This window comes from Buteo buteo, chromosome 24 (genome assembly GCF_964188355.1).
Source record: "Buteo buteo chromosome 24, bButBut1.hap1.1, whole genome shotgun sequence".
NCBI lineage: Eukaryota > Metazoa > Chordata > Aves > Accipitriformes > Accipitridae > Buteo > Buteo buteo.
The window spans coordinates 3,468,180-3,577,739 of NC_134194.1; the positions used below are offsets into that span (position 1 = coordinate 3,468,180).

General features: G+C 47.0%; 2 protein-coding genes across 4 annotated transcripts; one reads left to right on the forward strand and one right to left on the reverse strand.

Annotated features, from left to right (window-relative positions):
* Window positions 1-15,753: 15,753 nt before the first annotated feature.
* On the forward strand, window positions 15,754-91,121 carry TCF7 (transcription factor 7). Of its 3 annotated transcripts, none has more exons than XM_075056809.1 (10): window positions 15,754-16,573; window positions 16,672-16,738; window positions 17,071-17,177; window positions 66,399-66,531; window positions 69,680-69,770; window positions 75,475-75,585; window positions 75,872-76,034; window positions 76,191-76,298; window positions 80,259-80,307; window positions 86,821-91,121. In XM_075056809.1, exons 1-10 carry the CDS (start codon window positions 16,367-16,369, stop codon window positions 86,985-86,987), a joined length of 1,203 nt encoding a protein of 400 aa, XP_074912910.1. In that variant the 5' UTR covers window positions 15,754-16,366; the 3' UTR covers window positions 86,988-91,121. The 3 variants fall into 3 exon arrangements, with proteins under 3 accessions (XP_074912910.1, XP_074912909.1, XP_074912911.1); XM_075056808.1 differs by having other exon boundaries at window positions 15,760-16,573; window positions 17,068-17,177; XM_075056810.1 differs by having other exon boundaries at window positions 15,778-16,573; window positions 17,068-17,177; window positions 86,684-86,993.
* Window positions 91,122-92,343: 1,222 nt separating this feature from the next.
* Window positions 92,344-102,220, reverse strand: SKP1 (S-phase kinase associated protein 1). The gene is made up of 6 exons (XM_075056811.1): window positions 102,090-102,220; window positions 99,195-99,291; window positions 96,610-96,683; window positions 95,239-95,382; window positions 94,384-94,524; window positions 92,344-93,613 (listed from the first exon to the last, which is right to left on the reverse strand). Exons 2-6 carry the CDS (start codon window positions 99,289-99,291, stop codon window positions 93,578-93,580), a joined length of 492 nt encoding a protein of 163 aa, XP_074912912.1. The 5' UTR covers window positions 102,090-102,220; the 3' UTR covers window positions 92,344-93,577.
* Between the last annotated feature and the right edge of the window lie 7,340 nt (window positions 102,221-109,560).

Here is a 109,560-nt window from a genome sequence, read left to right on the forward strand (position 1 = left end):
CCAACACAAGTTTACAAAAGTCATTAGTCAGACTGCATGCAGAAAGAAAGGGAAAAAAAATAGAGAGATTTGATTTAAAAAAAAAATAATCATGAGATTAAAAAAAAACCAAACTGATAAAGATGTTCAGGCTTTCTCTTCCTTTCTGGTTGAGATATCAGGGCCCTTTTTTCCAAGCTTTTCTATGGAGTCATGAAACCTAGAATTTTTAGCAGTTTGGTTTTTTAACAAGACAGAGAGCAAGCCAAGCCTTGGGACTGCAGGAGCAAGGACTTTATAGATTCTCACAGGACTCGGGATCAAATTTGGAGCACAGGACCGGGCACAGGCCGGCAGGCAGCGAAGCGCAGTGCCTGCCGAGGCATGGCCTCCCCGCGCCGGCTGCTGGCGGCCACGCAGCCCTCCGCCGAAATTCAACAGCCTGTGGGACGCGGCTGGATGTGGAAGGAGGCCAACACAAGCAGCACAGGGGCAGGAGGAGGGGGAAAGGCCGGCACGGCTCATCCCACAGCAGGATGGAGGGGCACGACTGTCCCCAGGCCTCCTCTTCTGCCAGCCCCACAGGGACAGATGGCTCCTCAGCAAGTACCGGCTTCTCAGTGAGCGCTGGCAGTCCCGCCAGCCCCGCATGTCAGTCAGCACCAAAACCAGCAACACACACCTCACTTTTCTGCGTTTAACCTTCTCAGGTTTGGAGAAACAGGGTCACCACAAACGCAGGCCGGTATATATATTCTCAGTCTTCCTCCCGCCTGGCCGTCAGCCATTTTGTCTTCCCGCTCAGGGGGTGGCAGGCACTGGCCTGGAGGGGAAGGGCGGCCATTTTGCCAGGCTCAGCCCCACACACGGGCCCTGCGAGGTGGCAGCGCGCCAGCCGGAGTCTGCGCGGCTGCGGGCAGCCTGTCCGAGGCAGGTTAACCGCAGACGCCATTGCCTGGCACCGCCGGGTACTCAAGCCCCACCACAAGACCCGCCTGGAGATGGCAGAGGGCTGCCGCCACGGCACAGCCACAGCCAGCACGAGGTTTGCCCCAGGCCCTGTCAGGAGTCTCCTAATCCATTAGGACATAAACACTGACTGCAAAGAGCAAACAGACATTTTATGCCCCAAACACTCGGTGCCTGAGGAGAAGACAGGCAAGAGTGGGGTCAGCAGGGCGAGGAGTACGGGGAAACACGACAGCCCTGGCTTGGAGCCAGCACGGGTCTTGGCATACCGACTGCCTCCCCATTGCTGAGAGGCTTTCAGCATCAGGAATGAGAATCAGGTGGAAACGTTGTGCTTTCCAATACCTTAAACCAAAAAGGGTTAAAAGACTTTTCTCCTTTCCTGGGGAATTAAAGTAGTGGTTCCAGGTTTGCCTCGCAGCTATTCGTGGCATCAAAAGCATGGTCATGAGATTGTACTCAGCTACAGCAACACCACCAGTTGAAGAAGAGCACGTGCTTCTTTTTATTACTACTTCTAAAAAGAAAAAACCATAAATGTACCAACCCAGACATTTTGAAATGCTGAAGTGCCACTGACAGAAAGATGGGAAGCAAAGCACATGACCAGATTCTGGTGGAGGTTGAAAGGCACCACGTCCCAAATGTTGTCTGGATACAGGCATGCATTTGTTTAACCACGAGGAAGAAAAACTGTTTCATAGCAGATACTTCTATTATAATAGACAAGATGATCTTGATATAGTCTCTAGCTGGTCAGCTGTGTATGCTATCTGTCACCTATATTGCCCTGGATGCTCCAGTCTCCGTTCTTTTCACCTCTGTATTTAGTATTTGAGAGTCATTGTGCTCATATTTTCCTAAAGGATATGGTACCTTGCTACAAAATACACCATCCAGACTAAACAGTTACTGGCATCCCCAGCAAGACCTGCACAGAACATGGAGGTCTTCTCACTCCTCTTCTACAAGGATGCAGCACACCAAGAGGGGAGGCACGCAGTGGTTACAGCTGCTGCTAGTAATCCTGTAGCTTCTCTTTGACTAAATGGGATGTACACACCTCAAGGGAAAACAGCCAAAGCTTTTACAAACCTCTTGTCCGTCTTGGCTTACAACACTTCTTCCTAAGAAAACTGCCACAGTGCATGGTCACACTCCACACAAGAAACCACCAAACTCCTGCTGTTTTACACCCACTAAGGAGAGACACTACCACAGACCAAGTCCAGAGAAACAGTTAAACAGAGGCATAGCAAAATTGTATAGCTAGTGACACTAACACCTGTAAGCTTTTAAGCTCTCTATAACAGATATGTGTTTGAATGTGACAGATGCCAGGCAGAAATGGGACTAACTTGTTTAGCAGATTACAAGTTGGACTGGTAAGAAACAGATACATGTCAATAATCTGAAAAGAAAAAAGCCTTTTAAAGGGCAGAATTTCACTCAAGTTTAGCCCTGTCTTGCTTCAGTACACAAGTTAGAATTTTATTGCACTCCAAATGCTACTTCGTATGAACAAAAATATATTGTAGAGAACCCAGGAAGGTTCACATTGAGCTCAGGAGATGCTGTGCTATTAGAAATGGACAAATCCAACTTCCCCTTGCTTTATAGTGGTATGCTCCAGTATCAGTATTGGAAGAGAGCCTAAAAAACTTAGTTTGTGACTAACTTCATACAAGCAACATCTAAACTTCATTTTTCTAATATGTAAAATGAAAGTACTTACATACCTTCACTGCAAAGTACCTAAAAAGCAGTGGGTGTAAAGTGCTGGACTAGACCTTCACATCATGGCTGTGCAATCAACAGAAAAACCCCAAGACTTAGACTGAAGCCTTATGCTCCACCTTGGCATGTGGAGAGGATCATATAGTTCATTATAAGAGAGAAAACTAGGATCTAGCTGTTCATACAGCAATTAAAACTGCTGCTGAGGAAGAGGTATTTCTCCAGGTCCATTAAGAATTACAGTCTGGATACAGTTTGTATTCAGTATACTATGGGATATTCATGATCTCCTTTGCTGCCGTGCACACAGTCTTTTTGTGCCTTTATTCAATGTGCCTCAAACCCTCATAACCTAGATTTTTATTTATTTATTTATTTATTTTAAGTAAAAGTTACAGTTAAGCAGAGATTAATAGAGTGGAAAGCTTAATGTGCTTAATGGTCATAAAGGGAAGTCTTTGTTAGAGACTGAACAGGACTAATTAATAGGTAAATGCAACTAATGATTCTTTGCTTCAGCTAGACCATCTCACATATCACAACAAATACCTTCCCTAAAGATACTTCAGATTTTCTAAATGGTACATACTGCTCAAGAAAGTCACTCTATAGGTTATTCCCCTGGCTGTATTTCCGTATGCCATATGCTCAGAAGCAGTAAGGAGCCTTTCTGTGATCCGTCTGTTTGACTGAATCCCCGTGAATCTCTTTTGTCTGCCTAGATCTCCAGGAAGTAGCATTGAATCTCCTCAGCAGTGTTTTAATTGGCACTACGTGAACATGCTGTCATCACTCCCCTTCATTTTCTAATGTATCTTTCCAAAATCACAATGCCTACTTCTCTAATTATTTTATTTGGCAACATGGACATAAGGGTAATTGCAGTGTTTGCTATTAGCTTGTAAGAAGGACAGAGGATCAGATCATCTGGAGGAAAGAAAAATCAAACCAGTAGGTCCTGGTTATACTCCAATAGGAGTCTCCAGAGGAAATGTGTGGTTGTCCATGAAGTATTGCTGGCAACTTGGAGAGCAGTTTTCCTTAAGACCAATACTGAACCAATACTCCAGCATGACAGTAGAGGTACAGTAACCCTGGATATGCTATATTCCCAAACGAGATGTTGAACAAATGTCTTTACCACATGTGGTCATTAGAGATTTGATGTCGAGATGAAAGGTGTTAACCTTGGAAACCTGGCCAGGCTCCAACATGGGTAATTACATTCTGCCTCCCTAAGCAGTTCTCTGTAGAGTTTCAGCTGGACATTTCAGATCTTAAACCGTTATGTAGCCTTGCTGTGAGTGGCTTAAGGAAAGGACTTTGTTTGATCACTGTGACAACTCACTGATATTCTGCATCAACAACTCATATTATGGAGCTGCAAACCTTAGAGCAGTAACAAATCATGTCACGGGAAAACTATTCTGGTTACTGTGCATTGCTGCAGCCCTTTTACACATGAGTAGCCCTAGGAATGCAGTGAAACCTACTGTGCAGATAACGGTTGTGGGATGGACCTTTTGAAAAGAAGAAGAAAAAAAAAAAGAGAGGTTGTATTTTCACTCAGTGTTTGCCTTGGAAAAAATTCGTAGGTACAGGCTAGGGTTGCTGTTTTACTGGGGTTAATTGTTAAAGATTGCATTGTGTCATTGTTTCTCATAGAAGCAGTCCTGCTTGGATCTGTGAGTTATGCGATAATCTTGCAGAGTCTTGTAACACCATTACCAAGCGTAAGCATGGCATTTGTAGCCTGGCCACTGGATGCTACCAGCACATTAAGTACTGTAGCACTGAGACCTGCTCTGCAAGCAGAGCATTTACAATGCCAGACACTCTTCTAAAGGAAGGTTCCCTAGAGGCAGTATCTATATTGCTGGGCAGATGCTCCCTACAATACACCCTGCAATCCTTGTCCCTGGGTACACACCCTCGCCCCACACCGTCTCTGTTTCAGGAGGAGATCTGCATGCACAGCCGTCCCCCACATGCACTAGTTTCCTTTGTAAGGAAGCCAGGGCACGCCTGGGGATGGGAGCCAAGCTGCGTGCTGAGAGGTCCCCGGTCGCTACGATCTGGGGACCGGGGCAGCGGGCAGTAATGAACTGCAGCTGCCGATACTGCAGCCCGCATTCAGTGGGCAAGCGGAAAGCAGCACTGAGAATACTTTGCACGAGTTTCCCAAGTGTTAACAAGATTGTTGTTATTACCATACACATAATTAACATACACATCTTTTCCTTACAAAAGGGAATCATATTTTAGCTAAAGCAGACACGATTCCTGCGAGTCCCATGCTGAACAACACTGGTTCCATGCAAAACCCTGATGCAGAGTTTCACTGAAGCCTGTCACACAACTGATTTAAATGCAAGTGACTTCAAGGTCTGCAAACTCAGACACAGCATAGGAAACTTGTAAAATGTGTTGACCATCTTATAAGATTAGAAACAAATCCTTACTGATGCAAAAAATCCTGAGCCTAGCTGATCTTGTCTTGATTGCCATGCTATTTTAGATATATTCATTTCAAAAGACCTTTAATAATACTATGCAATAACCAGAGCCAGCGATGATCTCTTTTCATCATTAAGTTTCTGATACCATGAAGAACAACGTGGATCATTTTCAGAAATTTTCCCAGTGCTCAACGTGCAACTTCTCAAATTCCCTTTAAGCGTTCATCACACCCATGCAAATAATTTATTCTTCCCCACAGCAGCTTTGTGTTTGATCACAATGACAACTTACTGCTGCTACTCTGTATCAAATACATTATGGAGCTTCAAACCTCAGAGGCTAGCTAAATCACATCGAGGAAACCTACTGAGGTGAACGTCCATTCCTGCAGTCCTTGCACATGATTACACCTCATGAACTCAGTAAGATGTAGTTATATCAGCAAGGTCTGCAGAACCAAGACCACGCTTCTGAAAAATGAATTGTTAATCCTGAAAAGGATTAACACATTGGAAGATAAGCAAATACCGAGCTCAAGATTATTGTTGCAAGAAAGGCACTCTGACTATAAACTACATTTTTATCATTTAGGAGTCACCTGTCCTGCAAATACACAGGCGCTAATTTGTCTATGAAATCCCTGGGAAGCCACAAACAGGTTTTAGAATCTGCTGATCAGTGTAAGTAGTCTGTCAGAATAGCTTTAGCAAATAAAAGAAATGCAAAATACTGAAACGTACCTAGAGGACAGAGTCTCCTGGCTGAGTAGGATTGCAGGCTGAGACCCAAATAGCTGGTAATTTGGGATGGAACGGCTTCTACAAATCAATCAGTACAGAAAGCCAACATCACACAAGCTACACATTTACCAGGCAGTGTTTGACAGCAAGAAACAAGCTACAGCATAGAAAAATTTCAGTGTATTTTAAGCCTCCATCCCAAACTGACTCCTCATACAATTCATCTGTAGGCTGTAATTTACTAAATCCATCTGTTGTTCCTACAGCTTGCTTTCTGGAAATGCTGCATTTCAAGGGTCTGCTTGTTAGAGAAGGTCAAAGAGTAAAGCAGGCCCTTTCATTTTAAGTGACTTGAAAGAAAAGGAAAGGAAATTTATATTTAGAAATAGCAATGATTAACTAGGGGAAATATATTAGAGTATTAAAATAAACGACATAGAATAGCTCTTACTTCCAATTAGGCTGACTTTACTTCAAGAAAAATATTTATATACAAATATAAAGAGCTGGGGAATGCTAACCTATGCTAAGATGAAAGCATCTCATAACATAATTCAAGTTTAGCCATTAAAACGGGTGATCACATTTTTACGTACTTTTTCTTCTTGTCTTTCTAAAGTCGCTGCTTCTGTGCTTTCTTCTCTAGTCACCAAAACTTTTCACAACTTCTATTTGTCTGTTACCATGCCGCCTATTGCAACTGCACACCTTCCATGTCTCCATAGCCTTCAGAAATGCATCGTCTGCTACTACTGCATCATTCCTGGATCCATATACACATCACGAGCAGACAACTAACAGATTCACCACAGAATTAAGGCCACAAACTCCCGCACACATCAGTCCAAAACTGAGGGTCTCAAGAGCTAAAGTCTGGACCATGATCCACCAAGACATACCCTGGACTCCTGACCGTATTCAGGGCTTCTGTTCTCAGCCCACTTGTAGGACAAGATAAGGAGCACCAAAGCCACTTCAGAAAAACAGAAGAGAGCTGCGGGTAACTCCTGAGCACACCCCAGGATCAGTGAAGTGCTGGTGGTACAGTGCAGAGCCACAAAAGACTGTGCAAGTCAGCCCAGAAACCCAAAGGTGTGCCTACAGCCCCTGTGGACATACACAAGCTTGTTTTAGAGGAGTGAGCTCACGTACTGCTAGTGCTGTAGCCATCGTCAGGGGAAAAGAGGGAGCCCTGAGATCCCTGCCTAAATACTGAGCAGCTGACACTGTAGTTGCCCAGGTGTTGGCTTCCACCTAACCAGTTAAAAGTGCATCACAACCGGCTACAGTCATACTTCAGGGCTGTGGTATAGACTGTGGTCACAGCCTTAAAGGGGGCAATAATTGACACCATACAAAGCAGTTACTGAGGGAAAACACAATTAATACAGCTGGACTTTGAGCAGGAGACTGGGATCACCATCTGTATGAATGCAAAAGCCTCCCAGGACCCTTACTGGCATGAGTAGTCAGGCTTCCAGTCTAAGAAACATCCTAAGCTCGGGTGTGCTAACGTCATGCAAGAACACTGGTTCAGTCCTGACTCAGAAGAACCCATGTCACCCACTGAGTCACCAAAACCATCCCAGGCAGCATGGGTTTCCTTGGAGTCCCCTTTGTAAGCCCTGCTTAGGCCTGGCCCTGTTTTGCCTATAAGATTTAACATGATGGGAGTCAGAAGTCATATGATGCAATGAGCTGCATAGTTTGTTTGTTTTCTTAGGGCCTCTCCCTCCCTCCCTCCAACTGCAACCCTACCAACAGGCCTTTGTCTAAGGAGTAAAATGAGGAGCATAACAGAGTGTTCACATTTACTTATGGAAGAGCTACTCCAGCAACTCCTCTCAAGCCTCTGAAGTCAGCTCCAGTACAGTTATTTGGCCTAAGTTCATCTAAACTGAATGGGCTGACTTGGTTCAAATATATTGCACAACCAAATGATAAAACTGGGAGTGGGGGGGGAATGACTAGTGATGACACATGTATTTAACACTGCATGTCTCCTCTTTCCAGATTAGGAGGAGCTGGCAAGCTTCAGTCTGTACACATGCCAACAGCGGATGTCGGCACATATACAACACTTTTCAGAACAACATACTGTTGAAACATGTAGTTCAACTCAAAGGCACCCCTTCTGTTCAGCTAGCCCCGAACAGCTATAAGAATTGTCTTGCTTAATATGGTAGGATTTGTAGCACAGCTTTTAATGCTGCTTTAATCTGGTTTCTTTGTAAGCACTTCAGAAGCGCAGAGAAGTAGGTAGGAGCAACCATGCCGTACTTTGCACAAGGTCCCCCACATCCATTTGAACTAGGGGGAGTGATGAAACTGTTGGCAAGAGGGAGAAAGCGAGGATAAAGGGGGTGGCATAAATGATGCAGGAATACAAGCCTCCCTTCCGCTTTTACCTTTCCTCACTTTTCTTTCATTTTTCAGTCTGAAGTACAGAGAAGTATGATGCTGACAAGCTCACCCTGGCTTGTTGTCAGTGTGTCTCAGTGAGAAAATCATCAGTAAAGATCTGAAAGAAATAGCATCTGCAAAATAAATAAAAATATATTCCAAGTAGTAAATGAAGTGTTCTGCATTCATTAACAGAAAGCTCTGCCTTGCAGAATTCAGATTCATAAATATGTTCGGTTTGTTCCTCCTTTTCCTTTCAATAATTTTGGTGTGAACATTCATTTATAAATTCAGTATTCTCCCCCGAGTCCCAGGTTCTTCTCCCTGCTTCATTTTTGCCTTCATGTCTTCAATTATTTTTCTTCTTCCTCACAGCAGGCAACAACCATAAACTAAAAACAATACAGAAAAAAAACCCTAATAAGTGCAGAGAAAGACACCTTTTGCCATGGGTCTGCAGTGGTGCTGGCAGTAATGTATCAGAAGTGATCAATCTGCCCCACATGATATGGGTGGCTTTTAGACATTGAAATTATTTTCCTTTGCCTGCTGATCTGGCCACCCTAGCCCACCACCATTATCCTGACAATTTCCTTTTAGTCTCGCTTCCTACCAGCTGTTTCCATTTCTTTCCCCCTTTCTTTCTGCAAAGCCCAGGCACTGGGAAGGAGGTGATCAGACTGCAGAGACTGAGGGAGGGCTTCCTGCCATGGGACTCAAACGCATGGTCGTGTAAGGCAGGAGACTGCCAAAGCCTCCAGCTCTGCTCTGCAGGAGTTTGATGTGCTAATGTGGGGATCACAGAAAGAGCTGCAGCCAAGGTTGTCATAATAATCCCAAACTCTTTTCACTTTTCCGCAGCAGCACCAGTCCCCGCAGGTACCTCTCAGCGAAGCAGCCTCTAGTTTGGGTCTCGTTCCTTTCACTGCCCGCTTGAGCATCCAGAGACAGCAGTTCTCCATTCAGATGTCCCAGGTCACGACAACTAAAACCAATTTCACTGTCTGCCACTCAGTTCAGCAGTTCATTGCCACCGTCCAGCCCCGTTGTCAGCAATGATCCTCATTCAGATCTATCTAACCCAGGGGTTTTTTTTTAATTATTCTTGTTAGTGCCCTTTTAACAATAGGGCTGTCTTTTAGAAACGGGCTCATTCAGACAGAAGCAGGTTGGGAAGTGCCTACATGTGAAATTACACTGCCCCACATGATGGAGCACAGTCACCTTCGGTGGGAGATGTGCAAGAAGGGAAGAAGCAGTTGGAAGCTGGCTCTGGATAACAACCTCTTAACCAGGCTCAGCTGCAGCCTGGATAGCATGTCTGAGCAGAGCCTGAGCTAAAAGAACAATATTTGGATTTCTCCTGTACTTTGTTCCATGCAATGTACAAACAGGAATCCCAGGACAAAGTGTACTTCATGTGAATTGTACCAAATGTACAGCAAGGGGCTACTTCTATCGGCTCTTAAGGATTTGGTTAAAATGTAAAGGGCACTGTCAGAATAAAAAGGAACCCAGTACTTTGGTTTGGTAAAAATAAGGTTTTACAGACCCGAAAATCAACATACTTTTCCCTATGGTTTATGGAAAAACGGTTGTGGAAGCAATGAGTGTGATTCTGCAAATCCATCTTCATGGGTCCTTTTAATTTAGAGGTATGACTCATCGAAGCAGGGACTACTCGGATGATTGTATGACCACAGGATGCAGCCCTGGAAAAGTGTTTTTGTAAACAAATAAACATGCTCCTTCCTGTTTGAAATTCAGATCTTTCAGCATTGGGCAAGCGCCTGAGAACCTGACAGTGAAAGTAATAAGAAATATTAAACACGATGCCAGTTGCTTGGTCCAGTTCCAACAGCAAGAGGTGAACAAAACACATAGAGTGAAAAATAGATGAGTCTTTTAAAAGTCCTTTAATAATCTGAAGTGTTATTTGTATCAGGAACAAAGGAAAGACTTGTTAAGTGAAAATTGTCTGAAGAGATGGTCTTACAATCTGACAAAATCGAAACAGAGGGTATCTTCTAAACAAAGGAAAAGGCAAAAACTGCGCTGGGAGATTTGACGACGGCTTGTGCCACGTTGTGCTGTACATGCAGGGAGTTATCCAAAGATCACAGTCTCCAAAATGGATTTCACACTATGGCTTTTGACATGTGATGAAGTCTTTTGAGAGAGATTATCTTCCTTTCCTGGAGAAAGCAGGATGCTGGCCCCAGTCGGCAGACTGCAGTGCCTTCGCTACTTGCCTCCCAAGGGGGAAAAAAGGAGTCTCCAGTCCTAGCAGCTGGAAACATTTCCAGAAAAGCATGTAGACATTCAAAAGCAACCTAAATATTGTAAAGTCAGGGAGTCAATTTTCTGTCGTTATTTTAAAAGCAATCTTTCGGCAGCTGCCAGTGAATCCTTTAAGTACATTTAGATCAATGCATGAAGTCAAATAAACACTTAAAATCATGCAAGATTAAGATGGGCAGAGTGAATCGAGTAGGGAAATGGCTGAGCGACTGCCTGACCCTTTATTCCATCGCAGACCAACAAAACTGGAGGATGCTCCAATCTGACACAAAATCCTGCTGTACTCGGGCACACGCGAGCAAAGGAAAGGCAAAGCGGAAAGAACGCGAGGCTTTGCCCTTGCCTTAGCTGGGCCGAGATGTTTCAGTTGCAAACGATAGATCTATTTTACCTATTAGAGCTTGTCTAGACTAAGGAAATGTTCCTGCTATGACTATGCTGAGGTAATTACACCAGTGTAAACCCCTTTGGGCAAAACAGAGCTTTCAGTGGCCTGATTTACTCTGGTCACTTGCCAGGATTAGTTCAGCTGGTACCAGCCCATCCTCCAGGAGCTCCTGCTCCCAGCTGGAACCCCACACAGGAGTTCTCATCCGCCTCATCTGAAACATTTGCGGTGCCAATCTATCAATCAAGCCATCCTTATGGGACGATTGTGCAAATGTTTTTCTCCAAAAGAATAGTAAATATTTAGAAGGTTCCTCTGTTAGTAGAGAATTTATTAATTTGCTACAAAAAACCATGCTGAAATAAATCTCTTTTTAAATTAAAGCATGCTTTGATTTGTGTATGCATATCAGGGAAACACATTTGCTGCAAATACAATGAAATAGAAAGGCAGATGTAGGATGTTCAACCTGCCTGGGATAGATGTGTCCCTTGCCCACCTTACATGAACTTGTATGAGAGGATAAAATGTGTCTAAAGAGAGTAAAAGGGGAGCAACTCCAAACAGATTCTATTAAATGAAAAAAAAATTGAGAAAAACAAATAAACTAAATTAAGTAAATCCAAGTGCTTCACTCTGAAGCCCCTTGTAAAGACCAGAAGGTGAAACCCTAGCCCAAGAGAAGTTAGTGGCAATGTTTACGTTGACTTTAAAGGAGAGGCTTCACTTAATATAATGTGTATGGTGAAGCCACATAATGCCGCTGTGCATAGCGTGGTACAAAAATACATGTGCTGAGTTTCACACAGAGCATTCAGAGAACATGTTGATAAATGCAGGATGAGGAACAGACAGACTGACAGACAGACTTGGTTATAATTTAATCTGGTTTACTGTTATCTGCAGGTGTTAGAGTTAAAATGTTCTAAAAAGTTATTACACGCCTTTAATTCTAAACAGCTACTGGAGGACAGTTAGAAACTCTAAGAGTGAAACAAACATGCTCCTTTAAAAGTCTTCTTATTAAAAAAAAAAAAGGAGGGAAAAAAAAGTATGTCTGAAGCACAAAGATGACATCAGAAAAGTTCCTCAATTCACAGATGGCTGCACCTTTCAAAAAAAATTAAAATAGGAACCCTAGATTGATTTAATCACCCATACAAGCGAAAAAACGTAATGAAGATAGTTAGTGCCAAATTGGTTTCTTGGGACCTTTTCCATGTAAATAATACAAATCAAACCTTGAAGTTCAGTGCAGATATGATCTGACAAGTAAGCCAGGCTTTTTGTTTTACTTTGATCGAGCTCCAGAAATATTTTATCCAAGGTAAAGTTGTTTTTAAGTGTTTTCCATTTCAGTTTTTAATTTTGGGTATTCATCATATAGGAAACTTGCTTATAATGCTTATAACATCAGTCTGGCTGAACTGACTCACAGCACCAAACATAAAGATTTCCTTATATTTGCTCTAAGAGTGAAAACATAAAGAGCTCCCGATGTGACACGGGATCAATTTCAGCTCGCTCTGTTATGTTTAATGGTACAGCGAACGTGGCCGACCTGCGTTGAATATTTCCAAACATGAAGTCAAGCCGACTCCGATATTTTTAGCACTGTTCCACTTCTCATAGGTGTGCTTGAGAATAATACTTTTGAAAATAATAAGATAGATAGGCCTTTGTTTTCTAAGTGATTCCCCAAATTCCGCACATGCTGCTGTTCCCTCAGGATGCCGTCTGGAAGCAACAGTGCCTTCTCTTGGAAGAAAATCTCCACACGTTAGGCTTATTCTGATTTTTTAGTATTTTCCTTTTATACTTCTCTTTGTTAAAAATAAAATTTAAAAAAAAAAGGATTAAAAAAGTAAAAAATCTTTTTTTACTCCATTCTAAAACCAGGATGAAGATTCTGCAGGTCAAAAAACTACATATATATAAAAAACCTAACTTTGTTCAAAATTTTCAGTGTTGTGTGCATAAATACAGACAGGCACCTTGCTGTAGGCATCCAGTTTTCAAAAATTCAGCTCTTGTGAATAATGTAAAATCCTTTGAATTCTCTTACTGCCACAAATTGGTAGGTAGTATATTTAGAATTAACAGGGCCCCTTCTCTCTTTTCACTGAAATATGTGGTGTAAGATTAATGAAAATAAGATGGATCTTTTATTTTGGGTCTTAAATATAATATTATTAAATGTGCCCACCAGAAATGTAGGATAAAATATTTGCTCTGCTTGAAGATTATGTGATATTTGTATTCTAAGCCTCACCACAGTGGGTTTCTTTAAATAGAAGCTATACTTTACTCCTAAATTGCTTAAGGCAAAGGAAGCAGAGATGATGTTTTTATGAATGTTTAAATGCAAATGGAACTGAGAGTGAATGCTATGCTAGCTAACATCAAAGGCTCACCAAAGTCTCTGCATTAATGAGGCTCTTTGTTTCCTGGATCACAGATTACAACAGGTTTCCAACTCATTGCCAAGGCTTTATCTCCATTTGGGAGGGCTGTAAATCTCAGACGATTTTTTTCACATGCAAAACAAGAGGATCATCTGAAAGAAAAAAAAAAATCTTAAAGTAGCAAATATTTCATTCAAATGATTATTACTCAAAGTGGCTGCAGCTTATTTTATTTTTGTGATGTTTAAAAGAATGGAAATTTGCAGGCGGAGTTTCCTATGGGGTAGCCCGCTCATTCGTTTGGATAGGAGAGCTGAGCAGGGAAAAAGCAAACAGCATCCCTTCCCTCTCCCATCTCCTTCAGCCCAGCGTAAACTGTGCCCCCTAAACCAGAACAATAATTCTGTGTCATGCAAAATCAGCAATTAGCAGAAAGACAGATTTTGCTTCATTTAAATATATTCAGTACTTTTCAAAGTGGCTCCAACTAGTTCTTCTCCTCCCCAAAAAGTAATGAGATTATATCCCTAGTAATAATACCCTAATTAACAAGAAAAATAGGGACTGAGATTTTTAGCTTCCTATTCAAGGGCTGAATGTGACAATATGTAGTATATTGGGTCATAAAAAACAATTTACATGGCGTCATTACAGTCTGTAGAAAAGTCTCCAGGACCCAGGGCTATTTTATGCAATCTTAATTAAGGAAAATAAATATCGGTGTGTTGTTTTAAGCTACCGGAGACATGCACAGGACCTGTCGTATGTGATCAGAAGAGATGGGGAGTTTCCTTTTCCATGGGAACTGCTTAAAAAAAAACTCCGACGCCGACACAGAAGTGTCTAGTGTCTTCGAAATTGGCTGCGAAGATGGTAATTTCATGTTTCCTGACCCTCGGGGCCAGTCAGGAAAACTAATAATTTTCTGCGATCCGACGTCACGTCTGTGCCTCCGAAGGGGCCGGGGATGAGGGAGCGATGGTGGGGAGCCGGACGCTGCGGCCATTGCCACGGCCGCGAGGACACAACTGTCGTGCGTGCACGTGTGTGCGTACGCACATGTATGTGCTGGTGCGTGCCTGCGTGCACACGTACACGTGCCGGTGTGCGCCTGTGTGAGCACACATCTACGTTGATGTGCGTGTGCGCGCACATATGCGTGCTGATGTGCATCTGTGCGTGCACATGTACACGGCCTGACCTGCCTCTGTGTGCGCACGTGTGTATGTGTTCACGCGTGTCTGTGTGTGCACCCATGTACGTGCTGATGTGTGTCTGCAGTTCCAAGTACAGACTTTGGTCCTATATGTTTAGTTGTGTGTCTGCTGATCTGTGCCTGTAGATTTGTGGGCAAATGTGAGCGTACAGATGTGGTCATGTGTACAGAAGCGTTTGTGTGTACAGATGTGTTTGTGTGTACAGAAGTGTTCGGGTGTACAGATATGAGCGTACAGATGTGTTTGTGTGTACAGATGTGCGTGTACAGAAGGGTTCGTGTATACAGATGTGTTCATGTGGACAGAAGTGCTCGTGTATACAGATGTGTTTGTGCATACAGAAGTGTTCGTGTGTACAGATGTGCACGTACAGAAGTGTTCGTGTACACAGATGTGTTCATGTGTACAGAAGCGTTTGTGTGTGCAGATGTGTGCGCGCACGCCTGTGCGTTTGCAGATGTGTCCAGCTGCATGCTCACTTGTGCTGACGTGTTCGGGGCCGCGTGTGGATCCCACCGGTGTGCGCGTAGGCGCGCGAGCGCTCGTGTGTGCCCGGCGCGCAGCTGTGCCCGCTGACGCGTGTGTCCCGATGCGCGTGTCGATGCACGCGCAGACGCCTGTAGAGAACGCGCGTGGGGCCGCGCAGCCCCACGCGTACCCACTGTGGATACGCAGCCGTGCACACGCAGAGCCACGGGCGGACGCGGCGCGCGCGCGAAGCGGCACCCACGCCTGCAGATGTGGGCAGATGTGAGCGCGCGCAGACGGCGGCGCGCAGGTGAAGCGTCCAGATGTGCCAGCAGAGATGCGTGTCCCCCCCCTCCGCGCGTACCTACGCGTCCAGATGTTACTCACAACACCGGGGGGGGGGGGGGCTGCACCGAACCCCCAGCGCTGCCCACCGTCGGGTCACCCCGCACCCCCAAACACCCCCCGTCAACCGAGCCGGGGGTGGGGGGGTGCGTCACCCCGCTATAGCGCTGGGGACACACACACACACACACCCCCCCCCCAAAAGCGGGCTGGCGGTCCCTTTAAGGCAGTCCCTCCACGGGTGTGCGTGTGTGTGTGTGTGTGTGTGTGTGTGTGTGCCCGCCCCCCGGCCCCTCCCCGGAGCTGCCAATCACCCGGCGGCCGCTTTGATGTCGGCAGCCCTTGGCCGCCGCGCCGCCGCGCTCGCACACAGGCACCGGGCGCTCCGTGCCTTTGGCTGCCGCCGGCGCCCGCTGCTCCCAGGGAAACTTTCCGGGGCTCGGAGAAAAAGAAGCGGCGCGGGAGGGAGGGAGGGGGGGGGGGGAGAAAGCTGGGGGGGGGGGCGGCGGCGGCGGGGTGGGGGGGGTGGGGGGCGGCTGTCGAGCCCGGCATCCCGCGACGTTTGCCCGCCCGCAGCCTGCCGAGCCCCCCGTGAGCCGCCGGGGGAGGGAGGGAGGGGGGGTAAGGAAGAGATTTAGGAAGGAAAAACAATTATAATTTTTTATTTTTTTTTTAAAGAAAGGATTTAAAGGGAGTTTGGAAAGGGGGGAGCGAAATTAAAGGGGAAAAAAAAAGTTGGAAAGTTAAAAAGGAAAGGGGAAAAAAAAACTTTAACAAGAAAAATTTCAAGCGGGAGCAAATTTTTTTTTTTTTTTGGAGAGGGAGGAAAAAAAAAAAAATTGAGGGAGAGGAGGAAAAAAAAAAAATAATTGCGAAGGGCTTGATCCGGGCGGCGGAGAACAATACTCGCCGGGAAAGTTGCTGCGCGGCTCGGGAGGGAGCGGCGGGAGGAAAATGCCGCAGCTGGGCAGCGGCGGCGGGGACGACCTGGGGGCCACGGACGAGATGCTGGCCTTCAAGGACGAGGGGGAGCAGGAGGAGAAGATCCCCGAGAACGCCTTCACGGAGCGAGACCTGGCCGATCTCAAGTCCTCGCTGGTGAACGAGTCGGAGGGCAGCGGCAGCCCGGCCACCGCCACCGCCGCCGCCGCCGACCCTGAGGTGAGCCGGGCCGCCCTCGCCGCCCCCGCCCCGGCCCCTCGCCCCCCGCCCCGCCAGCCCCTGCTCTGCCTCTCTCTGTCTCTCTCCTCCCCATGCAGGCCATCAGGCGTGTGCAGGATCCGCAGAGGGTTTATCAGGAGAAGCTCCCGGACCACATGGATGATGGTTAGTCCTGGGTGTCCCCCCCCCCGAGTCCTTCCCGGGTGGGTGAAGCCCCTGGTCCCCAAGCCCACCATCTTCCAGGAGTGAGGGATGCCGGCCTGGCCGCCACAGCCCCCCCCCCTCCGGGGGGAAAGCTGCTCCTCTCAGCAACGAGGGACCCCACACACCCCCCCCGGGGGACCCCGGCACCCCCCCAACACCCTCTCCGAGGGGTACAGGGCAAAAAAAGACTCCCCAAATGCGCTGTCACTTCTTCGGGGGGGGGGGGGGGGCTGACAGGCTGAGGAATCATCTGGCATAAGGAGAATCTTGATGGGGAACTTTAATTTTAGCAGGTATGAAGCATCAGGACCCAGGGATGTATAAAGGATCCGCGTATTCTGGCTACCCTTTCCTAATGCTCTCAGACCCTTATCTGCCAAATGGATCTATGTCACCTCTGGTGAGTTCATCCTCTCCTTACGGAGAAGTTTCGTGGCCTCTCGCAGTTATGTTGCAGTTATTGTGCAGGCACCTACACGTGTTTTTCTTTTTTCCTGACAAATTGCAGCCCGGTTTCTAAAGTGCCCGGTCGCTGCTCTGTCCAAGCCGAAAGGAGAAGGAGTGGGAAGGGGCAAAGATGCTCGGCAGCAAGTGCCTGCTTAGCTCCGAGTTTGCCGGAGGAGCTTCTTTTCCAATCTCCCCATCCTCTAGGTTCGCCTTTACTTTTCCAGCAAACAATCCTAATATCTAATGTAAGAATGCCCCTTTGTTTTTCTGGGTCACAGGCTGTGGAGGTGAGCAGCTTCTGGTGTTTGTGTTCAGGGATACGTCCCGCAGCTTAACTTCAGTTTGACGTATCCGCTTGTAAAATGGCCAGGTTTTGGCCTACCTTTGGTTAGGGCTCTGTTGTGGATGATGGATCTCGTGCTTCTAAAATGGCAATAGAGGTGTTTAGGAGAAGGCTTAATGCTGCCGGAGGACTATTCCTGTCTTCTGCCTGTAAAGTTTTCTCTCTCGGGTCAAATCTGCTTTAGTAATTGTGTATATTCTAATGTTTGTAAGTTTTGCTATCTGAATAATTAACTAAAGGCTTCTCTACAAAAGCTGTCTTTTCTCATCACCATCTCTATCACAACTTCAGAAAATAATGTCGCGACATTGCAGCAGATAGTCGGTCCTCGTGTCGCTTCTGGGGAGCCGGCATTGCTACATTCATTTCAGATGTTATTCTGCATTTACGGTCAGTAAATGAGAACAGAACATCATTGGGTTTACTTCAGGTTTAGTTTTTAACCTGTAAAGGGATAAGGTTCGAAAGAATATGTAATGGCCTCCTCAATTTCAGTCATTTGTTCACTAGAGGGGTAGGATGTTAAGCTGGCATTATGAAAAATGGATGGATTGTGGCATATGAAACTCAAAATGTGGTGAAATACTGTTTTCTGGAATCACTGCCATGTCCTCCCGCCCAACCCTGCTGGCCTGGGTGGCAGAAGGAGACGGGTCCCTCCGTGAACCTGCCCGTACCCCAGCACAGCCCTTCCTGGGGGAGCTGACTTCCCCAGCTGCAGACTGTCATAATTTTGCTGAAGTTGGTGTGCAGATATTGAGGAGCCATCCTTAAATTTTGAAGTCTTCCTGCAGTTTACAGCAAGAAAAGATGCGTTTGCAAGGCAGGGCCAATGTACATTATTGTACTCCAAATAAGCGTTTCTTCTGTTGCTTCTCGTGTTCCTTCCTCCAGGTACCAGGTGGTCCTCCTCACCCCTCTAAAATACTAAGCTGCTCTCTCCTTGATAGATTTTAAACAATAATATTAAACTTGTCTTATTTAAACACGTTTAGTTTGCTCCCTGGTATAGAATAGGGGTAAATTCAGAGTTACGTTAGCCCAGCAGCTATTTGCTGTAGTAGAATATTTGCTTTAATCTTACACCCTTACTAGATAGACAACAAAGTACAATAGCCTATTTATCAGCAATTAAGCTAAAAAGTAGATTGTGGTTTGTGAATCGCCTTTCCCCTGTTCGGATCCTGCGGTGGTTTATGTTGTGTGACTTAAAAAGCTGGTTTGATGTTTTCAGCTAAAAATCAGTTACCTAACAGAGACAGGAAGATTTCTTCCTTGACTTGGTTTTTTGACTTGGTACAACAGCTATTCCTATATCTCTTTCTGAGCAATTTTGTCTTGTATTTATATTGACTGTGCAGAGGTTATCATAGTAAATTATGTATTGCTCTCGTACAGATTTATTGCTACTGTGTGTATTATATAAAGTGTGGGCTATAATCTGGTGGCTGCTTCCAATAATTGAGGAGGTCAAATCTGTGACCGAAGATTGCAGATACTTAACCATCCATAAAAGTGTATTTAATTAACACTTTAGCACAAGTAGAGTCGGGGAGGAGTGTTGTGTGAGTGAATGGGATTACGTATCACAGTCATGCGTACACTTGATAGTGGAGACTGTATTTTGGTTAATGAGACTTCCTGGAAATGGTTGTTTGCAGTTAGGATTAATTTCAGAATCTTCAAAAAATAAAGATTAACAAAATTAACCCAGGAGTACTTTGGCAAACTGTCAGGGCTTTACATTTACCTGACTGAAAAATATAATACAGCTCTCTGAAAGACGAAGGGCGGCCGGCACCGAGTTGAACCCCCGCCCTGCGACGCACCGTAAAACCACATATTTTTTTTTCTGTGGGCTCCCTCCGAACCCCAGCAGGGTGCTGCAAGCGGTGCTGGAGCCAGCCCGGAGCGCCTGCCTGGGTGGGTGTGTCGCTACCGGCATTAGCGACGTGCTGCTTTCCTTTTTTTCTTTCTTATTTTCTCAGCAGCATCACTTTTGCTTTGTTTCCCTCAAGGTGGTTGTAGCCCGCTAACTGTTGCGCCGCAGCTCACCTCAGCATCCTGCTAGGCTCCCCGCATCTCCCCAGCCAAAATCCTCTCTTTTTTTACCAAAAACGCACCCACTTGTGTTATTTACATGCTCTGACGTTGCTCTGGAGCGATGCACCGAACGTGTTCGGGTACCTGACACGAGCAGCAGCGCCAAGCCCAGCCGATGTCCCCAGTGAGCCGCAGGATGCGGCGAGAGCCTGCAGCGGGCAGGTCCTGGGCGCTCAGCTCAGTGGCCCATCTTTGCTGCGGGTGGCAAACGCCGTTTTAGGGTCATTCGGCTGGAGCGATGCTGGTTTGAGCGTGCACGAGTAGCCTGGACTGGCAGTAGAGCTATCCAAGAGAGAAAGGAGGACTGAGGGGTGGTCCGGGGCGTGCGGGTGAGTGAAGATGCTCCCGGAGATGGGGACAAGGCAGACGGCTGAGCCCGGGTGTCCCCTGTTTTGGGAGCGTGATGTGAACCCCCCAGTCGGCTGGCCGGGCTGGGGAGGGCACGCTCTCTGTCGAGCGTGTTAAGAGCCGTGCATCTGAAATCTTGAAATTTTGCAAGGCCCCAGGAGAACCGTTTCTCACCCGGCTCTCAGGTGTCGCATGCGTGGTGGTTCATAACTCCGCTTTGACTCTCCCCACTCTGGCAAAGGCCAGCTTTTCCCAGAGTGAAATGTATAGGATATGCCGGTTAAAAATCTGCAAGAAACTTCCAAATAATATTAACAAGTTGAGGAACTGTTTTTCTAAATGAAATGTAAAATCATAAAACTATATCCTTTTTTAAATAGTACAAATGACTTTAAATCAAATTAAGGTACATCCTTACTAAGAACATCAGCCTTTTAGGTGGTTACAAACATTAGAGGTCAGACATGGTCAAACATGTTAACACTTTGATCAGATTAAAATATTTTTCTTGCTACAGTTGTATAATTGAGTTTAGACCCGAGGGGGTTTTCTGAACATTGTTATATCTTGTACCATGTGGTAGTTAAATGGTAGAAGGAGCACTTATAAGTTCCTTTTGTAAATAGGTTTATAAAATAGGGGAATGAGCCACGTTGTCCCGTATGTAGGGCACAAGCTCTCCCCACTCCAGTCGGTGGGAGAGCTCCCACGGGAGCTTTTCACACCTTCTGTGCACCTCTGTTGCATGTAGTGAGCGTGTGAGGTGCGTGAAGGCAGAACGAAAATGTTCTATATAAAAAGCGGAGGCACTGGACTTTCTGTCTGTGTGAGGAACAGAGGTCCGAGAGCCTCTGTTTCTTTGGAAAACAGACACTACCTCATTTTCTTAATTACTAAGTTGTCTAACGAGAGCTCACATAGGAGCAGAAGGGTGCTGGTACCTTCCCGAGCTCTGCACATTTCAAGTCCCCAAATGAGATGGCAGGCCGAGGATGTAATGCCCAAGTGCAGAGCCTCTCCCTGTGGTCCGCCGGGCTCCGTGAGCTCGGTTGCTGTTCAGTGGGTTTGAAACGTCCCCTTGGGCAGGGCAAGATGAAAGTGCAGTTACTGCTGGCCTGGGGCCACAAGTCCCAAATGTCTTAACACGAGGTCAAAAAGCATGGAGCCGAAAGTCTCCCGCTGCCCTTCGCCGGACAGAAGCTCAAGCGGCAGCAGCTGAGCCCTGGGACACGGGTACTTCTGCTGCAGCCCCCTTCCCCCAAGGCTGCTCCATCCTTTTGCGGGAGGAGGCTGTTGCCCCCGCAGCAGTTGGCGGAAGGAAATCTGCAGCTCAGCTGCTTCTCTGTAGAGGTCTTTCTGTCCCAGCTTGCACTGTCGTGGCGATAGTTCAGTATTGCTTTTTTCCTGTGTCGAGTTCTGATCCTGTTGAAACCGGCGGCAAAAACTCCCCGGAGTCGCTACGTGATGGCAATTTGTCGCTGCGAGAGGGCTGGTGCATCCCTCTCCAGATGTTGCGGGTGGAGGGAGGGCAGCTGCAAGCAAACAGCGGTTCCGTGTGTTCCCAGCGGTGTCTGCTGCTGCGGGAGGGCAACATCGCCAGCAGCATCCCAGCCAGGTTCCCTGGCTGCAGGGCTTGCGCTATGGGACCTCGCTGGGACGGGACGGTGCCCCCCTAAATTGTTATATTCCTGGCAGAAAGCATTAGGAGTGCGGTGGCTGCTGATGGACGTCCTGGCAGACAGACAGATGAGTAATTTGTTCCCTCCTGACCAGAGCGAATCCACTTCTTTCAGCTCTTCTACCTGGCTTGAAATAGGATAATGGTGAAAATAATTTTTTGTATTAAAGCATAATGTTGGATAGGTGGATGTACCAAGGCGCAGGGCTTCCGAGGTCATTTATTGCATGTCTGATTCAGCCTTGGTTCCCCCCCAAGGAAAATTCTTGTGTTAATTTCTGAGTTCATATCACACCCTCAATTTTGAAGCAGAACTTCCCTTTGAAATAAATTAGAGAGTTCTGCTTAAGAAGCAGTGACATGATACAGTACTGTCTGTGTGTGGTCTAATATAACCTTATTTTTAAAATTGTTTGGAATGAAAAAATGAGAAAGAAAAATGTCACAGGGAAACAAAAGCAAGTTTTATGTAAATCTGTGCATGTGAATAAGCGTGCACGTGATTCAGACAGTTCAACAATATCTGCTCTCCCACTGGGATTCCTTCGCAGGCTACCCTGGAACTGGCTTCCCAGGCACAGGATGCTTTGTCAGTGGGGAGCTGCTATGAGATATGTATGGTAAAGGCACCGTTTCTGCAAGCTTCCAACTGTTGCCATTTGTGAAATGTTACTAGCTCAACGGGTTGAGAATTTGGAGAGAAAAGCAAAGACCTAACATCAACCCAAGCTCCCAAAGCTCACCCGTGTTAATGATTAATATTTTTGAAACTTTAACTGTGAAGAACAAAGTGATTTGGGTGCTAGCGGTGCACGACATGTCCAAGATGAAAGAACAGAGCTGGTCCGGTATCCAAAGCTTTAACGGAGAGAAGGGGGGAGCAGCGGGAGGGCAGCAAGGAGCTCTGCAACGTGCTCACGTGTCGCCTCGCAGCTGGCGGTCTCGCTCCTGCCATAAGTCTACAGGCACCATTAAATTCCTGCGTTAGGGTGGAAACTCTGACAAATGCGTACAGTCGGGTGTGCTGGCATTTGCTGTTCCGAGGTACCCGTTCAAGTAACCACGCGTGTGTTCCTGTGACTAAACAGACGTTGCCGACTCTGTAGGGATGACTCTCTTGACTGCTCTCATAGATCATCTGTGAAGGGCCAGATCCTAATCACAGGCTGAATCCCTCTCTATCTGTAGTGTGATCTGCAAGTGAAGCAGGTTTTCAGGATACGGGTGGTGTGAGCTGCACGCCTGAGATTGCAGTCTGGTCTGGACTCTGTGTGTACAGGACATGATGGTTATTGGTAGAGCACAGTCAAGTGCTGAGAAACATCAACAGTTTAGAGGAAACATCTAGAGCTTGCCATTAATTTGACACCTGCGGTTCTTGGTCTGCCCTTTGGCCATGAGCGATTCAGCAAGACCGAATTTAGTCTTCGTTTCATACAGGTTGGCCTTTAAGCCCCCTCGCTAATTCACTGTAGAGAAGGTGAAGGAAGGACCCATGCGTCTGTGAGCATTGTGTATGCTCGTGGGCAGGCTGTGCTGGACAGGGCAGGTTTGGGTGAACCAACAGTCGAGCACATGCTGCCATTCAGTTACTAAAATCTGCACCGTGTGTGAGTCACAAATTCCTCAAGAAATCCTCAAGGATTGTCTTCTCCCGTCTGTTGCATTGATTTGAAGAAGGACTGGGTGCCAGACATCCCCCGCACTGTCCTTTTGGAGCTTCTCTCCATCCCACCCCTCCGAGGCTTTGGGCTGTCTGCAGCCATCATGTAACGCCTCTCCTTTCGTTTGCTGCTCATTTCCTTGGTTTCCCATGCCTTTGCCGCTCCAGCTCACTGCTCTTGGTGCCAGGAGATGGCTTACATCAGCATCTCTCTCAGCCTGATGTATACATGCTCTTACCTCATCATTTACCGATGGTGGGTGGAGGGCACAGAAATAGGAGAATAGGTGCAAGTTGCTTCCTGAACTCTTTGCAGAGCCACTGCAGCAGGAAAACTTCTCAGCCTGACCAAATCCCAGGCTGGTGCCAAGCTGGGACGTGTGAGTCCCCCCCCACAGGCTCTTTCATGTGCTATTCTTCCAAATATCTCTTTAAAAAATAGGCTATAACATGATACTTGCTCATTAGTCTCTGTGTCTGGAGGATGAAACAAAGGTTCAGCAGGAGGATGGGTGACTCAGGGGGTTGGTAACAGGATACAGAGCTGTTCGTTTCCTAGTTTCCAGTTTTAATCCAGCTGAATCAGTAAAGGCTGAACGCCTGTTCTGTCTGCTGGCTTGTCCAGCGGTCTGTCCAGGAGGGCACGGCTCCCTCCAGCCCCCAGGCAGGGCGAGTGTTTCATGGTGTGAAGGATGAGATGTCCTGGGAACCTGCAAAGTCCGTACAAAACCGAGGTCTTCATTCTTGCCTTGGGACTGCCAGTTCAGCACATGGTGCTGGCTCACAAACCCACCTACCTCATGTCTTAAAGGAAGGGGTTGCAACATCATGCGCCTCTGAGTCTTGATTACAGCAGGATCTTTTTCTTGGTCACCTCCCAATGGTCTTGGACAAAGAGCTCTCACCTTCACCTCCTGACGGGAGCAACTTATCACTGCTCTGTCCTGTGGCGCTTTCACTGATTTTTGCCTTTGAGTCTTTATGACCATTCCCGAAGTTACGAAGGACTATTCCACCACCACTGCCTCTGTGAAGTGGTTTCACGGAGAATGTGGGACAGTTGGTCAATAATGAGGATGAGGAGGGTTAGCAAAACCTGGTAGACTTAGTGGTACCCATCCAGAGCATCCTGCTTGCTGGAGGTGCTGGGCAAGAGGTCACCAAAGTGGCTTTAAACCACTGCTCCTCTCCCGTCTGCCGCTTCTGTGCTAAACGCAGCTCAGCTGCAATGAAAAGAATCTGCTTCATTGTGTTTCACGGGGTCCCAAAATTAGTATTTTGTTAAACAAAACAATAAACTCAACAATGCTGTGGTAAGTTTTTGAAACCAAAGTAAAGCTGGATACTAGAATCTAGAGCACTTTTCCCCTCCGGTTATAACAACTTTACATTTGATTAAATGATAGGCAAAAAAACATCTCAACAGTATCTCCTTTGTTCTATTGAGAATCTGGAGCTATAATATACAAAGTATATGTCTGCCTTGAAGAGCTACGCGGTAATCATGGACTGACCAAAAAAGGACTTTTTTTAGTGATTGAACTTGCATGCTATATGTTAAATTTGTTTTCTCCTGTGGTTTGCTCTGAGGAATAGCATACACGAGCGTAAACAGAGGTTCTCCTCTGATGGGACTTACACAAAAGCAAAATGTGAAAGCCCAAGATCGTAAAGTATGCTTGACTCAGCACGAGGGGGATGCAATTACAAACACACTTGTGGAAGAAGTGCTGGGGAGATATTCTTCCCAGCAAAATGCTCAGAAAGGATCAGAAATGTGGAATTTTTATTCTAATACTGAGGAGATGGCACTGCAGAGATTGCTTTCATGTTTAGGAAATAAACCATCTTAAGATCTACCACATGAAAATGTGTTGTTCTTAGCATGGAGAGGCTGATGAATTGGTTCTCGTTACGTGCCGCTGCCCTGGAATTACTGGCGCGGGAGTGGAGATAGCGAGGACGAGTTGTCGTCTTCTACAAACCTCGCTTTGTATGACTTTGCCCTAAAAGAAGAAAAGCCGATTCTAACGCGGGAGACAGTGCACAACCCCTGACACCAGCATACCCGAGGTCGAAATCTGGCCTTTGAGCTTTGGCTTCCTGCTATAACTTACAGCCGTGTGGCATTGCCAGCTTTGAAATCCGACCGCCCAAAGGGATGCGCGGATTCAGAAATCCAGGTGACGTTTTGCGGGATCAGATCGTGCTGTGCTGAGCGTCCCTTTGGGACAGGCAGTGCTGTCACATAGGATAAATTAAAATATGTGCATGAACCCTAAATCCAAAACAGAAGCAATAATATAAAATAAGAAATAAAGTTTTTTAAAAAACCCACCCAAACCTTTTTGTTTAACTTTCTCTGATACAAAGCAATTTCTCCAGGACTGTACACCATATGAAACACATTATAAATGCTCTTGTAAAATCCACATCATTATACCACATGAAAGGCTGGGTCCTAAAAATAGCCATTCAGAGAGGATGCAGGCTAGTAGCAATTTCGGTGATCATGAAATAGTTGTGTTGACATCTCTATGCATGCACACCCACAGAAAGCTTTGACTTTCGAATATTCTTAGCAACATTTGTGCTTTATGGAATTTTCCACGTTCTGGTCCCATGAATAGTCCCTTACCCAGTGGTGTTCCTCTCTGATCTTATCCCCATGTTTCTAACCCTGCTTTTATTGAGAAAATGGATAAATGATTTTTTTTTTTAATTTTACATGAAACTCTTTCCTTGCTATCAGTTTGACGGTGGTTGACAGCATCAGTTGTATTTCCCTGTCTCTTATCAATGGAAATGTTTTCTTTTTCCTTCAATAGACACACACATCCCTGATATTTTGGAGGGCTTACTGTCAAAATATAGACCTAGAGCACTAGATGATAACACGAGGAGCTGCCACATCTACCCAGCCTTTGTATCTGCTGTAGTATTCAAAAGAAAGTAAATGAAATCTGCAGTAATTACACAGTAATGTATCCACAACAAAAAATTTCTTCCTCGTCCCAGCAATCAGAACTTGGCTTTTGTTTTGAAATATGAAAGGATGCAGCCTCCTGGCTTTGGTGTGTTTGCAGCAAAGCCCTGGCTGGGATAAACTGCCATAGCTCTGGGATAGACAACAGAGTCCTGCCAATTGATATCACTCGAGATCTTTTTGAAGAGCTCATCAGATTTTATTTTATCGCTGTTGTGTTTCGGTTTTAGCTTGTTATTTGTTTGAAATCATTACTATAGGGATAGCTTTCTGCAAAATGTTTCAATCTTCAGTGCTGATCTCTTGTTTGCATTTTTCTAAGTAGAGATGGGGATGCTGGAGATGTACACCCTCCAACATGAGGATGTCTGAAGGCTGCGGTTTAAGCCGGTCCAGGGTTTTAAGCGTTTGGCCCTTCTAAAGCCTGTTGGAAACAGTCTATTTCCTCAAAATAAGTTTGCTTTTGGAATTGGAGCAAAACCTTTGGAGGTAGCGAATGAAATAATAGAGTGTTGAAGAAAATTACATTGCTCCTTAAATAGCTGGCATGAAAATCATTAAGTCTGAAGTTTCATTCAAATCAGATGTAGCTGTGGTTGTAATGGGGCAGGACACAAACTCTTCAAGTAATGCAACTCAGTGATTCACTGTGAGACTTACAGTCATTTCCCCATGTTGTTTTAACTCAAGGGCAGCTCTTGTCCCTTGTCCAGGTCTGGAGTCCTTTTCCAATGGAAACATGCTCTCAAGTTTTTTGATCAATGACTTAAATTCTTGCAGGCTGTTAGCAACTTTGAAGAATCAAGTACTGTAAAATGACATCACAGAAATGTGTTTGCTGTTGCTGATTTAGGTCCCTAAAACAGCTGGACTGGGGACATGGGAACACCTTGACAAGGCAATAATTTTATTTAAACCTTATAGAGTAAATGCATTTATTTCTACACGCAGTTGGCAGTGATTTAAGGATGTATTTCCAACTAAGTGCAAAGACGGTTTGGCTCATGTTGGCATACGTGTTCCGTATAATGCAATAGATACTGGTGTTCAGAAAAAGCTAAAAAGTTTTTAATGCTTCTGGCTTGAAGTTAACATCGTGCCTAAGCCCTTTTGTGTTTTCCATAATTAATTTGATGGCTGAAACCAGGTTATATCCGGCAATGTAACTTTTTTACTCTTCTGGTGAACTCTGCTTTTCCTGCTAGAAGCAGAATTCAGGTAAAGACACTAAACGCGTGCTGGCTGGGACTTGTGACAGCACTTGAATACAAGAGTTGTTGTAGAGAAAATTTAATTTCTTCACTCAAGAGGACAGAAAATTACCTAATATGTCAGTGCCAGTTGCTTGGTTATTGGCATGTACTGGAAATAGCATATAAATACATGCATATATTTAAACTTTGCAAAATAAAATGTTTTAAAATTATAATATACTATTTGTACTGATCTAGTATGTGGATCAGCATATAAATGCCTACCGAGGGATGAGGCAGGCTGCAGTGAACCCCTGAAAGGTCAGCTCCCATATCCAAAAGCATCACTCTTCATCCAGATTTTCTCCTAGAAGCAGTGCAGTGGTAAATGGCTGACTCCCGGGCGGGTGCGATGCTGTTTGCCGTGGGTGGGAGCTGCCTCTCTCCTGCCTGCGCCCTGGGAGTTCGTTTGATACGGAGCCGAGCGATCCTCTTACCGGAGAGCACCAGGTGCCGTGTCAGACGCATGTAAATAGCCAAATAAACAGACATTAGTAGCACCAGTTGTTTATGTGTTAACACAGGATGTTCTCAAAATCAGGTAAGAAGTGAGGCATGTTACCAAGTTTTATAGCAGAGGAACCGGATAGTCTTGTAACTGCCGCGCAGGGCTGCGGTGGAGGAAGCGCGGTTTTATCCCAGCTTCTGCTCCCAGTCCCCCAGGAGCTTGTTTTTCCGTGACTCAGTTTCCCCCAGGAGCATTTTGAAGCTTTATCGTTTCATGTGTAAGCTACGTTTGGAGAGCACTGCAGGGAAAGCCACGTCCATACTGAAAAAAACCCCGTAAAATCCAACACAGGCTGCTGCAAGAGGGGATGTTTCAGAAACGATCAGAGAAGGACTAGCCAAAAAAAGTAAGCTGTGCTGCTTATTAGACCACTTACTTCAAGATATTAAACAAATTGCAATTTCATAATCTTTTAGCAAGTTGCAGGTGGCCCTAAAACCACAACTCCTTCAAGGCGATTGGCGTCTTTTCTTGCTTTAAAAACAAATCGCTTTTTCAGCCGAAACGGTAATTTCATAGAGTGGCATTAGTTGTATGGGAACGATGATTGGATGGTCCAACACGTTGTCTCAAATACACTTCCTGCGCAAATCTGCGCTATTAAACCGAGGACACGATGTCATTTCTTTTTTACCCGCTTGTAATATGCTGATGAGAACAACCTCCAGGATTGCACAGCATAGTTTTTGGACACACATACCAAACCCCTGGATGCATAATTCAAATTCCTTGTCATGAAGAATGAGTCTATTTATCTTGGAACCTTTTTTACTTAAACAGTAATCTCTAGGAAATCATTTGTTAACAGTAGTTAGCTGCCAGTTTGTCAGTTAATGGCTTGAGGCAAAGTCAGAAGCGAATGAAATCTTTTCCAGGGAGATGCTGCTGTCGCATGTGGTGCAGAAAGGTTTATAACAGCATTAGAGGAGGCGGACAGATGAGTTCAGTCCAACTTTCAGAAACAGGAGGAAACTCAGCACGATGGGGTAGAGACAGCCGTTTTGCTAGCGCATCCATTTGTAAAATATTAAAGCCATCAATCGTGCCCATGTCAACTTCTAAGCCTAAATTTTCCTTACTGGAGGCTCCAGGTGTGAGCGTGCGGAGGCCAAAACCACACGTGTTCTTGGTGTCTGGGGCTCTGTCTTGCATCCCGGGCATCTCTGCATCCCAGGCATCTCCACATCCCGGGCATCATCTCCGCATCCCGGGCACGGGAGCAACCAGGCAGGAGAGCCAGGGTGCAGCCCCCCCAGCTCAGCCCGGGTGCCGCAGGGTGTCTGCCAGGGCAGCAGAGTCCTCCAGCTCTCAGACGTTATCGTTTCTCTATAAAAGTCTAGCAGCGAGTTTCAGTTAGGTAATGAGAGTTATCTGATTTCTCTTTAATCTGAGCAGCATCACTACAGAGCGATAACCTCGACTCACTGTTTATCTGGCGCTCGGTGCTGCGAGGAGAAAAGTGGCAAGAATGGGTGAAGATTCACTGGAAAAGGGGCTGAGAAAAGTTGTCCTAGTCTACACCAAATCTCTCCTTCTTGCAGCAGGAGCGGGTGAGAAATAACTGCCCTGAGTAGAAACTCTCCCATGAAGCCACAAAATCCAGCTGAAGTAAATACCACTTCCCTGCAGCATTATCTCCCACTCTGTGCTGTCTACCCACAGAGGATGGTAGGGTGTAGGAACTGGCAGGGGATTAATGGCAGCCTGGTTCATAAAAAACTCCGCTGCCAGAAGGACGTGGGACCCAGACAGAAGTAAAGAGGGGCTGGTTCTCTCTGCAGATGCCCCCAAGTGCTATTTGTCTGAGAGCAGATTTTCCCACAGATCTTTGGCCTTCATATTATTTGAAGAACCCCCTCTGCAGCTGCAATCCTTCCCTCCCCCGAGGGGAAAACAGGGTGGTAACTTTGTGAACTGAATGGTGTGGAGGTTTAGGAGTACTGCCATGGGAGGGGAAGATTTGGCTCATTAGCGTGGAACATTGTGTTGCCAGGAACAGAGTTTTGGGGCAGAACTAATAACATGGAAGCAGATGCAGTCAGCTTTTATTAAACTGGTTTGTAGATGACTTTAAATAGGCAACAGTTGTATCTGGGGCTTTCCTTGCGAAAGGCAGAATGGCAGACCCCAGCAGCGGAGCGTGGCTTAGATGCTGGGTAACAAGTACAGAGAAGCCAACCGAACCTCTGGATGTAAAGAAAAATTTCTCCCAAATGTATTTAACAAAAAAAAACTAACAAAAGACTTTGTGGCTGTGTTATATTCTTTAAACTCTTACAGTCTACATGTCTCAGTTGGAGCAAGGAACAGCTGTAGAGTTCTTAGTCTGCAGGACCCAACATTATATCATCTCCTCTTTATCATGGTGTATCATCTCCTCCTGAACTTCACTCAGTTACCCCAGTAGCTGAACGTACCATTAACTGCTTGACAGTGCGTTACAGGTAGGGATGGATAAATTAATCTCCAAGCCAAGTTTTGAAGCAATTCTTCCTTGAACCACCCTTTCCATAGTGCTAATTAACTCCGTAGCGCTTATCTGCATTGGTGATGGTCGGGTGCCATTTCCTGACACATGGCATTCCACAGCCAGCAGTAACGATGGGTTGAACTCACTCTGTAATTGCCTTACCCAAGTACACAGGTTGGAATGACCATCAGCCAAATACAAATTGCCCATCTCAGCCAGCTACCAGAACTGAGCAAGGCCGTTGATACCTCCAAGAAGTCACCACAGAGACCATCCATACCTCTGCCAGACCCAGCAGTGACTACTGCAGCGCATCCTTACAATGTCCTTCTGGTTCTTCACCACCTCCCTGCAGCCTGGACTAACTGCCCGGCTTTCATGAGTGTGTCGGGAATGATCAGCCCCCGTCAATGCAGCTGAGCCTGCAAATCACTGTAGAGGTGCCCGTTGGATTTCTGACACCTCCGTAGATGTCCATTAGCTGTTACCTCCTGCCGCGCCAGCTCCAGCCACCATTTCGTAGAGCAAAGAGCACTGTCCAGAAATCCTTTCGCTGTTCTGCGCATCCGAGAGCAGCCTGGCATGTGCAGCAGGTCTTCATTGATGTGCTCCTCACAGCCTCATCATCCTGGGCCGGCTGAATAAGGCACGAAGAATCCCATTTGAATGCTGTACTCCATCCTACCTTTGTTGTGCAATACTTTTTTCTCAGGCAGTTTCTAATCTAGAGATTTTCTGGGATCTGTGCGTGGCATGAAGGGAAGTCTCCTCATCACCTCAGGTTCTGTCTTTCAGTACCAAGTGTTTAAGACATAATTCTAGGCGTCCAGGGCTTGCTTTCTCTTTGTGTCTCCTTTGCTGTTGCTTTCATTTACTAACATGTTGAACTTCAAAGTCTATTCCTTCTCCTTCCTAATTTTTATGGAAAAAATGGTCTGAACCCCATTTGCATTTCCTCCCTGAGGATACTGGCAATCCTTAATCCTATATATTAAAGAATCTCAGTTTTCCCAGCAGCCTTTTATTCTGGGACTACTCTTCCACTCTGTTTTCTCCTTGAAATTCTCTCCTGTGGTTCAAAATTGCTCTTCATGGTGCCCCTGACCACTGTCACTTTCTGTTTTAAGCTATTTGCATGGATCTTTGGTCACTTTTAAGTCTTTTTCCCTTCCCATGCTGTCCTTTGCAGGTAATTTGTAAAGGTTTCGTGCTTGTGGCAGTAGGTGCGTGTCTGTCCTCGGTGGTTGCAGTGCGGGGCCATGTGCTGTGCAACCCGCTGATCTCCAGGGACCTGCTGGAATAACTATTTTTAGAGCCAAGAGATAGCAGGATGAAAGCAAATAGGGTGAATAACTGGGTGCTAGTTTATTCAGGGTGATTTTCATTTCGCACCGATGGGTCCATATTCCAGTTGAGGACATGGCTCCCAGTGACCGACCACTGGCCTTGACCTGCTTGAGAAGCGATTGCCATCCGTCCCCAGCTGCGATGTGGGATGGCACTGGGGGGACCCAGCCTGCCCGTCCCTCGTCCCTCTCCCTGCTTCCACGCAGGGACCGCGGCGATCCCCCCGAATTCCCCAGCTTGCGGGAGCTGTGGGAAGTAGGCAGGATGCCGGCTGGGCTGGCTGTGCGGATCCAGGGATTTAGATCACGCAAACCCAGTGTTCTCTCCTACAAGTCATTCTCAGCGATGTACTCCGGTAATTAGCATGTGCATAAACACTTTGTAATCTTGTGATCATGGCTTGCAGATTAGCTCTTTTGCCAGCTTTGCGATTTCTTTGCCAGTTTTAGTTTTAATTGCAAATCCATTACTGCCAGCTCCCTTGCATATTGTAGCAATAGGCAAATTAAAACACTTGGACACAGTTGGGCGGGTTTCAGTTAAGAAATTAATTGTTACTGCCAACCAGTGCTTTTTAATGCGAGGGTGGCATTTGAGCTTGTTTTTGAGGGCATAATCTCCAAGACTTTCTTTTTTCCCTTCTCCTCCCCCCTCCCCAGACTGCGTTGCCCTGTTGAGCAGCTCCACAGATGGCATGAAGCAAATGCTCGCCTCTTTGATCTCCTAGTCAAGAAATTTGGAAGTCGTTCTGAATTTATGAGAATCCTGTCTGAAATAAATCTGTCTGTGCACAGGGCCACACTAAGTCAACCCAGAGCTGCAGGCATGGCTCACCTGAACCTCCTGGGGAAGCACAGGATTACATCCCACAAGAGCATCGTGTGATGCTGTAGCGATAAAGAGAAACTTCATGCATATTGTTGAACATGAAAAAGTCTAGACAATCTACAATTTACCAGTCGGGGTAATTGGCTAAAGGCTTAATCCGCCCTGATAATCCAGTAATGGTATTGTTGGCAGGACATTGATGTAAATATCACTCAGCAGTGCTGGCAGCCGCTGTCTCCTGTGATTGCTGCTGTTCCCAATTCCCTTTCCACAGTCGTTAGGGCTGACGGGGAATTTTCAGACTTCTGCAAACTTCTCGTCTTTGGTATTTTTCAAAGACTGCCCATGCTCAGTTGATTTCTATTTTGTTTTCAACATTGAATAGGTAATGTTTTTCACCAGGTCAGAATTTTCACAAAAACATCATCAAGAACATCTTTTTTCTCCTGATGTACTTTTTTTTTCCCTGATGCGTTTTTCACATAGCTCTTCCCAGCCTCCTGACGCTGCCATCGCACAGCCTCCCATCACCCTTCAATACAAATAGCATCTGGTTTTGCAGCGGACCTGTGCCAACACTGTAAGCCGCCTGCCGCCTTGTGTGTCACCTCCAAACCTGGTGGCATTCACGGAGACTTCGGTGGCATTGCTCTGCGTGAGCCTGAGCCTTCAACGTGCCACCAGCGTGGCTGGAGCGGCGAACGCTGGCGGGGCACTACTGAGGTCAATGAGCTGAGCAGGGTTTTAAAAATACCCCCCATCCCCGTTTTGCAGGGGTATTTTTAATGCGTGTGCATTTGCCCCCTGGGGACAAAGGAGGGGGAGATGGGGCACAGGGGCTGTAGCAGCAGCAGATGCAGGGAAGGACAGACAGACAGACAGACAGACGAGTCCCCCCGCCAGACACGGGTCTCCCACCGCTGCAGCGTTGCATCCCCGCGTGCTGTCTTTCATGGCTTGTTGATGTGCTAGAGCGTGGCCGGGCTTTGAACGCAGGCTGTCTAAAATTGTCTGATTGTGCACGAAGCCAGTTGATAGAATCACCTACCCCATTCCCGTTAACGTTATTCTCTCTAACTCATTCCCTCCATTTACCTTGGTAAAAGGGGTTGTTTTCAGCTGGATTTACAGCTGAAGGGCTCTGGTCCTATAAGCCTGTGCAGCACCAAGCACAAATGAACCCTGCCAGGTACTGGAGTCTCCAGAACTTAATTTATAATAGAGTTGTATTTTCTCACTGAAAAGCCGCTTGCTTGTTTCTGAATGCTGGCCTTGCCCGTTTAGTCCAGGAACTAAGAACCAAGTTAGTTTTTTCTTTCTGTGCATCTCCACCAAGTCATGCCCTGCATATTATCTGTACAACTCCCCTGCCTTCAGTGAGGTTGTGGATGTGTAATTGATTGGAGCTCAGCAAACGATGCCCCTGATGACCGAAGCAGAAGCTCCATGGGAATTACTTTTCTGCGGCAGGGTTGACTGTGCTGCCAGCAGAAGTGTTAAAAAAACATATAATATATGTAAACTTATTTTGGTCACTGAAATCAGCAGAGATGGCTGTGAATCCTTGGCACCATTTTTAAGGCAGCCTGTAATGGTTTTTTTGAACATTGGGGGTTTTTTTTCTGCTCGGAAAACAATGAAAGAAGCACAGTTCCGCTGCAAACAAAACCTGAATGTGCTCTTACTTACATGCGAAATATCAAAGAGCACTTATTCAGTACACATTACCACCCTTCCGTTTTACAGCAAACACCTCGTCACGGCCGAAAGACTTTGGGAAAACTATATATAGTGTATTCGGCCGAATGTCACCCTTGCAATTATCCCATAGCTCTGGCTCCACGATGTTGTGGCTAACAAATCCAACTTTAATTGTTCGTGATCTCTATCGGAGCAGACATCGGGTTTGAGTTCAGCCGGTACAGAGTCAGGAGAAATAAACACGAACCTACAGTAAGATCAAAGCAGCGGAGAGGTGCGCATGTGCTAATAATAATAGCTTATGAAAGCTCATATTTTCCTTCAACAACATCCTGTCATTTGTGTATTGGCTTTGAAAAGGGTAAAAAAAAAAAAAAATTCAGTGTAATTTACTTCAGCAAAAATGAGATAAGGCAGATAGATACTTGATTGCACCAGCTCATGTGTGGTTTGCTGCGAGGATTGTACATGCACCGCGTCCTCCAGTGCATGTGTGAGTCGAGTGTGCAGAGACCGAGCTGGCTGTGACCAAAGTACCATTGTTATCTGATTTTTATATACAGTCTGTGACAACGTGATGCAGAAAGGAGGATGAGGTAAACAGTCTCAAAGTTGGTAACCGCATCCACACCTGGTGCACCTCAATAAAATGTCTGTAAACAGTTTGTATAGAGTGAGGTTATGGCGAGGCTGAGGACGTCTAACGGCTCCCGGCGACCCAGGCAAGCGCGGGGAGAGAAACGCGGAGTTTTGGGGATGGCGTTTCTGCCGGGGTGGAATCGCCCGGGGGATTAAAATGAGGATTTTGCCTTTCCGCGGCTGTACGCTTGAAGGTGTCTCTGCGGGTCGGCGTGGTCGGGGTGGCCGTCCCTGGGGTGGCACTTTTGGGAGAGCTCCACGATCGCGGGGTCGGTCGGCAGCGATTTCCCCTCCGCACGATGTGACCTACTTTGGAAGCACTGGTCAGCCCTCGAAACCGGGCACAACGCTGACCGTTTCCTCTCTCCTCTTGCTTCAAATTTTCACTATCAGCTTTTTAATCTCAGTTTAATCTTAAACCTCCGGTGAGGTTTCGCCCTGCCTGGCACCGGAGTACCCAGCGGGCTGGCGAGGATGGGGACCCGAGATACCGCAGGAGAAGGGCCGTGATGGGTGATGCTGGCCGCCGGGAAGGAGACGGCATGTATTTTGAATTCGTCTTTCACGTTGCATGCTGTGGTTGTTGACATTCGGTTGTGCCTGTAGTTCTCTCTGCAAGCAGGAAAGGGTTTGGGGTTTTGGTGAAGGGGAGGAAGGCTGACAACAGAGGGTGTCAAAAAGTGGCCCACTAAGCGCTGAAAACAGGCTGGCTGAGGAAGGAGGAGGTTGTTTAGAAAGAAAACCGAGGGGAAGAGGACAAACAGGAGCAGGTACAGGCACGGTCGCAAACTTTTTGCTCTTTCTGCGCAGGCGCTGCGTCTTTACATCCCGCCGGCTCCCTGGGCAAGGTGTGACGATAGCCATAGGGTGATAATAACAGCGAGCAATCGCCGTGCCGGGAAGGTGTTTTTCAGGGTTGCGAGGCTGAGCTAGAGTCTATCCAAAGTCTGCAGCGGCTGAATCGCAGCAAACAGGGACTCGTTAAGAAAGTGGAGCAAATAATAATGATCCATCTGTTTAATGCAACTGAAAGGCGCACTTCAAAGATAGTGTTATCCTAAAAAAGCCCAAGTATAGAGGAGAATATACTTGATCACAGCTTCCAAGTTTTGATGGTAGCGTTGTAAGTAGGTCAGCAAACGGTAATATTTAAATTAACTCCTCTTTCTGGCAACTAGATGGGAATGTAGGTCTGCAAATGGGTAGATGTAGATTCTCTTCCCAGCTCTGCCACTCTGACAAGTCACTTCATCTCCTCGCGCCTAAGGGAAGAATACACCTTTGGGCTCTGCCCAGTAATCATCAGCCAAATGCTTCCCCACCTATCTAAAGGGTTTTAGAATATGTGATTGAAAAGTGCAAAGTGTTATTAACATTGAATTAATGTCTGCCATTACAATATGTAATGGAGTATTTCTGCACACACCCCATTTCCTCCTGCTCGAGTGTTTTGTCAGACGAGTCCAAGTGTTTACCAGCTTTGTAGCTGGCCTAAAAAGAGCCACCGAGCTCTAGCTGCCGGTAGCTACTGGAGCTGCCGGGCTCGTTTGCCGGATGGGATATTTCGGGCACGGGAGCTGGCGGCAGAGCAGAGCCACCGGCGTGCAGCCGTGACCCCGATTTTTCGGCGACAGGGTCGGGGTGGCCGGGTTGCAGAAGGCGAGGTGCCTTCGCCGCGGGGCGCGCGGTGGGGTGCAGACGTGCCACGCTTCCTGACGGGGGTGGAGAGGACCAGGCTGGTCCGAAACTGGGGGGGGGTACGTGCTGCCGGAGCACCTCCTTTCGCCTCTTTTCTGGGAGCTGAGAGTCACAGCCCTCCCACCTCCTGCGCATCGTCAGCCAGCGGCACCATCCACGCTTACCCGGGCAGCGCAACGACGCCCTGCACAAATTGCTTTAATTTCTACCTCCTCTAGATATCTTGATTTCTCTCCATGCAAATAACAGCTGCGTGTTTGTTGGTTTTCTCTACACATGTTTTCTCTATGCGTGTTTGTTGACCCGCAGCTGTCATTTAAGGGTATAAACCCAGACTTTCCAAGGCAGCGTTCCTCTTTCTCGGTCGTCTGCTCATCCCATCAGACAGAAATTCCCTGCCTGCCTGTTGCTCTCTCGCCCATCGGCGTTTGGTTCACACACAAGCGCTCGGCAGCCCTGCCTCGCTCGCCGGCTTCTCATTATCGCACCCCGCGCAGACATTTCACTTCTTTTCTAAAATATCTTAGCGCATGGTGTGGGTTACTGTCTAGACTGCATCACTTGAACCAAATGTATTCCCTAATATAATGTATTATTTGAGCTCGCTAAAAGTAACAAACAAAGTACATTTCTTTGTTCACTCCTTAATTGTTTGTTCATTAGGTTGCTTGCTGATTCATAAAATATGAAAACCTCCAATAGGGTATCTAGTCACTAGTGCAAATTAGCTAGTTTCTAATGTACATAAATAAATCATAACCCTGCATTTACAATCTGCCTTTAGTACAAGCGCTGCACAGAAGTGCTTTATCTCATCAGGAAAGAATTGGATCTGCTGCTATGTGCACAAAATGACAAGTAAAGGCAGAAGCTGGGAGTGCTGTATCTTACACTTGCAAAACATGTTAGTGGCAAAACTGATCTCTTTGCTGGTGGGTAATCTGTTTTCTTTAGCTTCAGAGGTGGAATATGACATCCTTGGATACCTACCTTTGTAGCTAGGGCTGGATGTTCAGCTGGTGTGAATTGGCACGGGCATGGTCTGCGTGCTGTCAGCACTTGGGAGAGCCCAATGCTTTCATTATCCCGGGGGTCCATGTTTTCGCCTGTTTTTTGTGATCCACTTTTGCTCTTTCTCTCCAGCAGCAGCTCTTCCTACTTTTTGGCTATTCTTGTTGCTTATTAATTATTCCCGAAAAGAGCTATGTCCTCAGATTCCTATGAAACTTAATTCCAGGTAGGATGTGCCCATGTGCAAGGCTCCCAGAGGATCTAAGGTCATCTTTTTATGGTGTTTTTTTCCAGCCTACAGATTTCTGTGACGGGGAGTGTAATTCTCTAATACAGTTCAGAGACGTAATTCTTCACTCCTTTCCATACCACGGTTAACATGCTCATCACTCTTTAAAAATAGTGTAGGTTTTTAGATAAAATTCTGAAGGCGGTTGTTTAATGTCTCCATATTTTATTGCTTTAATCCCTTTTCAATTCTGTAATTCTCTTAAATAATGAATACGGGCTATCTGGGATAAGCTTGTGTTACAAGTTGTGGCTTACACTGCACAACCTGTCTACAACAGAGGTTTGAACTGGTGCAGCTTCACCATCAGTGGGTAAGGGTCCCACAGAGAGGGTACCAATGTCCAAGCAGCACAACCTATATATTAGTTATTAAAAACTCAGGTCTTGTCTGATTTGTATGGACACTAAAGATTTATGGCCATAAATGCCTTGTGTTGCTAAATTGATGGTTACTGCCTCTTCCATGGGCAGTGTTCCCAAAGTCTTTGCTGTGCGTAAGGCTTGGACCTGCAGATGCTCACGTAGGTAAATGATTTCACATATATGGATCGTCTTGTCAAAACCAGCCTAACAATTTGTGCGTAAAATTATTTGTATATATTTGTATTTGCAAGTGTTGGATTTATACATGCAAGATCAAGGACTTTTAGTTTGTAAATTTTTTTGTTTGGATACATAAAAGCTTTGTTGACTGGGTACTCAGAGGTCTCTGCTGCATAAGTCCTGTTGAATTTCAATAGCAACCACTCATATGCCTTTCTTCAGCACACCTCGGTATTCATAAAATTTTAAAATTTATGATAAACTGAAGGATATTCCAGCAGGTCAGCTCCCTGTAGGATGCAACATTTCAAATGCTGTGTTGCCAGCAATCTAGATTCAAAAAATGTCTATTTTTGACAGAATGAAGTATACACTTTTTTCTCAGCCTCTTTCAATGCAATTGGTTAAACAGAGATTAGGATGATGTGGGGTTTGTATCTTCAGTTATTTTACCTCAGTACTATAGCATTACTTCAACTGACTTTACCTCAAAGCCTGTCAAACTTCCTTTTCTTTGCTAAATTAGCTCGTGAATTCTCCACTTGCTCGCATGCCCAGCACCTCCACCTCTGACAGACATGGAAGAGACCTGCCCTGAGTGCCATTGTTGTTTTCTTTATCATTACATGTCCGAAACATTCCCAGGTGATAAGCCTGGTGCACCTCATCGCTGCAACGGGCCAAGGCTCTTCCAGACATTGCAAACTGGCACTTGGGAGGGGACTTCATCCACAGACAGAGCTAAATCCCAGTCCCAAAGGCGTTTTAGGACCTTCATGGTATCAAAAAGGGTCATTTTTCCTGCATGTTTTGCGTCTGAAAATACTAAGGCATGTTTCATGTGGTCTGGGAGCTGGCAGGGCTTGTGTTCTCCAGATTCACCAGGAGCGTACAATCTGCTATGTTCTAACTGTAGGGCAGTTAGATCATCAAACTAAAGGAAATCGTGCTTTGGAAAGTTGGGGGTGCCTTTACCCCCCGGTTTGACTCTGTCTGCATTTCAATTTTTTATTTTTTTTTGCTTAATCAATCACGGATTTCTGTCATTTTGTCAGTATTGTTCTTCAACAATAAGAGAGTATTAGTTCTCGTTAATTAACCCACAAATGTATAATCTCTAGTTTATGAAGGAAAAATACAGAAGTGGTAAAATCTCATGTCCTGCTGTTGGAGCCAACCAGTACGTGATGCTGTGAAGGCCTGCAAAACGGCGTCATTCAGAAATTCTCTTTCATCTTCATCTCATTCTGCTTGAATTTCTTCATTTAATTGTCCTAATCATTGGCTGCGCTTGGATTCTTACATTTTTGGTTTGCCATGTGTATAAAGCTATCCAGGTCTTTTTGCAGATGACCAGATTAGGTGAAAGAAAATGAATTATGCTTATTTCTGTGCTTTAGGTGTTTTTTCATGGGTACTGCCCTATGCAAAACAAGGAATATGATTCTTTAATGTTTTCTTTAGATCCTAATTCTAATCCAGCCTCCCCAGCTCCACCTGAGTTACATGTGAACACAGTTTTCTTTGCTGTACAATTTTTCTACGTTGTTCTTGCTAAAGAGGTAGAAAGCTCTAGATTAACATCTCTTCGTTTAGGTTACAAATATCGTTACTTTTTCTGTCCATTCAGTTCTCTGCCTCCCTCTCAGTGTTAGGAGTAATTGTGGTGCTGAGATTTTATGATGTTTTGTGACCATCAGAAATTGATTTCAAAGGCCACCACACAGTTCCTTGAATAAGATGACTTTCATTCACTCCTGGTCCTGTCTGGATTCAGGGCAACAACTCTAAGGCAAAATACTTCACTGCAGATACCAAGAGTTTTAAAGTCCTCAAGCAAGCTTGCATTTAAAAGGAAGAGTTGCTAAATTCAACATACATAATTGACATATAATTTGAAATAATAGCTTTACAGGAGTGTCTGCATAGAATTTGACCTATATATTCCTTAGAATTGGTGACAATGTAGAGGAAGGAGAGAGCTTGACCCAGCTTGACATTCAGATCCCAGAGGAAGGTTGCATGACTAACATTAAAAAAACAGCCATTTAATTTCAGTCTTGGAATTGCATCATGAAATCACAAGCTGACAACCATGGAACCCAATATGGGTATTTTTTGGAGCCATTTACTAATGCTCCTCCACTTGAATTAAAAAAGAGTTAACTACTTTCTTTTGGAAACCAGCTGTAAGTGTATCTCCTTTTAACCACTCCACTTTGTTAAGAGCACCTCTCCTGCAGTTGGAGAGGATTTCAGATGTACGTTTGACTCACACTATTGCCAGGTGGTGGTGATCCTGCTTTTTCAAAATACCTCTACATAAAACCATCCCAATGCCACAAACCACTCCATGTTATTTCATTGATGTGCCGCTGGCAGAGAGGCCTCCAAGATTTTAGAGACTCAAATGGAGGCAGGTGCCTTTTTTGTCCTCCAGCCTTCCCAGAAAATCTAGTGATGCTGTGGGATTTCCCCAATCCTCAGAGTAATTCCCCCCTTGGGGAAAGATACAGGTCAGGGTGGCAGAGGGGGTATTTATTTGCATTTTCCTGGGGCAGAGGACTGTGTCTCCAGCGCATCCTTCTCCTGCATTCCCTGTGCTGCCGGGTGCTGAGCCCTCGCTCCCCGGGTGCATCCCCGGGCCACTCTGTCCTTTCCCATTTTCCCATCCCTGGCACGGTGACGGCAGGTAAACCACACACAGAGGGAGGAGGTGCAGCAGCACAGCGGTGCTTTCAAAACGGGGAATGAATCCAGTGACACCAGTGTCCTGGGTATCAAACTCCCAGGGAAGCACGTGAGGTCGGTGCCTAAGGACAGCAGCATCCTCGGATAATGCGCTGGCGTTCTGCTGTTTCTGCAGCACTGCCCGATGCCCTGCGTTGTAGCATAGTGTATTCTTGATCAGCTTTATGGAAAGGACGGGTTTATATCAACTGTTCCAATCTCTCTGCTTCATATGTGTGGAATGTCCCAACTTCCATACGCAGCAGAAATGGCTGTCGGGTTCGTCACTTCGGTTGTGGGACGTAGTGTGCTATTTAGGGTGATTCACCGGGCTGCATCGCTCTGCCCGTTGGTGCTTTTGGTTAAGACATAACACATTCCGTGAGCGTCGGATCAGGAGAGAACAGAAAAGGAAGCAAAATGTTGCTACTCTGATGTATTTTTTAAAACCCTGCTTCTTAAATGATGAGCAGAGCATGCTGAGAGCTGCTGGATATTGGTCTGTGCTCTCCTGCTCCCTTAAACAACAGGTTCGTAAAGATTTCGATTTTCCCTTGCAAAGAGGATGCGTAAAATCAGCTGGGAAGGAGGGGGACTCAGCTCTGCTCTCTGATGGAGAGAGCACGGGTGAAGGGTTTTCCTCCAGTGCTGGGGCCACCACCAACTGTGGAGAATCAAGCTACCGATGGGTCGCCCAAAAACATGCCCGGAGAGAGGGAGGGGAGAAGCTTGAGCTGCTGTAATCACAGGTAGGAGTGGAAATGCCTGGAAATGATCCATAAGCAAGCAGTGGGCCACTCCTTGGAAATGCCGGGAAGAACTCCCGTGCCCTTCTGGCAAATGTGTGCTAACGTGGCCTTGCGCAGTACTTTCCTTTTCAGCCTAGCTAATAGTCTCAGCAACACCTTTGGATAGATATTTATATAAAAATCTCTTTTTATGTTTCATTTCCAAGCCACCGCGCATGGATTTACTCGTGAGTAATGGATGAGTCGGCAGGGTATAATGCTCATTACTCACAGGGAGCGTGCGGGGAGGTTCTTGGAGCCGTGGCGAGGGCCGGGTGTATCCCAAATTCATCCTGTCCCCGAACCCTGGGCATCGCTGCCTGGAGCTGCTGCAGTGCTGATACTACAGGGGCTGGGACAAGGAATTCAGCTCATTTGTCCCCATTTTTTAGTTCACTTCTGTCATGGTAAACTAAGCCTCTACCATGTCACAGAGTACAAGCCAAGGATAAAGTCTAATTTCTGCATCTTCTGCCTTCTACTGCTATTTGTGGAAGGGAGGTAACAAGTGACGTTGGATAGCCACAAACTCTCTTTTAAATGAGGATTACATTACCTACAAAGAATGTAGGCAAGCCAGATTCAGTGATGCATCTTTCTGAAGAAAAGACTAGCAGCCAGTGCCAATGAGAGTATCTGGTCATTCACAAATGGATTAATCTTCTTTTCCCTCAGTTGAATGTTTCTGTTTAAAGCACCTGCTAAAAATGGAGCAATATAATGAAGTGTCTGGGTGGTAAAAAGTGTTTTTAGAGCCCTGGTTTTGCTTGCCATTCTTCAGCCAATGTATAGAGCAAAGAAAAGGCTCTCATAGCATGGGAAGCCAGGAGCAGAGATGGGGAATTAGGATCTGGGCCCTAGAGCCTGAAATACCCAGCGTGCAAAAATCTCATGCTGTGGGTTGGGTGGAAAACAAGAGCAATAATTGAAGCAGAGAGACTGAATTTAGGAACAGAGCAGAACAAATTAATGTGTGGTCCTGGAGGGTGATTATTCCTGCTCCTGTGCCTGAGAACGCTTGGGCTCACCCCGTATCACAGAGATGCACAGGGGGAGGGAGGTGAAGGATTAGCTTCTCCTTCTGCTCAGAATACAGTCTAGACCAACCCTAGCCAGACCAGAAAGACAACATGGCATGGAAATCAAAACACAGGCTCCTATTTCGCTAATGGTACACAGGATACAGTGGGGCCAGTGTGAGGTTTTTTGCTTGTGGTCGAGAATTTAACTTTCTTTTTTTCTGAATGCGCTCTAACGTAAGACACTTTGGGGGTGAGGGTTTCAAATGAAACAGGATTCTGTGCATGCAGAAGTTGCTTGTTTGCAAATATAGTGATGTGAATTTAAACCCCTTGTGGTTTACCATGGAAAATACAGACATGGTGTTTTTCACCTGAACTTTGCTACACACAGACTGAAGGCAGAGGAGACCCGTGTAGCTCGAGCAGTGAAGAATTTCAGATACGAAACTAAAATTAAGTTCCTCAGCGTGCGCACAGACAACTACAGATAAACACACACACACACACGCTGCTGTAGGGTGATTTCCTCGTACCGTTTTTGTTTGCAGAGCGGTTAGGTTGGTAGTGAGCAGCGACCTGTGGCCACCTTGGAGCAGTGGGTGAGCGGAGCTCCGACCCCCCCAGCCGTGGAGGGAAGGTTTTGCACAGCAGGAGCTCACTGCAGTGGTGGGAAGGAGTCGACACTCACGGAGATGACCTTAGCCATGTTCTGTACAAACCCGAGCAGACACTTAGCCTCTGTGCATCTTCGTAAGGAAGTTCAAGTCTTTGCAAGTCTTTAATTCGTAAGTGCTTTCCCAGAAATGAGGCATAAAAATCTTCCTTGCTTTTGCGCATCGAAGACCTAGAGACTTCAGCATCCCACATGGATGACAGTATCTTCCCAGCTTGGAGGTGGCAGGGAAAAGGCAGGGTATGGCCCTTCTGCAGGAGCTAAGAGAGCTGGGAAGAGTGACTCGTGCACAGGACTCATCTAGGCTGCCTCTGCTCTGCTTCCAAACACGCTGAGAATCAAGATTCGGGGAGTAAAGCCCAAAAATATAAGGAGGGTGAGGAGTCCTTTCGTGTCTTGTCCCTTAGCAGCACAGTTCCAGCTGCTGCCTGTCTTCCAGTGACTTGTGCCTGTGAAAGGAAGGGCAGGATGGGAGTCTCCGTGGTGGTATTATTTGTTACTCAAAAAGTCAGGGGGAAAAGTACGGTTGACCAGATCTACAATGCATCATCTGAAATGGAAAGTTTCCACTTTGGGAGTGGGAAAAAAAAAAGAATCTCCCAGTATAGGCTCTATGCAAAGGATGCTTGGGTGTATTTATCATTATGCATTAATGGGGTGGGTGAGAGAATTGCCTTCCACATTCATAATTGCTTTTACTTTTGATTCCTTCTGCAGTCTTGAAGGTTTACAGTCTGTAACACAACATGTGTGGGTTTCACAGGTCAGTCAACCTGCCCTGGAGGAAACAAGATTTCATGTGTAGTTTCTCATTCTCATTTACTCCTTGTATTCTTCACTGGCACAGAGACCCACAATGAGTTGAATACAGAACATCAGCCGCAATTGGGAGAAGCAAGACATGATCATTTTTCACATGGCAACAATTTTGGGAGGATTTGGCTTGAATGTACAGTTTAGCAAAAAAACAAAATCTGGTTTTGAGTTAGGGTTAAGCTTTGGGCTGGTAGAGACCTATGAACTAAACGAGCACAAGCTACAGCTGGAAGTGAGCCTGGGGACCAGGACAGAGCGCTGACCTGTGCGGGGGTTAGGGCTGCTAGGAGACACTGGATAGGAGGGGAAAATTTTAGGATTAAGATTTGGCTGAGAAAAGCCATGGGACAGTGTAGCTGCTTCTGAATTACCATGATGCACTGTTTAGTTGTTGTTTTCCCTACTACCTTGAGCCTTGGTCATCAGTGTCTTCCTTGCTGGCCATGGTTGGAAGTGTGGCCCGGGGGCACTCAGCATTTCTCAGATTGCTTTAGTGACCTCCTCTGTAGTGCAATCTCAGTGGTTTCTGCTGGTTCAAGCCCTAATCCTACACTCAATGTCAGCCCAGCCCTAGGAACGTCTCCCAGTTCCCAAACTAAATATAATGGCTCCAGACGTGCGGCACATTCAGAGTCCACCGTATAATCTGGTGGACTCAAACTCTAACGCTGACCTCAGCCTCAGCCCTTTCACTGCTCCAGTGACTGCTGGTGACCCCAGATTTCAAAGGACTCACAGATTCACTCAACACGAGCTTTCGATTTTGCTGCTGTCTCCCCCAAATCCCCTTATTATCCTAGCGCATCAGTTTCTTCTGACAAAACTGTAATTCTGGACCTTCCCAAACTCATGCAGCCATCACCAGTACCAGAAGAAAATGGTCTCAGAGCACTCTGTGTCCTCTCCCCTTACTTTGCTCATCCGCCTCCACCGAACATTCTCATGACCTGACTTCATCTGTTCGTCCTGGCCTGGGTTATAGTACTAATGCCATCAGTGCCTCAATGCCATCGCTTTCCCCTTGTCAAATACTAACCCTAACCCAAACTCTCATCTGAGCCATAAAGATGCAAGCTATACTCCACCTGCCTTAAAACGGGATCCAGGTGGAGCTGCTAGAATGCTTTTTTTTGGTAGAAACTACACTAAGATCTAGAGTCCCATGAGATGGGACTGGGGTTAATATCATTCTCCAAATTAAGTTGAGGGTTTACTTTAGGCTCATGTTTCACGGGAGCCATGAGCTAGGAAAAAATGGGAGAGTGCTGACGGTGCGGCGTGCCTCTGGTCACCAGTGCGGCTTTTCCAAGCGAGTGGGTCAGGGAGCGTCCTGTCCCAGATTTCCCTGTCTGCTGTCACATGGATAAAATAAAAATTGGTACTGTAGGTGCACAGTCTGACAAAAGTCTTCCTTGGAAAAAACAGGCTTCAAGGAAGAGTACCTGATGTCGTCACTGTGAGATGACTGTGTTAGAACAGTTTCCTTAATTAACCTCCTGTAAATAAGGTGCTTTGATGGCCTGCAGCTCAGCACTGGCACAGGGATCTATTTCTGAGGAGATTCTTCTGAATTCCAGAAGAGGTAAAGATGCCTTGACTGAGAAGGTACTGTATCCAATAATAGCTCTAAAGTTTGCAACTAAGTCTTTGATCTCTTCTCTTTCATGACTCCACATCACTTTTGAAAGATAGCTGAAACTTCAACCCCCACAGGAAAATTCAGCTTTTTTTTTTTTTTTTCTTATCCTGCTTATAACAAATGCAGGCAGGTGGCAGGTCCTGATGGTGCAATAAGCGTGATGGAATGACCTTCCCTTCCTTGCAGCTAGGTGACAAATGGTCAAGAAATAGGAATAGAATAGAATAGAATAGAATAGAATAGAATAGAATAGAATATTTCAGTTGGAAGGAGTATGACAGCTACTCCTGTTTTACATATAAAAAGAAGGTTTGGGATTTATGTAATCAACAGTTCAAAAACTATCAGAAGGAGAGAAGCTCCAGGCTGTTTGCATGCTTGCTCGCAACTGAATGCAGAAAAACTCGAGGCCGAAGTCCACCCCAAACTGCATGCCCCCGTGTTGCAGACCACCCCCTCAAACCTGCCTGAGGATACACTACTCCATTTCCAAACCTGCGTTGAGTGACAGTCACCCGGCGGCACGGGGGGGCCGGCCATCTGCACGCCTCTCCTGGGAGGCACGCACATCTGTGAGCGCATCCTTTCTGATTTGATGCCTCCCGTATGAAAGGAGGAGGCTCCTATTCAAACCTGTCCCCACCGTGCCCATGGCCACGGGAGAGTAACGCCGCGCACCCAGGGCTCGGTTCAGAGAAGCAGTCGCAGGTTTTCCCATTGCTTGCCATTCAGACTTCCAAAGGTACTTTTTCTTTTCTCTGTGTTTTACAAAGTGCTGCATACACCTACTTTCAGCTATAAATAAGAAATAATCATGTGCATTTAACACTTATTAAAATTCTTTTTAAATTTGTATGCAAACGAGGAGCAGCCACAGGCTCCTGGCAGGTTGCCTATAAAGCCCTTTGTTCTGCAAAGATTGTACACCACTGATGAGGCAGATAAATTTGTCTTCAGTGCCATAGTCTTGTCTTTGCTCTGAATCTTTTTTATAACTACTGGAAGGTGTAGGTTGAGAAATGCTGGTTTGATTAGCTGGGCTTGTGGTTGGTCCCTTTTCATGCCAAAACCATTTAAGTGTTCCAGACATGGCATACACCCATGGAATCTACAAATATATCTCTCTCCAGTGCGTCATAATTCCTGGGGTAGTAAGTGATGAATCATCAGGATCTAATGTGAAGATAAGCTAATTAGCATTAATCAGAGCTCCTGCCCGAGGTGGGAAAATGCTAGCTGAGCAGTCTGTTGGCTGCCATCTGAGTTATTTAATTATTTTATTTTCATTTCTTTCGATTTTACAACTCGGGCTCTTCAAAGCTCCCAAGCTCATAGACTGGTAGTCTTCAGTGCCATGCAAAATTTAACAACCCTTTCGTGTCCCTCAGTCTCCATCCTGCCCTGATCTCACCCACCATCTCACTTCTTGCATCGCCTGGAAGCCCACAGACCGTGGCTGGGTCACATTGTGGCGTGGGATGGCTGCTGGACTTAGAAGTTTCTCCCTGCAAGAAATCTGCCTGCAGCCCCCTCCCATTAAAATCATTTAGTGATTGTCTCCAGAATTTAAATTACTCTTAATTTATCACAATATCATGGAAGAGAGAGGTCCCATCACGTGTAGCAAGTGATGAGAAGTATTTCCCTTATCCAGAGTAGCTGTGGTATCAGGCTATGTTCCCTTCTTTCTACTCTGGGGACTAACTTTGTGTAGAAATTTTAAAAATGATATTACAGTGTTTTTCTTCTAGTAATGTGCCTTCTAGCAAAAAATCCCAAGCAACAGGGATGACTGTAAATACTTCCTTACGTGTCCTGCCTGGGTGCCAGCTGTCTTACCCTGGCCAGGGCAGGGCTGTTGCAATCAGCATTCAAGTCTGTGGTGCAGAAGCATGAGGAATTCGGTCTCAGCAAAAAAGATGCCATCAAACACCACCCTCCGTGACTGCTGGCCTATTTGAAGGATTGCTTATGACAAATTCCTTTACATATTGGCATCTGCAGCGTGCCTTTAAATTTTGAAATGCATTGGCTTTGGTGGTGTGTCTCCTCCTCCGCATTCCCTGCGCACCTCGGGTTTGGTCGCAGAAATCCTGGTGCAAAGGGAACCAGGATTCAGGCTCAGCCATTAGCGTAAAGATAATTAGCTTCCAGTGAGACCCAAACGAGGACATTTTTCTTAAAGATGCTTGGGCACCCGATACGCAGCGTGGCACCGCAGGGATGGGAAGCAATACCCAGTACAGCGGCAGGGAGGTTGCTGCAGCCGCACTGGGAGATGGGGGATGCACGTTAGCAGACCCCCCGGAGCAAGAAAAAGGAAAATGTTTTCTAGTCTGTGGGCTCAGGAGCCCTGCAAAACTCAAGTCCGTGTGGTCCTTTGCTGTTGTGTCCAACGCGCGTCTTTGCCACCCAAGGACAGAACTGAGGTTATCTTTCCTTGAAACTGCTGGAGATCTGCCACTGGAAATGCCTTTCTTTGCTCTGGATTTTGCCATGATCCTGTAACTTATAATTACACTGACTCTTGCGTTACGGTGAAACCCGCCCCTTCCTTTTTTAAGTGTGGCACACGGGCTTTTTAGAGAAACCACCGAGAAGTTTCAGAGCGGCGTTGTGCTCCGTGGACTGCTGGGGTGGGTCAGTGAGTTTTACCTCTTGAGCTTGTTCTGATGTAGCATAATTATTCCTTTTCAAATAAATACTGTTCCATAGCTCTGCACTGAGCTGGGGGAAAAAAAAGCCAAACAAACAAAACCGAAAATGCAGGCGCACATAGCTGCTTCTTTTACTATGGTAAATAAAAATACTTGGGCCAGCTGAGAAGGTTTGTAACCACCAGCAGATGTCATTGCAGCCAGCGCAGCTTAGGGCACATTGGGTGAGAACAGAGGCACTGCAGGTATTCAGATAATACCCAATGGAAAATGAAAATAAAAAAATAAATCATAATCTCTGATTGCCAGGTAGCTCGTTCTTAGATCACTGGTAGCTAGTTTATAGTAGATAGAGTAGATATGAGGAATTAAATTCCGTGCTACAATTTGTTTTCTGCTGAATAATTGTGCTTTATTAGTCCCAAGCACAAATTATAGTAATTTAAAATATTAATACTTTTTTTAAAAAGGAACACGCAAATGGATCGGGTTTTATGGGGATAGTTAGGTCCTCGTAACCTAACAAGCCAGAGGATTAACGAGGGCTGGCGGGGTGCTCCCCCTCCGCTTCTCAGTAACTTTGGGCGTAGTGCTCGGGGACTGACGGGGTGAGCGTGCCGGTGCCCAGCAGCCTGTTTGGGGATGCAGGGCACCTTTTCCTTCCTCCCCACCGGGAGCTCGTGGGATGTTCCCGGATCATGCTCCGTGCCTGATACTCCGGTGTTCCCTGCCACGCTGGCCCCTCCGAGGCGAGCGGGGGTCTCGGGACCAGCAGCACACCAAGCCATGGGCTGCGCTGGGAGCTGGGGTGTTGATAAGAGGAGTGACTCGGTTCTGGTACGTGTTATCTTGGCTTCCCTCTGGTTTCTCCTTGGGTCTCCAGGACCTGGTCATTCCTGGACACCCCTGTGTTACAGCTGTGTCGATGTCAGTGAAGCCTCCCCAGTCGTTTGGTCTCATCGTGGCCAAATCCCCCTCTAGCTGCACCATCCCCGGAGCCTGGCCAAATCTGCGGGCTGTGCCCAGCCCCTTCCCCCAAAAAACTGACCACGTGCCATCCTTCCCCGTGCCGTGCTGCTGGGTGGGCGTGCTGCTGGAAACGGGACATCGAGACCTTGTCTTTGTGTCACCTCCTGGTATGGGGTCGGGGTTAGCGTCGTACTGGAGTCGTGCTGCTGGGGGGTCACCGTGCCTTGTCCGTAAGCGCCAGGTGATTTATTGCCATTTTCTCACCGGTTCAGAATAATTTCATGCTTCCTTGGTGCAGGCACCCTACAGATAAACTGTGTGCGGCAGCTCTGGGATGGCTAAGGGGAGCGGATCACGGTTGCACCGGCTGCACGTTTGCTGTTAGCTCTTTCTAACCCATTTCTAATCCTCATAAATTCTTATGCTAATGGCTACAGAGTGCCAGGTGATGCTCCTCTTGAAATCAGTGGTGAAATTTGCTGTCATAAAGACAAAATAAGGAAAAATGCTCATTAGCCTCTGTTCCTCAGTAATTTCTCCACTCCTCTTCTCTCTCTGGGGTTGGCAGACAGACGGACAGACAAACGCCACCAAGCTGAATGTAAGAGCTTGGTTGGTAACTGGTAGTTATTATTACACTACTGCATAAAATGTATAGAAATATTTTATATAAAATCTCCTGTTACAAGCAATATTTACTGTTTGCGTGGTGAAGATCACAACCAGAAGTGAGTCTGCTGAGCTCGATCTTGTTCAGATGCAGGAGATAACAGGTCTCTGCCCTTAAAAAACCACTTTACAGTTAAGAAATGCAATTGCTGTTAAACTCTTGGTCTGAATATAGCCCCGTACGAATATGAAACAGTCGCGCCGAGGCAGATGGATGTGAAGATAAGAGAGATCGACTAAAGGCAACATTTTTCGGGCCGTGTCACCAGTCTCCCCGTAATGCAACAAACAAGTATTTGTCTTGTGGGAAGCTTGGGGTGACTAGTGAGGCTCTCGCAGGAACCCGGAGATAACCGGTGATGCAGCACTGTCACCTCTGCTCAGCGCACAGCCCCTCCGAAACCCAGCGCCTTTCATGTGGTGGGGCTGGGAACCGGGATCGGGGCGGTTCTGCTGCGGGGCCGGAGCTGGGAACGTTGCAGGGAGCACCTGCAGCTGCAGAACCTCCTCGTACCGAGGAGCGTGGCCGGGAAATGAAGCGGGTTTCCGAAATGAGTAAATCCGAGTCGAAGCAGAGGTGCTAAACATTGCAGAGCTCAACAGACTTAAAATTTCCTGCTGTTGTCAAACTCGCAGTTTGAGAGTGATTTTCTTCTCTACACGCGATGCTCCTGCCGCGCGCGGCGTTGCGGAATCGGCGTGCCTGACAAGCTGAAAGCACCTGGTGTTGTTTGTGCACATCTGCAAAAACAAAATGCAGTGGATAAAACACCTGAAATCTCCCAGGCTGGTGAGGTATAGCGTTTCCCACTTTCACAGTCTCTCAAAACCTGAATGAACGCCTGCCAGCACTGGAGATAACGGCATGTCTTTGGCCTTAGGTGAGATAAATCAGTGGAAAAACCTTCATTGACTTTGGCATGGATTGAATTAGGGAAGGAGCCTGTACACCGAAAAATCTTATTCTGTATCTAATGGTTGTTAGACTTCTGCTAAAAGCGGTTTGGAGATGCGGTGTGGCGTGTCCTTGCAGGGGCCGGTGCAGGAGATGCGGGTGCAGGCTGGGGAGCAGCAACCTGAGCATACGGGCACGTTCTTCTGCCCTTGGGAGGGTCACCCCCAAACACTTCAACGGGGGACTTAGGGACTCGCCTGTTCTGAGGTAGAGTTTCCTTCTAAATCCCATCGACTGGGTCCTGGCTGCGTTTGGGGATTTATTTCTTTAGACTAAAGTCCTAGGCTGCTTTATGTCTTGCAATAGCGGAGAGCGCCAGCCAAAAAATTAAAGGGAAGATATTATATTAAGCATGTGTTTTAAGAAGAAATTGCTTTCTCCATGTAGCACCTCAGATAAAACCAAGAGAGGTGTAAAAAAACGTAATCCTTTATAATCTATATCGTTTTTACCTTTTGCATTCTAAGGAGCTTAGATGATGGACATAAGATAGATGGGTTTAATTTTTAATTGCAAACTTTGCAGGGAAAAATGTAAATCCTAACCCAATGGAAACAGTGTTTTAACTGGATTTTTCAGCAAATGTACAATCTGCTGGTTATGAAGAGCACTTTTACTTTAAAAAATGAAATACCAGTATAGGATTTGATTGTGTAGTAATGTTCTGAAGCGGGGATTTTTTTACCTGTGGATCATTGTCCTGATAGCAAGAGAAGTTTTTCATTCCTGGACTTTCAGAAGGCAGATGTGGGACACATGGACTTCCAGCTCAGGCCCTAAATAATACCTAAGCTAAAAAATTGCTCTGTAGGCACGTGGAGGTTGTATGCATACAGGTGTGGTAGATATTTTTTTTTACTTAGTATAATTGATGTTCTGTGTAACCTCAGTTTCATCATTCAGCAAATAGAGCTGTCAATTACTGTAACAGATCAGAGGGCATTGCAAATAAGTTAAAAAAAAAGAGTCTGTGTTACAAAATGACCTACAGTTAAATAGCTGATCCCTGGTAGTGGGTTAAATTAGTTAATTATCTGGTTAGGAAAAAATCTGTGCCAGAAGCTTGATACACTGATGGTACCCTGGATTATCATCTGTTCTTCCTTACTGAATTCTTTTTCTTCTTCTTTTCATCTAAATGGGTGTAAAAGCTGGGGCAGTTGCAGTGAATGAGTTTGTATTTCGTGGCAACAGCAGGCACAGAATAGGACCCAAATCAGCGAGTTCAGCAAACGCCTCCATGGAAACCCCAAGGTTTTTCTCATGTCAAAGAGGGCTGAAGCCACCCATGCTCTCCCAAGGTGACCCCCCAGGAGGAGCTAAGAAACCACCCTCCACTTCCCAGCAAATCCCCCAAAATGAGCTGCCTACACAGTCACCTGCCTTGGGGACACTTCTGGTGGCACCAGCATCCCCCGCGGTGGAATGGTTGGGGTCTCACAGTGCGGGCAGGTCCAGGGTGGGCAGAGGCAGACCTCGCGGGGACCGATGTACGGGGATGTACGGGGATGTACGGGGATGTACGGGGATGCGCTGGGACGCAGCCGCCCGCTTGTGCTTCAGCAGCCCTGATCCCTGCCTAGCGTGGGACCGGCTGTATACACACCCTTCTGTTTGCTCAGTTCTGCTTTGTTTAACATTTCTGGAAAACCTTTTTTCATGGAGTCCCGTGTCGTGGTTGACCGCGGGGCAGGGTGAGCTCCCAGGGCGAGCTGTTTTGGAAAACGAGCCTGACCTCAGCCAGGAAAGTTGGTATTTTAACATTTTTTCCCTTCACCACCTGCATGAAATGGTGATATCTCGAATTTGCGGTGATGGGAACAGACACGCGCCTGCAGCCACTGCGCTCGGGCTGCTCTCCCCAGTCGGGGTCGGGCCACCCGTGGTCGGGACCCTCTTTGTGTCAGCCAGCATGGTTCATGAAAAGCAGCACGAACCAGTAGAAGATTGCTATTGCAATCCAATCGGAGCATGAAAATAAAAAGAAAGATTCAGGATGAGCATGGCTTGTGTCTGGGTTCTCTGCCTCCTGGGAAGGCAAGTGCATCGACCAGGAGGTGGCTTAAAACTCTGTCCTGGACCTAACCTTCTCCCGACAAAACTTGGGTGAAGATGCACCCTACGAAGAGTTGTGGTTTCCACGGCTTGGTTTTTCTCCCAAAAATAAATAATGTTGCTTAAAATTCCTGACCCCATGCAGTCCTGGAACCGGTGGCGAGCTCCCATAGTAAGAACTAGATCATTAAAACAGTACTAAGATTTCAGCCCTTGTGGGTTTGCACCCATTGCTTCTTGTGTTCAGATGAACCCCAAACTCAAAGCAAAACCAGGTTGAAAGAGCAAAGTTTCATCAATTATATTTCTCATCAAAACCATATGAAATTGTGACTTTCTCATTTTTTTGACATGAAGCCTTTGATCAGTCCTGCCTTGTGAACTTTTGATCAGCCTGGGTTAAAATGAAATCTAAGACCAGGCACATTTTGTGTGGTCTCTGGTTTCGAAGTGAAAATTTTTCATGTCTGTACTAACCATGTTATTCCCAGGCTGTTGTTCACAGTCACTCTCATAAAGCCGTAGCCAAAAACTTACTGGAGCTCTTGGAAGAAATATGCTGAGAAGGCAACCTAGCTGTAGCAGGATTCATTTATTATTTATTACTTAGCATAAAGCATAAAGTTTGCTGTGTTTCATTACTAGTCCAAGGCACCTCCTTGCACTGTATTTAGCTGTATTTAGAAAATGAGACTTTCAGACAGGGTCTGAAGTTTAGCAGCCAGGTCTCTCAAAACTGCTTTCCATGCTGAGACCCGAAGATGAAAATAATCTCATGACCATCCACTCCCGTAGTAAAATCTTATGCAATTATATCTATGAATCTCAATACCTGAAAAACAGGATCTGATGACACATGACAAGAGCCAAGTTAAAATATGTATGACTTAATACCAGCACAGTAGGTAATCTTTTATCATCACGAGTGTAGAAGATGAAATCGAGGCATGGGGTGGGGATGGCACAGAGCTAGAGTTACCTCATTTATTCCCATCCCTTACCTTGAGTCCTATTTGAAAAATGAGCCCAGTAAGTATTGCTAAATAGACTATTTAGACAATACTGAAAAAGATCCATGGTAAAAAATCTGAAAAGATGCCTCTATGGAGTCAGGGATTGCTGTGGTACTTGGTGCATCCCTTCTCTCTTGGTTTGCTATCTCATTACGTAGTTTGTCATGGGGAATTAGGAAATTTAGGCAGCAGAGCTGAGCGTTCCCCTTCAGTCTGAATCCAGCTCACATGCCGGGATCAGCCTACTCAGTCCTAAATCCAGCGGCTCTCGGCCGGGAGGCTCGGGGAGACTTTGCCCCGTGCCACTGATGTCCATGGCCATGGCAGCTCCTCGCTGCTGTATGCAGGGATTAGCTGGCAAGCCTTTAAACTGCTCCTTGTTTTACATCTCATTGGAGGTAACATTTAAGGAACTTCTAGAAGTCAAGTGGCAGGACGAGATTAATTAGGATTCCTTTCTAATCCTAATTACAATGATATTTGCTTCCCACGATAGGAGACGTTCATTATCATATGTATAAGTTTGTTTCTTTAGTCTGTCTGCTTCCCTCCCCCTCAACAAAAAAAAGGTTAAATAATATTTAATACATTTCTACAGTCATTTAAAAAAATCAACTCTTTTTAATCTGGTAAAAACATCAGATGGGCAGAGGAGAAAACCATTCAATTCCCTATTAATTTCCCTTGCTCTCTAATTATATGCAAATCCACCAAGCCCAGGTTTTAATTCAGCCATTCGCATTAAGAGATCAGAGAAAGATTCAAAATGGGAAAGCGGAGTTTGACGTATCATTGGGGGCTCGTACGAATTCGACTGGAAGATAAATTCCACATTTTAATTAAAATGTTTATTCCGCTCTGCACAATAACGCTTGCTTGCTTTCAGAGGAAAAAAGGGGTATTAAGCATTAAAGGAACTAATTCCTCCTATCAAGAAAATTAGGATTTCTCCCAGGCAGACACAGGGTATCATCCAGGATTAGCGGCTGTAGCATTCTTTGTAAACATGTCACCCTTGAAAGTGAGCAACAAGGAAAGCTGCTATCGCCTTACAGCTGCAGGGTGTCAATAAAGCATCCCTTCGGCTCCAGAGGGGATTATCTTCCCTCCGCATCCTCCAGAGAGCCGTTTATCATGGAAACTGGGAAATAAAGTGTGAGCGCAGATTAGGATAATGCAGGGGCAGCTCCAGGCTGGGAAGCGGGCAGCCTCTCCCCTCTCCCGCCCGGGGGTCACCGATGGGTTTTGGGGATCCCAGTGGGGAGGGATGCCCCTCGCCGCAGCCCTCACCCCTTGGGCTTCACAGCTGGTTGGCAAAATTAATCCTAGGGTGGGAGTGACATCCCGAGCCGCAGCCGGCCATCCCCATACTGTCCCGGCAGTGATGCTGTGGAAAGGTCTGGGAGAGACCCCGGAGAAGACTCGGAGCAGCCACCGTTCGTTCATTCGTGGCCATCCCTGTTGGAAATGCGCTTGACATCCGTATAAATATCAAAGGATTTCACCCTAGCAGGGAAATGCGTGCCCAGGAATGACGATAACTATTACAAATTATCATCCCCGGTTCTTTCGTCTTATCTGTTAATTAGCCAGTGGCATGTGCTTGGGCATGGCCGCCTCCGACATGTTAAAAGATCTTCTCTTGGTGTCGTCTGATGCTGTGTGGGTGCGTGGCCTCAGCGGTCGTACGCAACGGGAGAAAGCTTTCTCTGAACAAGTCAGCAGCATTGTGATATCATTATTATTGTTATTATTATTACTGTTACTACTATTATTTTTTCACAGCGCAGTCACCAAGTCGGGGATTTACTTTCAGAAGAGGTGAGACACTTTTGATTTGCTGTCTTTTTTTTTTTTCAATCAGTGATGTTCTCGCCTGGTGAGATGGCCCCTGAAAATGAGCTTTGAGACTAGCAGGTTGAAAAGAGTAGGGTAAGGCAGGGTAGAGTAGAGTAGAGTAGAGTAGAATAGCATAGCATAGCAAAGCATAGCAAAGCATAGAATAGAATAGAATGGAATAGAATAGAATAGAATAGAATAGAATAGAATAGAATAGAATAGAATAAGATAGAATAGAATAAAACAGGAACTATGCTGCCTGCCAGGAGGGTCTGGCAGCCATCCCATCCCAAGCCTAAAGACAGGGACGAAACTCATGTGACGGGTCTCCTGTCCAGGTCCTGGGGTGACAGCGGTGACACCAGCAGGACGGCGTCCCCCACGTGCACCCCAGCACCACTGCGTTGCGAAGGGGCAGGTTTCGCCCCCTCTGATGTTCGGAGAATCGAAACGCCTTAAATCACATCAGAGTTTTTTTGCGTTGTGTGTTTTGTTAACTCCCCTGCGCTCTTTGAAGTACATGGGCTGGTTTTGTTTTTGTTTTAAATGGAATGAAAAAGCCCAGCCGAGCAGCCAGGAGCCCTCTCCTGATGCCTAGGGGACATGTAAGCAAACATTTGCCTCCAGAAAACTGTGCGGCACTGACACCTGGAGGGTTCTTGTTGGGCTGATTCACTGGCAGATGCACCCAGAAATCTCACGGGATTTTCCATCTGCTGCTGCTGCAGCACGTCCCGGCCAGGGAGGGATGTGACAACCCAGCGTCAAAGCCACCTCAGTTCAGATCCAGGACCCAGCTAGGGCTGGGCTTTGCAAATGGTTTCTCAAAACAAGTGAAAATCCCCCAAGCTGCTGGTGTCTGAGACCATGACGCAGCTATCACAGGGCAAACCCTCTGCGTTTCACCAAGCCTTTACAGCCAGAGATTCGGCCGGTCCTGTGCTGCCTGTGAGCTGGGTACACGGAGGGTGATGTCTTCGGTCCTTTTAGAAAGTGTCTTGAGCCTTACCGAAGGGCGTGCTTCGGCTATGTGTCATGCTTTTATTTTGCTTTCTTCCCTTGCCCTCTTGGACATTTTCCTGATTAATTCTGGGTATCAGACCGACCGCTCGCCTTTGAGAAGCGGAGCAAAATAAAGGAGGTCAGATATTATCAGCCTCCACGGGTCAAGTAAGTGACTTCTCATTTGAAGCCTCAAGTGTTACCGGTAACTCCAGGGTTTGCAGCTTTTGATTCAAATTCGCAGAACCACGTAGCATGAAGGGGAAGAGATTTTGGGTTTTTTTTCTCCGTAGCCCAGAACACGAGAGAGGCAATAACCAGGGATGGATGTTGCAGAACAGGGGAGATGATAGCTGGGGGTGTCATGCAGCCCCACCATTATATTGCCCTGGCACTTGGGAGAAAATAGGTGGGGTTTGGTATTGGAGTACAGCCCCTGGGTTATATTGCCCCGGCATTTGTTTCCACGAAGCCAAATGTCACTGTTGCCCTTTGTGGCAGCTGGCACATGGGGACCGGGGGGTGTTTCTGTCCCCTCCGGAGCAGATGCAGCGCTGTGAAGCTGCTTTTAGCACGATGGCAGCAGCATTTCCCGAGCAAGGCAAGTGCTGAGCAAGGGGACTTTCTGCAGTTGAGGAGGCTTCTGGAGTGAGGTGGCTCTTCTGCTGAATGTGATTGTAAACATGGGGTGGTGATGCCAAAAGTTCCTTTTTCAGGGGATTTCTCCTCTCTGGTATGGGGTGTACTTGCCTCCGCACTTGCCCCCTGTCACCGTAAGAGAGCAGCCTCTGGGAGGGACTTTTGTTCTTTATTTTTCCATGACTTTTTTTTTTTTAATGAAGAACCACCTACATCTTTCTCTTAGAAGATAAATACTTGAGAAGTGAAACGGCTCTTCCTGTGCCCGTAAACGGTGAAAAGCTCAGCTATTTCCCCTGCAGAGTTTAACTTAAAAATAATAACCATCATTGCTTAAAAACAGAAACCAGCAGCAGCACAGAAGGTCACTGAGAACTTCTAAAAGGTTTTGAAGTTCTTTCCCTGTATTTTTCCCCATCGTGTCTGGAGCTTGGCCACCTCTCTGAGTGCTGGGGCACGGAAGGTGTTAAATGCCGGGGAACTTGTCCCCTGGTACCCAAGCTGAGTCCCCTAAGCCCGCTGTGATGCACCTCCGAGTCACAGGGGAGAGTCAGCATCACAGGAGCTGAGCTTTGCCGCTAAGGCGAGCGCATCCCCTTCAATGTGCAGAAAAGAGCAGGGCTGCGCAGGGGCCTTATTCGCGTTTTCAGAGCAGAGCTGGGTTTTAAAGAAGCTGAAAGAAATCAGAGGGAGAGGGAAGAGTTGAGGGAATAAATGCTTCATCAACCACAAAACCTAGAGCGCACGGCTAAAAACCTGAGGAAAGATAATATTTGGATAAAAACCTGAGCAAGGACAGTATTTGCCTGTATGGGCGATGTATATCTTCAACCGATCAGCGCCTTGCTGCAATTCATATGCAGAATTAATGCAAGAACTAATAGCTGCATATTATTACGTTCCCTTTTGTTTGACTGCTGCCTGTAAGCGCTTCTGTGCCAGCCAGAGATGGGGTGCACAGGGCAGCGGGGCTCTTCTGGTCATGGGAGATGTGGTCTTCTGGTCCCTGATGGAACCTTTGGTGGTGCTGAGGGTAAGGGCCAGCTCCAGCCCTCAGTGCTGCGGCCGTGCTGGGTGGCCCAGGCCTGGGCAGGGGAGATGCTGCTGCTGCTGCTAAAATTTGGCTTTGCTGGAGGGGTGCATGGCTGGGTGAGGGCAGTGCCTGAGCGTGGGTGGCTTTAACTTTCCCTGTTTCCTTTCTGCTGCGGCAGCGGGCTGGGGCAACGCGACTGCAGCAAAAGTGAGAAAAGAGAAAAAAAAGCGTGCTGAGACGAGAAATGAGTCGACGCTGCCTTCGCCCGCGGGCTGCCGAGGGCTCCAGCCCCGGCGCTTGCAGTCAGCGCCGAAAACGGTCTGCAGCGGGTATTTGGGGTGATCTTTTATCGCAGCATCTCCTGGTGCAACACCACAGGGAAACGAGGGGTGAAGGTGTCTGCTGACATGGTCTGGGGCCCCGAGCTGCGAGATTTTTTCAGAACTCGGAGGTCCCCTGAAACTGTGCAGAGCTGGGTTTGAGTCACGGGCTCCGGGTCCCCGAGCGCCCCGAATGACAGCGTTGCTGTGCAGTCCCTCCGAGGAGCATATCCGATGCTGCGGGACGTACCCAATAACATCCCTAATAATTTGCTAATTTGGATTGATTGTTGGATAAAGAGCAAAAGGCGCGGTCCCACCGGTAACAGGTACCTTCCCCAGGAGCGGTGCATGCTCAGTGCAGCCTGACCTTATACCTTTCTTTTCGTAGCATGATGACTAATTTTGCAGTGAAAAGGAATTAATTCCTCATTGAATCAGCAACAGCAAAACTTTGTAGGTTTTGTTTTTCATAGCTGGCGTATCGACTCATCTCGCCCTCTCTGAGAAGTGACGTCGAAGCGAACGCATTTGGGGCAACTTGGGGCCGGACCGCAAATCTGCAGCCCGTGTGCCCTCACCCAGGGCTTTCAAAACCCCGCAGGCACCGGAGCGGGGCAGAGGAGCACCCAGACGTGCTCGGAGCTCACCCCATCCATCTGCCTGCTCTGCGCCGGTACCGACCCCGGGGGCTGCTCCCTGCATCCAGACGCACGGCACGGCCGGCGGCACGGGGCTCTCAGGCTGCCCAAAATCCCCCTCTGCCTCGACGGTGACGGCCACCGGCACGGCACAACCGCCAACCCGAGCTGCCGTCCCTCGGCCAGGCCCCTCGCCCCACGCCGGCCGCTGCCAGGCTAGCCCACGACTTCTTCGTTTCGCTATTTTTGGGGCCGGCGATGTGGGAAAATTTGAAAGTGATGTGACTAATTTCGCCTCACCGCGGCTCGGCTCCCCGGCGAGGCTGGAAACCACAGCGCTCTCCCCGGCTGCCGGCTTGTGCGCCAGGGCGCTTCGTGCAGCCGTGCCACGGGGGGACGGATCCTGCACCCTCCAGGATGCTGCCAGCCTCCCCTCGCCCAGGAGCCTGCTGCCAGGGCCAGCACGGCCCCGGGGTGATGGGGGCATCTGGCTCCGGGCATCAAAAAGGGGTTTTGGGGTTTTTCTCTCCCTGCAAACTCCTCTGCATCCATGGAGAGGGGCTGCAGGGATGGATGGTGGCTCCCACGGTGCAGGGCTTTCCAGCAGGGTCGTCCCTGCTTTGCTTGCTTTTAGGCTGCCCGCAGGGATTTGGGCTGTGATCAGCGGGATGTGTGTTTGGTGGCTGGAAGCTGAGGTTTGTGCAAGGGGCGGGCAGCACCCCGTTATCCTTCACAGGGAGCGCATCTCCCCTTGCAGGCACATCCCCAAAGGTGCTGGACCCCAACCACAGCGGTGCTGTGCACGGTCCTGACAGTCTGTCCCTTTTCCCTGGCCTGCAGGGATACCCTGCATGGGATGCATGGGATACCCTGTGTGGGGGGCACCCCATATGTGCATGAGATCCCCCGCATTTATGGGACCCACAGTACCTGCAGCTTCCCGTGTGTTTCAGGTCCTTTATGTGCATAAAGTTCCCTACACCTGTGGGGTCCCCTATGCTGATGAGATCCCCTATGTGTTTGGGGTCCCCATCGGCTGGGAGCCCCCCACTTGTCTCATGCTGACTCTGCAGAAGTTGTTCTCAGCTGGAGCCCAAATGCTACAGCTTCTTTCCCGCGATGAAGCCCCAGCTGGCTCATCTGCAAACGCAGAGTCTTTCATTTCAGAGTAGCTGTTAAAACATCTTGTAAAAAAAAAAAATATGCAGAAGTGGCATAGCAGGATTAAGATGTCCAGAAATCCTGTGAAAGAAACTTGAGTGGAGTTTTCCCCACTCAGAGTGGGGAGCCGGGTGATGCTGTGAATGATGCCCTGTTTTTGCAGGAAGGTGATACTGCACGTTCAGAACTGGCTGATGGCGCAGTACATCTCCTGGGGGCTTCAGGCTGACTTTTATAAAGTGCGAGCAAATTCTTAAATTCGTTCTATTATTTCAAACATATGGGAAATCTGTAAAATATAAATTTCTTTCCTACAGAACAGCGTCATCTATGTGACTTTGCCTTAAAAAACAATCTATGAAAAAGCCAGCTTTTCACTTAAGTTGTTTTTGTTCAAAATCTGGGGAAAACATAAAAACTCTTGATATATAGTCATCAAAACTGAAAAGGATTTATTCCTGGGAAGGCTGCTTTGTGCCTGTGTGCAACAGGACAGATCAAGATCAGCCTTGTAAGATGAGCTCCTGTATTCGGTTGATGTAACCTGAATTGTGGCATACAGGTTTACTCTTCTCCTTTAATGTATTAAACAATTCGCCATGGTGCAGGTCGGGTACACAGCTCCGACCGCCCTGTGCGAGGACTGATCCTGGGTGCTTGGTGCAGCCATCATGAAATTTAACAAAACATTTTTCACTAAATTGGGCACCAAGTGTTGGAAGGGGCAGTAGAATTAAGCCACTTTATTTTAGTTATGAATTGCCTTCTACCAGAAAATTAATGAAAAAAATTCCCATCCATAGAAGCAGCGGTGGAGCCCAGCACGGGTGGGATGCTGGGATCCCCAGCAGCCACCCAGGCAGCTTGATGTGACCACTGCTGCTTTTAATAGCTGCTTTCAATTGCTGCAAAGAATAGTTTTCACAGGTTGCAAAACATTCACTTCTTTTTTTTTATTTGTTTCTTTTCCTAAACTGATCCAAGCAGAAAAAATTCTTTACAATTTTTTCTAATGTTTTCACAGAGCTAAAAACCCAAAGAGTTTTTTTGCCAGCCATGGAAATTTTTTTGGTTTGATCATTTCACTCAAAGTTTGACTTTTGACCTTCCGTGCTGCATTTTGCTAAGATTAGCTTTAAAGTTTAAAAGAAAAATCCTTTGTCAAGCCAGCAAAGTAAAACTACTCATTTTTAGCATGTCACGACTAAATAGATCAGTCTTTAAAAAATGAGTCAAAATACTTGCTAACACGAGGTGCTTTCCAGACAATGTTTGATTACAATCTGTCACCGTTTTCTAATGAAAAACCCACATTTTGTTTAAAAAACCCTAATTTATAGTTCTGATCAACCAGCACCTTCCCAGCAGCTTGTATAATCCCGCGGCTGCCCGTGGCTGGAGCACGCTGCATTACCCCCTTGTGTAATGTGGGATGGGAGCAAAGGCAAAGGATGCTGTTCCTGGTCCGGCACTTCGGAGCCAAATAACACCGCAGCTCTGATCGCGAGGGTGATCCTCGCGTGAAAGACCTGCTGGGTCTGTGTGTGCTCAGCAAAAGGAGAGTTTTCTAGATAGCCTCGAGCTCCTATCGCAATCAGACACCCGTGCGTGAGCGGTGAGGTCTTCTAATTTTGCCTTGCCAACAATTAGTCTTTCTTAATAATTAATGTGACCGTGTTTTCTCTTTGCTCATCCAATTACCTCTAGTTATTAAAGTCACTTTTTGGCTTCAAAGCGGGAGCTTCTTCCCTCACAGTCAGGCTTTTTAATTATTTTCAGCAAGGTTGATGGGGGCCGATTCAATGCACTGCGGCGTCGGCGCTCGCCCCAGCGCCGAGCAGGCACCGCTCGCCGGGGAGGTGGGCACTCGGGAGAGTTGCGATTTAGCAAATTTGAGAGGGGAAAAAGGCCCTCCGGGCTTGCAAAACCCATTCTGCTGCTCCGTCCCCTCTGGAAATACCATTCTGGTGTTGCTGTAAATGCGCCTCTTCATTTCTGTAGCGAGGTCGTGGCTGCACAGCTCATTCCCCGACCTTTCCCCAAAGGGCTGTGCTGGCAGAGGTGAGGCAAAGCTGTCCTCAGAGCCCTTTCGTGTCCCCCCGCGGCTGCCGAAGGACGGGAGGTGTCTTGGGGTGACTTGGGGTTGGGGTCATGACGCTGGGCACGAGCTGCGTTATTTTGGGTGGGTGGGTAGGCAGCAGCTCCGTCACCGCTGCTCTGAGCTGTATTGAAACGCGGCTGTCGGGAGGAGACGCGATAAGATGCTTCACCAAACCGCAGCGCATCCCCGTGATGTCCCGACCAGCACCACCCCGCATCCTCCCAGGGGACCTGCTGAGAGGAGACCCAACCAACTGCCCTCGTGTTAAATCAGTCCGCTCGGCACAAAACTTTTACATCAGGTTAATTTTGTGGCGTAAAGACTTTGTCAGCTGATAAGTTCTGGCTTTGAAAAGCCTCCTCAAAGTTCATGCTCTGCAGCTGATTTGCAGGAACTAAATCTAGACCTTGTAAAAAAGAGGAATTGATACCTTTTGTCTGGCATGTAGGTTTCTATAAACGAGGTACGATTTCACAGCAAAGACGCGTGCGGCAGCCACAGCACATCTGGTGAAGACCAGGAGCTGCAGACACGGCCATGGGCCGTGACCATTAGCAGCTGCGGTGTTTAAACTGGGGATCAACACTGAAGGGGTCTTCTCTCTTTCTCCAGATCTTTTTGCGATGTTTCCTTCTTCCTTTGGTTGGTTCAATCTGGGAGACAGGTTCCTGTACCAAAAACTCCCTAATGGAGGAAGCGGGAGGGGGATGAATTGCCTGTTGGAGAAATTTTTGTCTTACCTCCTTTCTGAGCACCCTTCCCCACCAGCTTTTTATGACTTTAAAAGAGTAGGAGAAAAGTTTTTGAGCGAAGGAAGTGCAAATGTAGAAGGGACACAGGGAAGGCCAGCTCCTCTTACTGGTGCAACATCTTGTTTCCCATCTGAACTGATGGAAAATCTGAGTAACTGAGCTGCAACCTATTGTACCACCAAGCTACCATGTTCCGCTTTGATGGGGAAGAAGGACAGACTCTGCCTTTGCTGTAACCACACGTGCTCTGTGCTTTTCACTGTTGAGGTATCCTGTGGATCAGCTTCAGGACTGTTCAACTGCCTTTGTAGTGGTCTGTGTCTTCCGTCATTGCTTCAAAAGCTGTTAACAGTCGTCAGGCAGCGAGGCTGGCTGGTGGATGGTGCTGTGCTTTGGATCAGTGCAAATGGGAAGGAGAGATCTGCCCCGCTTTGAACAGCAGAAGTGCTTAGGTTGAGGTTTTTAAAACAGCTCAGCATCGAGTTCGTTCTGCTCCAGTGTCATGTTAAAATGTACGCGTAGAACTGCATATCCCTAATTTAGGCTTTCTGCCTCTTAAATAAACTAAACTGTAGCTAATTTTAGAAATATCGCTGAAAACCTATTCTTATCTCATTTCATGGGCAAGAACAGTAAAAGCTCAGAGCTCCAAGCATGTGTTTAACTAAGCAGGAGCCAGCCCTGCTCTCAGTGGGAAAACCACATAGCCCATGGCCCTGCTGCAGGACAGGAACACCTGTACCACACCAGTTTGTGCTGGGGAGGGGGGGGTTACATTCCCAGTATCCCACTGTACGCAGTAAATCTACACCTGGTAAGCATCGGGAATTAGGGTTTTCATTCATTCTTAAATGCAAACCTGCATGCCTCTTGGGTTTTATTTGCATGAGCAAACCTTTGTGGGAAAGGCAGATGCGAAGCGGCATCTCCATCGGTCTGTTTTCCTTTCCGCTCCATGGGTTTCCTCCTCGGAGCAGCGATGCAAAACACAGGACTTGCCCAGGGCTCTCGGGCTGCTGCGCAAGCAGGTCGAAGTGGCAGGGAGAGGTCCAGGACAGCTCCTCCAGAGCCATCGGCACCGGCTGCACCACCTCCACCAAAGCTGACTGGCGTTCCGTGCTCGCTCTGCCTGAGCAAAATCATTACCAAAGTGAAAGGCACCAGTGAATCAAGTCCAGAGATCACAAATGACTTGTCAGAAGTCACGCAGCAAATCATCTGTAGATGTCCTGGTGGGACACGAGAGGTTTGGCTAGCAATACCTGGCTCTTAGCCCCTGGAGAGCTGTCTTACCTGGTCCGTTCTCATTTTCTCCCTGTTTTGGGGTGCTGTCAGTCCTTTTTCTCTTTCTGGATTTATCTGGGACAAATCCTAACATTCCACCACCAAGGCGAAGTCATTTTGGGTTTAAAGGCAACCATGGGCGAAACCGGGCATGTAGGGAGCAGCTTGAGACGCTCGAGGCGAGGAGGCTGGCGGTAGACGGCAGCGTGTGCGTGTGTGTGTGTGTTTTCCTTACAGCTCTTTTGAACAGGTTCCCCTCTCTCTGCTCCAACACGCAGAAGTACTCCCAGTTGCCTTCACAAAAAAGCACCTTTTACAAAGGTGTTGGGCTCCGATGGCCTCGCCGTGCATAACCAGGAGTAGCTGCAAGAGGAGATCGGATTTTTCTTTTTTAAATTTTCCTGTGTTTGTTGCATCCCCAGTGCTGCCTCAGCTCCCTCTGGTCCTTCTCCGAGCACTGGCGCTGGGACTGAGGGGGATTTCAGCCCAAGGGCTCACTGGTGACCATGTCATGTTTTCAAAGGCATTGCCCTCAGCATGGCTCTCCCTGCTTGAGAGCCCCGGTTAGGAAAGCCCAAGCGTGGCTTTCAGAGTGAATGTGCAGGATGTGAAAGTCCAGATTTAGACCCTGTGGTAGCACAAGGCAGAAAACAAGAGCAGTGCATTGGGTAACATGCTTGTAGCATTCATCCTGGAATAAAAGATACTGGAAATGAATGAAAAAAGTTCTTCTGAATTTCAAAAACTTCATGTTGATTTGGGCTGGTTTCCACCTACCCGTGCAATTGTCTCCAGCTGTTGTTGCTGCTTGGTTTTTGGATTTTTCTTGCAGATTGCTGCAGTGTTTAAGTAGGCAAGGGCATTTTCTGCCTTGCCCTTGAGAGGCACTGGGGACTTTTAGTAATTCCCAGCCTATCTTGCAATGACGGGGCTGCAAAGGGCACCGGCCCTCGTTGCTCACGGAGCCCGACAACTTCTGAGCCCTCGCCCTCCTTGTGTCTTGCAGTCCAACAAAGTTCCCGTCGTGCAGCCATCCCACGGAGTCCACCCGCTCACCCCGCTCATCCCTTACAGCAACGACCATTTCAGCCACGGCTCCCACTCGCCCCACTTGCCCGCCGACATCAACCAGAAACAAGGTAATGGCACCGCTGGGGATCTGCGTGGTGGTAGAGGGACGGTGCTGGAGACCACTGAGATCAGGGCTGTCACCTTCCTGGTCTCAAATCAATGGCAAAAGTCAAGAGCTTTGGTCAACTGGGGCATCGCTTAGCAGTAGGAGTTTATTTAGCTTATGGGCAATGCTTTGTAATCCTGGTCAAGAGGAGTTTGATATCAAAAGTGCCAACCCTGCTGATCAAGTGTGCTCAATTCTCTGTGCAAGCTGTCCTGTAGCTTGAGACCAGACCAGAGCCTGTGAGGTGATGCGTAAGAGTCAACCAGAAAATGGAAAGTAATCTTTCCTTTGACTCATACCCAGACTGTTGTCAGGTTGTCATTTTGAGAAAATAAATGCTTGAAACAGGAAATATTTTGACTAAATAGGATCGGTGTCTGATAGCTAACTGGATTGTTATATGTGTGTGTCCATAGCCACATGTTATGTGGTTGTCACATGGTTTGGCTCTTTGGGTTCCTGTGTGAGTCCAGGACACGTCAATTAGCTCGTGAGGCTACAGAGGAAAGTACAGTAGGTAGAGGTTAAACCCTGAACTGTAAAATTCAGGTCTGTGCACAGGAATTCACCCCAGCCCATCATTCTTCATGCATTACTGGCAAGCTGAGTATAAAATCAAACTTTCGTCAACGTTACGTTAGTGCAACAGAATCTTTCAACATCTGTTCAGATTACCCAGGTTTTTACACAAACTCGGTCTTGATTTCATGTGAAAGAAAGCAAATTCACAATTTTGTGTCAAACTACATTCAGGAAGGGATTCAGGGTCCATCACAGCCCAGAAACCAGTGCAAAAACAGAGGCACAAAACCAGCTGTTTGATTGGGGCAAAGGCCTCCATCCAAGAGTGATCCAAACTGTCCTGGAGGCATTGGCTTCACCAAGTTAACATCATTGCTAAAATGATGGGATATTGAGGATGCTCTTGGCGGGAGGATGTGCTGAATTATCCCTGGTCTGAACCCAGAGGCCACGTTCTGGACTCATCAGGGATGCTGATGAGGAGGATTTAGGTCCGGTGTAAGAGACTCCCAGGCACATCTTGGTTTTCTTCCAGCCAGCACATGGCTCATCAGCCATCAGAGCGTAATAAACTCAGCAGAAAAATATGAAGAGTTAACAAAATAAACCTATTAAAAGCTCAGCTAATGGCAGATTTCCGAATCTCGAGAGGAAGCGTGCAGATTTCTAAGTCCCCTGGGACGGCGACCCAACACACCTTCCTTCACGCTGCCTTTGCAGATGCTTTGCAGAGCACAAAAGCCCCTTCCCATGAGCTGCCTCCAGGGACGCGCTGTTAGCCTGGAAAGCCTTAAGCAATACAGGAGCAGCTCACCCAAGGGATGAGCTGGTTATATCCCTCCATGGAGGCTACGATTAGCACTGGAGTAGTCCCCAAGCATTCATCTCTGCAGTGGGTCAGTAATTCTGGGAAGCTGTCCTCTGGCTGCACACCCACCTGCACCCTCAGTGCAGGCACTTTCCAGTCTCCCCTTTCCCAATTAGCCTGTACATTTACATCGGAGGCAGGGGGAGTCTGTCCATCCCACAGACCCCTCAGGTCCTATTTATGGAGAGGTTCAGACCATTGCCTTCAGCTGGGACCTGCCTCAGTGGTGCAGCTGTGATCAGCTTTGCATCCCCCATCCCTATGCTGCTGGGGCAAGGGTTTCCTTCCCTGTTCATTCTGGATGTGTCCCATCTCTATTTTCATCACTGAAATATGTCCCATTATCACCTAGTGTAAGCGCTTGAGAGTCACCGTCGCACTCATTCTCACAGCATCCCTTTAAAGTATTTCACAGTAGCCCAAGGACACGCAGACAAGGAAATACAGGCAGGATCTTCTGAGTCAGTGGCTGGTGCCCCAACCACTGGGCCAGCAAGAATAACTGGTGCTCTGGCTTACGCAACTCGTATTGTTGGAGGTCCGAATCCTGGCAGCTGCCTAACGCAGATGCTGGTTTTGTTTGACCTTCAGCGGGCTGCTGCATCCCATTTGAGCACAGCTGTAGGTAAATTCTCATACTAAGTTATATATTCCTTTCAGTTCAGTTATATATTTATTTTAGCTAACTCCTAATAAGATGCTTGGAATCTGTTGGTGTCATTCCTAATTAATAATTTATCATTACTAACACTTAGAAGAATAATCCAGACTTCTGAGTTTTCAAACTGCTTGCACCTAATCACCAATTTATTCAATGTATTTATTGCCCGGGACAGCTGCGGGACAATCTCTGTGCACGATTTTTTGTCTGAGGCTCGTTAGCAGTCAGCATCACACGATGCTGCAGCAGAGCTCAGCCCCAGCTCCCCTCCAGTTTTCCACGCTGGGGGTCAGCTAGAGGCTGCTTTTGCCAGCAGTACTGTGGTTGTCGAAGTCCCACCCGCAGCCCCAGGCTCCGTGGGCTGTTTCCAAGTCCAGATAGAAATGGGTAGATGCTGTGGCTGTCTCCTCTGGCCATTCCCCTCGTGCCAGCAGCTTTGAAGAGCACGCAGGGATTCCCCATGCAAAGGGTGAATTCCCAGCTGGCACCATACCCACCTCTGCCATTCCTTGGCACCCAGTGAGCCCGCAAAACAATTGCTTTGAACGGGGACTCAAATTGTTTAAAATCGAGATAGCAGTGATGCCTGCTGGAGCATCCCCGCTGGCCGCTCATGGGGGGTCCTGGGGATGACTGATGAGAAGGGTGTGTAGGAAAGGCTTTGACCATCAATTGTGTATCTGAACAGGCTCTCTGGGAAGGGCAGAGGGATTCCCAGAGTCCGTCAAATCCTTACCAAAGCAAGTTGCTGCTTGGCCTCAGGGTAGCACAGAGCAGGGATGATGCTTGTGCAGGAGCAAGCTGCCTTCCCCACCCCGTTCTATGAGCGTTTGTGATTCTGCAGCAACGAGGACGACCCACCACATCCCCAGAGAGAGAACCAGAGCAATAAAAAGGACAATAATAATAATATCCTGCCACTTGCAGACAGCTATTCCACATACATTCCCTGCTGCCCACAAGTGCCCATAGATGGAGCAGCCAGGGGGTCGGGAGCGGTCCGGGTCAGCAGGGGAGCACGGTGCTGGGTCTAACTCATCTCCTTCTCCCTTCTCCCAGGAGTGCACCGTCCTTCCCAGACCTCAGACATCCCCGGTTTCTACCCCCTCCCTCCCGGTGGAGTCGGACAGATCACGCCGTCGATGGGATGGTGAGTGTGGAGGGCTCAGCCCCGCGCAGCCCCCGGCCCACCAGCCGCTCTGTACGGGGGGACGGTTTATTGAACAAACCGCGCGCATCCGTTCTCCATAACCTCCGTGGTGCTTTCGCCCTGGCTTCATCCCTCCTGTGTGCTGTGGGATGGGGAGGAGGATTTAGCTCTGTTTTAGAGATGGGGAGCAGATCTGCGGAGAGGCTGAAGGCTTTGTCCTGGCTGGGGCATTCCTGGAGCGGGGTTACAACCTGCCCCATTCAAAACCGTCTCCTGCCTTACATCTAGCTGCCTATGCGGATTAGGAAACCCAGGGAGAGCTGCCTACCTGCCTCCTAATCACAAGAAAAGCCTTTCTTTTTGAGTAGGAGGTAATTTTCTCCCTCGCTGGGGTTTTTGGCACAAACAGTGCTTTCCCCAAGTGTGCCACTGGCGTGGCGTAATCTAATGGGATGCTCCATCCACCAGGCCACGGTGCTTCTCGGGGTCTGACACACAGGGAAAAAATACACTGTGGTAGAGACCTTGCCCAGCAAACAACTCCAGTACCCACAGCCTGGCTACAGCACAGCCAGCTCGGTGGCACCCACGTCCCCAGGGGGGATGGGGAAGGAGGGACTGCGAGCTGGAGCACTCCCAAAATGTCCCTCCTGCATGGGCCAGCGCTGAGCAGCATCCCACAAAGCAGAGCCCGTTGGGAAACCTGCCCCAGGGACACAAGTTAAAAATACACCGGTACGTGCTCCGTGGTCATTGCCACTGGCTTTTGTCACTGTGATTGTAAGCACACCGAGGGAGCAGGTCTGGCGGGTGGTGCCGTGTGGGCATCGTCACTCTTCAGATTAATTTTTAATCCCCGTGGGTGATGCAGGGACCTTGCAGAGGCTTGCGGGGAGGCTGATGGCTGCAGGCAGCGGGTTGGGGCGGCCGGGACGGGCAGAGAGTGCAGGGAGGGTGATGGCGGGGGCAGGCAGCCAGATCCTCCCTGGTGCCGGCTGATAAAACCCCAGCAAAGCCCGGCAGAGACCGCCAGGTACAAGAACATGTTGCAAAATGGGAGAGGTGAAGCATATTAAAACACAAAGTAAAATGTTAGCTTTTTGTTTTGTTTTGTTTATGAATTTCACGTTCCAGATACTTAACCACAAGGAAACAGAGGCTGAGGCCTTTGATACCGAGTTTGGCTTCAAAGAGATTACATTTTGCCTTCTATGCTAAATCTGCTACTCTTGGGCGATGATTTAACTCCTCATATGATGTGATTCATCCTCAGGAAAAACAAGTACTGGGGTGACTGTGCTATAACATGAAAGAGAGAGTTGGGGGTGAGAAAGGAGCCTGTTTGCCAAATGCAAGGTCCACTCTTGGGGTGGGATGCTGTGAAGGGCAGCCCTGGGTGTGCGGAGGGGAAGAAGTCTGGTTTGCGCAGACGGTTTGTCGGTCGGTCGGTGGCAGAGGGAGTTTGCATTGCTGAGAGCTGCTCCAGCATCTGCGGGGTTTGGCATCCTCAAGCAACCTCGTCAGACGCGTTCATTAGTGACTAATAGAGCAGATATGGTAAAGCAACAAACGGGCCGACGGAGCGGAGAGCAGCACCTCGAAGCGCGTGTGTCTGTAATGGGGCCGTTGCTCATCCTTTTGCCCGCCCAAAATTTACGGGAAGAGTCCCAAAACCACTCCCGAAGTGCCCAGTCCTCAGCCGAGGCTCAGCACGTCGCCGCGGGTGGGTGCAGAAGCCCCGAAGCCCGGCAGGTTCCTGGCAGCATCGATCCCCGTGCAGGAGGCAGCGGGCAGCAGGGACCGTGTGCCGGGAACGGTGGTGCCGGGGATGCTTGTGCCGATGCCGCCCAGCCGGCGCAGCCACGCGCGGGAAGCGGCTTTGCGAGCCGGCAGGCAGGAGCTGGGCAGAAACGGACTTTGTTCTCACCGAGCACTTCGGGAGGAGGAGCTGCAATCACCCTCTTTGTAATTAGCTGGGATGACAGTCGGATAAAAGCCTCCAAGAGTCCAGTCGAGTGAGTTTTGCTCACGGGAGCCTGGCAGCAAACATCAGCCGGGAGCCGGCAAACCGTGTCGCTCACCTGCTCCACGGCCGTCCCGTGCCTTTTTTTCTAAGCCGCCCTCCCATCACCGGGCGATACAGGCTGTAATCATGCATTCCCAACCATCAGGGACTGATTTTGCAGTTGCATTAATTTGCACGCCAGAATCGCTTTGAATGAAGCTGCGAGCGCCCGGCTCCTTTTCTATCCCAATATCTCAGCCTCTGCAGTAACGCATGTCGCTTCTGGATTAGCTCCGAGTGTTTTCTCGGCCCTGGGGCAGCCGCCTTCAACTTCAAAGGTTGTTTCGGTTTCCCGATGTGCGGTAGCACTTGGCTGTTTGTTGGTGTGTTTATACCCGCCAACATCTAAGGGGTGGGAGAGGGCTTCTGCCTGGCAGGGTGTAAACAGAGCCCCGCCGCCTCGGCTGCCTTTCCTACAGAGATCCTGCAGATTTCGGTCAAGCCGAGACACAGCAGCTCCCTGAGCGGCAGAAACAGAAACCTCCTTCCTCCCCAGCACGGCTCAAGGGCCTGACTGCCGCAGCGCTGTCGTTATTCCTCTGCGGGGCAGAAACTGTCTTTAGCCCTGAAAAATCCCTGGCATCCAGGAGTTCAGTCCTTCACAGGGCACCACACTTAATGATAATGGGATTTTTTATATTTTTTTTTCACTTATTAGAGCTGAAAATAGCTGGTGCTGGTCTTAGGCACAGCTCTGTGCAGCCTGGCCGGAGGAGCACAAGCATCGGGATGGGTTTAAGCACCCCATCATGCCCTCCTTAGGCATCTCAGTTTCTATGTGCAGTTTTAGGCTGGGATCATCTTTTGGTGGGTTTGCAGAACAAGCCAAGGTATTTTTGAGCTATCTCCATATGAAAACAGGGGGGTTTTCCCTTGCTGGGAACAATGAGGAACTTCCTGCATAGTTATTTTACTATCTCAAAAATAATTTCCAGCTCCAGGTCTGGTACATGCCTAGTCCCCAGTATGAAACAACATTCAAAAGAAATGTAGAACCGAGCTTTTTGCTTGTTTAAAAATGACAGGCATCCTTAAAATGAGGCGCTGGGGAAATCAGAGCATTTCTGAAGCACGTACAAGGGCAGAGTAGGTGCTTTCTCTCCAGACACCGAGAGGTTCCCATGCTTGGGCATCCTCCCAGTGCAGCTTGCAACCGTGCAGCCTCTTGTGCACCGCACAGACAGAGACTCTGACCAGGCTTTGTTTTTTTGTTGAATTGTGCTCTTTTAAGCAACTTCTTCTGTGCAATAGCAACATCTCCTCGTGTTTCAGCACACCTCCGCGTTTTGCATTTTTAACAGGATAAACTCAAAGCTGCGGTGTTGCTCAACACCGGAGATGGAGGGGGGGGTCAGAGCTGGATCCAACCTTTGCAGGGAGGCCCAGCTTCTCCCAAAATAACGTCCAAGTCCCGCACTGCCCCTTGAGCCCAGGGGACACCCCGAGCATCCCACCAGGCAGAGCTCCTGGGTCGTCGGTGGTCTGAGTCCTCTTAGCAAAGGATATCTTTAGGACATACCACGTAGCTGTGGATACTTTATAGACTCTTTCTTCCCGATCCCAGGCAGAGCCAGTCTGTCTATCCGCTCCCGTCATGTGGATTTAGACAGCCGTATTCGTCAGCGCTTTCTGCTGGGGCTTCTTTCTCCAGGTGAGTATGAGCTGTGTGAGACAGGGCAGCAGCTCGGCTGGTCTCGCAGCTTGCAGTTTGTGCGGTAGGAGCTTGCAGCAGACCGCAGCCACCCAGGGACGGCCACACACCTTCCCCGGGGCAGCCGTGGGAAGAGAAGGCGCTTTTAGGCAGCGTCTGGTCCAAAGGGTGCTCAGGGAAATATCAAGCATCCCAAGGGGATGCCCAAGGATTGGGTTTTAATCAGCAGAAGTCAAAACAAAGCCAGAAACCCCTGCCTTCAGCTCAGCATTGGGAAAACGGGGTGAAATCCATCGCTCAGGATTTTGCTCCTTGTCTCTAACCCTAATCCTGAATATATCCCTGCCGCTGCCACCGCTGAGTTTTGCTCTGCAGAGACCGATCTCTTTTACTTGGTCTCGGCCCTAAAAGCAGGACAGGCAGCGGGCAGCGATTTGCTGTCCTCCCATCGGCACAAGTTAGTTTTCTGAGATGTAAGCGTAGCTTCTGCCTCCCCCATCCCGTCATCGGGCAGCACGGGGCTGGCATGGCCGCGGGCCGGACCCTGCCCACGGGAAAGGGTCGGCAGGAGCCGGCCACATCGCTGCCCTGCTTCTCCCCGCGAGGACCTGGCCCTGCGGCATGACCTGCCTTAAATATCAAGCGGGTTGAGCCACGTTAGCACAGCCCTGGACCATCCATAATGCAAGTTTATGGTCACCCAGGACCAAACTTCGCTCTCTGTAAATATACCCAGATCCCAGCGATGTCCCGGTGAGCAAAATACAACCCCTGTGGATGGAAATCACAGAGCCCAGCCCCTCCGGGCACGCTGGTGGGCAAAGCCCCCGTGGCTCCAGCGAGGATGCCTGCGCACGCTGCGTGTGCTCACGCACCAGCTTTCGCTTCTGCTTCGTGTTGTCCCGAAGAGCCATTCGCGGAGGTTTCCCGTAGGAAAACCATGCAAACCCTTACCCCCGCAAGCCCTCAGCCATGCAAAAAAACCTCGATCCGTGCAACCCTCCATCCGTGCAGCCCTCGATCCGTGCAAAGCCTTAGCCCCGCAGCAGAGGCGAGGGAGCGCTGCCAGCCCTCCTTGCTCGCCGAGGCATTGCTTTGCCCGGCCGCAAAGGCGAAGAGAGAGGAGCTAACGGTTCCCCGCGGAGGCTCGGCAGCCTCCCCAAACCCGGCACAGGAGCTCCTGCTCGCAGGATTTTGGGGCGGACTTTGCAGCGCTGCTGCAGCCGAGAAAGTACACCTGGTCAGATAAGGATCAGACTGTGCTGGTGGATTAAATTAAACAGCTTTTCTTTTCGTGCCAGCATATCTAATGAACTGTTCATCTCCCATGGGCAATTCTGCCATCTCAAGCTGCAGTCATAAAGTGGCAAGCTTGGCAAAGCTGACTGCGCTGGCTTTACCCTCTAAAACTCAAGAGAGAGCTAATGAAGCCTGAAAGCTAGCGAGACCTCTCGTGATCTCAGTCCCGTGTTGGTGGAGAGCATTGCTTAGTCAAGGTGCACCTCCTAGAGTTGCAGTTTGGTTCATGTTCAGACTTAGGCTATTTCTGTTAAAGGAAAGGTGCAGGGTGGTCCTAATCTCTCCCGTCCAAACCCTGGCTCGAGTTTGTTGTTCCTTTCTGCGGTGCTAATAAGATAACGCAACAGCAGAGATCCGAGTAGCCGAATCCGCTGAAATCTCGGTCGGGCTGGCTCCCGCTGCAGGCTGGTTTGCTCGCAGTGGCACCCGGACCCTTTCCACCCACGTGCCCGCGGCTCGGCCGGCCGTGCCCGCTGCCGGCGTGGCAGGGGTGACCCAGGGGCGGTGGGCACCGCCTGCCCCACGCCAGCCTGCCAGCACCCACAGGTTTGCTTTCCGTGTCCTCCGCTTACCGTCTGCTTCTGCCACATCAGTGCCGTCTCGTCAGACGCGCCGCTCCGGCTTGCCCGAGCATCCCGAGCATCCCCGGCGCAGCCTTCCCGGCACGGCTCATCCGCTCTCTGTTGCAGGTTCACTCACCCGCTGATGCTGGGCTCCGGCATGCACACCACCGGCATCCCGCACCCCGCCATCGTGCCCCACTCCGGCAAGCAAGAGATGGAGCACTATGACCGAAACATGTAAGTTGGAAGCGCGGGCAGGGCTCCTCAAGAGCGTTAGTGCCTTAATGCCAGTTTTTTCACTTACCGCTATTAATGCTTGCATGGGCGGGGGGGTGATGGATGAACACCGAGCTCTGCCTGCATCAGGCAACGGCGTGCATCCGAGGTGCGGATCTCGGGCTCGTCACCCGCTCGTGCCGTCGGTTGGGTTTGGTGTCGAGTCTTCTGCTGAGCTTGGTGCCACCAGGCAGCCAGGCTGGAGGGTGGCTCTGGTGCTGACAGTTCCTCCTTTGCTCCCACCAAGGAAACCTCAACCAGAACCAAAGAGAGAGAAGGAAGCCAAGAAGCCCACTATCAAGAAGCCCCTGAACGCTTTCATGTTGTATATGAAAGAAATGCGGGCGAAAGTCATTGCCGAATGCACCCTGAAAGAGAGCGCCGCTATCAACCAGATCTTGGGAAGGAGGGTAAGAGTACCTGGGGCTCAGCACCATCGTCCCAGTGCAGCATGCCTGTCCTTGCAGCTGCTCTTAAGCATGTAACAAGCATGTGCTTTCAAAACCAGGTGCTTTTATCCCTTAAACGTGTGGGGCCACGTCTCACCGCCACGTTTCTCCTTGCAGTGGCACGCACTGTCCCGGGAGGAGCAGGCCAAGTACTACGAACTGGCTCGGAAGGAACGGCAGCTCCACATGCAGCTCTACCCCGGCTGGTCTGCCAGAGACAACTATGTGAGTGGCTGCTGCGGCTCGGACCCCCTCCCCATGGCATGGCCAGAAACGATCCGGGGGGGCTGACAACTGGTGTTTGCCAAACATCCCACCTGGTAATGCTGTTCCTGACAGCACGATAGCTATAGAAATTCACATTTTAGGAGTGTTTTGGTCATCGTCTTGGCTCACTGCCTATCTATAGCATGAGTGTTATAGCTTCCCAGCTACGACAACCATTTGTTCGCTTATTGTCCAAGTAAATACAAGTAGAAAGGAAGAGGAACTTCTAAATTATGGGGATGATCTTTGGAAATAGAGTTTTTGGAAACCTGCTGCTTTGTGCATCTTGGGCAGCAGCTGAGACATCAGCCCAGTGGGATCAGAGCATGGGCCAGAGATGCAGGAGGAAAAACTCGGGGTGGGATGGCCAGGGGGGCTGAACGGGCACCCACAGCCTGCTCAGATCCATTCGCTTTGCGGTAGAGCTTCCTTTATCAGCTTAAAATCATGGGACTGGGTACCGCAGGCTCCGTAGCTCTGGGCATGTGATGCTGAGCCCGGGCACATGCTGCAGGTTTGGGGGGACTTGCCAAATTGCAGGCTGCTGACTCCGGTCCGTGGGTTTAAAGCTAGTGCAGGGTGTCTGCCTGAGCCATAATAATAATGGGAAATAATTTTTTAAAAGGCAAGACAGGAAAGTGTAAGCTGCTTTGTATGAGTTGTAGTGCAAACCTCGGTCTCGCGGGCTGTTCAGGTCCAGTTTAGGACTCTCCATGGGGTTGCATCCCAAGCAGCAGCCTCATGTATTGCAGGGCACGTAAGCGGCAGGATGACAGTCATGGAGTTTCTGTCTGTCCTTCAGGGACGTTGATCCCAGCTGGATCAATCATTATTAGAGGACCCTGATCAAATCAAGCACACCACATTCAAAGTATTCAAATGCAATTTGAGCAATCTGAGCAAATGCAGACAATAGCAGTGCTCGCTCTACGAGCTTGTGAGCTCAACCCAGCTCTTTGGCGAGCCTGTTTCCCAACCAAGGTTGCTGTTATGGAAAAAAAAACCCAAACCTTTCCAGATTGAAAAAAGGAAAAAAAAATCCTCCAAACCAGGCAGTGGCTGCTGAGTGGAGCAGCTGAGCCATGCAGCAAATAGCAGTGGTTCTCAGCAATAAAAGTTAACTAGTGCAGAGGGCCCTGAAACATGCTGAGGGTTGGGATCATGCATTCCCACAGCCAGAAGAGCTTTCCCTGTGTACAAGGGAGAGAAGGGAAGCTCCAGCCTTGATCTTCCCTGGTTTTGGCTGTATCGAGGTACGCTGCTGCAGCAATCGATGCCAAACCAATCCCAGAGGCATGAGCAGAGAAAAACCCGTGCTTTGTTTTTTTATAGAGAGCTGTCTTGACTCTATATCTAAAATAGTGGCTCTTTCTGGAGGAACCTGCAGTAGACCGGCCACGCTGGCATGGCTGGGGCTCCTGGAGCCCCCCCAGCTCCCTGGGGAGAAGTGGCAGCAGCTCCTGGGCTGGCCAGAGGGATAAAGCTGCTTCGCAGCTCGTGGTGGTAGGGCCAGCACTTGGGAAGCCTCTGGGCTACTTTATGGAACATTTAAAGTTTACTCTTAAAAAAAAAATTCATTTCCTCCTAGCTATATTAATCACTTCAGCAGCACCGTGTTAAATGAGGTTGCATAGGTGTAGCAGTACCCCAGAAGCACGGGATACACTCTGGGTCTTTTCTAGTGGCTTTCTCTACTGTTTTGATCTTACATGCCTAACGAGCTCATTAGAGACCTGAAGCAAAGCACACGTAAGTCGTCAGATGTCCATCCATCCACTTGAGGGCTCTGCTCTTTGAATCTAAGGCTCCGTTATTGCCCTCGCAGCCACTTTCTTTCCCCTGGAAGCTGCATAGCAAGCACCCATCCAGCCCACCCTCACTCAAGCCTTCCTTCCAGAAAGCCCAAACTCTACCGAGGGTGAGAAAACACCCTTAAACAGACCGAAACCACCCCAAAACCCAGAAAAACCAGAGGGCAGAGATGATGCAGAAAAAGCAGAGGTTACGGGAAGCCCCCAGCCCATATTTTCCTGCAGCAGCACAGACCAGGAGCTCAGCATCCATATGCAGCTTTCCAGGATCAGTGGTGGATGCTGCCGCGGTCCGGAGCCGTCCTTAGAGAAACCGGGGCAGCACCAAAGGTGCTGCCCCGGTTTCTCTAAGGACGGCTCCGGACCGCGGCAGCATTGGTGGGCCCACATCTGGAGGGCATCAACATCTGGAGGGCAGCAGCATCGCTGAGAGCAAGGCACCATCTTCCTCCAAGACCAAGGGCATCCTCCATGGAAATCTCAATCCCGTAGCATCCTTCATCTTGACAAGGGCTGGTTCCTTGCTCCAGAAGGTGGAGCGGCTGGTGGGCTCCAAAGGCGCACGTTGGCTTTCCCAGCACCAGCAAGCAGCTGCTTTGGGTCTTGTGTTGTTGCAAGGGATGCTTTTCTCTCCGGAGGTTGAGGAGGAGGAGGAATGTAGGTCACTTCTGCGACACGTGATGCGGATATCGAGCAGGAAATACAGTTGCTGCCACACCGAAGAAAAAGCTTACCGCAGCTCGGAGCTTTCCACCTTCACTCAAACCACAAGAAGTCATATAAAAAGTCATGGGTCAAAGGCAGCCCTGTGAGATGCCTGCCCCACACAGGCCAGATTTGCTCCACTGAGCCGCTGTGCCCTCATTAATAAGCTCATTAGGAGATGAGGGGAGTTGTGTATTGTGAGTCACGGAGGCAGTTTGGGGATAAAATCGCATTTTCTTGTTAGTGAGGGAAGAAAACAGAATGAGAGATGGGTCCAGAGCTGTGAAAGCACTGAAATAGAGAGATAAGTATTATTTAAAAATAAATTTCTGGGGATTTCCTAAAACTTAGTTTCCTGTTTGAAATCAGGGATTCTCCTCCTGGTAACCCATTACAGAGCAATTTCTGTTCAGGTATAAGGCACCACATTAAAGTACATATTGGAAATAGGGAAGGTGCTAAAATGGGCTACGTGCTTTTTAGAAACATAAAGAGGGAGGAGGAATAAGAATACACCAGGAGGATCAGCTGTTGGTCATACTGCCTCCACTGCATGGGGTGAAACTTGTTTAATTCTATTAATCTAGTTCAATCTATTAATTAAATGATCTCCTAATTAATTAAAGTGATAATGGGTGGGATTCCCAGGTGAAATGCATCAGGGTGGGCTGAGGAGTACTGGCAGGAGTTGGCAGAGGTGCTGAGCAGCGCAGGCAGAGGCATGGGGTTTATTATAGCTGTTTTGCATCCGCTAATGATTTCTCTCGTGCAGACTGGAGTGTAAGTCAGGGTCTCAGCTGTGTTTGTAGCACGGCTGTGGACTCATAAAACAGAGCAGGGGAGCAGTGTGGTGGGAAGAAGAACTAGCAGATGCGAGGGGTGGTAGCAGGGATGTGGCTGCTGTCTCTTCTGAGTTTCTGTTGCCATTTCTATGTACGGACGGATCTCGTGCAGAGCAGTTTTGGGATGAGTCAAAATGCCAGTGGTGCTGGATCCGGGGATACTGGAAAGGAGGGGTTATTCCTGAGAAAAGGTACACGCCCAGAGCAAATTTGTGTAAAATGCGGCCATCAGCCTGTGTGCAAACATAAATCTGGGGGGTTGCTTTGAGAGTTCCTCCCAGGTTTCTTCTCAGGAGCATTGGGCTGGGCAGTTGGGGAAAGGAAAGGAAAGGAATGCCCACGTAGACAAACCTGAGCGAGTCCCCTTGCAGTGATTCTCATTTCATCTCTCCCTGGAATGGGCAGAGCCGGCAGCACCGCGGCTGTTACAGCTGAGGACCTGGCCGCTCGCCTGGGCGGCAGCAGCCTTCGCCGCCGACCCGATCCAGCCCCAAAAACCCTGCGCAGCACTCTCGGTCTCCTGGGAGAACAGACTAACAGCCTTTCCTTTGATTTCCTAGGGGAAGAAGAAGAGACGAACACGGGAAAAGCAGCAAGATTCCAACTCAGGTAAATGCGTGCGGCTCAGTGGCTGTCCCTTTGTTTCTGCTCAGAGGGCATGATCTGAAGCAGTTGTCATGTTTTATCATGTTTTCTTTCATTCTCCTGAGCTTAACTAAAGAATTACACTTTTTTTTTTTTAGACATGGTAAAACATTTCTGTGACTTTTTCATAGACATGTTTGAATTAGAACATGGGTGGCGTGTGAGAACTGAAAAGATTAGATTTTGGCAAGTGCGTAACTTCATATAAACTATCACTAAACTTAATCTATTCAAAACATCCAGGGTGAATGTCCCCATCAGCCCTACAGATGCCATTAAGTAAAGAAAACTCTTCTCAAATGCATCAGTGTTGCTTGTGGGACTAAATGCAGTGACAGGATTGAAGATCACCCGTGGGACTACCCCAAATTTGGTTTTTATTTCAAAGTAACCTAGAGTTCAAGCAAAGTCAAACTAAAAAGTATGTACCAGTTGCCTCCCTGCACCACACTGTTGATTAGAAAAGGCCCTTTTGACAGATTTCAGCTGGTGACATACACGTCCCTATCATCCAAGGCAATTCCTGTGCTGGTTTCTGAAGCATTGCTGCCATATCAGGAATAAATAATATCTGTACCGCTAAATACTCCTTATAAAACATCGAGAGACTGTCCTGGCCCACTATGGCATCAGGTATACATGAAGTTCAACAACCTGTTTTTTCCAGTATGTCTGATCTGTGATTGCCTATAGACTTACAGAGAGCTTTTCCCACCCTCCAGCTTAGCAGTTCATTACTGCTCATTGCTTTTATTTACTTTTGGATGAAATTAAGTCAGCCAGGTGATAGGCTGTTGGCTTTCTAAGCAGAACACTAGTTCTCTCTCCCTCCAGAAACGCTCCCTAGGGAGGGTGCCAGGTCAGCCTGTTGCTCTCCTGGCCTTGCGCACCCACACAAAGACCTGCCACACCTGAGCTGGGGACCCCAAGGTGCACAGCTGGCTGCATCTGGGCAGTCAGTTGTTGGTTAGGACATTGGAGTCCAGCTCTGGTGTTATTGCCGTGGGTTACACTTCCATGCAACCAGAGTCCTGCAGCCTACGTAATGCATAAAGTTCAGATTCTCTCATTAATTTAATGGATCGCTGTTGGAGGACCTCTTTGAATTGTCCATAAAAAGCAATTCCATGACTGTGCCTCAGTAATACCTTCAGTTTAGTCAACACTGTTGATCTCATTCAGTGTCTAGACTGATAAGGGGAATATAAGCTTTTAGGCTTATATGTAGTGTATATATATGTATTTATATATCCATATATATGTCTTGTCTGTGTGATACAAAAATGATAATTTCACCTGTTACGGATTGAAAACCAGCTGCTGGTTGTACACAACAGGAGACACTGGTGGTGGCTGAAAGAGGGAGTGTGAATCCAGCACTGAAATGTGCTGTTCAAATCCCATTTATAGCACTAGAGAAAAAGCACGACGTGCCTGAAAGCAAATAGGGCTTCACTTTCATGAGTCCCATAATTGTACAGTAAAACTGCAACATTTTAGGGAAGGCCATGGAGAATAGCTTTTCCATTAAAACTGGAAGGGGAATGGCAGGGGGCAGAGTAGAATAACCTGGGCCTGGGTCTCCTTGGTGCTAACTCTGCTTTCAGCCTGCTTCTGCAACTTTTCCTCCTCTTCTTTTCCGTGCGCAGTCTGAGCTCGCTGGCAGCCCCGTTTAGTTGCTGCTGGAAAGGCAGGGAGCAGGTAAGGATGCAGACACAGGAGGCAGGCAGCGCCTCTGGGATTTGGCAGCTTTTGCAAACTTAAGAAATTTTGAGAGCCGTGAATTTCCCCGTAATTGCCCATATTTGCCAGAGCTGAGGCCGTTTCCCAAACCTCCTTCTTCTCCAGCTGCCAGCAGTGATCACTGATATTTGCCTAACGATCACTTTTTTCCAGGAGAGGTGGTGCCAGCACCGTTCCAGACAAAAAAAATTGGATTGTAGTCTGTTAGTCGTGTGTTAAAGTGGCTAAAATGATGTTGCCTCTTTTCTTCCTCCTGCTCCTCCTCCTCTTTGTGCCTCTGCCTTGCCCATTCTCCGCCACGCATGCTTCTGTGTTCAGATCCTGCCTCTCCTAAGAAATGCAGAGCTCGCTTTGGCCTCAACCAACAAACGGACTGGTGCGGCCCGTGCAGGTGTGTATCGGCATCTCCTCGCTGCTGGGGTGCTCCTGGGCGAGCGGGTTCGGCTCCGTGCGTCCTCCCGCAGCCGTCCCAGCGCCGGCGGGGGCTGCTCCAGCCAGGCGGGGACGGGATTTTCTCTGGGCATCGTCAGGAGTTGTTGTCCGAGCTGCAAGGGTCAGGCTGCACCCTGGGTTTCTTACCCCTCCAGGGCAATTTGGGTGTAATGCTGTATGTGTTCCTCAGCTTGATGGATTTCCCTGGTCTAAAAAGCTTATTTCCAGGGTGGAGACCTCTGTGACCCTCATGTAGGGCTTTTTTCCCCTGTTGGAGATTTCCTATTGCATAAGTAGCACCCTAGGGCCAGCAGTGACTAGTTAATGGGTTTCTTTTTCCTATTTATACTAGGGCTAACCATGTATTTCAAGATCCAGCGCTTCTTGACCCTGAAATTTTGCAGTACCCACCATGGCTGGGGTGGGACAGCTTCAAGCAGCGAGACGGTTTGCATGCGCCCTGTGCTTCGGGCTTCTAGAGAGTGGACACGGTCAGGCGATAGTAAAATTTAGTGTGTGAACCAAGTGCTGCCTGGCTCAGGGGGTCTGCAAATGCAGCCAGGCAGAAAAAAAACTCCTTGGGGGGCTTTTGGACCCGGGCACTGAAGCACAGAGAGCCTCCAGCCTGGACAGAGGTCTACAGTTCATAGCACAATTTTATACCGATGCGTTGAGGACTCTAGCAAAAGCTGGAAGTAAAGTATTGCTTAACGTGCTTACTGCAGCTTAAAGTGACTAAAAATCACTTAGTCTACCCAAAGCACAGCCCTGCAGAGTCCTGACGGTGCTTGGCCACTGACCTTGCTGGCACCCTGAGCTCAGGTCCCTGTGGCTGAGCCCGAGGTGGGCTCCGCACCCCGCGGCTGCATCCTGCACCTCGGGGTGCTGCGCAACAGCAGACCTCCCTGCTCGGCCGTTACACGCTGGATAACATCATCAAGTGGTATTTTTTAGCTGATGAAGAATCTGGACAGAGCTCCCTTAATGTCTCGTTAATACTTGACCTTGGATGTCCAGAGAGGGATTTTTGTGACCCCCCCATCACTCAGCAATGCCACCGAGCTGAGAGCCCCGTACCGCGGCGCAGGGCATGGCTGCAGCTCCTCCAACTTCGCTCTGCCTTCATTTGAACTCTCTTCATTCAGCTTCTCTGCACTGCTTCCCGATTAACATAGGCTGCTGAAGTGCTCAGAGACCTTGGCATGCTTTTATTTTTTAACCTTTGCCTCTCAAATCCTGGTTAGTCACAGCTGTTCTGCAATTCCCCGTACTAACGTGCTGCTGGCTGCTCAAGGGCTCCTGTCGTGTGTGCTCCGCTCACCTGCGGAGAGCAACTTCCACGGGAGGATTTCCACTCCACAGGAGAGGTTAACTGGTTAAAACTGGGTGTTCCTGCCCGAGCTTTCACCCTCCTCCCCCTCACCCTGGGCAAACCGCTCCAGGGTGCTGTAGTTCCTAAAGGGAGAGGGATAAATCCCTTTAGCTGTGTAATAGCCAGGTCAGCTGTGGGCTCACTAACCGGTTCGTTATCAGCAATCTGTAGTATCAGATCTGCTTTTTTTTTTTTTTTCCCCTGTTACTTTAAGTCAAACCAGTGAATCGATGGATAGATTTGTATCCTCTTAAACAGGTCATTGAAACTCTCCATCTGCAGCTACTGCAGAGATGTCTGTGGGAAACAGCTTCTCCTTGGGCTTGTCTGCTCTGGGAAATTACAGCCCGTGTAAAATAACCTCCGAGTTAAATACTCAGTTCAGTGGGGCTGTCGTGTTTCATATCACATTAATTGGGTCACCGCGGCTAACGATGACACTGACAGCAGTATAGCACTTCTCTTGTTCACATCCAGTGCAAAGTCATGTTTAATACTGGACTAGTTAATACATATTCTAACACTGTCTAGTTTTTCATTAGTAAGATCAAAGAAAGGTGTGTGCCCGCATTAGCAAGTTCTCCATTTGATCTGTTTTCCTCAAATGAGACAGCCGAGGCAGGGAGCCGGGCGGGAGGAAGATGTTCTTTTTAGCTGTTTTAGCTGTAAAATCATTAATACCGTCTCCAGCAGAGGAATTGTTCCCTCGCTACTATTAAGGTGACATCTTGAGAGCTCTTTTGTTTAAAACTATACTGAGACGCTCAAGGATCCATAGCAGGTGACGTGAGGGATCTGTCACACGAAGAGAAGGAAAACCAGCTCAACGCAGAGTATGTAAAGACAGTGTGAGACAGTGCGAGGGACTAACTCTCAATAACCAGGAGTGGTTAAAATAATGTGGGCGTATCAGATGACAACTGGAACTCAGGCTAAATATTCCTGGGTTTGATACTAAACAGCAGAATTGTGAAGGGATGTGGAGAAATCGTGCCCAAATCCAGTTACAGCAAAGATGGTGTAAGACTTGTATTTTTGAGACCCCCAACTCATAATATACGAAAAAGTGGGGAACCTGAGTATCTTCTCTGGGGATGAAGGGAGGCTGGACCCTGCTCCCCAGGTGCTGCTGTTTTCGGCACCTTCCTGGTCCCAGTGGGCTTCTTGGTAGAAGAGCGGGGCTAAGGAGGAGAGTTGCTGCCGATGGGGGTACTTTTCTGTAAAAAACCCTTTCTGTGAGTAAATCTTTCCCCAGCTGATGAGCTCTATTTGTCACGCTCCACAGAAAGGAAGCGTGGAATTGAGTCCCTCACAGTTGCAGGTCCATTCAGGTCCTCCTTCTGCCTAATCTTTCTCTCCAGCATCTGTCCACGGTGCATTTTGTACTTGGCCCTCTGCTTCCTCAGGGAGAGATCGCAGCAAACATTTCCTGCCCAAAAAAGCCACAGGCTGAAGTGTCAGAGTCGTTTTTCCCTTAGTTTAGATAGCAGTTTAAAAGGTGATCTACGCTCCAAAGACCAGCAAGTCTTCTGAAGGGCTCAGGACTAGTTGAACATCCAAAGCGGCACCTCAGGCAGCCTCGGACCATGTCTTCCTCCAGCCGGTCCCAGGCCACTTTCTTCGTGAACCTCTGCTGAGCACTTTCAACTCAGCTGTGTCACTGAGTCATCGTTAGAGGTGGGAATGAATGTGAAGTAATTTGAGATGCAGAGAAGGCTGAGGTCAGAGGCTTTTGCTGCAGCAAGAAGAGCTAAGTAGATGGTACTGTGCACAAGTCCAGGAAGGCGCTAGGAAATGGGCTCTTAAGACCTTAAGAGTTTGGGTTAACTTGCATTGCCTGAGGAGAAAAGCCAAAAAACGGTGCGGAGGGCAGCGTCCTGACAGTGCGTGACCTGGCACTCCTGACCACGGCCATGCCGTGTGCCCCACTCCCTGTCCCAGCGGGCACAGCCGTCCACTGGGCACCTGCCAGCACCGTGGCCTCGTGCCGTGGCACATCGGCCAACCCGCCCCGTAACATCACGCACACATGCGTGTCCCGTGTGCTCTGTGTGTGATCTACAGGAGGTGGGTGCAGGCTTACGCGCTGGGGGGGCAATGTTCTAGTCTGGAACTCGGTGAGAGCACATTCACCCCACTCATCCTCCTAGAAGCAGAGAAGCGTGGCTGGTGAGAAATGACCTCCTTATTTTGATTTTTATTACTGATTTTTACTACTATTTTCATTTTTATTATTGCACTGATTTTTATTATCGCGCTGATTTCTATTATTATTTTCATTACTGGTTTATTTTATTTTTATTCTTGTTTTTATGACCTCCTCTCCTCACGTCGTGAGCGAAGCCTTCCCAGTTGAGTTCCGCTGACGGAGCAGCGCGTTTTTTTCAGCAGCAGCACTACCGCTCTCCAGCTACCGGGCGGCCGCGGGACGCGAACCCGCCACCCCCGGCACCGGTTGTGCGCGGCCGCGCAGCTCCCGCCTCTCCCCCAGCCCCGGCGGCGGCGGCGGCGCCGCGGGGGCCGCTGTTATGGCGCCGCCTAGCGGGCGCACCGCAGCCCCGCAGCGGGGCCGCAGCCAGCGGGGTCGCTGCCCGACCCCGACCCCGGGCGGGGAGAAGGGGGAGAAGGCAGAGCCCGGCCGGGGGTCGCGGTGAACGGGGAAAGGGGGGGGTTGGAGGACCGCGAATCCCCATTCGGCTGCGTGGCCCGGTTTGCGCCGAGCGCTGGTTGACGTCTGGTGTGTGACCGTGAACTCGCCCTTGATTCACAGATCACTTTCTTCACTGTTCTTAGGAGGAAAAAGAAGTGCATTCGGTACTTACAAGGAGAAGGACGCTGTGCCAGCCCAGTTTCTTCCGATGGAAGTGCTATAGACTCCCCTCCCTCTCCTCTGGACGCACTCCAATGCATCTCCTCTGCTTTTCCTTCAGACAAGCTTGCAGCCCCCGCTGACTCCGCACACAGCGAACAGCCCGAGCCCTTCCCCGTCTCCGCTCACCTCCAAACCGCCTCCTGCTCCTCCAGACTGACCACCGCCAGGTGCTCTTCTGCGCCCGCAGAGTCCCCAGCGTACAGCCTGGCCTCCACGGGGACATAGTCCCGCGCGCCCAGCCGCGTTGGCCGGGACGCTGGGCGCTTCGCTTTCTCCCACCTGGTTTCGCCGCCCATTGAGAAGGACCGGAGGCCCGTCCAAATTCCCCATCTCACTGTAAAAACGTGCAAAGTTAGGCGACGGGATGACTTAAGGATGCTGGAAAACTCATTTGGTATTTTTTTTTGGGGGGGGGGGGGGGTGTTAAAAGATAGAAAAGTGATTTTAAAAAAGAGGTAAAAAATAAGTACTTGCCAAAATTTAAAGTGCTGATGAGTAAACAAGCCTTTTGTCCCTGCCCTGTGCTGCTTTTTTTGTTTGTTCGGGGTTTTTCTTTTTTTTTTTTATTACTGCATTATCTTCAAGTATGGCAGAAAGCAGAGACAAAGTCCCCAGCTTGCTGCAGTAGATGGTAGGTGCTATCAATCTTAACACTGGCTTCCTCTCCCTGCCTTCTGAGCTGCTTTGAAGTATAGTCACTCACTCACAGATCTCTCGTAGCCCTTACACCATGGAGCCGGAAAAGCTGGAATAGGAGCATTTTTTAAAAGCCCTTATGTCTGAAAATTAAATGTAGTGACGCTAGCTTTCTGATCTGACCAGATAACAGAGAAAGGAAATAACTTAAACCAGCGAGGTGAATTTTTTAAACTTCTTGTTTGAGAACAGGAAGATACTGTTTACAGGTAACAGGTCTCTCTGCAGACATGTCCCAACTCCGCGAGCGTACAGCACGGCAGAGGAAAAGGGAGCACTAACCGGACAGCGAAAGGAGCTCGGACCGGCCGCTGGAAGGTCTGACGGTCCATCGCTCGCGGCGTCAGTCAGGTACAGGGTCTCCCTTGCTGGTAGGAATCGTCCACCGCAGACGTGGACGGCCAGAAACCTCACCAGATAGGCTGGGCAAAGCCTCAAAAATCAGTTTTTGCTACCACGGCCTTGACCTAACTCTGCGCCTACGCGGCGGGCGGGCAGGCTGACCCAGGGCTGAGGACCGCGCTGGCCCAACGAGCCGCATTCTGCGGAGCGGAGGGGCTGGAGGAGAGGTGGGAGCTCCCCCCTTCCTCCCCGGCAGCAGAACGGCCCGCGAGCCTGCTCTTCGCTCCAGGCGTCCATCTGTACGCACCCTCGGCAAGATCAGAACCCTTTTTTTCACGATTTGGTGTGCAACTTTTTAAAAAAAAACTTATTCTAGCTTTTTCTAGAAGATCCTCCCTCCACCCCCATGATGATGCCAAATGTTAATGTATTCTCTCCAGCTTGAAAACGTTTACCAGTTTCTGGTATTTTATTTACATTTTGAGCTTGATAAAAAAAACCTGCGGACAGATTGAGATCTCCCTGAACCGACGTAAATCCTAAATTAATCCAACTTCTGGGTTTACTTCAGGTTTACAGACTTCTCACAGAGACCACCATCTAGTCCAGTGATGATTTTTTCCTGCTTGAAAGAAATACATTCTAGACTGCTGAAGAGAAAAATAACACCACAGAGCGGGAGAGGGGGGTCTATTTTTTTCTACTTTACAGAATAGGTTTTAGAGTACTGAATACAAATTATGTAGTAATATTATTGTAGAACTGCAAGAAATTTAAGATGACCTTTATAATGTACAAAATATTTTTATATTTTTTTTCTTAATGCAAAAACACAAACCCTAATTTTTTACATTGGACTAAACATAACTTTTTAAACAAGTTTATGCCTCAAAGATTGAAAACTTAAAAAAAAAAAAACTGATTAGTCTGTAGAGCAGCTTTGGATTTATTCCCTTTATTTAGGTACTTTTGCTTATAGTAGTGTAGATTTTTTAATTCCAGTTTTAGTTTAGAAGATCTAAACCTATTAGTTTATTCCTCTCCTGTGTAAATGTAACTTCACAAGCACTGAATGAAAGCTACGTGCACAAACCTGACAAGTTTGAAAAGAGTCATTTTAAAGTTTGAATCATTTTAACCCTTCGAGAAGTAGCATTACCTGAACCGACTGCCAACTGTACACTTAGTCATGTACTTACTGCACTCAGAGGGTTAATTATATAGCACTAGATCGATATGCAATCTGCTCGTTTTTAAATTATTTTAGCAAGCTTAGACAACAACATGCTCCAGTGCTGAACAGAGGAACTCAGCAACTCTTCCCAGATCTGACATACTCTTTTTTTATCACTTGATTAAAAAAAAAAAAAAAAAAAAAAATTGCTTAAAAAAAGAGCTGTGTCTCAGCTCACCTTTTGTCACTCTGAGACCCTCTGATGTAAGGTGCTGTAGAAGTATCAGCTACTGTAAACACCATAGGTGACAAATCAGCCACAGTGGCCTAGTGTAACTAACTCAACACTGGGTGTAAAGCTGGCATAACTTAATACCCCATCGGTATTTTGTGGTTGGATGAAACATGTAACTTAGCAGCAAAGCAAAGGCAGGTATAAAAGAAAAAGCAGATGTGTCTAAATAAACACCCGAGGAAATTTAGGGGAAAGTCCTCAACAGTATTAAACTGTGTAACCTGACCAAGGACCAACTAGTACTAGCGTACACAGACCAGCCGTCATTCATTTCAGAATTCACCAGGACTTTCACCCACTTATTTCAAGGCTACGTTGGCCCCTCCGTGGTGTTGTGGATGCCTGCCTTCGTTCAGGGCACACTGACCAGCAAAAGGCCCACCTGTATTACAGCCTCCGCTCATTGTTTTTATTCCATCCGATTCCTGCAAAATGTCCTTAGTGAAACCTACTGCCCCTCTGCGGGAGCCTTTCCTCGTGCATTCACGGCACGGAAGCATTTCCACAGCCAGAGAGCTGGAGCAGTTACATTTTCTGACACAGCGTTGTTCTGACCCTGTGCTCTGCTCTATACGTACAGGTTTATAGCCAGATCTTACCCTGTGCTTCAGCTACCACAGTGTAAACTCAAAATATCTGCTTGGCGTCCTCTAACGTGGTCAGTTTATACTGGTGTAACTGAGGAAATTTAATCTTTTTTTTTTTCTTCCCCAAAACACACAAGATAAGAACTTGAAGCTGCCCATTTCCAAGACAAAACAGTGAGCATGACCAACTTTTGTTATGTGCCCCATGGCTGATAACCAATGCCAAAACAAAGTTACTTTTATTAATACCAAAAAAGTGTCTTTAGAAATGCTACATGAAGCGTCACTATTTTGTGTTAATACTCTTTTTTTTAACAGAAGGAAAACTTTGCCCTTAAGTTTTTATCACAACAAGAATTTTTTTTAGTTCTTTTACAGCAATTTCAGCTCTTCCTGAAATACATATTTGAATTCCTGAAATCAGTTTGAATGTAGAAGTCATGGAAGTACCACTTCATTAAACCAAGTAAAACCACTGTATGTATGTAGCAGGGATAAATGTTTTGCAGCTGTACTTTCATTTGTCCAATGACTATCCACCATTTGTTGTAATTTTTTTACTTCATTGAGTTTGTATTTTTTGGCTTTTATGTTCAAAATATGTTTATAGCTTTATAAATAAAGTAATTGCCAGACTGGCTATTCAAAATAGGCCACTGGAAGTTATAATCCTATCAAACTCTCAACTAACTACTTCTTAGAATTCAAGAGGATTCCTGCCTTTTTTTTTTCCCCTTCAGCATTTGTATGTATGAATGGTTTTGAGAATAATTGCCAGTAGTCTTCAATGGGTAAGACCAAAATAGTGAACCAAGACTAAGAAAAAATACCTTCTTCTACAATCCCTACTGATACCTTGCCTTCCCTCTCCCTACCCCCACACTTAATCACTTTAGCCAAGAGCAGCTATCCTGATCATGCCATTACTTTAAAAAAAAAGGTTAAGGCAGCATCATACAAGTTAAACAGTAACATAAAATTTAACAGTGGGAAACCAGACAATCTCTACCCCTTTCAGGAATCTCAAAGTACACAGCTGGTGCCTAGGACAGCAGCAGGCAACTATCAGGTTCAGCTGGAGAGAATCCACACAGCAGCCGCACAGTACACCAAGCTGTCTCAGTACCTGCGTAAAGAGCATCATTCTCTATAGCCTAGCACTAATATTACTAGAGTGGATAATCGTCTGAGAGGGTGTACCTCCAGGGATTTAACAAAAAAAAAAAAAAAAAAAAGGTGTTTTCTCATACTGACATACATGTCAGGCAGCTACAGAATTTGAATCTGGATGAAGACAGTACTACAGGGGAATTTCAATGAGAGAAAATAAGTTGTATGGAATCCTAACTACCAGGACTACCAAGAATATTAAAATCTGTCAAAGCTATGTAATGCTTTGAGCACCCAGACCAGCCCTTTCTTCTGCACACTGCTATGCTGTACCTCCACGCTTACATCAGGATCAATAGCCAGCTGGCACAACCCTGGAGCTTCTGCTGAAGCTCCACCATTACAGCATTTGACCACCAAGGGTTACATGTTAGGCAAGCTATTCCAATAATGAGCAAGTCTTACCACAAGGTCACAGGTGTGTTTTATGCAGGTATGGCAAACAAAGCAGCAACGTAATGAGGAAGACAAACTATGTGTCTTTGGCTCTTCCTCATCCTACAGCACAGTGAGGCACCACAGGAGGCAGCGGCTGCTAACAACCATGGATCCTAGTCTGATGACAAGCACCTACAGGAATTTATATAGGCTTCTACCATTGAACACAATTATAGTCTAGGCTTCTATGTTAGCAACACAGCACTCCAAGGACGAAACTAGTATGTTCTGGAACACTAACTGCACACACAGATGGATTTATTTCTTCCAAGAATCCAGGATAAGCTGAATATTAAACTACAACTATAGCCACAGAAAGAACTGTCATCAAAAGATTTTCTCTAGTAGCAATTTTAAACTGAAGTGTATTATTTGCAATACAGCATGCTGGAAAGGCTTCACCATGTCCAAGTCTAGCATTGGGGTATTCTGCAGATATTATATTGTCAGTGGGCATAATGTGCCCATATAATATACACACCAGCACAAAGGCAGGCTCAGCACCCTCATGAATAAGCAGATAAAAGCAGCAGCCACATCCAAAGCATGTGCCTGAATGCTGCTTTAGAGCAAGTTATGAATGCTTTCATTAATGGCTACATTACAGCAAGATTACCTAAAAGCTGGTAAGCCATCAAGAATTATTTGGTGAAGCCTGAGCCTTTTCACAGCATCACTGGGTTGCTTGCTATTTAACCTCCGACTTAATTTGAGAAGTTGCCCACTGGGTCTGACTAGTGGCTTGCATTAGTCATTTAACAAAATACTTACATCTGTTTTATTTCAATTAACCACTGCCTCAGTGCAATTATTTGTACACTCAGTAATAAGTGACAGTAAGGTTGTCTAGTTTCAAATAACTAGAACCACTTGCAAACAAAAGTTTAAAAGCCCTTTATTAATTCAGAAGTGAAACACTGATATTTAAAGTGAGATAAGTATGTTTATTAAGGTTCATTCTACTCTAAAGGTTTATACAGAGAATGGAATGCAATACAAGCTAAGAGCACACCTCAAAGATCTACCACACAACCATCCCCTACTCCCTATAAGGGAACTGTAAAAAAAAAAATCAGAAAACCAGTTACTGTTTAACTAGTTGCAAGTGGCTTTGTCCAAAGAAGTTAAGCCTGATATTGCATTAGCTTTGTATGCAATAATTAAGTCTCTACAAGCTGAAGTATCACATACAGAGGCATAAGATTTCCTGTGGACACATGAAACCATGTTTTAAAGAGCTACATCACAAGGGTTGTTTAAAATTGCCTAAAAACCAGCCACTAATGGCACGCACAGGTCGATAATATTAACTTTGGTAATGTCAGTCATTTTTTTGGTCAAACCTGGATTCCACTTTTAACAGTAACATGTATAAAAACACACCCATCCTGTGCATAAAGCGACACACTTTTCATCTGCTACCAGCTAGAGGCAGGTCTTCAAGACATGGTTGAAGTATTCAAATTTAACTGTCAGGAGCTTGCTTAGTTCTAAATCACATCTTTCACTAGTCTATAAAGGCAAGACTAACAGGACAAGAAAGTGGTCAATTTTTTTTTTTTTTTAAATGCAGGACAAGAACCATCTTGAAAGTTATATAGCTTTAAGTAACACTAATTTTCCCCACAATGTTTTTGGAAGAAATCCAGTAACTTTTTTTATTTTACCTAGTTCCCCAAGACACATTCTGGTTTGTTTTTCTTTCTGAAGCTATCAATACCCTGTAAATACAAGTGGTTTGTACTTCTGGATGAAGAAGTCATAGGTGGTTTTATTTACAATGGAGTCAATCCTTAGCACTGTAACTGGTCTTGAACAGCTTAAAAGTGTAATGAAAATGATAACCTTAAGTGCTACTTCCCGTACAGAATCCACACTTGGTTCAGTTTTATTCATTGCAGAGTAAAGTAAAAAGACATCCAATTACACTAGTAAAAACTCAGAAGATTTAAATTTGTACTCAAAAAAAACACTACACATGCAAAGGGAACAATATCCTGCTAACACAACTTCATTTGCTGCTGCATTTGTCTAATATTAACAATTATGAACAGAGCAGTGCAACTAGTATTTGGAACAATCCTTACAGTGTTCGAGTGTCAGGCACAATACTTCACTTCTCTTCACACCACTGGTTCTCTTTACGTACCTGAAAGAACATTTTAACTATTAATATGTTGCAGGGAACTTCTAGAAGTTAGCTGTAAATTCCCATAAGCATTCAGGATTACTTACTGCAGGAAGGCATAAACCTGGAAGCAGCTTTCACTTTTCATGCACAGTTTGTAATTAGAAAGTCAGTCTTCCAAACTGACCAATTTATCAATATAAGCCTAGAAATTTATTTCTCATGCCTAGATTTGATCAAAGCTGCAATTTTTTTCCACCAAGTAAAGCAAATGGACTAGCTTAAGACTAAATTGCTCCTTTCATGACATAGCACTGAAGACAAACTAAAGTGTACAATTCACTGCCTTTGTATTTAAACAAGGCATCTTGCTCTGATCTTTCCCAACTCTGCACTTTGCAGTGGGTTTGTTGTTCAAGTTCTAAGACCAATGAGTTCAATAAAGACAGGGAATCCAAGCATCTTACCTTTCTAGCCACATGCAACAACACATCAGCATTCTTACTCCAGCTCCAAAACAGCAAACTAAGGCTACCACAAACAATCCTACATGCTTTCCTACCAGACATACATTTGAGCTAGGAAGTCAGTATGATTTGTTTTGACTTTCAGGTAATGGGCTGCAAGCACTGAAAGGTCTTGCACTAGTAGCAACCCAATTATGAGGAGTAGATGCATTAGTTTACATTTATTGTTAACAAGTCAGTTGCATCACACATTAAATTATGAAGCACCACACAGTAATTCAGCACAAAAACCAGCTAAATTATAATTAAACCCAGATCAAGTACCTGCGCTTCTTCCTCCTCAGTGAAGTCATTCTTAATATTGAATGTCTTGCGAATTTCTTCTGGAGTTTTCCCCTTGATCATGTTTGCAACTGTCTTGCATGTGACATCAAGCAAACCTTTGATGTCCAAGTAATTTGCAGCCTGTAGAAGAGTTTCCAAATTTAAAGCCTCCATATCAATATTCCGCCTCTGTAGACGTACTCCCAAAGTTACGCTTACACTGAAATTGTAGAATACTATAACTGCAAATAGATCATCTGCACTTTGAGAAGCTTCTAGCTACAGCCTTGAAGCACCAGTACCTAAAACTTGCTCACCAAACAGAAGGGAAAGTCATTTGTACCAAGAGAGACAGGCCCCCCCGGCACCTCCTTTTACAAACAGCTTTCAGAAGCCTGCAAACATCCAAGATCTTCAGCATTGAAGTACTGTTAACTAGCTAAGACAAGTAATGTTGGCTCACAGTACCATACAAGGTACAAATTTTAAAAGTCAAAGCTAGATATTAATTTCTATCCAGATCTCAGACCTCCATTTCTAGTAATAAGCCCTCAACTAAGACTCAAGAGCCACAAGAATAAAGACAGCTGTAGGACTCCATATTAAGTATATTAATTGATGAATAAGCAAGTATAGATTAATGCCTAGTATTAGGTTAACACGCATTCCAACATCCTCAACAATTTCAGCCAGTATTTGCCAGAACTACTTGCCCTTCCCACACCCCTCTCCCCACCAATGAAGAAGAACCATGGTTCTTCTTCTTATTCAAGAACCATAAAGACTTTATTTGTAAAGTGTACTAACAGACCACACTTCACAGGCATAGCCTTTACACTTCTTGAACATACTTACCAGGATAAGTTCAAAAAGCGTTCCTTGGTCTACTTTCAGAAACTCTTGATCCCACACAGGGATGTCATCTGTTCTTTTTTCTTTGTTCTCATCATCCTCAGGAGGAGGTGGATCATCCTTGTGATGGGTGCACCACTGAATCACCTAATTATGGTTTTGATATTAAAGTTTTATCCAAATGGTTCTCCCATTAGGCCCCAACTATAACTTAACTTCATTTTAGAAGAAATAAACCTTTTTCTCTAGATTAATATTAGAATCCTGTATGAACATGCTCCAATACCCCATATTTTCATTTTGGAACAATTGATCCCCAATCCCGGAGTACAACAGCCTTCAAGAATCCCATCTGAGGCAGTAGCTAGTTAATTACTTACCATCTGAAAAGCCAGCTGCTGCTGTTATAAAGTTATTCAACCCTGTGCTAACACACATAAGACTGTACAAAGAAAACCTAAACCTCATTTTACGGTGTTTAATCTGTTTGCAGAAACATAATTTCTATTAAGCAAAATACTATGTAGGGGAAGAGTGTAGAGTGGTAACAGCTACCAGCAGGACATGTTCATCCCAGTACAAAGTTCACCTGGCAAAATTTTGCTTTTTAAAAAAAACAACCTAGCTTGAGAACATGCAATCTCATCACCCAGACAATTAAAAGGAGCAGGGATCTACTGCAAGTAAAGTCCTGTTCCATTTTGCCAACCTGAGAAACTTCACAAGTTTGAAGTTAGTTATGTGTATGTTCACTAGGAAATAATTCCTAACCCTGTATTTACCCCAAAACAGTCCAGTGCTTATTTTGGCACAACACTTTCTACTGCAAAGCAAAAAGCATCTTAGAAGACAGCAACATACTTTTTTGCTTTTCTCACTTGACCCAAACACAATCATGGTCTATTACTGAATTTAATACCAAGTGCACACAGTGTCTCTCATGCACTGTAACTGCTACACAAGCATGGCTACTGCCAGTTAGTCTCACCGCTGCCCATCCCTTAATCCTTTCTCCTAACACTTGGATCTCAAACAGCCACCTCAGTTCACAGAATCCAATTAAAATCAGTGCTTTAATACCATAAATTACTAGTGTGCACAGACGTCCAGCACCACTTCAACACCTTAGGAAGCCTGTCTGGCCTCCAGGTGCTGTTCCAGGTCACCCCTGCAGGTCTTCTGCCATTATCTGCCTGCCAGCCTCACCCCAGTTCTCAGATACCCTAGATGCCTATGTTCATGGACCTCAAATTGGTTAAGCTTGTAGCTAGCACATGAAAAGTATCTTTAATACAATAGTTCATAACACCCAACTCCAACATGCATTTCACATTTTGTTACTGCCATACAACACTAGCACTTTCAGCATCTTACCTTTTTTAAGATAGCTGCATTAACATTTGGAAGAGGGACTGGGTCATCATCACCTTCATCATCCATTCCCAAATCTAAAAATGGAAATATGACTAAGCAATTGGCAGGCAAAACCATTTACTCTTCTCTGAACAGTACCGCTTCACCAATTCTCCACTATTTTAACACCACTGAGGCTGAACAGATTGGTAGCAAAGGATCTCTAACTGGTGAAGTCAGAAGCTTTTAGAAAGCTTTGATGAGGTTTTGTGGAGCCACAGCTGCATTATACATCCTAGGTTATACCAAGTTTAGGCTAAGTAGCTAATAAGGCTACCTCATCAAATAAGATCATCAACAAACTGTCAGTTAAGCAGAACTTGCTAGTACAGCGTTCTTGGAATAGGATATGTTGAAGAATCCAACAAATACGTTATTTTTTACCACTTTCAACAGTTCAATCCACAAGTTAAACCAAAGTGTTGCAACTGAGCTCTCCCATTCAATTTATTATTTAATAAGAGTTCACTTCTACTATGGTAAGTAGAGAATGTTTTGTCCTCTATAGGAGCAGTAAATACTGCAGCCACAGAGATGCCAGTTACCTGGCTTCTGAAGGACTTGTACTGATTCTTACCAGCTGAAGAAGTTTACATGCTAAGACAGCAGCACAAATCCTTCAGTAAAAAAACAATTTATGAAGCATGCTTCTGATACTCCTTGTTTTAAAAGCTTGTCAGCATGCTCAAAACAGATTTGCATAAAGTTTGTCATTTTGTCCCCTTGATATGATTAAGGAATCAAAGTAAAAATTGAGAGAAAAACGTAATTAACATTTGGACTGGATACACAGAACAAATACCACATTACCCATCTTTGATTAGAGAATATGCTTTTTTTACTACACAAATGCTAACAGTTGGATGACACCCCAGCTGTCAAAGATTAACATCTTGTAATTAGTTACGTAACTGAGCAACTACACAGACCTTCACTCATTATATACACAGATGAACCAATTCTACATCACCAAGGAACATAATTTTTAAGAACAGATGACTGTCACACCATCATCACTGATCAGATTTGTGCATAATTAAAATAGCATGTACTTCTGTATTTAGGCAAGTCAACTACTATTATTATTAGTGGGGTATTAATTAGTACTACTTTTTGTTTGGAATAGCTAACTTCATAGATTCAGAAACTAAAATACTGACATTAAAGGGTATGGCATGTGTCACCAATTAATGGAAACTTCAAATGCATACTCTCAACATGGTGGCAGACACTAGTGTAAGAAGTGACCAGTCCAAAATTGTTGGCATGGGGAAATAATTCAAGCAGTATCTCACATTTAGTCAACTCTGCTCAACTTGTCCCCACCACCTCCAAAACAGCAATTTCATCTTATCAGAAAATTGATACTTCATTGGTGGTCCCATGATGTTCGACAGAACCCCACCTTCCAGCTCTTCCCCTTTCAGCTGCAGCACCCATCACACAAAACATTGTTTATTAACCAATGCTTAATCAGCTGTACTGCTAGTGTATTTCATCTGTACTAGGAGAGTGGTTTTCACCCAGATTAGGAAGACGCTACTTTATGGTGCCTAGCTTACAACACTTACCATGTGTAACTTCCTTTTCATCAACACCTGACTGCCAGTAAACACAGGCAGTGACACAGCTTCTGCATGAGAAAACTGAGAGCTGTTCTCCCTAATGTATTCCAACCAATTGCTATGTTTCCTGCTCATGTTGCTAGTCATGTTCAACAGCATCTTATTAACAGAATAAAAGTGTTCAATGCTTGGAGTATTTCAACCCTATTTTTATTGTTCTTACATATAAGGTGTCACAACCAAAGATTTATACCCAAGAACATAATTTTAACTGCATCTACAGAAAGATATTTTTTTTTCCTAAGTGAATTCATGAATACACCCAAAAACTGGAAAAACACACCAGTAAACAATGAGGATTTGCACTAGAGGGATTAGACACAGTTTGCTCTGTATCCTAGCCATCTGGCAGATTTCCCCTCCCCCGCCACAAATTCTTTTGTTTCAAATTTATGTCAGCAGGAGATCAGAACTAAGTGTTTATCCCAAATAATTTAACTGCATCCATAAGCTCACAATATAGGTTTCACTTCAGCTCTTTCTTCATTTCATTGGTTTATGATCTCGCACCCCACTTGAAAGATATTTACATTGTAAGACTGGTTTGTATGATTAAATAGACTTAGGTTTTAATATTATTAGATGCTGTTTGCTTAACTTTTACAAAAATGAAGTAGACCGTAGGCAAGGCAGTAGGGTGTTCATATTTTACTAGCCTCCCTGTAAGCACTCTTAACAAGAGGACTGAACTTTAAGCTTTTTGCAAGAGCACATCCACCCAAAACACAGTTTCAGCTACAGCAGCAATTGTTCCAGCTGTTCTGACATAGGACAGCAAGCTGCTTCACAGGCCTGGGAATCCTTTTTCAGCACAGTACTGGTTTGCCTCCTTCGGTCACAATTCCTGTTCAAGGAGAGCATTCTTTGAACACACAGCTATCTCTGCACCAGCTAGTGATCCTCAAGGCTTCATACTCTTACCTTCCAGCATAGTCTTTATAGTTACAGACTGTTTTGCAATTTCAACATCAACTTCAAAGATTTCTCCATCTGAACTCTGCAGTTTAATTGAAGGCATCTACAAAAGAAGGACAGTTATTTCCACACAATATTCAGCAGATGTTACAAGTTTAGCTGACTCAGAGATGTACACTACCTTTACTATTTATATTGTTTCTTACCAACAGCAGATAGCCCAGTGCCACTTAAAGCATACTCAGATTATCCACTGCTTGAAACAGGCCTAAATTCATTAATCTTCATGCTTAAGGATTGATAGAATCCTAACACCAACTTAAAAGAAGAGAACTTTTTTCTTAATTTAAAAGCATAAAAATACACAAAATATATTAGTCAGTAGTGCTTATTTTTTTACAGTGAAACACTAGAGCTATCTGTCTCTCAAAATAACTTTCAACAACACTTCCAAAACACTACTTGTCTTCAAATCCAAACAATTGCTACTTGCTTTGACTACTCAAATGAAGTCAGATCTCAAATTAGTTTTCAAACAATAGCCTCTGGAACAGAATCACAAAATTGAGGCTGGAAGAAACCCCTCTAGACCAAGTCTAGTCCAGCCTCCCTTGCTCCAAATAGAGTCAGACAGACCAGGTTACTCAGGATCAAAGGCTTTCCTTCAGAAAAACACCTGGTTCTCTGAAGAAATTAAAAAGCAATATACCACTAAAAGGAAGACTTTCAGCACTCAATACTACCCTTACAAAATAGGAAGTTAGATCAGCACTTTGTTAGCATTAGGAAAGACGAAGATGACTATGCATTTTAACAAAGTTTTTCAAACAAACTGTGATAAGACCAACAATAAAGAGAAGCAGCAGACTTCAAAGATGTCACTAGCAGAAAAATAATCAAACTTTAGAAGAATGCATCTTTCCAGACATTTAACAACTTGAACTCAGAAGTAATGCACTTGATACAGCAGCTTACAGTAGGTTACAAATTCTGCCTGAAACTACACATGAAGTCTGTTTGGGTATCACTGCACTTGAACCAACTGACTTGAAGGACATGATAAACATAACTGCCTGGCCACATAAATGTTATAAATCAGTTCTCAACAAACTAGTAGGATGTGTTCCTTTACCACTCAAAATATTTGTTAGCAGCAGACCATTGCAATAGGTTCATTTTTTTCTCCCCGTCAAGTTACCTGCTTCAAGATCTCTAAAGCATGTATTTGTAAATATAGCCTGCAAGGCACTGTAAAGAGAAGCTCTAGGAACAAAGAATTTCAAATTAATTTCATTTCCTTTTGAAATTTTCTCCCCCCACCAAAGCCAAGAGCTACACATGCTAGCTCCTTACAGTGGTACTTGAGCTCCTTGCACTTAGTACTTGAACTACCAAAATTGAATTAGCTGGACCACTTTCAGCAAACTTACATTATCCCTTTCCAAATGCCTCCTGTAGCTCATCAGTATGGCTGAGCCTGACAGTACTGCAACAAACCCAGTCCAATGGAGGCCAGCCAAAGCACGTTATTAAGCAGCTCACACCAGCTTGAAGTCCTCATTGCTTTAATTTCCATTTGGCAGAGTGAGTAGCTAGTTAATGTTTACACAGTAATGTAACCCTATATGACAGTGCTACTTCTAATTAAGATGGGTGTTCTGGAGGGTCACAGTCAAGATTGTTCCAAAGATACAAAAAATATATATACACACATATATCCATGAAAATAAAATTTAGATTAAAACAGTTCCAAGTTGGTAATTTGAACAATGCTCTGAAAAAAAGTGATCTAGGCATACATTTGAGATTTAATGCATGTGTTCTTGCAGTGATTGTCTGAGAATACTCAAGAACAAACCCAGCTTCAGATGCCAGCTTTTCTGTGCTTGTGTCTGGGATTACATAATGCTGCACAACAGACAGGGATGCTGCCTTAACAAGTGCAGCCCCCTACATGAATATTTGCATTCAGACCCTTGTATCACCCAAGCCCACTTCTGTCAAGACCTTCAGGTTATTGTTAGGAGTCTGAATCAGGTGGAATGAAGTTAATCTACTGCCTTATCACTGATAACAGATCAGGATTTCATCCAAATTTCATTATTTTTATACCACAGAGCTCAGCCTCCTGGAAGAAAAAACAAGTAATTTTTAGCAAACTGCAATACAGCTCTGAAAATAGATGGGCCTTGGATAGCAACACAATCGGGTGACTAAGCAGACCAGTCCTAAAAGCTCTATTCGACAACAGCAAAACAGCTTGGGAATTAGTTAAAAGGCAAACAAGAATTACAACGGTAATTTGCATGTATAGCCTGAAATGCAGAGCTCAGCCCTCTAAAACAGCCCTACCAGAGAACTCCGTGCCTCCTGAAGCCATTCCGGATAGGTGCCCGCTCCTCCCTCCCCCCCCCCTTCCCCGTGTCACTGGCTCTAACGCCGCATTTATTTCATGAAGTCACACCTGAGCCGTTCTACTTGCGCTGCCGCTCCAGAGCTCCCCTCGCTACCCAGAGATACCGGGGGTGCCCCGGAGCAGTCTGACAGCCGCCGGGGGTGGGGGGGACCGGCTTCGTAGGTGCTGTGCGGCCGGGGTGGGGAGGGAAGCGCCTCTGCTTTATTTACCAGACCCCGCAAACGGCGCCCACTCCCCCCCAGGGGGGGCCGGCGGGCATTGCAGCCCCACATTCCTCTTGAAAGGCTCAGACCTCGGCCCGCCCCCCTCAGCGATCCTCCCCAGACCTGGGAGCTCCACCGCCACAGCCGCCCTCCGCCCGCTCCAGGCCGGGCCGGGCCTTCTTCCCTCAGCGAGCGGGCCCCGCGGCCCAACCGCCTACTTCAAGGGCCTTATCCCCACCCTAACCGCACCGGGTTCTTCGCACCGAGCTCGCAGGCCTTTACCGTGAAGAGAAAGAGGAGGAGGCGTCCGGGCTCGGTGCTGACGGGACCCGGCGGCAGCGGCGGCGGTCGGGGCCCAACTGCGGCGGCGGCTTTATATGGCGGGGGGGCGGTGGGGGGAGAGGGGAACAGGAGGAGGGCGGGGGAAGGACCCGCCTCTCGCTGCCTCGCAACTGCCGGGCTGCCCGCCGCGAACGCCTGAAAAAAACGCGCCGCCCCCGGCCTGCCAAACGGCGCAAAGCGCGGCCGACGGGTTAAAAAAAAAAAAGAAACGGATCCGCACCTCCTCCGCGGGGTGAGGAAGGGAGAAGCGGAGCCGAAACGAGGGGAGGGAACGGAGAGGCGGCCGTTCGGGTCTTTCAGGCAACGGCGCGGGCGCCCCCGGGAACGGCACAATGGGCGGGGGCGCCTCGCGCGGGCCAACGGCTGCGGCGCCCCCCCTCCCCCCCCCCCCCGCGGGGTTCCTGAGGGGCCGCCGCGGCCTCGGCCCGGGCCCGGTGCAGTGGTGGGGGGGAGAGACCCCGGACCGAGGAGACCCCAGGCCGGGGAAGGGGGTTGGGTGCAGCCCCGGTGCCGCCGCCGCCCCCTGTGAGGGGGAGAGGAGCGTCCCTGTGGAAAGCACCCACGATGGAGAAGGGTGGAGGTGCGGCCTTGTGGTATCTGGAAACAAACCAGGGAAACAGCCGGCCCGCGGGCACGGGTGTCATCGTATGTGCTTTAAAAACGGTAATTCAGAGTAAGGCAGGCTGGTCACAAAACCCCCACGTTGGGTGTTTTCTTTTTAGTGGGGTTTCACGGGGAGAAAGCCCAAGGCCTGGGGGGTGCTGGTACCCCCCAAGGGGGTACCTGAAGCAAGGAGTTGGGCAAGGCTGCTTCTCTTTGTGGTAGCATCTCGCATGTAAATACAGCAAAACACGGCCTTCAGTGGCTACTCAGGCAGCAGAAAACATTTTAACTAAAAAACTGCACTGAAAAACTGGCTAATTTCAAATGGTTAGGACAACAGGTTGCTCTCCTCAAGCGGCAATACATGAGCAACAGCTCAGGACAGTTCACAGTGCTAGAAACAGGTTTAGGTCTAACTAGCAATCACTGAACACCTACCCTGGACCCCACCAGGAATTTTGGGCAGGTACAGCTCTGCCCACGGCTGGACTCCATTAAAGCATCTCCAGACACCAGCTGCTCAAGGAGCCACCAGGCCGGAGGAGCAGACTAGCAGCTAGGAACCACCAAAATGCAGCCAAAGCAGTGCTGCGTTAGCACAACCACCCCACCTGACTGCTGTACCCCAGGGCAGGTAACATCTCCTGCAAGGTCAAGAGTATGTGCTAGATAGCGACAGGCATTAGGTTTTCAGAAAAAAAGATCTGAAGGTTTTTGTTCAGTGAGGAAGGCAGACCAGGGTATGAGTCCACCAAAGGACCCAAAAGGTGTTTGGGGTGCTGTGTTGTGCCGTCACACACAACACTCATTCTATGCTATGCTGTTGAGCCCAGTTTTGCATCAGCTCTCCGTGGCAAAGTGGCTTTTAAGTAGGTAAGATATTTACACAGTGACAACCCATGATGATGACAATTTGCTTTAGTTCCAGTCTTAATTAAAAATGTTTTTAGAAATGAAGTATATTTTCACAGCACTTCAGTGCAGGCATAGCCAGGCTACTTGTAAGCAGACTGGTACCTGCAACAGCATTGCACTGCAGAGCACAAGTACAGTGTAAGTCATGGCTTTCCCTTTCTTTGGGGTCCCAGGGGGTCCCAGGCTGTGTACCACACACCTTATTGGACAAATGATAGTCATACCCACTAGAAAATACCTTCTAACAAAAAGAATTTTCCTGAGATTGAGAAATTCTCAGTTCAGAAGGCTGCTTTGCTCATTTCAGAGTCCACAGTGCAGGACAGTACCATAGCGACGGAAGTATTAAGTCTTCTTTAGTTCCTTAGTTTTCTACCTGAGTGACATAAGCAGTGAGACTGCAAATATTAGAAGTATTTAGTATACTAAATAGTCTGTTAGGGCTGACTCTCTGGAGAGATGGAAGACTCAAATACAGATTCTCAGCCAGGAAGAACCTCTTAGAACTCAGGTGACAGTAAGACTATTCTACATCAGGTCCTATCACTTAAATAGGTTTCTGTATTAATTCCAGAGGACTGTTGGAGACAACCTCCTGACTTGGGAATCTTGTTTCACAGGCTTTAGGATGCCGAGCAGCTTGTTAGTTACAGCACACACTTGAAGATGACTCTGAGCAACCTGATCTGACTTTGAAGATGGTTCTAAATTCAGAGTGTGCTCTAGAGGACCTCAGCACTCCTGTCCAGCCTGAATCACTGTGTGCTTCTGGAACATGCGCTTCAGTGAACTCTTCGTAACAGCTGGGTGAGCATCCAAAGATGTCAGGTGATGCTTATACAGCAGACTTTGATGCTAACGGAGGTTTCTCAAAGTTCCTGGTATTAGTAACCAGATAAGCTCTTTGTTCACCCTTCATTAGGACCTAATTATCATATTTTATATATATATAAAAAACATATGTAGATGTGCGAAGCCTCCAAACTATGCCTAATGTGACCTTTTGATTGTACCATCATCACATTTACCTCTTTCCTCCTCAGTCACTCCATCTCGTACTCCAATGCTGAGAACAACATTCACTGCACTAAAAAAGAAACACCACTGCCTTCATTTTCCTTACATGTGCTTTTTTTATTTTATATTAAAAGTCCTTGGTTTGGAGGATCAGACGATGACAGAAGGTGGTCTGTGGAAAACATATCTGCAAATCCTAAATCCCCTTTCCCGATGTTGCCAAAGACCAAGGTTTCTGATCTGGCTTGTGATCAGTGAGCACAAGCTCTCAGACTGCAAATCAGGCTCAGCAGAGGGGGGGGTGGGGTGGGGTTTGCTCTTTGCACAAGTCTAATAAAATCTAGGAACAGGCAGAAAGCTCAGTTCCATGCTTAATTATGGTCTGTGTATGAATTTAATTCAAAATGATACTATTGATGAGCTTTATACTTGATACAGCTGTCTACAGCTTTCTAAAGCAGATAATTCAGTCCACGATGGACTTTGAATTTAGCTGTTGAATTAGAAGTCTGGGGAAGTTAAAATAACAAAAACACCCCACACCCAAAAAAAGCAACAGACGGCTGTCACAGATAGACTCTAATCACACAACGGCCACCTCCCACTGTGCCCTACATATCATACAATGAACCTCCCCAGCTAGTCCAGATGCTTTCTGTTATCTGTGGTGAAAAAGCAGCTGCTGCAGCGTTGATAGCCAAAGTCCTGCGAGTAAGTCAGTATTAATAACACAAAAGACCCATACTTCACTAAAGCTGCAAGGCAAAGACCAAGATTTTTCAAAAAATGGGTGGCCCAATTTCAATTGTTACGCACATAGGTAATCATTGCAATGCAAATAATCCTAAACCTAAGGATTGCCACCCTGAGCCGTAAAGATAACGGCACCATGTATCAGCCACAGATAAATTACAATTAAGGGCCTTTTACCACTGAGAACCCAGAGGAGGAAGGGGGAAGCTGAACACTAAAGCAAATACCTGAAAAGATTGGAGCAACCAAGATCAGCGCAAGCTTGATTTAACGCTTACCAGATCCAGAAGAGCTCTGACCTACATACTTGCAGCATCTCTGGGCTGCGGGCGAAGCCAGTGGAGCAGCGACGCAGCCGCAGGGGGAAGGGGATTTGAACACGCCGAACATTAGAGAGCAGCCTCCCGGACACAGCACTGCATCTGCTCCACAACCTTGGATTCTCTTCCTATTTCTGTCAGGCAAAACTTACTGTGCCCCCCACCCCTCAAAATACCTCACATTCTCCACTTTTACAGAGAAATTGGGTTGTTTGGGTTTTTTCTGCCGGTGGCAATTTAGAGACTATGGAGATAACACACTGATTATTTTTCAATACCACAAGCGTGACGTGGGATTGCCAAAGCCTAATGAGAACCAGGCTTGAAAGAGCTCACCTTTGCTCCATCGACAAGTTGGGAAACTTCACAAAACTCAGCCTGGAGTCCCTGAACCGCAGGGGTGGGCAGCCAGCAAGGGCTGGACTTGAGGGTCTCGAGAGCACAGCTGTTCTAGCAGAGAGAGACAGGTATGGTTTGCTGGAAAATGAGGTGTGACCATCCAGTCTGAACAGGAACATCCCCCCTACGTGCAGGGGAGGATGAGACTTGCTGCAAAAATCCACCTGGTTTTTTCAGGAATCCAAAAGACGAGCAACATTTTTTAAAACAAGTAGCCACATCAACAAGTTAAAAAAAAAATTGAACTGACTGGTTCAGTGTAAAACCAGATAACATCAGAATTATTCACATGAGATGGATGGTAGAAAGACATTGCTGAGCTCAAAGGCCTGTGCCACTGTTGTTTAAAGCAATCTTGCAACAGTGCAGCAGCAGAAGAGGAAAAGTTGTTCTCAGTACAACTCTGGAAAAAGCTAATTATTGCATTTCCACTTCATCAAAACTCGTATTACAGGAGCATCCTTGAGAAGGTGTCGCTTTTCATCCAAGCTGTAGCCCAGCAACGCAAGAGGGTGGGTGGCAGAGCCCACCAGTTGGATGAGAGTCCAATTAACACCGATAGACTGACAAAACTCAATTTCCAAATCCTGTCAAGCAGACACCAGCTGTTTTTTCTTTATCAGCTTCTGTTTCTTCCTCTAACAACAGTCATATTTCCCTTACATAACTACAGGGATTCAAGAGAGTTTAGAAGACTAAAGATGGGGGGGGGGGAAGATTAAAAATAGAAACACACCTACCTCAAGCGCATTATGCGGCATCTACTTCCTAACCTCATCCTCACCTCACCTCCACGTACTTAACAGACCAATTTTTGTACCGGTTGTGCCCTAGCATCCTTTGAAGCCATTTGGACTGCTCAGAAGGAGCCAAGCTTGGGTCCCGTGGTTGCTGCGGCTGCGTTCATGCTGAAGAAGATGCTGCCGGGTGAGAGTCACCCACCTCCAGCCTGTTGAGGCTGCCAAATTACAGAGAGCGTGTACCTGAGCCTTCCCGACAGCCAAATGGCTCCACGACCCTGCCAGTTCACAGCATGCCAGTCACAGCCCACTGGTCACGGCACACTGGTCACGGCACACTGGTCACTGCCCTGCCGGTCATGGCGCTCTGGTCACGGCCCTGCTGGTCACAGTCCCACGGGTCACAGTCCCGAGGGCTCACATCATACCAGTCACGGTCCTGCTGCTCACGGTCCCGGCGGGGACACGCGGGACACAGCCACGCGGTGGCGCCGGGGCTCGCTCCGAGGGACGGGAGGCAGCGGGGACCGGTCAGCAAGGCTCATCCCCAAATCGGTGCGCTCGTCTGTACTCTGTGCGCTGAGTGAAAGAGTAGACTTGCTTTAAACGGCCCTAAAGAGCGGCTTTCAGTGGCAAGGGATAAAATCGTGAATATCCTTCATAACCAAGCGTGTGAGTTAAGTGAACTGGGCTGGCTCTAAAGGGTTGCGTGGCACCAGTCTTCAAACTTGGAGCTGCTCACAGTCCAAAAAGCAGATGCTGGACTGATTCTGATGCCACAGACGGTAAAGAACAGTTGCTTTGAGGTTTCAAAGTCAATGGGAATAAATACTGTTTGTTTCAGCAGTCAGGCTAATTCAAACCATTTTTAAAGAGATTGCAGGGAAAAAGGGACAGTCCAGTAACATTTTGAGATGGCTGAGCTAAAGCTAGATAAACTCACAACCAGACACAACGCAGAACCCATCACCAGCCTTTCTTTGAGAGGGGGAAGAAAGGAGAACAGGCTCCCAGGGAGCCACGGCACCCCCTCTCCTGGGCAGGGGTCCCTACTTCAGCAGCAGCAGGCTACGTTCCTCTTCCCCGAGGACAAACGTGGCGCTGGAAAAGGAGCGAAGCTGCCTGCAAAGTGGGTCAAGCGTGGAATGAGCACCGTAGGATCCTCTCAGACTAAGCTCCTCCAGGGGCCCCCCTTTTTCTTTAGAAAACAAGGAGGCAGAAGAGAGCAGCAGTGACTAGCCACTCTCGCACTGACGGCTACAATAAAGAAGGGGCTTTCACAGCAGGTTTTATGGTTAGGCAGGGTGGTGGTGGGTGTTTTTTCAAACTGCCAGAAAAATAAAGGCAGTCGGGAGCCAGGGTAAAAGCCTTTCAGCCCAAATGATCACGCAATTATCAGTTTAAACAGTACACTCCTCTTTGACAGTTCAGCACTTTTGTTTTCAAAAGCATGATCCAGAATGAAAATTTAAAAAAACCCCAAAACCACACCCCTCCAAAGAAACCAGTTGTGTTTGGGGGAAATCTGATGAGGAAGATGAATACAGAAGTCAACAAGAAAACCAAATAGCAAAGGTTTAGTTTGAGTTATACAACCCTATGCAATGATACAAGCATCTGCAAAACCAGACAGTCTTATCATCAGAAGCACCTGCCTGCAAGTTTTCATCCAGGATACTCACCTAATCGTGCTGCTCCTCTTCCATCACCAGACCCAGGGCGGCGTAAGGTGGCATGATGCAGCCATTGGCAAGGTCAGGAAATATGAACGAATACTGGTTTGAAGCTATTGGAACATCCCCCCACCCTCACCCCCTTTTTTTTTTTTTGCTGATGTTTTGCAAACTACAACCAAAGTCTTGACAGCTTCACAGCAGTTTGATGAACGAGCTAATGGGATAACCACCAATCCCAAGTCTTGTGTACTGTAACCAAGTTAAGATGCTGTTTTAAACACAGAAATGTCATCTGGAAGGGACCTCACCCTCCCCCCTGAAGCAGCACTAGCCCCCCCAGTGCCAGCTCAGCTGTGGCTTTCCCTAGCCCTGTCCTGAAAACTTCCAAGACTAGCTATTCTGCAGCCTTACCAGTTAGCCTGTTCCAGTGCTACAGTGCCCTCCTATTCTAAAAGCTGTTATGTCCAACCTGGTTTTATATGTTGGCTAATTATGTATATACAGTATTTAGGTACTATTAGTGCGTAATGTTTTATACACCAGCAGCAATCAGTTTAACTCTTCATCCAAAAGCAGTTCTGTTCACCGTAGAGCAATTAAGAGATCAGGAGCTGTAGTTCAACTCATCTTCAAGAATAAAGCTTTTAAGCCACAGCACAGGTTTTCAAAGGCTGAAACATGCAGCACTGCTTAATTTAAAACCAAAAGTGATGCTTCAGCCTTTTTTTCCTGTATATATGCCAAAGAACTCTGGTCCCTTGCTCAATAGAGCAGCTTGCCTTTATTCTCATCCAGAAGGAGTAGAGCCAAATGAATTAGAGCACTGAAATAACTTCTTAAAAAACCACAGTATGATGACTCATGAACTGCTTACTCTGCAGGGCTTTTTTAGTGTATTCACGAGTACTGAAAGATTTCTACACAGTCCAGTATAATTTTTACTTAACACTTTACCTGTTTCCAACTTTCTCCTGGAACTTGCAGGGAA

Bases quoted from the DNA above. Each gene is read 5' to 3' on its own strand.
- SKP1 (XM_075056811.1), bottom strand. From the start codon at position 99,291: ATGCCTTCAATTAAACTGCAGAGTTCAGATGGAGAAATCTTTGAAGTT. The intron at 95,383-96,609 runs GTAAGATGCTGA...AACCATAATTAG, and splicing joins ATGCAGCTATCTTAAAAAAG to GTGATTCAGTGGTGCACCCA. The intron at 93,614-94,383 runs GTACTTGATCTG...ATGTTCTTTCAG, and splicing joins CTGAGGAGGAAGAAGCGCAG to GTACGTAAAGAGAACCAGTG.
- TCF7 (XM_075056808.1), top strand. From the start codon at position 16,367: ATGCCGCAGCTGGGCAGCGGCGGCGGGGACGACCTGGGGGCCACGGAC. The intron at 17,178-66,398 runs GTGAGTTCATCC...TGTGTCTTGCAG, and splicing joins ATGGATCTATGTCACCTCTG to TCCAACAAAGTTCCCGTCGT. The intron at 76,035-76,190 runs GTAAGAGTACCT...TTCTCCTTGCAG, and splicing joins ACCAGATCTTGGGAAGGAGG to TGGCACGCACTGTCCCGGGA.